This window comes from Carassius auratus, chromosome 2 (genome assembly GCF_003368295.1).
Source record: "Carassius auratus strain Wakin chromosome 2, ASM336829v1, whole genome shotgun sequence".
Taxonomy (NCBI): Eukaryota; Metazoa; Chordata; class Actinopteri; order Cypriniformes; family Cyprinidae; genus Carassius; species Carassius auratus.
The window spans coordinates 19,237,488-19,362,837 of NC_039244.1; the positions used below are offsets into that span (position 1 = coordinate 19,237,488).

At 36.7% G+C, this 125,350-nt stretch overlaps 6 protein-coding genes and 1 pseudogene across 9 annotated transcripts; 5 read left to right on the forward strand and 2 right to left on the reverse strand.

Moving 5' to 3' along the window:
* Window positions 1-2,562: 2,562 nt before the first annotated feature.
* Window positions 2,563-45,922, forward strand: LOC113119199 (insulin receptor). Its single transcript, XM_026288485.1, has 20 exons — window positions 2,563-2,886; window positions 29,752-30,073; window positions 32,857-32,996; window positions 33,364-33,508; window positions 33,601-33,815; window positions 33,902-34,028; window positions 34,358-34,608; window positions 35,389-35,556; window positions 35,688-35,886; window positions 38,950-39,233; window positions 39,331-39,470; window positions 39,987-40,146; window positions 40,975-41,077; window positions 41,172-41,239; window positions 41,452-41,681; window positions 41,818-41,928; window positions 42,054-42,213; window positions 43,060-43,189; window positions 43,274-43,408; window positions 44,507-45,922. The coding sequence occupies exons 1-20, from the start codon at window positions 2,610-2,612 to the stop codon at window positions 44,859-44,861; spliced, it is 3,720 nt and encodes a 1,239-aa protein (XP_026144270.1). The 5' UTR covers window positions 2,563-2,609; the 3' UTR covers window positions 44,862-45,922.
* Window positions 45,923-48,074: 2,152 nt separating this feature from the next.
* On the forward strand, window positions 48,075-68,505 carry LOC113119227 (rho guanine nucleotide exchange factor 18-like). Of its 3 annotated transcripts, none has more exons than XM_026288539.1 (21): window positions 48,075-48,252; window positions 50,885-51,098; window positions 57,030-57,155; window positions 58,353-58,451; window positions 58,564-58,704; window positions 58,807-59,057; window positions 59,783-59,908; window positions 60,532-60,649; window positions 60,849-61,103; window positions 61,320-61,396; window positions 61,489-61,667; window positions 64,023-64,084; window positions 64,193-64,378; window positions 64,851-64,961; window positions 65,053-65,156; window positions 65,248-65,316; window positions 65,983-66,030; window positions 66,193-66,702; window positions 66,786-67,038; window positions 67,167-67,268; window positions 67,573-68,505. In XM_026288539.1, exons 4-21 carry the CDS (start codon window positions 58,361-58,363, stop codon window positions 67,725-67,727), a joined length of 2,838 nt encoding a protein of 945 aa, XP_026144324.1. In that variant the 5' UTR covers window positions 48,075-48,252; window positions 50,885-51,098; window positions 57,030-57,155; window positions 58,353-58,360; the 3' UTR covers window positions 67,728-68,505. The 3 variants fall into 3 exon arrangements, with proteins under 3 accessions (XP_026144324.1, XP_026144332.1, XP_026144317.1); XM_026288547.1 differs by having other exon boundaries at window positions 50,888-51,098; XM_026288532.1 differs by lacking the exon at window positions 50,885-51,098.
* Window positions 68,506-69,516: 1,011 nt separating this feature from the next.
* LOC113119307 (signal peptide peptidase-like 2B) lies at window positions 69,517-77,570 on the reverse strand. Of its 2 annotated transcripts, none has more exons than XM_026288653.1 (15): window positions 77,461-77,570; window positions 75,385-75,501; window positions 75,016-75,198; window positions 74,843-74,932; window positions 74,630-74,769; window positions 74,367-74,509; window positions 74,173-74,269; window positions 73,981-74,097; window positions 73,821-73,902; window positions 73,661-73,735; window positions 73,509-73,571; window positions 73,317-73,416; window positions 72,454-72,531; window positions 72,106-72,266; window positions 69,517-70,946 (listed from the first exon to the last, which is right to left on the reverse strand). In XM_026288653.1, exons 1-15 carry the CDS (start codon window positions 77,506-77,508, stop codon window positions 70,767-70,769), a joined length of 1,674 nt encoding a protein of 557 aa, XP_026144438.1. In that variant the 5' UTR covers window positions 77,509-77,570; the 3' UTR covers window positions 69,517-70,766. The 2 variants fall into 2 exon arrangements, 1 of the variants encoding a protein (XP_026144438.1); XR_003294441.1 differs by having other exon boundaries at window positions 70,809-70,946; window positions 72,031-72,266.
* A 2,097-nt stretch (window positions 77,571-79,667) lies between these two features.
* LOC113119390 (death-associated protein kinase 3-like) lies at window positions 79,668-84,494 on the forward strand. The gene is made up of 9 exons (XM_026288843.1): window positions 79,668-79,744; window positions 80,501-80,588; window positions 81,295-81,655; window positions 82,124-82,253; window positions 82,348-82,396; window positions 82,519-82,545; window positions 82,666-82,818; window positions 83,127-83,172; window positions 83,260-84,494. The coding sequence occupies exons 2-9, from the start codon at window positions 80,527-80,529 to the stop codon at window positions 83,791-83,793; spliced, it is 1,362 nt and encodes a 453-aa protein (XP_026144628.1). The 5' UTR covers window positions 79,668-79,744; window positions 80,501-80,526; the 3' UTR covers window positions 83,794-84,494.
* A 1,824-nt stretch (window positions 84,495-86,318) lies between these two features.
* On the forward strand, window positions 86,319-94,861 carry LOC113119429 (PWWP domain-containing protein MUM1L1). Its single transcript, XM_026288930.1, has 16 exons — window positions 86,319-86,415; window positions 86,803-86,956; window positions 87,048-87,060; window positions 87,790-87,883; window positions 88,517-89,374; window positions 89,456-89,690; window positions 90,972-91,124; window positions 91,215-91,285; window positions 91,383-91,468; window positions 91,607-91,667; window positions 91,800-91,875; window positions 92,037-92,087; window positions 92,426-92,664; window positions 93,581-93,796; window positions 93,957-94,045; window positions 94,133-94,861. Exons 6-16 carry the CDS (start codon window positions 89,633-89,635, stop codon window positions 94,206-94,208), a joined length of 1,176 nt encoding a protein of 391 aa, XP_026144715.1. The 5' UTR covers window positions 86,319-86,415; window positions 86,803-86,956; window positions 87,048-87,060; window positions 87,790-87,883; window positions 88,517-89,374; window positions 89,456-89,632; the 3' UTR covers window positions 94,209-94,861.
* LOC113040981 (polyhomeotic-like protein 3) lies at window positions 94,660-100,196 on the reverse strand (annotated as a pseudogene).
* A 2,548-nt stretch (window positions 100,197-102,744) lies between these two features.
* Window positions 102,745-121,989, forward strand: LOC113119290 (protein kinase C iota type). Its single transcript, XM_026288630.1, has 18 exons — window positions 102,745-103,105; window positions 106,285-106,406; window positions 108,919-109,008; window positions 110,107-110,157; window positions 110,265-110,350; window positions 110,474-110,611; window positions 110,887-110,944; window positions 112,789-112,844; window positions 114,184-114,360; window positions 115,127-115,224; window positions 115,463-115,549; window positions 115,703-115,838; window positions 116,815-116,902; window positions 117,100-117,225; window positions 117,309-117,388; window positions 117,597-117,686; window positions 119,798-119,913; window positions 120,214-121,989. The coding sequence occupies exons 1-18, from the start codon at window positions 103,026-103,028 to the stop codon at window positions 120,299-120,301; spliced, it is 1,767 nt and encodes a 588-aa protein (XP_026144415.1). The 5' UTR covers window positions 102,745-103,025; the 3' UTR covers window positions 120,302-121,989.
* Window positions 121,990-125,350: the final 3,361 nt, after the last annotated feature.

The following is a 125,350-nucleotide window of genomic DNA, read 5'->3' on the forward strand; positions in this document are numbered from 1 at the left end:
TTCCAAACTCGTAATACCTTTGTTCATCTTCGAAATTTAAATTAATGGTGTCATATGATGAGATAAAGATTTTCCTTTCTCTTTGAGTGTTACAAGCTCTTGGTGCATGAAGAAGATCTGTAAAGTTAAGAAGACTAAAGTCTCAAATCGAAAGATATATTTTTTTTATCAAAGTCAAGACTCTGCCACGCCCCCTAAAACGGCTCATTAAACACGCCCCCACATGTCTATGTCACTATGTGGAAATATTTGTGTAATGCCGCCCAAATGTTCACGCAAAGAAAGAAGCCGTGGTTTCAGTAACTGCAGTTAGTGTTGAAGCAGCCATGTCAGGGAGATGCTGTGTGCATCTAGGCGAAAGCAAAAGCACTTTATTTGTCCTTCTGAATGTAGATGCATTTAGAAATTGTTAAGATTACTTACAAGTTACAACAAAACAGCAACACATTTTATGGATGACCGTTTGTGAACCTAGGAGAGGAGGTCATTCTGTCTTTGCTAAGACAATCTGGGGCTTGAAAGTATGTTTTGTTATTAGTTTAACTATTTGCTATTGAATGTTCAAATGGGAATGTTCTTGTCGGAAGGAGGGACTTTGTAGAACCGTTGAGTTTGATAAAGGCAGGGCATAGAGGACCTACAATAATGTACAGTATTTAAAAAAGTGGTGTTTTTTGAACATTACAGCATGTCAACATATTCTTGTTACCACACCAAATACAACAAATAATGATCTTTAAAAAAACATTTAATTGAACCCCCTTTAAGATATTTTTGATATTTCAGGATGATCATTTGGTTGAACTTTTGTTTTTGTATTAAAATAAATTAAATTAAGTATTTTTAATACTTCTCTACTAATAATCTCTTAAATTAATGCATGATGTAATTAAATTGCTCATTGTTAGATATTCAGGGTATAAATTTGGCGAGCGTCATTCAGCGAGTGAATGACAACACACAGACAGCCAGACACATCTCATCTTCACTGTACCACCGTTCCTTTCATGTGCTTCAACAATACTCTTTTCAAGTGCCTGGCACCCCAATTGTACATAGTGTATGCTAAAAATAAATGTAACTGTAGAGGTATTGCACATTGTGTGTGTGTGTGTGTGTGTGGTGAGAGTGTCTGATAGAGAGAGAGGACACATATGTTCAGTAGGGTTATAAGTGTTTCAGCTTTCTCATGCTTCAAAACATCTGGTCTGTCACATTTATGAATCCCTGTGGGTGACCGGGGGGGTTATAACTAATGTAAACAAGTAGCCAGTGCAAGGTATTTTTGACCTTCCCAGTGCCTCATACTGTGACTGCCCAGTGTTTGAAAGGTCTCACTTATGCATGGGCTGACCGCTCATCAGAGTTCATTTATGCGTGTAATTTATGAAAACCATTGTGGAATCTGTAAAATCATGAGCAGCAGGGGCTGTTTTTCATTTAAAGGAAACCAGGGCACTAACGCAAGCAATAGTCTCTTATTAGATGTTCAGCATCCTAGGTAATATTATTGTTTATTGATTTGTGATCGCTGTTTTAAATGCTCTTCGTGTGTGTGTGTGTGTGTGTGTGTTGTTTTTTAACCAACTCAGTCAATATTCATAGTGTCCTATAATTTTACCTTTACCTGGCCTTGAGGGCCAATTTGTTCTGCTGCATAAATTATAATCCACTTACACAATGACAATTACAGAACAATAATATATTAAACATAAATTATTAAAAACAAGAAGCTACAAAAGCTATCTCTTCCCATTAAATTAGGTTAATAGTTCATGGTAGAAATGGGAATTTATGTCTATATGTCTTAGTTAGGGGACTTTGTCCAGGACCCTGAAGGCAAAGTTTAAAATGCTTAATGCTGTTTTGGCATGCAATAATAAATAAATTAAATCTATCCATCCATATATCTATACATTCATCTGTCGGTCGATCTGTCTATCTATTGTCTTATACCTTAGGCTAAGCAATTTTGGTTCACTTGAGAAGCATCTATCCAGCTCATACACTAGTAAAGCAGCACTGGAATGTGAAAAGCTGGGAAGAGGTTTTCTTCTCTTCATTAAACTTGTTTTATATGGAAGGCATCACCCCAAAGGGAGAACATTTTAACAATGCAAACAGAAAACTTTGTAGTTCCAAAAACAATTTTTATGACTCTGTTAATGATCTACTTTATAGGTTACTATGGAATAAATTTTTGCATTTTGTTTGTTTAGGCTTGTTACAGAATAGAATCATTTTATATTGAAGGTCATCATCTGTAAGCAATATTTTTGCTGTAGATTTTCACTAAAACAAATTAACATTTTGCTGTCTTTTTGTTGTCGCAGTTTGCTCAAGTAAAGACATCAGAAATAATGTGACCAACCTGCGGGTTCTGGAGAACTGCACTGTGATCGAAGGCCACTTAAAGATCCTGCTCATGTTCACGACACAAACCGGAGGATTTCCGTGGTCTGAGTTTACCCCAAGCTGACTGTCGTAACGGACTACCTGCTCCTCTTCCGCGTTTATGGCCTGGAGAGCCTCAGTGACCTGTTTCCCAACCTCACAGTGCGTGCGCGGTAATAATCTTCTTCTTCAACTACGCACTCGTGTTGTTCGAGATGCTGCAGCTGAAAGAGATCGGCCTTCACAGCCTGATGAACATCACCCGTGGAGCCGTGCGTGTGGAGAAGAACCCCGACCTCTGCTACCTCTCCACCCTTGATTGGTCCATGATCCTTGACTCGGTGGAGGACAACTACATCATGGCCAATAAGAATGATCGTGAGTGCGGAGACGTCTGCCCTGGCACTGTTCAGGGCAAAACCACCTGCCCCCTCACCACCATCAACGGGGACTTCAGTGAGCGCTGCTGGAACCAGAAGCATTGCCAAAGAAGTATGTTACCTAAATCTCTTCTTTTTATTTTAGCTTTGGTCCCTTAAACCATCACACAGAATGTATGAATCCTACTAATTTTCGCCTCATCATCAGATAATCGTTTAAAATTTCTGTTTTCACTTTGCGTATTAGGTAATAACATTTATATTACCATAGAGTCTTGATGTTTTGAGAAGTGAGTGGAAAGTTGTCAGGGCTCTGTGTGTGTCTGTCAGACTGTGCTGGCAGTACATTCACTGGTTTTTTCAGCAGTAGAGACGGCCAAAAGCCACCATGCTGGAAGCAACAAGTCAAGGTGATCAATTCTGCAGTTAAGTAAGCCAATTTCTGTGTCAGAGCATGAATCATGATGATTATGATGCAACAGCACAGTGGTTGTGCAGTAATTTGGGTGTGGGTGGTGCTTTGTATTGGTGTTTGTTTTTCACCTGACAGGATCCGTTTGAGCGGCCAGTCGCACATTATGAGCTGGTCTGCAACGGATGAAGCTGTATGCAACAGTTTGTTCTATCTATTCAATTTGAAGTGCTGAAGAGCTTGAGTTTTGAACATACAGAAGAATTTGCATATTGGTGCAAAGCCCTTGAGCTAGCACAATTGCGCAACACATGGGACACATCAATGCAACTGTTCTTTGAGCTAGCTGTATGGTGTCATGTTGTGTTTTGGGGGCATGATCATGTTCTGTTTGTAATGACCTTTCTGCGGCCCCATTTTAAAAAAAGAAAAAAGACTCTCTCTCTAGCTGTGTTGCTAAGACAGATGTGTGCAATTGGTTTGCAGGCAAAAATCCCTTTGTTTTAAGTTGGTGAAGGGCCTGAGTCTCTAGTGACAAGAATAATACATATAGGTTAGGTCTGCACGATAAATCGCATGCATTCATCATGCGCATCTCATGAGTAAAGCCGATTCTGTGATTAGTAGTAAATTAGGGGTGGGTATCGATTCAGATGTTCCAGATCGATTCGATTTCGATTCACAAGCTCTCAAATCGATCGATTCGATTTCGATTCGATTTTCTAATAGAGCTGTAATCGGGCCTTAAAAGTTAAGCCCGACATATCCTGAACCTGACACGTACATTTTGATTGACCAGCTTTTTAAAAGCCCGAACCCATTTACAACCCGACATTATTCAAATGTATGCAGCACACAGCTCTTTTGCCTTTTGTCAGGAATTAGTCATTTATAACCATGGTTTTAAATAATTTATACATGACTGACGTAATAGGCCCACTTGGAAGTTTGAACAAAGAGATAAAATAAGTCCTCTGTAAACATCTAGGTCTAGGCTCATTTAGCATATAAATAGGCCAACGCACCAATAAAAACAAGTCTTTCTTAAAAAAATTAATTAAGATAAATTATAAATTAAGATGGGTATTTGGCAATAATGAAATGAATTAAGATAAAGGCTCTGCCGTATTTGCTTCGTCATAGCAGCTGACATAATAAAATAATAATGCCAACATTAGCTAATACATTAGCTACTCTGTCTACATTATGCATTTAAAGACTCAAATAATATTTAGTTATTATTGAAAAAACATTTTACTCACCAAGATTAGGTAAGGCCTAAGTGTTTTTGTGGAGGAAAATGATTGAATCCACTGTAGATGGCTTCAGCGCGCTCCTGCGCTCCGCTGATGGTGTGTAATTATTCATTCATTATTCTCATTATAAACAAGGTCAAAACTTTTCCAAACTCAGACTTTGCTTTAGTTGCTGGTGCTACCAAAACATAATCGTTAGAAGCAAGCCTCCATTTCAACTACTCAGCATACATTTTCGCATCTTTCTCGCGCTTATCGAAACACATTACATGACTGCTCATTTACTGCACAAGCCCGAGCCCGGCCCGATTGGTTCGATTGGCAATGGGCTTCTTCACACTGCCTGAACATGTGCAATTGTGCTTTTGAAGACAACTGACCACGCGCACCTGTCCGCGCGGTTGTCTGCTCAGAGCCTCGGTACACACTCTCCGATGGCGATGTTTACATCAAGCCTGCATAGCGGTCCATAGTGGACTCGCGGACGCAGAAAAGTATAAGAGGCTTAAGATGCAGTCTGTAAGACGCGAACGGGAGCATGACCTGACGCACATTGCAGAAAATGTGTTCAGCATATGGTGAGCCGCATTTGAATTTGTGACGGAACCACTGCTTTAAACTGAATAAATGAATGATAGGTTCGTTGGTAACATCACACAAGGCACATAAGAGGGTGACATCTAGTGGAGAAGATTTGTAATTAGATTAACGCTAATCTTACGTTCAATGTCTGCGGAAATAAATATGGAAAAAAATCGATTCATGGCCTTTGAGAATCGATTTTGAATCGACCACATTTTAAAAAACAATTAATCGAAAAATCGATTTTTTACCCAGCCCTATAGTAAACTCCAACCTGTGCTTAAAGATGGAGCAGCATTTACTACACAGATCCATAGTTCACTGACAAGCTATGCAAACAGCTTTCATTATTGAACACGATACATCGCTGATTATGAACGTGATATTTCTTAGCTTGTCCATGACCGTGAACTACCTCTCTGTCTTGCTGTATTACTACTAATCACAGATCCGGCTTTACTGACGAGATGCACTTGATAAACGCATGGAATTATTGTGCAACCCTAATAGAGATGGGCTCTTTTGACTTGTGCCAGTACCTTAGCAACTGCCCAAACAATATAGCAACATGCTAAAACCATTCCAGTGTCAATATGTAACTCAAGTAATGATATTAATATAAACAGCAGATATACTGCAAATGGCAACTTTTATTAAGCAAGGGATGCATTATTTATTCAAAGGGACAGTAAAGACATTTGTTATGTTGCAAAATATTTCTGTTTCAAATAAATGCTGTTCTTTTGTACTTTTGTTTTTAACATTGATAATGATTAGCACCAAATTTCCATATTAGAATGATTTCTGAATGATCATGTGACACTGAAGACTGGAGGAACAGCTGCTAAAACATTTACATTTGCCATCACAAGAATGAATCACATTTTAAAGTAGAAAAGTTTATTTTAACATTGAAGTGATATTTTACAATGTTACTGTTTTTATTGTATAATTGATCAAATAAAAGCATCCTTGGTGAGCATCAGAGACTTTGAAAAACATTTTGAAATCAGTAACTAGTCTATAATAAACTCCTCAAATTTTAAATGACAAAGCAACTTATTTTTGTAATGCTGCTTTGTCTGTTTATGTAGAGTTGAGGGACAAACTGCCTCTAGGTAACTAATGCAAGAGTAAGGATAGACTGAAGTCCTTGTTAAGTGCCTTGATAAAATCCTTGCTCGGCTGATTGTCTTGACTCATGTCTGGTGAGTTGCAGTTGTACAGTAGGGGATGGAGTTTTTGGCCAAAGGCGGAGATTAAAACATCATCATTATCTAATGATAGAACCAGTCCTGGCCTGCTGCTTGGTCTGTGGTGAATGATGAAGGACTTGAGGTTAGGGGTCCAATATTGCTTCGAGTGTGCACCAACTTATATAACTGCAGAGCACTGAAGTGCAAAGAGAATACTGTAAGATGAATCTTTTTTTTATTTTTTTTATGTTGTTGTGCAGACCTCATAGTGTTTGTTGTGTGTACTGCAGGAATTATGCTGTCCGTTTACAATGGATTATGAAGGTAGTGAACTGTAAAGTATCTTTTTGAATGTTGTTGTGTGGAATTTGCAGAAAACGCCTGATTGTGTAAAGTGAGTATATTTTGTGCTACTTTATGAGAGGTATTCTGCCATTTGGCACTTGACCTCAAGAGCTAATTCTGGCACTAAGCGTCATCTTGTTTTCGTCATTCATTTGTAGCAATGCCTTGTGTTTAGGCCCTGTTCTGTGGCTTGACATACTGTATTTCAAAACTATTAAAAACATTTTACAATATTTTTACTTATTTTCATGACCACATATTGTTGCAATAGTTGTAGTTAAAAGAAAACGCTACACTGAAGACTTAAGATTATAGAAGTGCTAAAACATCAGCATCAACAATAATGCAACAATAATATATATATATATATATATATATATATATATATATATATATATATATACATTTGAACCTAAAATACTCTTGGAGGGGGGAAACACTATGTTTCTCAGTGTCCTAGTGACAGAATACCAGATAAAAACTGGGCCACTGACATCTGTCATGGTTAATCTGATCACAGGTGGTTGGCTGAGACACATTACTGTTTAAACTTGGCATTGACATGCATCTCAGATGTGTCTCTCCTGTGGCCACTTGATCAGATTTTGTTGAGAGGAGAGCCTTTGAATTCATAGCTGCATAGATCATTTACTATATCAGTTTGTTGCTGCATAAAAAAGACCGAAAGTTGTCACAATATTAAAAGTATTAGTAATAGTAAAAACAGTTTTTAAAAGCATTAATAACAATAAACTTAAACTTTTTAATAATTTCACTTTTAAAACTCCCCCCCCCCCCACTTCAGCAGTAATCTGCAAATTTCAATTTCAGGCCTATGCTAAAAAAGTAATAGTTCTATGGTTAACAAGTAATGAATGGATTAAAACTACTGCATTAATATAATTCAGCGCTATAAAATCCCATTAAAATATAAAATATTAAATACAAAACATTATCAGACAGACTATTAGACTAATAAAGATAAACATAATAGAATGATTTATCTCTCTCTCTCTTTTATTTTTTTATTTTTGGAGAATAAAAAAAAAGCACCAGAGGGTTTAAATAAAAAAAATAATAATAATTTTGATACCTTTATTTATCATCAAGCATGCATTAACGTGGTCAAAAGTGAGGGTAAAGACATTTGTAATGTTACAAAAATTATTTTTTTAATTAATTTACGATTCATTAAAGAGCCATTAAGATGAAAATTCTAAGCTTCCTATCACTGTTTATAAGTCCTGTACATTAGGTTTAAATCCATCCAAGGTTAAAAAACATTGTCATTTTGTCAAAATATCATTTTAAAATTACCTCAATGGTGGGGGGTGGGGCAGTTCAGAGTTCCGTTTCTCCCAAGACGGTAGGCGGAGATTATTATGCAAAGTGTCCTAGTGACGTACATAGAGATGGGCAAAAGATTTGAAATCTATAGCGACTCGTTTCAGTGATTCAGAGTCGACTCCTTACTTTAGAAGCCAATAACTTTATAAATCGTGTACTTTTTGGTTTAATTACTTTGCACATTGTTTACACAGATGGACAGCTACATCATACACTGTAATACAGGTAATTTTTGATTTCCCATCTGTGTGGCTCTTTAAACAATCCTGCAATAAAGGTATTTTCAGGAATGAAAATAAGTGAATTTCCATTTCACCAAAATTATTTCCTAAGCTACATGTATCTGGAAAAGTACTATTTTTTTCTCAGTTGTTTGTTGGCAAGTGAGTCATTACCATTGGTTGCTGTTATTTGGGATAAATAAGCATGTACTCTTGTGTTTTTGTACATTTTAAAGTACATGAGGCCTCTGCACAACATACTGTATCAAATTGATGAGCTCCATAATAGAGTGTTAATCCCTGCAGGATTAAGCTGTTAGTGAGGTGAGTTTTCCCTCGCTCATTAATCCTTCTACGTAGAGGATCTTACATATACTCTCTCTCTTTCTCTCTCTCTAGCATTCTTGCTCATTTTTGCTAAGGTTCCTCTGTCCCATGTCTCTTTGCATAATGTTGAATCACATTAAGAGCTATGTCTTAAACGCACGTCTGTCCAGCTGCTGGATTTCAACAGGAATGCAAGCGTGTCCCTCGCCCTCAATCCTGATCCACATGGAGGGAGTTGAAGAGTTGCATTATTATTGCATTGCTTAATTCTGTCTGTAGGTGATCAGCGGCGAGTGGTCGACTGCAGCCATGCGCCCTTCCTTGTGTCTGATCCAGAGAAAGAGAAAAGTTACTGAGGACAGCCAGATCAGCAGGCCTCTTGCACAGCTGCCTCTAAAAGAGAAGGAGGGAATGAGATTGCCTGTGGTAACCGCGCAGTGACATGCTGCCAAAATCTCTTTTGCAAATTTCCGCGGTTTTGTTGGCAGGCGTACAAAAGTGGTTTTGTTTCATATTTGGAATAGTTTTGGAAGTGTTGGCACTGGTTTTTCCTGAGCAGCTTTGCTCAGTGAGCGTATTTTGGCTGTTGGAAGCAGTAAAACTGATTTAAATCTATTGCTGTTGAGGAGTTAATAAAGTCTGACAGTTGATCAGGCCCTTTTTTGGTGTTTTTAAATGCCTGATGCTCACTTATACCAACAACCGTGCTGAACTGAATAACTGAGCATCATCCTGAGTGATGACACAGCAATGGGCCTGAATTCGTTGTACCCGCCAGCTGCCCTGTGGGGAACTGAGGCATTAAATGGGGAAATAAAAGGGTAAACGGGAGCCATTAAAGGACGATGATTTACTTGAATGGCTGTCTAAAGGTGATTGTCTAATCGTGTACAGCACAAATAGGGAGAACATTGGAGACTTGGGAACAGTTTCTGGCTGTCCTTCACACCTGTGAAGTTCGCTGTCAGTGTAAAGTCCATGTTTTGTGTTAGATCTGGTAAGGGAGCACAGAGGCTTCTGTTCAAGCTGTCAGCCAGTGCTGAATGAGTCTGGGCACTGAATATTTCACACACATTAAAAAATGATCTTCATTATGTATCCTCAGAGGGGATTAGAAACACAGCTGGGATGGAGAAGCAGTAGTTTGTCTGGGAGAATAGAAACACTACATGGTAGCTAAATGTTTAAGTTTGTGGCTTAAGGTCTACTTCCCTGGTGACAGATTGCATTTGGCTTAGAGAATTGGCTCATATTTGATAAGCTAGAGCCTAGTACCGTATGTTTCACTTTTTTATTTATTTGAAAACTGAGCTTTGTTTAGCTACTTGTATCCGATTTGCTCAAGGCTCAGTCTGGGTCACAAAGTCTGACTACTTGTTCACCCAAGGCAATGTTAAGGAAACTACTTTGAAACTGTAGCTTCCTAAGCTAGAAGCTACACATAAATTAAAGTTGTTAAACGATGGTCTACCCTTTAAAAAGTAGTTTGTGGTGCTACAAGCTACTAGTAAAACGACTACCTCAAAATAGTACACACGATGCTATTTAAGGGAGTGTTAGTTTAGGAAACAATGTAATTTATGGTACACTATCTTTGAAAAGTTTGGAAGCAGTAAGATTTTTTTAATGTTTGTAAAAGAAGTCTCTTATGATCACAAAGGCTGCATTTATTTGATCTAAAATACAGTCAAATATGTAATATAGTGACATATTATATTATTACAGTTTTCTATTTGAACCTTTTTTATGAATTTTAAAAACTGTATCTGTTATGGCTGAAGCTTAATTTTCAGAAACCATTACTCCAGTGTTCAGTGTCGCTGATGCAGACATGCAAACACATTTTGACCTCAATTTATGCTGGTACGATTTGTCACTCTTAACTACACAAAAACCTGGTGATGTCTCACATGCAGTACTCAAATAAAGCAACAGCGGAAAAAACAAAAACAAAAAAGAAGTTTGCTCATTCCCCAAATAGCTAGCAAGGAGGATTGACAAATGCATAAGGCCTATCATTAAAAAGAGACTGCAAATCAACAGCAACACAAAATCGGTCGAGTGTTTGAAATAACTTCTTTTTGTGATCTGATGTGTCGTTTTATCACAGAATGAGGCAGAAAATGTATTCTATACTGTACAAAAAAGGTTATGTCATTTACCAAGGGATTATAACTATACTTAATTATTATGAAAACTCCAGAGATGGCTTAAAGAACCCAGATAAATTATAACTCTTGCAGTCGTGTCTTTAGTGAAGTGAAGTGATGTGTGGCCAAGTATGGTGACCCATATTAGGAATTTGTGCTCTGCATTTAACCCATCTAAGTGCACACAAATGTAGTGAACGCACACCCAGAGCAATGGGCAGCCATATTGCTGCGGCACCTGGGGAGCAGTTGGGGATTTGGTGCCTTACTCAAGGTAGAGGTCTTCTCGGGTCCTAAAGTGTGTACCCGACCCCAATCATTTCTTACCCGAATCTGACATGCATAAAGACATACATAAATTATTAATTTTTTTTAAGAAAAACCAGACCTGAGATGGACCCGATGAAATTGGACCCAAGTTCGACCAGACAGAATTTAATTTAGAACCCAACTTGACCTGTACATAAATGGCATTAACTTGGAAACAGCCCCGCAGTCAGTCAGGAAAAATCCCAGTGTCCTGCTGACTGATTTGGCTGCTTCTCCATTACTTTGATTTGTTTAACATATATTAAATGTATTATTAGGCTACTTTATATTAGTGCCTGCCTGCTGTTTATTTAACATTACCCGAGGCCGACCCATGTCCGAGGTACTCATCATAGTTTTGTACCTGAACCCGCTCTGGTTTCCAGTTGGACCTTGGGTTTTCAGATACAAGTGAACCCGTGAAGACCTCTAGCTCAAGGATCTCACCTCAGTTGTCATATTAAGAATGGAACATTTTACAGATCCAAACGCCACTCTATACTATATTTTTACAAACTGAACTGATTATGCAAAAGAACATGTCAAATATATTATGAGAAATGAAGATAAAGGAAAAAGTTTTTAATGGAGCAGTTTTATTTGTATCACTCTTTATAAGTGTTAGGCCTAGAGGAGTGGGATCCTTCCTGTAGTTTTTTTCCATGCGAGATCATTCCAGATTCACATACGTCAGTGACCTTCACGTCTCCATCCGTTTCAGAGCCTGTAAGGGTCAGCTAGAAAATAACTCGCCTATTCTTCTGTTATTTATGGGCGGAAATGAGATCTTATGTATATGCTTGTTGTTTCTCAGTGCTGCTAAGAAACGTAAGTAACTCTGGGATGAAATGTGTGTGTAAAGTGCCAACAGGGGTGTATCCTAAAGGAAGGACTGTCTATGGCAGGAGGCTTCACTGTTGAGTCCACCTTTGCTCCTCAATTGCCTGACACTCCGATATTACAGGATACACTGGCGCCAATTCAATCTCAGCATGGAACAATAGCTGTTACCAAACTTCACAGAATGTTCGTCCCAATTGTTTCTGGTCATTGTTAGGCGACTTCCTACTGGGAGTTTATGAATGGTCTCAGGGGCAGACCATCAGCATCACCAATGTTAGACAGGAACTGAACCCTTCCAGTGCGCTGGTTCACTGATGTTTTTTCCCAGAGTTCAAGGGAAGACCAAGACGTGTTAGGATCCGTACACATGAACTGTGCTTCATTTAAGAGTATTGGAAAATACATGCTTGATAAAAAACACCAAAACCTTAGCAATCACATAGAAACTTCAGAACATGTCATATTCAGTGTTGTTATTGTATATATATTATGTAATGAAATATAATTATTAGTTGAAACACACGTTTGTAAGCCCAGCCAGGGCCACTTCATTTCCTCTAAATTAGTCACGTCTGCTTTCTTCCTTTTCTCACCCTTGTTCTCTTTATTATTTTTTTTTGCTCATGCACTCAGTCTGCAGCCTTAACTTACTTTATTTAGCTTGGCCTTACTCAACAAAATGTTCTTCCTCTTGGTGAAATGTTTTAACATGGCTTCTGAACATGCATCCCAAAACTTCTTCCTCTTTAAAAAGCCCTTCTGTAATATCAGGAAATTAATGCCATGCTATATTCACCATTAATCTACTGTAATTATATTGGCTGTGCAGCATTTTGTGGCTGGACAGAATATGCATTCATCAGGTGGAGTTTTTTTACCATGATGAACAGAAAGCCAAAAACACATTTTGAAGGTTTACTCTTCCCACTAATGAGGTCACTATGATCTGGAAAAAGATTGGGATCCTTCAGCCACTTAAAAGAAACAAATTGTACATCATTGCAAATTGTAAGTCTATGATTATTTATTATAATTGGCTGATAACAACCTGTTTATTGGAACTGGTTAACTTTTTGAAGTTTCCACACACTTTTTTGGCTCTTTTGGATGCTTGAGTTCTTACTGGGCTGATTACCAAGGCTGTGTACTCAAGTGGAGCCCCTCCTTTAGGGCTGAGACTGGCCCATCGAGTGCCAAAGGTATTAACTCAGTCAAAGCCTTACTGCTCAAGCCCTTCTCCTGGAATCCCAGACATCTGAAGCATTCATTAAACCTCAGCAGACAAGCATTTCATCAGTGTTTTTAATAGTTCTTCTGTGAAAACGTCTCTGGCCAGGCTCTTTAGATGTTCTGCACATCTGCAGATTTGCTTTCATGCTGATCAAGTGTTTTAACTTAATCATGGCAATCAGATTTGGTTTGTGGAGCACAGAAGCTTAAAATACAAAACAAGATTTGTCTTATTTTATCTTAGAAGTTGGCAGTGTTTTTGTTTCATGTGGTCATACATATGAGCTGGTTCTTGGAAAATCTATAACTAAAGTATTTGCCATCTTGTTGTTAATCCTTTTCCACAATAAATGTGGTAACTCTAAATCTACTGGGTTTTATTAGTTCAAAGCCTGCAGAGAGAGAGGTATTTCTACACTGTCAATACTGTTTCCAGTTGGCTGAAATTTCATATCTTAGGTTTTGTCAGTTCATCAGGAATTAAAGGGATAGTTCAACCAAAATGAAACTTCTGTTGTTCCAAATCTGTTATCTGTCTTAAGATATTTTGAAGAATATGGTTTACCAAACCAGACTTCCATAGTATAATACTAAAAAGGAAAATACTACGGAAGTCAGTGGGACCATCAGTTGTTTGGTTACACTGATTTTTCAAAATATCTTTTGTGTTCTTTGTGCCGAAGAAAAAACTTTTGATACAACTTGATGGTGAGTGAATGATGACGATTCATTTGTGCGTTAACTAATACTTTAAATACAAATCTGTTGTAGAACATTTCTCAACTTACTAGTTCATTGAGTGATGCCAAAATAATGTTTTATTTGATTTATTTTTGTGTTATTTTTTTGAGCTCTCTGCCTCTTCATTAGCACCCTATCACATGTCTTTCAAGCGCATGTTGTCGGTCTCCACCTCCATGTCTCTATAATTCATGAAAATTTCTCAATGCATAATCAGTCAGAGTGTTTTTTTTTTATTCTGTGTTTCTACTGCTACTACCTCTGACTACTCACAAGTCCGACTTTGTGTGAGAAACAGAACAAACTGTGAGTCATTATTTACTGGAAATCTTCACTATCAGTGAGCTGTTGACCACTGTGACCAGATCATTGAGTCAGTGAGTTAGTGAGTTGACCCATTAGTCCGATGACTTCATGTATGATTCATATGCACTGTATCAGCTGATTAATTGAAATCTTAAAGGAATGATTTGTTTTTCAGATGGAAATCACTACTTCTCTGATAAATTCTTATTAATTAGCCACAGAGTCTAGGATGGATGCCAAGATTTTCAATGGATTGAAACAAAATAATTAAGTCAAGTAATGAGTTTATAATTTATTTGGTCTGTTGGACTTTGTATGATTGAATCTTATGACTTTGGAAGAATTGGAATATGCTTAAGTTGTTCAGATGTTTCCAGTAGTGACAGTATCACAGTTTCAAGTGTGTACGTATCTGTTAAGTAACTTTGTAGATCCACCCAACACACGTTAATGTGGTACAAGAAGGAGATGGTGATGTTTTTTCAGTAGCCTTAGGGGTGTTTTGTCCAGACTGATCCTCAAGCTTCAGTTTGGGGTGTGGTAGTCAAAGTTGATCTGACATTCCTCTCTGCTGTTAGAAGGAAGAGAGAGAGAGAGAGAGAGAGAGAGAGAGAGAGAGAGAGAGAGAGATAGAGATGTCTTGCATACAGTCATTAAAGGGATAGTTCACCCAAAAATGTACATTTTGTCATCACTTACCCTTTTGTCATTCCAAACCTGTATGACTTTTCTATCATCTGCAGAGTACAGAACAAGTTATTTTAAGGAACACTGGGGTTTAAAACATCATTGGACCCCATCGACACAGGGTTATTATATGTGACTAAATATAACCATTAAAAATTTATTAACCATTAAAACTAATTGTTATTTGAAATAAACATGAATAAACTGAAACAAAATTAAACAAATTTATGCATTAAACCTATTAAATTTTCAACATTTCATTTAAATTTTGTATTACAGTCTACCAAATTAACTGAATTAAACTGAATTAATGAGTAATAAAAATACACATATTGACATCCAAAAAACTAATCAAAATGACAAAAGCACCAAACTTAGCGAAAATGGAAAAATTACTTAAAAAATTAAAAAATCTAAAATAGTCTCGGTGCTACTACAATAGCTCTGTATTGACTATCATTGTATGGTCAGAAACACACTGGCACATTTTATCTTCTTTTGTGCTGCACAGAAGAAAAAGTCTTAGAGACTTATAATGATGTGTGGGTGAGGAAATGACAATTTTCATGTTTGGATGAACCATCTCTTCAATGTTATCATTTGACTTGTTTGACTTGACTTGTTTAATTTGATTTCATGTTTATTACAGTCTTAATAAATTAATATAACAATGTAGGTGGAACACATTTCCTCTGTACATGTGTTTTTTATTTGCATGATGTCCCTGCTTCATTCATCAACACATTACTGTGGTTGATGCGACACTGTGGTCCTGGAACATCATGTCTTATTTAGATATCTTGTTTGTCGTTGCAATATTCAAACTGGTGGCAATGAAAAACAAAACGTGAGCAAGTACAATCGTGTTCTTTGAGTGTTTTTTCTCCATTACAGGTGGCTTGCTGCCTAATGAAAGTGTTTACAGCGTCTCTCTACGCTCTACTGCTAGTAGTCACTTTCACCGCCTGCAGTGTGTCACATAGTGCTGTCACCTCTCTGAAAACATGATTAACCCTGAAACACAAATACTAATTAATAGCTGTCCTTGTAGCATCTCATTACTCTGTCGTCTTCTCATAGTCCACATCCAGTTGTAGAATGAGCGCATATCTCTGACGCGTTAGACTGCCTGCAGAACTCTTTTGCGTGGCCTTTTGACCACACTCATCCTCTTCAGTGCGCTCAATGAATGTGTAATCACGCATTAAAACAGCATCCTGTGAAGCTAAACTGGTTACAAGGACCCAAATGCACATGATAAGGCCAAGAGAATTGACTGACTGCCAGCTATTGAGCCAAATGTGCACTCTCTGACGCAGTTCCACTCAGTATAAGATTATTAAGTTGTTTGATCCAAGCATGAATGGCAATTTGTTTGGGACATTTATCCCTTAAAATATCCTGATGTTCTAAAAGGCTTCTTCCTCTTGCCTATTTAGGAATTATTAGGTGAATTAGGTGTTTTTCATGGTAAAGTGACCTCACTCCATATGTTGTCATTATACTTCAGCAAGTATCATCCAGTTATGATGTTTTGAAATAAAACTAACATATAAACGTTTTCATGGACTTGGGATTTTAAAAATTAACCACTAGGCTTCTTTTTGATATTTTAGTGGTTGCACAGAAAGCTTTTAATGCAGCTTTATAAGATGGCAAATTACCAGCACAGCCTAAAATGGCTTTGTCAATTAATCAGTTTGTTTAGAGTAGTGTTGTCACAGTTGTAGAATTTCTAACTTGGATACAATACCCTGAATAGGCCTGTCACGATAACAAATTTTGCTGGACGATAAATTGTAAAAGAAATGATCGCGATAAACTATAATATTGTCGTTCTAAGACCAGTTTCAACTAATATAATAATAGAGCCATAATAACGCAGGTACACCTCTTCAAAGAATCAATAAACTTTTATTTTATTTTATCGCAGATTCTGAGCAAGAAGTAACATGTTGACTTTATGTGGCTTAAAATTAACAAATTTGTATGTTATCATGTTTATATGCCAGTTAGGGATGCTCATATTGACCATTTAACCGTTAACTGAAAGTAAACATTTTGACCAATGACTTACCGTGTCTTTTGGGTGTTCGTTATTTCAAATGTGGTATACGCGCTCATAATGGAAGCGTCCATGCCACATCTAGTTACAAAACATCTCAGGTTTTCAGAATTACGCAAGCGCACCAGGTCATGTAACAAGAACCAACTCAATCAGCTTCCTTCGGGGTGAAATTCCCCATTGTTTTTTTTAAATGGGGTGCACCCAAACATTGTAGCAGATTTTACAGCAAGGGTTTTTCGGTGGTGGAAATCCATTACTGAAATGTCCTTGTTTTAACGGATATCAAAGCAGTATGGATGCTTAGTAACGACAGACGTCTTAGGGGCTCAACTGCCTGAGCGCTTTGGAAAGAAGGAAAAAATGACACTCCTAGTGTTTTCCACGCGTTTTTAGGTGTGACGTGAATGGACCAGTTAAAAGTTTTTTTTCTTCCCAAAGCTGGCCACACTAGCGAAACGTTATCTCTTTATTCCCAGGACATCTGTGCCATCAAAGACGGTGTTTTCTGCCGTGGGCTGTCCACAGGCTGTGCTCCAGACTAACCCCACATCACGATACGTTCCAATTTTTTACATAAAATTGTGTGAGAGAAAAATTATTGCGGCTGAAAAAAATTATCGCGGCTGAAAAAATTATCGAGCTCATTTTTTTTATTGAGCGATTGATTGATTTATCAACTATCATGGCAGGCCTAACCCTGAATAATAGCACTGTAATTATTTTTCCTTGTTTTTACCCAGAGTAAGGTGGTGTGAGCGTTATGCGTGCTTTAAACAATTGTAAGGTCGGTTTAAATAATACTGGAAGCTGGAGGGTGCACTTGCACGAATAGTTTAAGTATGTTTCTCTGAACTAATATAACTTACAACGGTCGAGGAAATCCCTATTATGTACAATGGCATCCAGGTGTTGCTGTCACTGAACATGAAAAAGATAGTAATGCTTTGACTGACCACAGATGAAGACAATAAACATAACTGCAACAATATAAAGTTTACCTGTGTTCTTCAAGCCATCTCAGGTATTTTCATAAGAATAATGTCTAAATATAGCTGCAAGCAGCAATCCCGGAGCCAAGCCCCAGAAGGGCTGTAGCCGAAAGCAAATTGGGAAGAAGAAAAATGGCAGAAATAGAATGTACGTCAGGACAACAGATTGGTTCAGAAGTAGAGAAGTTTGAAATTGAACAGAAGTTGAGCAAAAACATGACGAGAATGAGCAAAAACATGTATTTTGATTCAGTTTGAACACGCATGGAAAATCCAACGTCTGGAACGGAAGCAACATTAACCTCAGTGGTTTAGAACCAGTGTCTTAGCAGAGTGCGCCACATTAGTTGACACACATTTGGCAGGCCACAGAAGTGACGTTAAGGTGTGAGAATGATCTCTCAAAAGTCTGAATTAGCATTTTAGCCAGATTAGTATGCTAAGCTAAAAAATGCTAATGTAGTTTATGGTTAACCTAAAGAGTATCATTAGACTGAATAGAAACATATTAGCATGCTAAGCTAACTAACATAAATCAACTAGCACAGGCACGGGCAACTTCCAAGAGGTACTAGTCGGGAATGGAAATATCAGAAATCTGTTCAGTCATTTCTGTCCGGCTCGGTCTGAAGATCATCTGATCAAATTTGGAACAAAATTGTACAAGATTTCATGGAGGAGAAGCGAAAAAACTGTTTTTCATTTAATTCATTATGGCGGACAGACACCATGTTGGAAAATTACAAATGAAACCATCAGATTCGGCATAACCCACGGAACGAAATTAAATAAAAATAACAAAAATTGATCAATGATTTCAAAAGTTATAAGGGGTTTTGCAAGGATCTTTATATAGGTGGCGCGGTTCCCAACTTTGGCATGGACCCTCACATCATAGTGTCGATGAAGTGTACCATGTTTGGTTTCGATTGATCAAAGTTTGACCGAAATACAGTCTCTTAACCGATTTTAGGTCGACCTTGTTAAGTTCACAATTTAATAACTTTTATCAAATATTTATTTGCTGTCGATCGACACACAAAAGCTTAAAACAACAAGGTTATCAAGGGCATTCAGAGACTTGAGCATTGTTTGGCTGTGTACTTCGAATTGCTGTCTTGATAAATCTCCTCTCTAAGCTGTGGGATGCTGAGCTAGTTTCTCAGTCCTTGCTTAAAGACTTGATTGTCCTTCAAAGATGTTTTTCTAGCTTTACACAGTAACTCAGGAGCTCTGAGGGGCCATCGGGGGCTTCTTCACCTCTCTGACTTGTGCCTCTGAGTCTTCAATGTGAGAAAGCCTCAGGGTTCTACTTTGAGTTCATGGCTTGGTTTTGCCCTGTAATGAACTGTGACACCTCCCGTAGGCGTGTGCTTTCCTAAATACAGCAGTGAATTTACAACAAGCACATTACACAAGTTTTTGAGAAAGAAATTGAGTTTATTTTTTGAAGTAAATGGTCTGAAATCTTAAGTAAAGGAAGGTTCCCATTTTGTCAGTTTTCATATTTCACCAAAAAAAAAAAGTAATTTCTGTTATTATTTAATCACATTCATGATTAAAATTTTTAGGTGAACTGATAAAATCTTTATGCAACTCTGGGTAATGATTCAAGGGAAAGAAAATCAAATTAATCCGCTCTAAAGTAACTTCATAACCAAAAAATATTGGAATAAATTAAGGCCTCTGAATGCAGGTGCATATGTAGTAGACCACTAGTCTGGTTTGCATTGTTCACACACAACTTACAAAGGCTCATACAAATTTACTGTAATGACTCTGACAGGACTCGCTAGTTTATGATAAAACAACGCCTTACTCTGGAATTATGCATTATTTGGACAGGAGGTGTTCATTGGTCTCAAGTTGCTTTGGCAGAGAAGCCCTTAAGTAAAGACTTAGCCTTGTCTTCACATGTGAGGTGTAGTTAGAGCTGGGTGTTTAAGTATCTGTGTGCAGGTTACCACTCTACAAGTTCAGCTAGGAAAATAAGATATTTCTAATGATGAATCACCCAAGCACAGATCTGACAGGAATTACCCAAAGTAAAAAAAAAATAGACAAAAATAGATAGGAAGACGCTATGAGGGTCATCAATCTTAACCTGCTGAACAAAGATCTAATGTTGCATTCTTGCCTGTGTTTGAGAGTTATCCTGCGTCTGTTGTTTCTTTGGCTTGACAGTGCAGTGCTGATGTATTGGGCCAGGTCCATTAATTCTCTTGTTAACGTGATTATCTGAAATTGGCTGATGACCATGCCTGCATAGCCATTTAACAGCCAAAGTGTTTGTTCAGTTACATCAACAGTAAAATTCTTTTACAACATTTACTTTTCTGACTGTGTGTGTATATATATATATATATATATATATATATATATATATATATATATATATATATGACAAACCCCCACACATTTAAAAACCAGTCCATGTAAACATTCCATTTAAAACAAACGTAAAACTTGCCACTGACAAATAAGTCATACACATGCAATGTGCTTCCCTTTCATTATGATCATCAGTGTTTGGAATAATGCCGTTTAAAAGAACGGCGTTAGGTAACGACGTTATTTTTTCAGTAACGGGGTAATCTAACTAATTACTTTTCCCGTCGTTACAACGCCGTTAACATTACTGGACGTAAAATGCGGTCTGTTACTATGCATTGATTTATCCGAACGCACCCCTGGCTCACACAGCGAGTAAGGAGGTGGGTCAGTAATGAGATAAGCGATTATGATTGGCTAAGGCAGAGTCATGTGTTTCATGGTAGCCAATCAGAGCCAGTGTTTTTACGTCAGCGGCGCCAAACACACACACACACATACACACACACACGTACGAACGCAACAGCTTAAGAGAGGTTCGCAGCAGCAGCAGAGATGGCGAGTCAGGAGCAATCCGATGTGAAGTAGGCATTTTCAAGGTGGAGATATAAGCACTACTTCAAATTCATTGCGGTCAAAGGCAAGAACGTGCATGTAATGTGTACATGTAATGTGATACACATGCATCTACAAAGCTAGTGGCCAAAAACACTTTTCTTACAAAGATAATACTTGAAGTGCAGAATAAAACTCTTGCTGTCTGTTGACATGCAATAAATATTGAACACCTGTTTGTTCTACTCATTTAAACTGACTGAAAACTGCTAAAAAAAAAAAATAAAAATAAAAATTAGAAAGAAAAATAAAAATCCTTGACATATAGCAACTTTTTTTTCTTTTTCTTTTTCTTTTTTTTTTTACAGTAACACAAATAGTTAATTTACCTGGTAACGAGTTACTTTTATTATAAAGTAATTCAGTTACTAACTCAGTTACTTTTTGGAACAAGTAGTGATTAACTATAACTAATTACTTTTTTAAAGTAACGTTCCCAACAGTGATGATCATTGTACATTAAAGGTGCAATCAATTGTTCAATTCAATTCAATTCAAGTTTATTTGTATAGCGCTTTTTACAAAACAAATCGTTACAAAGCAACTTTACAGAAAATTATGTTTCTACAATATTTAGTAGTAGCTAGTAGTTTGTGCACATTTGACAGGATTTTAGAAAAAATAATAATAATACAAGACGTAGTCAGCTAGACGATGAACTATCAATATTATTAATTAAGTTATTATATGATTCAGTCACACATTTAGCAATAATTGTTAGTTCTGTTTGTTGATTCAGGGTTAGCATCATCTGAGGGTCAGCATCATCTCTTCTCAGGTGTTCTGGATCCAGACTGGAGCTTGGTAAATCCTAGTTACCACGGGATGTGAGAAATGTGAGAAAGCTCTACCTCCTTTAGTGGACTTTGCTATCCTAGGAACTACCAAAAGTCCAGCGTTTTGTGACCTTAGGGTGCGTGATGGGTTGTAGTGTGGTAGAAGGCTAGTTAGGTACGCAGGAGCTAAACCATTTAGGGCCTTATAGGTAAGTAATGGTAATTTGTAACTGATACGGAACTTAATAGGTAGGCAGCGCAGAGACTGTAAAATTGGGGTAATATGATCATATTTTCTTGACCACGTAAGGACTCTAGCTGCTGCATTTTGGACTACCTGTAGCTTGTTTATTGACGAAGCAGGACAACCACCTAGAAGTACATTACAATAGTCCAGTCTAGAGGTCATGAATGCATGAACTAGCTTTTCTGCATCAGAAACAGATAACATGTTTCATAGCTTGGCAATGTTTCTAAGATGGAAGAATGCAGTTTTTGTAACATTGGAAATATGATTTTCAAAAGACAAATTGCTGTCTAATATAACACCCAGATTTCTGACTGTAGAGGAAGTAACAGTACATCCGTCTAGTTGCAGATTGTAATCTACAAGATTCTGTGTAGTGTTTTTTGGTCCAATAATTAGTATCTCTGTCTTATCCGAATTTAATTGGAGAAAATTATTTGTCATCCAATCTTTTACATTTTTAACACACTCTGTTAGCTTAGATAATTGGGAAGTTTCATCTGGTCTCGTTGAGATATATAGCTGAGTATCATCAGCATAACAGTGGAAGCTAATTTCGTATTTTCTAATAATATTACCAAGGGGCAACATGTATATTGAAAATAGAAGGGGACCTAGGATGGATCCTTGTGGCACTCCATATTTTACTGATGATAAATGAGATGACTCCCCATTTAAGTAAACAAAAAGGTAGCGATCGGACAGGTAGGATCTAAACCATCTTATGGTTTCAGAAAAATGATATTGAAAGTGCAGACCATGCTCCAAAACAAACGTGTAGCCAATCACCAGTAAAGGGGAGTGTCCACTCATGATGGGGGAGTTTCCTGTATTGTATAACATGTTCATGAATTTGGGGGCAGAGCTATCAGGATTGGGGTGTGATCTTTTTGAGAAGGGGCGTGTTTGATTCAGTGATTTTCAGATATCAGCAGCATTTCTCAGAAATCGCTTGCTTCACTTTTAAGCATTCATTTAGGGGGCCGTTCACTTGTCGTGTCTTAAAATGCTTGGAAAATGCCAGCCACACAGCTTTCCCTTTCTTTCCAAAGCACTCCCATGGCACTTGCCGTTGCTAAGCAGCTATGAACTGTGCTCTCCACGACAAAGTGGAATTTTTAGCTAAGAATAAATTCATTTCCAGTTCCAAAAATCGCTCGCTTTAGCTTTGCTACTAGATTAATGAAGAAATGGGTATTCTGTTCCTACATCTGGGCTGAATTTTCACTGTTGTTGGAGAAAGGGTGAAGTTGATTGGTTGGTTTTTGTCACATGATGTATGGTGCACTTGCGGCAGTCTGAAAAGTTGAGTTGTTTTCATCTCGCAGTGGGAGTTAGATGCTGTGAAATAATGAATTTGTGCACACAAAAGATGCAGAACTGCCCCTAAATCAACGTACGCCAGGACAGACATATCAATAGGTAGTGTAGGACCAATAAGTACAAACTCAATTTTATAAACAGAATTTTCAACTAAAGTAAGGCTAGTTTTACACTAGTGCATTTTCATTTTAAAACTGCTTTTGAAAATGAAAACGTTCCTTGTATACACTGGCGTTTTCACTGCATTTCAAAAACTCTCCATCCACACTACACAACCGAGAACACATGTCACATGACCATACATGCAGGTACAACCATAAGCCCCTTTCACACTGCGATTCCGGCAAATACACGGGTAAAGTGTTCCGGCAATTGTTCCCGGGTCACTATTGTGCACTGTCACACTGCCAGTGATTACCTGGATATGTGTTTCGTACACAAACAACCCTTAAAGGTCCCGTAACGACACGTGACTTCAGGGCGTGGCGTGTAATGTACGAGTTGAAAACGTTAGGCACGTTACACTTTCACTGAAGCTGCCGAACAATCTCGGCGTCAGCATGGAAAGTGAGGAACTAACTGATCTCTGCTTAATTACAGTTTGCAAATATTTTTTTGTCACGAACGTTGATCTTCCTTCAAAACAGCTGGTAAAAGAGTTGCGCGATAACGTGCGTCACCACTAAGACACTGCATTAGATCTGGCTTTTGTTCACACAGCGCTCGTCCCGGGATTGAACCAGGCAATGTTACTAGGTCGCCGACCCGGGTTCAATCCTGGGACCAATCCCGGGACGTGTTTGCTTTCACACAGAAGGCGACCTAGCAATGTTCCGGCAAATTGCCTGGTCCGACGTGCAGTGTGAAAGTGTTTATTAGAGAGAAGAATATGTTCAGCCCCTCCCTCTGAAGCTTCGAATATTCGGTGTTGATTACTACTAAAGCTGTGAAGCTCAAAAAAGGGAGACCAGACCAGCCCTAATTGTCTTCCAATTGGTACTTCTCTGAGCTGCTGTGAGTGACAAAGAGAAAACGAATGCATGCAAACTCTGAAGTAAAATTAAATTATTATGTTTTCAGATTTCACACTCTTCAAAATAATGTTCTTGCTACACTCCCACAGCTCTTGGCTCTATCCTGCTTATCACTGTAGTGAATTAACAATGTAACATTAACGTGACTGTAATTTGAATTGTAGAACTGTAAATCAAAACATAATTGTACAAAAAAAAAACAATGGAAAAGAATTAGTATTTTCAGACGACTCGTAGCAGCAGTATTGTTTAGTCAACTAGTCTCGCACATCCCTATTCTATACCTGTTTGACTTAAAACAGAGAAGATATTTCAGTAGAATTTTTCACCTGTTTTCCTGCGTATTTTCTACTGTCTACTGCAGAGAATCTTTTTCTTTGTACTGTGAAAAGCAGCTTGCCAGGATATTGCCGTTGGATCTACCCTGCTCGTTCCAAGAAATCCTTTCACCCATCTGTTAAATTAAAAGGGCCCCCTTACTGTAGTGAAGTCTTGATATGAACCTTGAAAATTGTTTGACAAGTGCACAAAGCAGAGTTGAATTTAATATACAGTACTGTCTGTGTTATGTGCATGATGTTAATAAGAAAATATGTGCCACTGAATACACATGAAGGTTTGGCTTGTGATTGTTTTGGCCTTAGTACTGAATATTTCGCCTTCTCTGAGGAGCATCTGTATCTCATGGCCATTGACCCAGTTAAAAAGACAAATAATTTCACGAGATAGCTTGTTTGTTTTTCCTTTTGCAGTTGTTAAGGTGTCTTGTTTGTCTTGCTTTAATCTAGTCATGGATGTATACTGTTACACTGCTTGTGTATAGGACAATTAGAATTTTTTTTTCCGTAAAGGCATAAAGCAGCTCTTAAACAAGACAAACTTCTCAGGTGCTAATTTCATACTATAATGTGACTAAGTGTGAATTACTGTGTATTTGCGGTGACAGAGCAGATTTTAAAAATGTTTGTCACTTGCTGACGTGTCAGATGTCGGCTGTCATAAAAACAATAGCTGAACTCTCTAGTGCTGTCTTTCCTTCCTGTGGTACAGATGTGTGTTTATACCTGAGCTGTATGTGATCAATACCCAGTGAGGACATATCTTTTGCTAGGGTCAGATTCTGTGTCTCGGCACAAAGGTAAATAATCGCTTCCTTTCACACACCTATCATGTCTTTAACACTCTTCCCTTTCTCTGCCTCTTTCTCACACACACATGCATTGCATATTCTTAATGGAAGTTGATCGTCCCATGTGAGATGTTTGCACACAGGTGAAGATGGCATTTCGGCTTGTGCTGTACTGAATTGCACTGCCGCTAAGCATTCGAATACAGCTTGCTTTTTCTGATAAACGAGTCATATGCGGCCAGCTATCCACCCTGATGTTGAAATGTGACCCAGATCTAGCAGATAGATGCCCAGAACATGAATGGATGAAAGCTAATGAGCAATGAATGACTCTCTGTACTCGCTCAGAGAGAAGAGACATGGCACATGGAGAGGAGGAGCAAGAAATTAAAAATTTTTTGTGCTTGGCAGGGCTTTATTTTTTCATATTTTTTAGTTTTTCAGTAATATTTAGTATTATAAATTTCAATCTTTGTGCCAATTATTTTTTGCAGTTTAATAAAGGCAACATTTTCCAAAATGGAAATTTCACTAAATGAACAGAAGAAAAACAATAGGATTTGTAGTAGTAGTAGTAGTAGCCCTTTATTGTCACTAGTCACAAGTACCAGCAAAATTAGCGAAAAATAATTTGTAATTATTTTTCATTATATTTTCAGGACTACCACATTACATTAATAAGCCGTAATGTTTACAGAAATGTATCTTAAACCTTAAAAAAAAATATATTTTTGTAATTATTCAAATTAATTTTTTAATCAGAGTTTTGACACTGACACATTGATTTGATTCAAGGATCATAAAATTTGCATTATATAGTAGTGTACATGTGTATATGCAGTGTGTGTGTATGTGTGTGTTTTATATATACATATATCAAATTAGAATTAAAAAATACTTTTATGCTCTCGAGGGGTTGCATTTATTTGATCAAAGCTAAATTTTCAGCAGTCTTTACTCCAGTTTAAAATGTCACATGACGTTAGAAATAACTTTAAAAATCACTTTAGAAATCACTCTAGTATGCTGTTTGGTGCTCAAGAAACTTATTTGTGAAAACACACATATTTGCTGCATTTGAAATATAAATCATTTGTCTTTACTGTCACTTTTGATCAGTTTAATGCCTCCTTGCTGAATAAAATTATCAATTTCTTTAAAAAGATGTTCATAAATAATGTAAAGTGAATATTTGACGTATTACCTATACATACTTTTTGCTCATTTGTGAAATTCTGCCACAATGCTAGTTAAAGGTGTAATGATACTCAAACTGAAACGAAAAACTGCGATACACCACCCACGATACACATTGCGGTACTCTTGGTGCATACCGCGGTCCGCCCCTGCCCCCCACAGTCCTGGCCCACTTGAGGTTAGTCAGACGACTTGGCAAAGTAGCAGCACCCTTCACCTCAATAAGCCACACTATTTAAGGTATCAAACATGCACCACTTAGTAAGCACAACTTATCAACGACAGCACTCCGGACTGCAGGAGTTCCCAGCATGCTCCGGCTCTCTAGGTGGAATGCAGAGAGGAGCTGACATCTTTCCAGAGCAGAACAAGTTTTTCCAACTCTTGTAGCAGGGTTTTCCACTCCCCTTGTCTTTCTGCCCATGGTTGTGGACAAGTGAGCAATAAAGGGTTAATACACATGGTGGCTCTGCCTCACAGACAGTACAAGCTATTGAATGGCTACCTTCTATAGCCAGCAAACACATTGGTTAAGGTTGAGGGTGGATCTGCAGTGGGGACTGTTAAATGGACTGGACTCTCTGGATCAGGAGTCACCGTGCACACCATGTGTCTATTTGTTCATATCCATGTTCAGTGGGGGAGGGAGAGAAAATAGGGACAGAGGCGGTTGGGTTTTTCAAAGAATACATGATAATGAATTTTCACAGAAACCCATTCAAGTCAACACAGTTGTTTTTTGAACAGAATTCTTCTTAATTTAATGTGCTTTCAATTGACACAATCTTTATGAATTGCTTGTTTTTTTTTTTACTTGGCGCCTCCATTGTTGTCACATGTGCACATGCACATGCTTCCCCTCCTTTTCATGGCAGACGGTGAGGTGGCCCTCCCTGGATTGTCGTGTATAAGGGACAGAGGGTAATGTTGTTTTGCTCTTCAGTTGGCTGACCTGGTGTTTCTCGACACTGAAGTGAACAACAACAGCTTTACCCTCGCCGGACTGGTTCTATACCTTAATGTGTACTTTGTGTGAATGGCAGCTCCGTTTTACACCTTTTCAGTATTTCAAAATATGTATTATGGAGCTCAGTGGAAAAACTGAGAATTGGTTTGAAGCTCCATTTGAATCCATTTTAGCTGCTTGGAATATTGCCAGCTTTCTCACTGTTCATGACAACTTTTCCTCAGTTTTCATTCCTTTTTTTTTTTTTTTTTTTTTTTTTTTTTTTTTTTTTTTTTACAGAGCGTTTCATGATCCCTGGGTTTGTTGGAGCTTGTTATGAGTGTTTGAAAATTTCAGATAAGCCTCTGAGTTTTTCTGAAAGCTCAGTTTTGTGTGCCTGTCACCGAACACTTGTCAGAGGTTGTTAAAAGTCAGTTAAATGCTTAATTATTATGCACAAGGCAGGACTGGAGATTTCTGATCCCTCATCTTGTCTTGTCGTTGTCAAGGAAGCAGAAGTGTTTGCTGGCCTTTCTTTATGGTCTAAACAAACTCCAGGATTGTGTTCATCTAGTTGTTGTCGTAACATCAACCGCAAGAGCAAATATTCCATTAGGAGACACACGCACACTTATTCTGTGGCTTGTTCTTAGTCCTCTGTCTTAATGCGATTCATTATTGTGTCATTTTCTTGTGCTCAGCTCTAGTGGTGTGTGTTTGTGTGTGCATTAGGGTTGTGCTGATACAATCATAAATCCAGATCGGTGACGTTATACTAATTGATTTGTTATATCTCTTAATTTATTCAATTTGCAATTCATACACTTTTGTTCAGAAGTTTAAGATTAGTGAGATTTTTTTAAAATGCTTTTGATAGAAATGTCTTAAACTCACGAGTCTGCATTTATTTGATCAAAAGTACAGTAATATTGTGAATTATGTGAACTGTTTTATTTTTAAGCAAGTTGAAAATGCTACTTATTTTAAATTTAAAAAAAAATTAAAAAGAAGTTTTAAAAGGATTTAAAATTATTTTATTTGAAATGTTTCATTAAAAGTTACTACTTTATGAAAGTTTTTTAAAACCATTTGAAATCACCATGAATACGAAGAATTTCTAGTGACCCTTGTATAAGGATCCCACAGCCAGCAACGCAACTCTGCTCAATTCTCGACTACTAATGTGTGTGTGCTTGTGAGAGGGAGGTTGTGTGTGCATGTTCAGACACACGCATGATCGCGTTCATAATTATATTTGAGGGCAGCAGCGCATGCATGTTTTTTTTTAACAGGCTGTCTCAGCAGAGACAAGCTTGCAGGTCACGTTGTTAGAAAGAGGCCAATAAAAGTGATTCCAGAGAAATCTATATATCACTGTAGATTCTCTTCCATCCACTATATAAGGACCTCTATGACCCTCAAGATTTATATTTAGGGTTTTTCCTGTCTTTCTTTCCTTTTCTTATACCACACTTGGGCTCTTTCACCTCCTCCGTTTTGGTGGGGGGTGAAGAAATATATAAACACTGACTTCAGTGGGAGAGGAGGACTTACAACATGACTCTGGTCAAACAACTGGCAGCAGTGTGCTGCTCTGTATAGTGTGTGTTTATAGGTTTTTTTGTATGTGTGCGTGTGTTTGACAGAAAGATAAAGAACATCAAAGGCAGAGGAATGCAGTTACACCATTTTAGAAACCTCTTATCAGAGTTAGGCCATTTTGTCATTGTTTTAATATTTACAATTGCAACGTGGTGTTACAGCAAGATACTGTAGGACATGACTGTAGAGTTACTGAGAAAACACCTAAAGGTATATTACAAGTGTGGTATTGAAGGGAAAAAATTTAGTTTCTGCAACACTCTTAACACGGTTTCTAAAGTATACACTTATTCCAAAAATTTGCAAACATAATTAATTTTTAATGATTTTTCTATCAGCTTTTTCAAACACTTCCCCATCTTCTATTGGTTGGACAAACTGATAGTCCCACTTCAAACTCAAAGAATATGTTAAGCCAGTGTTTTTGTGTCAAGCCAATCGGGTTTAAACAACCAGAATAATGTGTTGATAATGCCACAGTATTTACACTTTTTGGAAAATAGTGTTTGACAGTTTAAAGTTTTGTCATTTAAAATATCTGTACTGTGCCTGCAAATAATCCATGGAAATATGTTTTCTGTTCTTTATACAAACTGACATCAACATTATTTTATGTGGTAATCAAAAACAGACCACATATACAGTATGTTTTTTTTTTGTTGCACTTGTATGTATGTAAGTCACTGTGGATGAGAAGTATCTGTACTTTCCCTAAAAATAATTTATTTGAATATAACCCCCCACCCCTCTCTCTCTGTCTTTCAACAGTGTGCCCATCGTCATGCAAGCACCGTGCCTGCACTAAAGACAACCAGTGCTGCCATGACCAGTGTCTGGGCGGCTGCTTGGAGCCCAGGTCGTCGAGCAAATGCGTGGCCTGCCGCAACTACATGCACAATAACATCTGCGTTGACAAGTGCCCACCTGGTTTCTACACCTTTAAGGGCTGGCGCTGCGTCAGCTTCAGCTTTTGCCAGGAACTTCACAACAAGTGTAAGCAGAGCAAAGGTGACTGCCACCAATACGTCATCCACAACAGCGCCTGCATCCCAGAGTGCCCTTCTGGGTACACCACTGTGAACTCAACTTCGTAAGTAACCCACTACTTGTACGCTCTCCACTCAATGAACATGCACAAATACTAGTGCATATTCCCCCAAGCATTTTAAAGGGTACTTCACATGCTACACATGTGCGTCAGGACCCATAAAAGCTCAATCTTTTGTGTATGAAGTGTGACCTGTTAAGAGAGAGGGTGTCTGGGTCACTGCACCACTTTATGCCTCATTAAGACTTCAGACTTGAAAATGGAATAGGTAGGCTAGCCACTTGACTTTTTCTCTTGTATTTACATTTTCATATGCTCAAACAGTACCAAGGTGTTCAAAATCCCTTAAACCAGTGGGCCAGACAAGTCTGACCAGGCTAAAACCAGCAAGACGGCTTAGGCCGGTTTAAGTCATTTTAGAAAAAAGTCATCAAGAAAAATACTGAACTGCAAAGATAGCTTGGAGCGATCAAGGCTGTGCTGACCTCATTTGACTGTCTGAGTGCACAAAGGATCATTTGGGACGGAGCGAGTGTGTCAGAAAGCGAACGTCGTATGTTAATGAGAGGAAGTGTGTGAGTTTTAAAGCAACACTGCCGCTGACCTAGTGTGAAGCTTGCCAGTACTGTTTATGCCCATTTAAAGAAGGTCTGAGCAGGAATAGGACATCTACAACAGATCTCTAACCTCTGTTTTACAGATCTTTTCAGAACATAGTTTAGTTTTGTTTGTTTGTTTGTTTATAGTGGAAATATAGGATAACCAGTGTCTCATAGCTTTATTCCCTCTCACACTATTTCTATACACCCATTCCGTATGCAGAAGGATGGTCCATTCTGTTTCTTTTAATGGGAAACGTGTTTTATCAACTTAATTTGATATGAAGAGCAGCAGACAGGAACATTTTCCTTCAGAAATTATTCTTATTTGCTGAGTTGATGCTCAAGAAACATTTCTTATAGTGCTGGTAGGTTTGACCAAAAATCTGTATCACGTTATTTTTTAGGATTCTGGCTGTTTCAGTTTATCAATTTTTTTTCCCCTGACTCCTGTCACAGTCTTTGACTTACTCTAAGCCCTACGTTTTACGTCATCCGCTGGAATGCCACTCTCTCAGCAGTTAGTGGAATCTAAAGATTAAGGTTTATGAAGTTTTAAATATTTTAAAAACTATTTTTCTTACACAATTGTAACCGTTCACTTCAGAAGGCCTTTATTAACCCCCTGAAGCCACATGGAACACTTTTTATGATGGATGGATGCACTTTATTTTGATTCATAAAATCATGATTATTTTTTACTCACAATCAGTTCACTTCAAACTATTTACTATAAACCATCTAATATAAACTATTCTACTAAGGACTGTTTTTGTCCATACTGCAACAACACAAAATGCTGAGTCATACTGTCAATCAGCAGAAAGCATAAGCACCATAAATGTTTCAGAAAATGAGTCCTTATGACTCTTTCACTGTATTCCATGTCTTCTGAAGCCATACTATAGGTTTGTTCAAGTAACAGACTTGTGTGTAACAAGTTTATCAGCATAACTATTACACAGCTTCAAATGCTGTTTGAACCACTTTTATGGTACTTTTTATCATTTTTTAGGGCTTGACATTTTGACACACCATCCCGTTTTGTTGTATCTAAAAAGCAGATCTAAAATGTACTTTTGTGTTTATTGGAATTAATAAATCTTGTGGGTGAAGAAAAATGAACGTGAGTAAATAATGACAGAACTGACCCTGTAATGCATGCTCTTCCAGATAGGACACTTCTCTTTTCAGTTACTCTTTTTCTTTCCCTCTTTCTCATAATACTCTTGCTTCCCCTGTGCCGGTATGACCCCTGAACTGGGCAGTGTGGGTGCACTGTGGGAATTCAGACAGCAGACACACAAATCAAGGAGGCTGGACAGACACATTGCAGTGGTCAGGCCTCTTTCCCTTGCTGCCGGCCTCCATTCAGATATCAGGAGTTTCGACACCCTGGTCTCATCGGCTTGTATCTGTCTAGCATCTGCATAGACAGGGAGCACTGTCTGGCCACTGACAGATAAACGACTCTTGAGTTGTATCCCTGCCGCAGGGAGACATGGCATACTGGACTCTGATATGTCTGCAATACGGATTTCACCCACGCTCCAGCTTCTCTTCAGATTAGCTGGATAAACCGCAGAACATTCTGTCCTTTTTGGCAGGTACCACAAAAGACAATCAATTCCCAAAACACAGCGATGACCCATTCAAGGAATAAACTTGTGCTTTACCTGATAGGTGGTTTGTGCACATTCATGGCACGGCTTGGCATCTAGTATCATGCTGTGACACTATTATAATTAAGACTTTTGAAATGGAAACCACTGCGCCATATCCTTTGTTTTGCTTGTGGATTCACACTTTATTACGGTTGTTGTACAAATGTGCGTAGTGTAGTTTCACAGGAAACAGTGGCATGGAAAGCATCCTGCACAGAAGACAAACAGTTTCTGGCCTGACGTATATACAATAACAATCAGTGATTAAGTTGTGCCTCTGGGTGAGGCGTCTGAGAGGACATCCCATTCATTCTTGATTGCCCCCTCGGCCTGCCCTGCAAGGTCACCCACGCTCCCTTGCGCAACAGGATCCACGTCCTTGACACAAACAATCTGTTATTGTCATAATATCGCAAATTTGCTTCAGTGTCAACAAGAATAGAAACACTCCATCATATCTGCATTTCTTCCTTTCCGTGTTCTGTTCACAGCACATGTGGATGAATGACTTTTATTTGTTGTGTGGCTTTGTATACATGTCAATCTGTGATCTGTGCCCCAGGTTGAACTGCACCCCTTGCGCTGGCCTCTGTCCCAAGGTGTGCATGGGGCTGAAGACAGTGGACTCAGTCACTTCTGCGCAGGCTCTGAGAGGATGCACTGTAATCAACGGCAGCTTGGTCATCAACATCCGCGGAGGGAGTAAGAACAAACACATTTAATACAATTTTAACCTGTGCAAGGGTAGAAGGACACACACACACCCTCATGCACACACTCATTTCATTGATATTTAATTATTAATCTGTCAATTATTCTAGAGTATGATTTATATATACACAATTATAATAATCATCATTATTATTATAATTATTACAATTTGATATGTATTAGCAAATCGTTCAGATGTAATATTTAAAAATAATTAATATAATAATTTATTATATTAATTATTTTTTAATATTATTATTTGCACTTGTGTAATTAATCACAGAAACACATACAAATTTATGTACATTCAAGAGAGTCCGATTTTAAACTTGCTGCTCTTTCCATCTCTCCCTGTTAGATAACATAGCCTCAGAGCTGGAAGCTAATTTGGGACAGCTAGAGGAGATCACTGGCTACCTGACAGTACGACACTCATACGCCCTAGTCTCTCTATCTTTCCTTCGCAAGCTCCGAATCATCCATGGAGAGACACAGGAAGTTGGGTATGTGAACTGTCACCTAATAATCCCATTTCATCAATATATTCCCTCCTCTTCCCTTGTCCTCACTTGTGTGCTGTTTTCTTTCCCATCAGGAATTATTCATTCTACGCCCTCGATAACCAGAACCTGCGTCAGCTGTGGGACTGGACTAAACACAACCTGACCATCAACCAGGGTCGCATGTTTTTCCATCATAATTCAAAACTCTGCATGTCAGAAATACGGAAGATGGAGGAGGTGACGGGCACTAAGAATCGGCAAGCAAAGAATGACATCGTTTCAAAGACCAATGGAGATCAGGCTTCATGTGAGGAGGACATAGTGTTGATTTCAGGTATGCTCATATGCTCTTTCTGAATAAATCTGAATGCATTTTTGTTGCTGTTTCATTAGGTGAGAGCCAGGTTTTGAAGTTCACACAGATTCGCACGCTTTCTGACAAGATCATAATTAAATGGGAACCATTCTGGCCACCAGATTTTCGAGACCTCTTGGGATTCATGGTCTTATACAAAGAGGCGTAAGTGACTTGACTTTTTATACCTTAATCTGTCTAGACAGTTTATTTACAGTGTTTTAAATGAGGCTGTGAAGGACAGAAGTACTGTCCAAAATCTAGAGCGTTTTGCACATTGGAAACTTGTAAGTGAAGCCTAAATTTTAGTTTTGCCAACTTAATGGTCCATACCAAGTTATACGTGCTGTACCTCCACTTTGTTTTTATTTTCAACCGTATTCAAAGCGTCATCTACCCTTACTCTTTATTGCTAAGTTTGTAGTTTGAGTTCATTGCAATAAAGTGATGTTTTCTGTGTAAGGATGTGTTGACATTTCTCCCTGCTTCTCTAGGCCATACAAGAACGTGACTGAGTTTGACGGTCAGGACGCATGTGGCTCTAACAGCTGGGTCATAGCAGATGTAGACCCTCCGCCTCGTGCCACAGATGGAAAGGAGCAGCAGGAGCCCGGGTACCTCATCCTCCCTCTGAAGCCATGGACACAGTATGCCATCATGGTCAAAACCCAGCTCTCCGCTTCTGATGAACACCAAGTCCATGGAGCAAAGAGTGAAATCATCTATGTCCGCACCAATGCTACCAGTAAGAACTTCAGAATCAGTGTCACAGGAAGATTAGGCAGTTTATTTGCTACTCCTTATACTGTCAAGCAAAATGAAACTTAAAAAATATGATTATGATTAGTGGGGAGGACAAACTTAGAAATGTAAAAAGTTGGGATTGTCAGTTTTTTGTTTGAAATCTGTATTTGTGTGCGTGATCTCTTCACCAAACCTGATAAAACTGAATGTAGTCGTTTCTGAAGTTGTTTTCTGATTCCAGTTGCAGCATTTATCATGTAGGCTTGGCATGAGAGAGCAATAAAAGAGGTCAAAGGCTTGTAAAATAGCTTGCTGATGACTTTCAGCAGTGTGAAATCACTCAGCAGTGTGCAGCATGACAGGCCGTGATTTAGGAGAAAAAAACCAATGTGGTTTGCTTTTAATGCTGCCAGGTTCATTTTGAGCTTGTTTTGTCTTTCCTTCCTGATAAACCACATAAGCCTTCACTAAGTTGAGAACATTATTTCAGCAGCTGGTTGGCAAGCGCTGAAAGTAGTGCCCCCCCCCCCCCCCTTCTTTTTTCAGGTTTGGTAAACGGTTGGGTTTACATGCTGTGATATCGATGGTGCCCCTCCATTCTTCCTTTTTAGCTGGAAACTGTTATTGTTCTTCTTGTCTCATTGTTGACCCAGTCTGAAAATGTGGTCTAGCCAGAATTGAGTTTAATATACTGTTCTACTAGTCTACTTTTTTGCCTTTGTTTTTATTTAAAATCATTCATGGTTTTTCTATATACCTATGTGTGCTTTTTGTTTTACAGAACCCTCTGTGCCCCTGGACCCCATATCCTCATCGAACTCCTCATCTCAGATCATTCTGAAGTGGAAGCCCCCTAATGATCCCAATGGAAACATCACACACTACCTGGTCTTCTGCCAGCAGCAACCAGAGGCCAGCGAGCTCTATAAGTTTGATTACTGTCAGAAAGGTTAGAAAACATACAAGAATATAATGTAGACCAAACACATTAGCATTCAAAAGTTTAGGGTTGGTAAGACTCGGAGTGTTATCTGTAATTATGCCAGAACAAAGTCAGAGTCTTGTGTTTGTGGTGTTCAGGTATGAAACTGCCCACCAGAGCCCCCACACAGGTGGACAGTGAAGAGGAACAGAAGTGGAACCAAACCGAAGAGCAGGGCCAAGGTGGTCGCTGCTGTGCTTGCCCCAAAACAGAGAAACAGCTGAAGAAAGAGGCGGAGGAGACTGAGTACCGCAAAACCTTTGAGAACTACCTCCATAATGAAGTCTTTGAGCTCAGGTAAACTTACTGCTAACTCCTTTAACTAGTGTAGACTAGAACTGCAAAAATGTATCAATCTAATCATTAATTAAAATAATTGATTTGCAAATGATCAATTAGAAACTTCACCAGTAGTAAAAAAAAAAATGGTTTTCTATAAAAATAAAAATAAAACTTTTTGCTATTTTTGCACTCAAAATATAGCATATATTATAGGGACTTATTCATAGACAATGTTTTTCATATATTACATATACTTTTTATTTAGGCAATATATGTCATGCATAATAGAAACTTTATTTTAAGGGCAATATAGATCACACATTTTATAGTTTTTTTTTCATATAGGCAATATTGCATAAATTATATAAATGTTTTCATATATTAATAATATAAATTACATTCATATACACTGTAAGATATATAGTCTATATAACATGCTGCACATAATATGTGAACCTGGACCACAAAACCAGTCTTTTCTTTTGATTTTTCCCATGTTGCTTTGAAGAGGTGAAGCTTGCGAGATGAACATCTGTTTAGTGCAGGTGACCAATTGATTAATGGACTAAATAAGTGCTGCAACATATAGAACTGCCATTTAAATGTTTGCTTTACCGTAGTCAATCAGATTGTTTGATTTTTGACTGAGGGTTCATGATTTACATCCATAAAGGCAATATATAGCATAAATATATTCTGTAGACTCATTCATCTGTAAACAGTATATTTCGTATGTTATATAAACAGATTTCATATGTAGACAATTTATAGCATACATAACATAGACTTTTTCATTTATAGGCAATATTTAGTATATATTATATAGATTTTTTGTATATATAGTCAATATATAGAATGCATTAGGTCATTGTTTTACATATAGTCATTTTCTGCATTGTTTTAAGGAGAGCATTGTGCAGGATTTATCAAATTTATAAAAACTGTTTTAAGTTAGTCCTAGTGAAAAGGGTTCAGAAACATTCAAAGACTCTTGAGATGCAGCTGTCCGATTCTTCACCTGATGTGACCCTCTAAGTGGAGATTCTCAAGTGGTTCATGGTGTACATCTATTTTCTTCTGAGTTCTAAGCTCAGGGTTGAATTTCTTAGTAGTGGTCAAGCTGGGTTGTTTTTGACTCCACCAAGACCTTGAGTATATGTTTTTGTTCTTTTCCACTGTCTTTGTGTGTCTTTGGCCTTCAGAAGTTCACAGCTGGCTTTAAAGATCCCGTTCCACTCCTACACACACATGCACGCTCCCACGTACACAAAAACTTTCTCTCATACCTTGTACAGGCTTTGGTTTAGTGTAATCTTTTTTGGGGGTGGGAAGATGTTGTCTGCTTTGTGGTAGTGATAGACAATGTTGACAGTGACTATCACGACACATTTAGAAGAAGTGCAGACTCCTACACAGACTGTGTGTCTCGATACCCTTAATATTATGGTCGTCTTGCAGCTGTTCTGCACATTTTATTCACAGTGATTTTACAGACTACAAAATGTATTCAGTTAATTTATTTAGATGTTAATACATGGTTTTACTTAAAAATGATTTTATCCTCGGAAATGCTTTGGTTCTTCGAGCACACCAAAAGCACTGAATCCTCCTGTCCCGAGCTCTTATATTTGAGGATATAACTGAAGGCTGTGGTGCTCTGGTAGTGGTTTACCACTGGAATAGTTAAAACCAACCACATGAAACGCTCCTCTGCTCCCTCTAGTGGTGATGAGTAATGAACACAGTGAACTGGAATTTTGTGGCTCGTAATTCATCTATGGAGGTGTTTCTACGCCTTAAAAGATAACCTTTAGCAAATATACACATTTAGACTTTGTCTTCTGATATAATGGGTCAAATACATCAACGTTCAGTAGTCTGGGGTCAGTAATATTTTGTAGTGTTTTTTGATAGAAGTCTCTTTTGCTCACCAAGGTGACATTAAATTGTTATCACAAAGTAATACTGTGTAAAAGTATTACAATTGAAAATAACTATTTTTTCTGTTTTCACAATTGTGTTTATTTCTGTGACGGCAAAGCTGAATTTTCAATTTTCAATTCAATACATTTTTTTTCCAAATCATTCTACTGTACTGATTTGGTGCTCAAAAACATTTCTTATTATTCTCAAAGTTTAAAATAGTTCTTAGTGCTTCTTAAATTTTTTGCAAGGAGCCATGGACTCGTTGAGAAATATATAATTCAAAATAATAGCATTTATTGGAAATAGAAAACTTTTGTAACATTATAAATGTTTCTGCTGTCATTTTGATCAGTTTACTGTGTCCTTAATGAATTTAAGTATAATAAGAAAATAATAATAACGTGTTCTTGCGCAACAGTTTTTTGTCCAGTCGAATTCCCTGTCAAATGTGAATGTTTTCACAAACAACCTGCTTCAACAGGAAATATCAACATAAGGAAAACTGCACTCTTATTATTGTTTGAATTTGTTCGAAAGTTTTGAATGAATAGTCTCTTTAAGTCTCCTAAAACTGTAATTTGCCATGCTTTTATGTAATTATACAGTAATCTGTGGTCTGTATTCAACAATGAAGTGGTAATGGAAGTCATTTTCCTTCTGAGCTGGAGTGAAGCTACGTTTGTTGCAGAGCCAAAGAAAGAACAGACTCTGCGTCATGAGGCACATGTCATGTCCCTTTTGATTTTTCCCACGTTGCTTTGAAGATGTGAAGCTTGTGACATGAACATCTGTTTAGTGCAGGTGACCATTTGAGTAATGGACTAAATAAGTGCTGCAACATATAGAACTGCCATTTAAATGTTTGCTTTACCGTAGTCGATCAGATTGTTTGATTTTTGAGTGAGGCTGCATAATATACATCCACTATTGCATGACTCTCATCAGCTGATATCACAATATATGCACACGCTTTCAACATCCACAAACATTTGGTTTTCAGACACATTGATGTATTATAAAGGTCTGATCACACCATAAAGCACTCCAGTCAATCACATGTACTAATGCAAGATACAAACCATCTTAAAATACAAGCTGTATAGGAACCGAAGTCTAGACTAAGTGCTTCTTTGCATGTTTCTGTGTCTCTAGGACATCACGACAGCGCAGATCTCTGGTGGGCATTGCCAACAGGACCTCTTCTCGTCTTTTCACTACACCTTCTTCACTGCCCAATGGCTCTGCCACTCGTAGCCCAGAGGAGGAAGCAGAGGCCAATAAGATCTCCCTGATTGTTCAGGCCAAGGAGTCAACGGTCATCTCCAATCTGCGCCATTTCACCAGCTACCAGATAGAAATCCATGCCTGCAACCATGAGACTGACCCCTCTCGCTGCAGTATGGCGGCTTATGTCAGTGCCCGCACCATGCCTGAAGGTTTGGGATTGTTATTTTTACGACACATTATTATTTTATATAGTATAGCCATTATTAATAACTTTACCTTGTAACCTTTACCTTGTGTGTCTTATAGAAAAAGCAGATGACATTGTGGGGTCGATAACCTGTGATGTGTCTGAGTACTCCGTACACATCAGGTGGATGGAGCCTAAGGCCCCTAACGGCATGATTATTCTCTATGAAGTCCATTATAAGAGACTGGGAGATACAGAGGTGAGATGTTACATGAGACAGAGATCGAAGCCTGTATTCTTTCCAGGCTCTCTGCTCCATGAACGCTGGCTGCACTTTTAATCTTATTTTTATCAATCCTGTCGAAATAAACACGCGATTGCTCCAGATCAGCAAAGCTATTTTAGTAGCATCATTGCGTCAACTGTGTATTTCTGTCACCATGGAGAAATCCAGCCAGAGACAGTGGAAATGTTCCTAATGTTGTTTTTGAAAAGCTTTGGATAAACAAGGGTTGATTATATAAAGGCTAATGATTGTTGTAAGTGAAACAAAACATGATGGTTTTGCACTTAGTGGCACATGCGCCTGTTACCGTTGATGGATTTAAAACACTCTGCTGTAACTGTTTACACTTTAATTAAGTCTGAGGAGTAATATTTAGATGTGTTAGTGTGAGGTGGACTTTAATAACATGATAAAAGCTAAGACTTTGCCACTGGCTTATGGACATCTTCAGCAGTATGGGTTGTCTAACTGCATGCCTTTATGTCTTAGGAGCTGCACCATTGCGTATCCAGGAAGAATTATATTGCAGATGGAGGCTGCAGGCTGAGAGTGGTGCATCCTGGGAACTATACAGTGCGGATCAGAGCCACCTCTCTGGCAGGCAATGGATCATGGACAGAGCCAAAACACTTCTATGTGCAAGACCTACGTAAGACGCTATTATACACACACAACTTGTCTATAATGCTTATGAATATCACATTTTCCATTATTAAATTATGCATAAGACCCACATAACAGAATCACACACTGATATAATGGTGCAAAATGTCGAATTTTAATTTGGAAGCCCTGAAATGCCATGGATTATATTTTTTATATTATTATGTTGTTGTTTATTGGTCATTTAAATTGAAATTAAATGTATGCATTTAGCAGAGACTTTGGTCACACTTTATTTTAGGGTCCAATTCTCACTATTAACTAACCATTAACTATGACTTTTGCCTCAATTAACTCCTTATTTGCAGCTTATTAATAGTTTATAAGGTAGTAGTTAAGTTTAGGGTATTGGGTAGGATTATGGATGTCATGCATTATATGTACTTTATAAGCACTAATAAACAGCCAATATGTTAATAATAGAAATGCTAATAAGCAACTACTTATTAGTGTGAATTGGACCCTATACTAAAGTGTTACCGAGACTTTTATCCAAAGCGACTTACAGTGCATTCAAGCTAATCTTTTTACCTAACGTGTTCCCTGGGAATTGAACCCACAACCTTGCGCTGCTAACACAATGCTCTACCACTTGAGGCATTTACCACCTTACCACTTGTTTTTGAATTTATTATATATTAGTTTTTTAGTTCCTTGCCATTTTAAGGCTTTCTATAACACATTGGTGAATTATTATCAGTGTATGGATACTTACTATTTTAATTTACTTTTATTAATTGCTTAATTGTATCCTGCACCTGTACCACACTTGGTTTGGATATGTACACCTTTTCTATTGTGTGTATCTGAACAGGTGTGGACCCATCCAACATGCTGAAGATTGTGATGGCTCCTGTGATCTGTGTCTTTCTACTCATCTTGATGGGAGGTGTGGGCTTTTTCATTTTAAAGAAAAAGTAAGTCTTTCTCTTGTGAATATCCTTAAGACCAATGCAGAAAACTGTTCTTAATGAAGTGTGTGGATCTAATTTTGTTTGTTCATCTGACCAGGCAAACAGAAGGTCCGACTGGCCGACTTTATACCTCTCCAAATCCAGAGTATTTCAGCCCAGATGAGGGTGAGCAACTTTCCTTTACCTTTTCATGTGCTTAATGAACTCTGACAGAACATGCTGTGGTCGATGCACATTTAATTTTGTTTTAAAAGAACCAGCTGACCACATAAACAGTGTAATTGATTTAGGACGATCATCACATTTAAAATGATCTGAAATCTGCTCCATCTCAATTATGGCACTGTGTGTCATGCACATCTGTTGTGTTTGTGCAGTGTATGAGCCAGACGAGTGGGAGGTGCCTCGTGAAAAGATTAATCTGTTGCGAGAGTTAGGCCAGGGATCATTTGGGATGGTGTATGAGGGCATCGGAAAGGACATAGTTAAAGGTGAGCCGCAGACCTGTGTCGCTGTGAAGACGGTTAACGAGTCGGCCAGCCTCAGAGAGAGAATTGAGTTCCTCAACGAAGCTTCTGTGATGAAGGCATTCAGCTGCCACCATGTGGTAAGACATGCACATGTCAGCCTTCTGGTCCTGCATGTTTTGTAGTTAGACTCATGTGTTGTTTGTTTTCTTTTAGTTTCAGCTTTATTTTAATTTTAAGCTTTTCATAGATACCTGACATGATTTTGTGGGTTAGGTGAGGCTCCTGGGAGTGGTGTCTAAAGGCCAGCCAACTTTGGTGGTGATGGAGCTAATGACACATGGAGATCTGAAGAGTTTCCTGCGTTCTCTCAGACCTGACTCCGAGGTAACAAACCATAGCAGAGGAGTCACTATCACACCTGCCACAGCTTTTAGATTAGTTATAAGGAGCTAGACTTTTAGATTAATAAAAGTACAGTTTAAATAATGGGTTTTTGTTTTACTTTATAGAATAATCCAGGTCGGCCTCCTCCAACACTGAAAGAGATGGTTCAGATGGCTGCTGAGATAGCAGATGGCATGGCTTACCTTAACGCCAAGAAATTTGTGCACCGAGATCTTGCTGCTAGGAACTGCATGGTGGCCGAAGACCTGACTGTAAAAATTGGAGGTACAGTACCAGTCATAAGGGGAAATGTACCTAAGATTTAAGTGGTCCAGTCTCTAAATTGCCTGTGCAAAGCACTGAACGATCCAAGATACTAACATAACTGGTTCAGAAATCAGTATGGGAGTAGGTATTACATTGTATGAGGAATAAACCAAACAATAAATGCTTAATAGAAAAATATATGGATATCTTATAGCACAAGATATAAAATATTAGATAATTGGAAATATTCCCTTGGTAACTAACTGAAATAAATTGGTTTGTTGAAATACCAAAATTACTAAAACTGAAATAAAAATTTACTAAAGATATATAGAAATATAAAAATAAAACATTAAATACCATAACTAATAACTTGTACTATTTTTTTAAATCAAGTCAAGTCACCTTTATTTATATAGCACAGATTGTGTCAAAGCAGCTTTCTGGTGTCAAACAGGAAAATAATGTTTCAGTGATGCAAACAAAATTAATTTCTGCTGTAAAGATAACAATAACTAATCAACACAATGCAGACACTCTGAACTGATTCGTTGTTTCCCACGATTATGATTCCTGTGTAAATACCTTGTTAAAATGTGTATTTTCATGATATGTGATGCTTCCAATGCTTCAGTTTCATGTGAAATGAAAAAACACTGGATAATTATGTCCTTTTATGATAAACGATGCTAGTCTTGGGTCTAGTTCAAAATGAGCTGCTGAATACAAGATCATAACGATAAAGGAGGTGCAAGTGTTGAAGCACGGGATGTGCTGTAATATATCTTGTAAATTGTATCGTGTCATCTATTATTGTAAGAGCTTTCTAATGATGTTATTTTGTCTTGTGTTCTCTGCTGTCAGATTTTGGCATGACGAGAGACATTTATGAGACTGATTACTACAGAAAGGGCGGGAAGGGCCTGCTTCCTGTGAGATGGATGGCCCCTGAGTCGCTGAAGGATGGAGTTTTCACAGCTCATTCAGATTGCTGGTGAGCTGACCATATGCACACAAACAACCATAAAAAGACATGCATTATGTTTAATCACTCATGAGCCGTGCTGTACTTGCCCAGGTCGTTTGGCGTGGTGTTATGGGAGATCAGTACTCTGGCTGAGCAGCCATACCAGGGGCTGTCCAATGAACAGGTCCTGAAGTTTGTGATGGAGGGAGGATATCTGGACAGACCGGACAACTGTGCAGACAGATTGTGAGTATATTACTGACATATTGCCCTTTTTTTTATTTGATTGTTTGTTTTGACTGCTGGACAGTCAGACCAGGAGTTACAATTTCTACTTACCCTACCAACTTTTTCACTGGCGCATGAAAGAATGATAACTTTTATTTTAATATATATATATATATATATATATTATTATATATATATATATATATATATATATATAGCTGTTGTTAGTAACATAATCTGTTTTTTAACTTTGTTGATTATTTTTAGTTTAACTCATTTATCACATTGATTTGATTTGAATAATCTTGTTTTGATATAAAAATATAGATAAAAAATACAAAGAGGGGGAAAAAAAATCTTTATCAACAGTATGAAGGGTAGCACTTTATTTTACAGTCCTGTTCCTCATGTACATACTATGTACTTATTATAGTAATTACAATAACTATGTAATAACTAGGTACTAACCCTGAACCTACCCCTAAACCTAACCCTACCCCATGTAGTTACCTTGTATTACCAGAACATTCTTAGATAAATACACTATAAGTACATGTTAGTACACATACTGTAAAATAAAGTGCAACCGTATGAAGTGCATTAAACCTCTTAACTGGAAGTTCAGGGGTTCATTTATGAAAAGATAATAATGAATAAAAAAATGTTTAAAAATTAAATAATGAAAATCTTTATTTAAAAAATGTAAACAAAATAAAACACTTGCCAAAAAAAACGATAAAATGGTTTAATTTGATAATTCTGTGTTGCCTCTCAATTTTTTGTGTAATAATAGCCACCTGACTAGAGGTTGGTGTTTGTGCACTTCCACAGAGCAGTAATCCTTTCTGAACATTTTTAAAAAGGAAAATAATAACTATTATTATTATGGAGAATCGATTAATTTAACCATTTTGTCAATATTAAGTAATCATGTAATCAATAAAAAATAACTGTAGGCTGATTTTGAATATTTTAGGTAATCTAATCTAATTACCAGTATTTAACATTTGGAACTGGTTTATATAACCCAGATTACATATAATCAGTTACTACCCAGCACTGGCTTTGACCCAGCATTTATCTTTTAACTCATATCTATTTTTCCTGATCTTCCAGGCATAGCCTGATGCAGATGTGCTGGCATTACAATCCCAAAATGAGGCCCACCTTCCAGGAGATCATCGAGATGCTCCGAGAGGATCTGCATCCCTCGTTTCAGGAGGTCTCCTTCTTCTACAGCGAGGAGAACAAGCCACCGGAGACAGAGGAGTTTGATATGGACCTGGAGAACATGGAGAGCATCCCGCTGGACCCTTCCTCATACTCTCAGAGGGACTGCTGTCTAGACGGTGATGAGGGCTCATCCGTGGGCCTTCGGGGCAGTTATGAGGAGCATGTGCCATATACACATATGAATGGCAGTAAGAAAAACGGACGCATCTTATCCATACCTCGATCTAATCCTTCTTAATATTATTACCCCATCAAGCTAAATTAGATTGGTTTTCATCATTTTATAGATTCACTTTCATCAAGCTCTATATCAAAAGCTAATCAGAAAGTAATCTCAGGACATTTTTCTTTACTGCCTCAGTATGATGATGATGATACAGGGTGCAGGTTTTTTTCTTGTATTTAAAGATACACATCAACTGCTTCTTTTCTGTCTTTGTGTGAGTATATATATATATATATATTTGCCAAGTTTCAAGGACTGGTCAAATGGAACAAACTGTGAAATTAACCTCAGACAACCAAAAGGCTGCTTTAACATTACATCTCCTCAGACTTTCCCCTCATCCACCATGACTCTGTCCAGGAAAAAAAAAACAGAATCTAGAAGAAATTAAGAGGAAAAAAGTGACCTTACTCTGTTTGTGGCCTATGTAATGACAAGATGGAGTTGCGTCTGAATCTGCTTTGGTGGCAAACCTGTTGAACTTGGGAACTGTAGGATGAGTGACGTTTAGCATCCTTCCAAGAACAAACTGGCTACAGGGGAAGCCTGTACAAAACACTGCTTTACTACCTGCAACTCAGTATTCCAGACTACACCGAGAACGAACAGATTTTCGGACTATATTTTTTTATTTATTTGCCTACCTGTGCTCTTTTTCTTCTTTTTTCCCCCCGGTGTTCACACATTTACAGCTGAAGGATATTTAAACTGTTTTCAGGACTTTTGACTAAAAGAGTTCCTCAGATTGACCAATAGTTGCTGCTTTGGTATATTTTAGTGGGTATAGATGATGATAAAAGTATATATACATATATTATTGATGTTTTTGTAAATAGTTGATATGTTGTCCTTCGAGAGTTATTGCCGGTTGTAGAAAAATGTTTTTACATGTTTGTCTTGAATCTTTATTTTTTCTAATCTGAAAATCATACTAATCATCCTGGAGCTCTGATCAGCCAGCTGCTCCAAGATGCACAGGAGTTTCTAGATGCCTTCGGATTCAGATGTCAAATCTTGATATAAATGGAAATAACTGCTGTAAATAAAGCAGTGAGGTGCATTCAACAAGAGTGAATGGATGTGTTTCTGTTGTGTTTCTGTTGTGTTTATCTTGTGAGATCTGAACTTCTGAGTGGTTGCTTAAGGTTGCATTATTCTCCATAGTTATGTTTCATCTCCTTCAACTCCTGTGCCTGTCAGGATGGTGGATCGGGCTCCTCAGCTCTCAAACTCTTGGGGCTGGTGCTGACCTCTCCTCTTCATCACAGACTATAACTTCGCCCCACACCATCCTAAAGTCGTCGTCGGCCCATGAGGCGCAGGAGTTTTCTCCGTGGTGGAGGGCCATATCACCAGCCACTCTCAGGTGTAGAGGAGGTGTGAGCACAAGAAAGCGATTTGACCACAGAATTGATTACACTCTATTTATACTGTTCTGTAGAATGCATATTAGACATTAGACATTATAGTGACGTCATAGTCACCGTAAAGTTCCATTTAAAATCATGTGGACCTATTGGGAGGAAAACAGTTTCTCATATACTTGACCCAAAGTAACTACAGAGATTTTGCTGCCACCTGCTGTGTAACATGGTCGACTGTAAAAGCTGCAAGTTAATATTAATGCAAAATTACAGAATCAGATTATGAATTAGCAGCTTGTCTCTCAATATAACACAAGATAGAGGAGACCATGGAGTGTAGTAACCTATGGATGTAACATGGGATTTGTTGTAACACTGTCAGGTTGACCAATCAGAAACAACCTATGGTGATGTCATCCAAATCATATACTCCCATCTCCATTTTGAGGAGAAGTGACGTGTCTGTGAACAAGACAGAAAAGTGATTTTCAGGGAAGAAGGTTTTTTTGTTTTTTGTTTTTTGCCTAGCATTCATTGTAATGTCGATAATTTTTTTTTTACTTATCTTATTTGGTAATTTCTCTAGTTTAATTTGATGCTAGACATTAATGCTAACTTCAAACCCACATGTTCAAAGAGTTAGCTACAGTATGTAATGGTTGCTAGGGGTGGGATGGTTGTAACAGTTCATAAAAAATGTTAGGAACACTGGAAAAAGGGCAAAAAAAAGAAGAAGATTGGTGTCTGGGAAGGGACAGAAGAAGAAAACAGGCCCAAGTCCAGTGACCAATTATGATTCTTCTTATGATATTTCTGCATTGTGTGCATGGAACACTTTGGAAATGGGTCAAAAGAAGTGTGAATTGTGTTTCTTGTCAGTTCTGGGCCCACGTAGCCTGCAGCCCAGGGGCAGCCATCTACATTTGTCACAACTGTGAGACTGACTGAACCCTTATGAGATATACACTATACACACTCTCACATTGACACACACAGCAATTTGTTAAAGTGTTAAGTTTAAAGTCCCATAAGAAATACACACTACACACACAGAAATGTAAGTGTAAGTGTAAGTTTAAAGTTTCAACACAAATATATTATACAGACACACACACATACATTTGTTATAGTTTTAATTTTAAAGTTCCAAAGCAAAATACACTACACACAAAAATTGTATATAATTTTAAGATGAAAGTTCTAACAAACTATGATACACACATACTGTACACACACACAGCATTTTGTTTTAGTCGGGAGTTTAAAGTTTCAGAATATTTAAATTGTTAATTTTTGTTCTTCAATAAAGTACTTGCATAATCTGGAATGTGTGGATATTGTTTCACCAAATTACCTCTTATTGTTACATCTATCCCCCACTAGTGTTACAACTCAGTAGTGGGGTAGGTTGAAACAACGGAACTCTTTGTATTTGACATTAACTCACATGATCTGTGAGTGTGTAGTACAAGGTCAAGAGAGTTTTATTTGTAGTAGACAAATGTGGCTACAATGTATCAAAGAGGTCTAGCATGAACAACCACTAAGTTACTCAACCTCAAACAAAAAGTGTTTTTATCACCCCGGTCTCCCTCTATCTAAGCTATTATATATATTCTATACTACTAGATAATATTCCACAAAATTAATTACTTCACTGATCATCACTGACTCATTACTTGAAATAAAATTAACGTTAATTGAACTATTATAATATAACGTAAGTTAGTTAGCAAGGCAACAGTTTTCATTTACTTTAGATCAGTAATGTATTTATTTATTTATTTATTTTGCTGCATGTGAACACAAACCCCGCCGCCTTCTGTTCCCGTCATGCCTCGAAGTGTGCTCGTGCTCGTGCGCTTGCGCGTGCATGAGAAGAGCTCGTTCTCTTGTAAGTTTGCCCTGCACTTGTAACCGGGCTGGCGGATGCTTAAGAAAAGAAACTGTCCTGTCAAAAAGAGGAGAGGAGAGGAGAGGAAACTGAATAAAGGGGATAAACAGGTTGAAGCTGAAATTGTGATGTTTATTAAAAAATGGTGAGTAAATAAACTTTGGAACAGTTAACATTATCTACACTTTGCGCTAGCCTCTTTGTGTTTAAAGTTTTTGTCATCGACTCGTGTTTTTTAATTGACATTGTAGTTTAGAATTTACGAAACAGGTGTTTTTGCTATTAAACAATCTTTTTAGTTTTGTTTAGAGATATACGACGTCCTTTAAATGCTATTGTATTAGTTTTTGTGTTACATCATTGCGGCTGCTTCTGAGATGAGCGTCACGTATGAGATCAGTAACAGGAAAATTTTCACTGTGATTTTACTTCAGGATAAAGAATGATGCCTCTTCAAGGTCTAAAACCACCACAAACGTAGCTTTGTGTTTTAATCAGAATATTGCATGTTTGTTGTGACGAGAGGTCAGTGAATTTGCATGTTTTCTGTTTACACTCTGCTGTGATGATGAGGAAATGCAGGATGGTTTATCTCTTCGACCATTACATTCCTCCGATTAATGACTTATTTATTCATGACACTAGTTTCAACAGTGTAAGGTCTGTTGAGGTTTTTGGTTTGTTTGGGGTCCTGTGACTTTGTGTTTGTAAGAAGACTTAACTTGTTTCCCTTTGTTTTAGTGGATTTACTTGATTTCAATCAAACAGTGACTTGTATATTTTTCAGTTTCACTTGTAAGCTTTCATACCTAGAAATTATTCCAATAATACCTTAGAAACCAGAAGGGACTAGTGTCTGTTCAATTACACTGTGTTTTAGTAATTTTATTTTTCAAAGTGTCTAGATTTTATTTAATTTTTTTTATACTAACTTTTATTTATTTATTTTTGAAATTTCATTGAATTTTCATTTGTTTTATTATTTCTTTTCATTAATTTTTTTTTATTTTAGTACCTTGTTAATATCTGAAATAAAAGTATTTTTTTTATTTATTTGATTAAAACTAACTTTTTCTTTTATTTGTAACTTTTAGTTACAATAATAATAATAAAAAAAAAATATTATATATATATATATATATATATATATATATATATATGTGTGTATGTATGTATGTGTGTGTGTGTGTGTGTGTGTGTATAAAATGAGATGAACCACCACCATCCATCATGCCTTCTTTAAAGGGGTCTGATAACATCTCTGCCTGTTTAGCGCCGCCCATCAATTTAAGCATGTTGTGTAAATAATGAGAGAGGCAAACGCAGGTCTATGCAGAAACCAAAAGATAAAGATGGCTCTAAAAACAATAAGATGCTGTGCCATGCCAGGTTATGGAAAAACAGTCTTTGCTTTGCCTTCCTTCTGATCTCACCATTAGGAAAGAGTAGAAGAACTTTATTTATAATGAAGTTCCAGACCACGTCAATAAGAACTTGATCTGTTGTCCACTTCATTTTACTGTGGATTCATTAAAAAGCAAAGTACAGTTCCACTCAGAATTTTCAGAAAGATTGAAACTAAAGAACGATGCTGTGTGGAATATATTGGATCTGACAATAATGTTGCTCCACACAAGTGTGAATAACTTTTTTTTATTATGTGGTCACTTGCTTTGTCTGTTATTACAGATTGTTTGAAATGTATACTATTTATGCATTTTTCACCTAAATCACAGCAGCATCCACCTGTGAAGGATGAAGGTTGTCAAACATACACAACTGTTAGCCAATCATACAGGGGGCGTTTACTTCCGAGTCTACAATCCATTACACCTTTTCAAACAGAGCGCTCAGATGAGGGGGTCAAAACAGTACAAAATAATAAAAAAGGCAGCTCATGACCCATTTGAAGTCAACTACAATGACTGTTACACATATTTCACTGGTCTGCACTGTTTGCATTTTAATTAGACAATGATTTTATTTAGAGATGTGTTTAACTGATGTATATTTTTTTTAAAGTGTCACCTGAATATATTTTGTAATCTTTGTCAGGTATAACCTTAAATGACTTTTAAAATGTCTTGTTATTCTTAATAACCAATGAGATAAGAAATATTACTAGAAGCTATTGGGGTAGATACTAGTGTCTCATAAAAAAAGTACTTGCACTGTAAATCAGGAATATTTACTAATAACTGTTAGCATAGTTAGTTACTAGTAGAAGAAAGAAGTGCTACTAGATGTGATGAACAAGTGCTTTTGACTATATAAAATAAAAAAAAGTTTTTTTTGTTTGTTTTTTGCTAATATGAAACTCATAGCTTTCTGCTACTCCTTTCTACATGCATGTTGTGAGAAACAGGCAGGCTTTCTGTATTTAAACTGGCCTGTTGATGTGTGAGGGGGCAGGTTGGCTTCATGGTCAGAGGTGGTTTGCAAGCCAGGTTTTTCCACACAGTAACAGAACTAGTAAATCAGTTACAGCGTATGTAAACAAAAACTCTCACATTTTGCAGCTGCTGCATCCTATGATCACACCAGTGCAAACCCAGTTAATATTAATGTAACTGATGGTTATAGTTCAGAATTGGTGGTTTTAGTTTATAGGAACAACAAAGATGGTAGAGGAGTCACATTTCATGTGTCTTATGCTCCGTGTAAAGGAAGGAGGGTGTTTGTTATTTTACCAAGACTGGGGCAGCCTGATTTTCTTGTTTGACTGATAAGCATAAACCTTAACCGCATTTCGATCTGCTATATTCATCTTCATCCAGCAGATGATTCAAGGAAGGTGCAGCCTGCAGCAGAAGTTGACATTCAGTGTGAAGGGAACAGTAATGAAACCACCTGCAGGAAAACAGCATAATCAACCCTGCTGAGGGGAGGTCTGAGTGTTATTTAAGTGTGACTCAGCCCATGCAGCGAAACTACTTGATCTCCCAGCAATTTGAGGTGGCAAATCAATGCCTCTAACCACCATTCGTCAAGGTACAGCTAAATTTGAGTACAAAATATGCATCCTAGTCACTATATCCCTCACCTTATAATGGAGCGCAAGTCATGTTTATGGGCAGGTTTGCTCTTCTGGTTTACTTCTTTCATTTAGTCTTAATGCACTTTACACATGCTAGTCTTTATGAATGAGTGTGCTGTATGAATAGCAGTGCACGCATTGTTTGAGTGCCATTAAACATTTTTAGTTTGTTCACATGGTGTATCATGCCTTTCTTGAGGATAAAGCTGTTGCTAGAGTCACTGCAACAGCTGAGTTCTTTTTAAGTCTTTTTAAGTGTATTACATATAAGTGATCTTTTTGGTTCGTTTTTGAAACAATTTTACCTGTTAATATGACAACTACAATTATAGGGTAGTTCACACAAATTTGTAAATTGCTATCATTTACTCTCCTTCGTGTCGTTTCAAACCTGTATGACTTTCCTTTTTGTGTGGGACACAAATGAAGATATTTGAAGAATGTCTCTCTTTTTTTTCATTCAGTTAAAGTCAGTTGAGTCAAATGCTTTTTGGATCTAAAACTCTTTACATTACTTTGATGTGTCAGATGGTATTGATTCTTCTTTAGTGGGTTTTTTTTTCCGGACACACCCTATTGTGTGTATATATATATAAACTCATAGCTTGTTGTGCATTTGTCAACATGTTTCTTCGGATTTCCTGTGAATTGTCTCGTCCTCTCTTGACTATTTTCAGAATGAAGCCTTTGGGCAGTTGACATGAGTCACATCACAGTTTCCTCCAGTGTGTTCATCTAAAACTACTTCAAACAGCAGTTTTCTAATTCTTTAATAACTATACTTGCCATTTTTATGACATTGTATTAAAGGATTAGTTAACTTCCAGAATAAAAATGTACTCACCCCCATGTCATCCAAGATGTTAATGATGCTTTGTAAACACTGGGTTGCTGCTTCCGGCTATGTCACTCATGACCTTTCCAACATGACTAAGTTATGTGTGATGTCGAGCTAATGGAAGATGTTGGTAAAGGTAAAGGGGTGCAGACTGGAGCCAGTGGTGGTTTTGTGTAGCAAACATCAATGACTTGAATTTTATGCGAGCAGCTATTGGTAGCCAGAGGTGTGAGGTGCATTCTTTTTGGCTCGTTGAAAATTAATCTTGCTGCTGCGTTCTGGATTAATTGTAAAGGTTTGATAGAACTGGTTGAAAGACCTGCCAATATTATATTTGTATAAATATTGATATATGTAAATTTGGCTGGTAGGTTTGTGTGCTTAGTTTTACACCTTACATAAAGGAAACGGCAAGAAACATTTAATATCTCAGATAAGGCAACTTTAATTATTTATCTACACAAATTAGCATTTTTACTTCCCTCTGAATTTGTCATCAGTGAAAATGTAAACCACAGTCCAAAAATAAATATCCATGGAAAAGGAAAAACTAAATAAAATCAAGCTTTGTTTTCTGCAAAGTGTTTTTTGCTCTTTGACCTTGTCTGACAAGAGCGTAGGAATCTGACAAACCAAAACCAGTTTGCCCTTTCAGAGAACAAGATTAGTTTCAGTATCCTGATTTTCAAGCAGTGAACTGGACTAGTACAGTAGCACCACCGCTTTATTCATTTTTTGTCTGTCTACTATGATGCAATTGGCGCATTGCATTTGGCGGAGACTTTTTTTTTAATCTAAAATGGCTTATATTTTATTCAAGATATATATTTTATTAAATTATATAATTTTATCATATAATGTTCATGCGTTCCCTTGATCAGTTCTCCACTGCAGCATGTAAATGTGCTGGAGACAAATCAAAGCAGATCATGTCATAATGTCAAATTTCAAAATTCATGTCAAACACACTTCTGTCACCTTCACATGCACAGTTAGAGTCACGTAAGACTTTTATTAGGCTATCATGGATATAAAGGCAAAATGTGTGGAACTAGCCTTGAGCTTACTTGGGTCTAATGTTGTAAATATGGATCTATTTAAATGACTTATAGCACTAATTTGTTTAGTGAAAATTGTCTTAGATTTTTTTTTTAAATCAGTTTTAATGACATTTGTGTCCTCACTCACTCCAAGCTTAAACTAATTTATGTGATTAATTGTAAAGTATAGAGGTCAACATATAGTGGATTTTGTCGATACCGATAGCTAGGTTGGACCACACTGGCCCATATCGATTAATTAACCAATAATTTTAAAATTGGATACTGAACAAAAAAATACAGTACTGAACCATACTAGTATTAATAATAATAATAATAATAGTAGTAGTAATAATAATATTAATAGTAAATGTTGAAATTACCACACTTAAAGCTGCGGTAGGGAACTTTTGATGCTCTAGCGGTTAATAAACAGAACTGCTTGCGTCTTGCGGAAGAACATTGTAGCCGGAACTACTTCTCTCTGTTTATGTCTATGAAGAATCACAAAGGTACTGGGTTACTCCGCCGCGGTATCCCCGAAGCAATCTAAAATAGTCCGAATATAAACACTTATTATAGGTGCACCCTAGTGATTCAGGACAAGCCAAAAACACGGTTTGGAAAATGGATTAATGGTGTACTCGCTTATTATATACATTTTTCTACATTTTGAACACAAACAAAGTTACGGACCGCAGCTCCGATTGGTTGTTTCTTACCGGGAGCGGTCTGTAACTGCAAATGGCAATAGGACCAATGGGAGGAGCCAGAGGAGCTTGATTTTTTTTCACAGATTATCTGTCTCATATTCTACTGTCAGGACATAATGACAGGTTTAACAAATATGTAAAGTTACCTACTGCAGCTTTAATAGGGCCCTATGAAATCAATTTAATTTTTTCCAAATTTAGTTTTTTCCATTTCCATTTTTCTGTATTCTTTTTTTCTTTAAAAATTTTTATAGTTTAACTTTATTAATCAAAAAGCAAGTCTAATTAATTAAAACCATGAAACTTGTAAATTTTCACATCAATTTAATACAAGTTTATTAATTAAGTTTAGGGCCTTATGAAATGTTTTATTTTTCAAACCATATTTTTAATTTTTACCAGATTCTGTTTTAGCGTGTTAGCACTCCATTTAATATTTTTTTTCTTAAAGAAGCCTTAATATTTTTTCCCACTCAAATTCTGTGCTGTGTATTTAAATTTTCCTGGTTATCAAATAACGAATTAATTCTATTTAACTTTTAATTACTGAAAAATAAAATTTTTATTTTTTGCTAACAAATGGGATTTACTTTTAAAATTTAAACATTGTGTCTGCGCCATTCATTCAGTCACGCAGATCATTTAGGATTTATATTTAAATCTACTTTTGCGGCTTAATAGGTACAGATATTAGTACATATCGCAATTTGATTTTAAGTGTAATGACTTTTGATTAATTCATTCCAAATTTGACAAATTCCGTGACATTCTGCATTAAATTGTGAATTCCACTTTTATGACTGTATTCGATGATTCCGTCTGCGTTTGAAGTACAGTGTTTAAAAAAAATGCCGCAAATAGAAAGCGTGATCTATATTATAGCTCTATAAATGAAGCATACAGACTTTATTAGAGCCACAGAAAGTCAGCTGCATTTAAATCCGGGTCTGAAGTAGTGATGGGTTGTTCATGAACGATTCGTTCATTTTGAATGTATCTTTAATGTGACTCGGAACAAACGAGTCGTCTCGGGGAATGATTCGTTCAGTCGTGTATGTGCAACATCCTATGAGTTCTGTACTCTTTTACCTCCTTTGAGTCTTTTTTTAGTCATTCGTTTATCACATGACAGCCCCATTGCTTAACAAATGTAGTTTGAGCCGGAAAGAGAATTGATTAATTCATCTGTCGAGTCTTCGGGTTTTTTTCCAGTCATTCGTTCATCACATGACAACCCCATAAACTTTACCTATGCAGTCTGTGCCGGAAAGAGACTTAAAGGGGGGGGTGAAAAGCTATTTCATGCATACTGAGTTTTTTACACCGTTAAAGAGTTGGATTCCCATGCTAAACATGGACAAAGTTTCAAAAATTAAGTTGTACGTTTGAAGGAGTATTTCTGTTCCAAAAATACTCCTTCCGGTTTGTCACAAGTTTCGGAAAGTTTTTTTCGAGTATGGCTCTGTGTGACGTTAGATGGAGCGGAATTTCCTTATATGGGTCCTGAGGGCACGTCTGCCGGAAGAGCGCGCACTCCCATAAAGCAGAGCAATGAGAGGCTGAGCACAGACAATCACTGATCAGAGCGAGAGCGTTGCGAAAAGTCACAAAAGAAGTGTGTTTTTGGTTGCCAGGGCAAGACAACCCTACACAGATTACCAAATAAAAAACAGCATTAAGGGACCAGTGAATGGAGTTTATTTTTACAGAGCATCAACGGAGTTGTGCAAGTGTTTGTGTTTGTTCCCTGCATTTCTAAAATGCTTGTTTTACAAACAAAGCCCAGTTTGATGACGGATTTGCGTATCGTTTATTTCTTAAGGATGATGCAATCCCAACGAAAAAGGGTCACGATTGTGTGTTGGAACCACAGGCGGTGAGTAAAACTGCTTAAAATATCTCTGCCACCTAGGGGTGTGCCGGTTTCAGAATTGGTGATGACGGTTATGACGTGAGTCAAATGTGACGGTTCATAACATAACCGTCGGGGGGGTCCAAGTCAATTGGTTGTTCTTGGAGATAGCGGGTTAACTCCGTGTCAGCCTTCACAGCTGTCACAGCTTTCAAACGCTCTCGACGCAAAAGCCTACTCGCGCTCGTGATTCTTTAGCTCCGCCCACACGTCACGCCTCTAGGCGCTCGTGTTTTTCCAGGAAAAATCGGTACAGACTATCTCTCTCTTATGAATATAATAAAACTAAATACTTTTTGGAGTTATGAAGGATGCAGTACTACTCTATAGGTACTCAAGATTAACAGGATATTGAGTGAAAACAAGCATTTCACCCCCCCTTTAATAATAATAACCAACTAACTCTTTATTACCTTTGTCACCACATTCAGTGTTCTGGAAAAGACCATCATGACAGAAATTCACACATTTATATACTGTAAGAAATAAAAAGGTAAAATTTGAGACCAAAAACGCATCACGTAACTGTAAGACTAAATCTTAATTATAATAATGATGATAATAATAAAAACTATGCACCCGTTTGTAAGGAAATAAATGTCTCTATCCAATGCTGTCACATCACGTGACAAAAGAACGACTCAAAAGATGAACTAATCAACTCTCTTTCCGGCTCAGACAGCATAGGTTTATGCCTTGTGCAAATACCCACACTTGTGGTCTTGGCCACTTGAGAGCACGTGCAAGACTGTCCCAGCTCTTAAAAACGCCAAAGCGCAGTGCCCTTAGCCCACACTAAATTCACACTATCTTGAATACCACTCTAGAGCTGTATTTAAAGCTTAGTGTATCCCATCATGCATCATGTTGTGGAAATTAATCATGAGATTTTTGCCAAGATCTCACAAGAGGTCATGGAAACTTTTCCAATGCAAGTTGAATATTAATATAATTATTAGATATTACATATAATTTGGTAGAAAAACAGTGTTTTTACTAGGGGTGCACGATGTTATCAGCCGATGATTAATGCGCATCTAATCAGCGGTAAATTCCATCAGGTGCATGATTTTACAGTAACAGCAGCTGTTAAAGTGAAAGTGATAAAAGAAAATAAAAAAGTTACTACACGGAGCCGTTGTTAACTGACAAGCTGCGCAAATCCATGTTCATTATCAGCTATTTTTTTATTGTTTCACTGTATGTCCCCACATGTAGCAGAATGACAAAAAAGCTCAACTTGACTTGGTACGACTTTTACTATTAAATGTAATTCCTAATAGTATTAAATAATAATCATCTTTTAAGGAATTTGCCTTTGATCTGAATGTTTAAGTAGCAGATCCAAAGACCCAAAGCTGACTTTCTTTTCCTTTACTCAGACAGAGATTATTCATCCTATCTTTGGCAGTATCTGCTCCACGACATGCCAGGCATGACCCTCTTACAGCACAGATAAATCTACATCCTCCAGCCTTCACCTCCTCTGGTTATCACTCCAGCCACAGGTCAGTGCTCTGGCATTCTGGGCAGGAACTCTATTAACAGTATATCTTTAAAAATCTTTAAAATGATTTTTCTCATGAAAAAGCAACATTTGATCAACTGATGTTTACACTGTTCATAAGTTTAGGGTGATTAAGTTATTTTGTTTTTGTGAAAAGAAAATGTTTTTATTCAGTAAAGAGAACATTAAATTGATCAAAAGTTATGGTAAATACATTTATAATATTACAAAAGATTTTAGTTTTTAATAAGTGCTGTTCTTTTCAACTTTCTATTCATCAAAGAATCATGAAAACAAATGCATCACTGTTTCCACAAAAATATTAAGCAACCACAACTGTTTTCAGTAGGAATGTAATGATTCACTCAACTCACAAGTTGAATCGATTCACGATTTAGATTTTTTTTTTTACAAAATGAGATTGAAGACATTATACAGTAAATGAAAAGGTGTCGTGTTGTTAGGCTATTTTTGCGTGTTTCTTTGTGAAATTAAAATATAACGAAGCTAAATTTAGATTTTAAAACAAACCCCAAATCACACAAGATCCAACTAAGGCTTTGTATGTGAACCAACTAAGGCTTTGTCTGTGCTCTTTCCATTTGAATTATAATCATGATCCAGACAAAGATGCAGCATGCATGCAGCATGAATCGTTTTTAATCTAAATTAGAATGTATAATTTTGAAATTTGAAGCAAAAACAGAATGGTCTGACTTTAGTTTTGTGAAACTATACTGCATAAATCATATCTGACCGAAACAGCTGAATGAGATGCAGATTCACTCTCTGACAGCAGGTGGCGCTTATGAACAGTAATGATAGTATTTCCTGGGTTACCACTGTAAACAAAGTAGAGCTGCTATGAACACTACTTTAATATGCATTATTCAGCGGTAAGATGAAAAGAAAATAACAGGTAAACTTTTCTAAGATAGTCAGTTCCCCTCAGAGATACAATACAAATATTATTGCAATTTGTTTGGCATCTCAAACTATTTGAATCGTCACATATTTGAATTGATTTTCAAATGGCTCATGGTTAAACGTTTACAATTGTTTAATCGTTTTTTTTTTATTTACAATAAAAAAAATTGCCACCAAATCAGCATATTCGATGATTTAATAACATATTTGTTATTTTCTGGTTTATTTAAACCCATTTTAATAGTCTTCTGGCTATTATTTTGTTTTTCAGTAAATAAGATGGAAGAAACAGATTATGGGAAAAACAAGCCCTTGGCAGAAGATTCAAATTCCCCATTGACAAACCCTGCTGACACCATCAGTATTGACGGTTGGATATTTAACTTGTTTAATAATTGTTGTTATGTGATTTAAACATGTCATGATCACAGATATGTTTGTTGATGTTAAGGCAAATGTATATTAACTTCTCTTCTACACAGATGGACTTTATAATGCACTACGTGAAGATCTGGAAACAGATGCTCGGGACTTTGAGGCTCCCACCTGGAGTGTAGCTGTTGACCAGCAATATTTAAAAAACTTTTCCAAAGAGGACATTAAAAGACAGGATGTAATACATGGTAGGTTTTTTTATTACGTGATTTTAGTCTCATTGTCATAGAAAAGTTAATAATTTGCAGTGTACATGATATTTTAAAAGTCTGCTATTGTTATCATGACAGAGCTGATTCAGACAGAAATAAACCACGTGCGGACGATAAAGCTGGTTTTGGGCATATACGTGCGGGAACTGCGTGAGACCCTGCAAATGGATGAGACCCAGCTGGAAAGACTGTTTCCACAGGTGGATAGCCTGCTGCAGGTGCACCAGCTTTTCCTCAACCGCCTTAAACAGCGAAGAATCGATTCCTTGGAGCCAGGCAGTACCCAGAATTACTGCATCCACAGAATTGGAGACATTCTTATGACACAGGTATCTTTATTATGTATCTGCTGTAGGATTCCCAAATTTCTTAAAGTCTTGGGGATCAATAGCTAGTTATACAACAAAGACCAATTACTGACCTGGCTTAGACTTTGATTCTCTAGCTGCATGCTTTGGATGACCAAACTGTCAGTTATAGCCATTTTCCTTCATACGATCTTTGGGTCCACATTCCCCAGAGCTGAGCTAAGGAGCAGGTGCTTCCTGAAATGAATGGAATTATTGTTTCAAAATTAAATTTGGTTGCCAAAAAAGCCCCAAAAAGTATTTGGATACTCAAAGCTGAACTTAATGTATTTATGTCATTGCATTATATAACTAAGTATCAAAGTATTCAAGCATTTTACTAAAATAGTTTTGTGGAACGTGTAGTAAATATGATAAACCAAATTGCTAGGACAACTGTGTAACACCTAAGACTGAAGTAATGGCAGCTGAAAATTCATCAGTACATTTAATTAAAAAAAAAATATTAAAATAGAAAACCGTTATAATGTTTCACAGTATAATTATGTTTTTAATTAGCACATCCAGAGCATAACAGACTTCTTTCAAAAACTCCTGATTAACTGAAGCAGTGTTAATAACTGATTTTAAAAGTTTTGGTGTAAATATCCTGAATATTTCTTTATTAACCTTTGGTGTTGTAGAAATGTTTTGCTTTTAACGATTGTACAACTTTCTGATCTTCATGTTTAATCGTGTGTGTGTAGTTTTCAGGTGAAATAAGAGACCGAATGCAATACTGCTATGGAGTGTTCTGCAGTCACCACACCGATGCAGTCAACTTCTACAAAGACTTAATGCAAAACAACAAGAAGTTCCAAAGTTTTATACGAGTAAGTCCTGACCTTTTGTTGTCAAGTTTTAAAAGGACTTCTTGAAGTAGTTTTATAATTTTCTTTGTTTATATATAAATAATAGGGCTGGGTATCGATTCAGATGTTCCAGATAGATTCGATTTCGATTCACAAGCTCTCAAATCGATCTCGATTCAATTTTCGATTATGATTCTCTATTTGATTTTCTATACTCAATTCTCGATTCAACTCAATGAATATAGATATAATACAAATACTATATTTAGTTAAAAAAATTAAGAGCCACAAACCTGTATATTAAACTCTTATATTTTAGGTACACTTGGGTACATTAAAACAGAATCAATTTTCAAATGCATACAATTATGTTAAATAAATACAATAGAATTTTAATGCAAAATGAAAAATGTATGCTGAAAAAAGTCAGAACAGTCACATTCCTTGATCAAACAGGATTAAGTTATTTAACTTTTAAGATAAGATAATGTTACAAAACAAAACAAAAAATAGATTCTTGGCCTTTGAGAATTGATTTTGAATCTACCACATTTAAAAAAAATTGATTTTGTTACCCAGCCCTAAAAAATAATATTCAATTAATAATTTCATTTATTGATAACAACACTATTTTCTGTCCTCAGAAAGTATGTCAGCTGTCTATCGTACGGAGATTAGGAATCCCAGAGATTATTCTCCTTATAACACAGCGTATCACAAAGTATCCGGTTTTGTTTGAACATGTCATTAAATACACTAAAGGTACAAAAGTAGATTTATTTCTCTTTCAAGAAAACAGTTCTGTTTTGAGTATTAAAAGTTTATATGAATGTATATCGTTTATGTAAATATAACTCCAAATATAGAATAGTTTTTTAGAACTTTGAAAAGTAAATTTACACTTACGGTCATAAGTTTGAGGTCAGTAAGCTTCTTTTCTTATGTTATTCAACATCTCAAGTTGACTCAGAGGAGCATAGGAACCTTGTACGAGGTCTGGAACTGCTGAAAAGCACCATCTCACAAGTAAATACCTACGTTGATGAGTTTGAGAAAGCAGCACGGCTGAGGGACTTGAGCAGTAAGCTGGAACCCAAGTCCCAGGTCAAGACGACCCACGGAAGAGTGTTCCGCAGAGAGGACATGCTGCAGGGTGACAGGAAGCTGCTTCATGAAGGCGTTCTCAACTGGAGGCTAACTTCTAACAAAAGCAAAGGTGATCAATGTACCAATAACAGATCCATTATGACTGGATTTTAACTAAAACACTATAGTTTAATTTGCATTTTCATTTCTTGATTTTTTTCCCATCAACTTGGGTTCTGATGTTGTGGGCCATTTTGCCTTGTTTTTTTCTGTAATTATTTGTAATTTTGCTTTGCTCATCTAAAAGCTAACTGACATATCTTTATGTTCTCTCATATGCCTTTAGATGTCCTTGTCTTGCTGTTGTCAGATGTTTTGCTGCTGTTACTGGAGAAAGATCAACGACTTACCTTTGCCTCTCTGGTGAGCAGAATGTAATAATTTGGCATGTCGTTTATGTCTAGCTTACTATTGTCATTATCATTAGATGTCAGCTGTCTAATGTGCTCCTGTAGGATGGTAAACCTGCGGTGATCTCATTGCTGAAGCTCATTGTGCGTGATGTGGCTCATGACGAGAAGGCCTTGTTTCTGATCTCGGCCTCCTCAGACACTCCAGAGATGTATGAGTTTCACACCTCCTCCGGAGAGGAGCGCAAAACCTGGAAAGACCAAATCTGGAAGGCCGTGGAACGGTGTGTTTTATATGCAGTCATTTTTTTTTTATTACACTAATGTTCAAACGTTTGGGGATTGTACGATTCTTTTTTTCTTTTTTTTCAAGATAAAATATTTCAAGATTTTTCTTTATTTGATCAATACTCTAATCTGAAATATTATTAAAATAACATTTATTACATGAAACATTTCTTAGTGTTTTAATGTCTTAATAATTAGGGCTGCACGATGTGTCGTTTAAGCATCGATATCACGATAGATCCACGATAGTCACATCACAGGATGTGCGATGTATGCTGTCATAGTTGATCCGTTATTCATTAACTGTATGGGCCAGAGAGCGCGCGCGCGCGAGAGAGAGAGAGTGCGAGCGCGCAGCCGGCGACACACTAGATGCGTGGCGCAAGCGTCTCAGCTGCGTGGCGTGTCTGTTTTTAATTCGGCTCCCATGTTAACAGGTTAGAGCTTGTAGACTGCCTGCGTGAGACGCGTGGCTCGGGCCGCGCGGAAAACGCGTGCATGCTAGAAATAGAACCGACACCTATTTTTCACGTGACACGCAAGCGTGCTGGAAGCGTTTTCAGGCAAAATACAATAGGAAAATATGTTTATATGTCATTTTGTACACAGATTCATATTAATTCATGACACTTAGACGTTTGAAAGTCTATAAGTTGACATATATTCAGATATAAATGTAATTTACAAAATAAATTAATAATTATTGATTTTCAAATATTGCACCTGTCACCGGCATGAGAGAAAAGAGCACGCTAAATGTCTTCAAACAACACAAACGCTGCCTTAGGCTCTCTCCCTCACGCATATTAATCAATTGACACGATGGTGTCGATGTTTAAATCATTTAAAATGAGAATGTAAGTGTGCTCACCCCCTTTTTGTTTGTAAGAAAAAAAATAGTTTTCATATCGCAATATATATCGCAGAAAAATAAAATATCGCAATGTAATTTTTTCCAAATATCGTGCAGCCCTACTTAATATCATTGTAGAAATGTTTGTGGAAACTGATTTTTTTTTTTCAGGTTTCTTGGAATAGAAAGCTCAACAGCATTTATTTAAAATAGAAATTGTATAATAATAAAAATTATACATTTTATTTATAATGCGCTTTTCTCACACCCAAAGCTACAACAGATTAAAAAGTGTCAGACTATTACAATCACAAACTCGTACATTGAAGAAAGAGACAGATGTTGCAATTTGCAATGAAAGTCAGCCTTTGTATGGCTTACTTATATTTGTCCTTGGACGTAAAACTATATATAAACATTTATCTAAACAAAACATATATCCACAGGTGTTGGTCATATAATTAGAATATCATCAAAAAGTTGATTTATTTCACGAATTCCATTCAAAAAGTGAAACTTGTATATTATATTAATTGATTACACACAGACTGATATAATTCAGTTGTTTATTTCTATTATTTTTGATGATTATAAGTGACAACTAAGGAAAGTCCGAAATTCAGTATCTCAGAAAATTTGAATATTGTGAAAATACACATTGTGAACATGATGTGGTAGAAAAAAGTGTACAGGCAATAGGGATAACCGCACCCTGGAGAGGATTGTGAAACAAAACCCCATTCAAAAATGTGGTGGGGATTCACAAAGAGTGGACTGCAGCTGTAGTCAGTGCTTCAAGAACCACTACAAACAGACTGCTGACCAACTTTATGAAGATGCAGATTTCATTTTCCAACAGGACTCGGCACCTGCACACAGTGCCAAATCTACCAGTACCTGGTTTAAGGACCATGGTATCCCTGTTCTTAATTGGCCAGCAAACTCGCCTGACCCTTACCCCATAGAAAATGTTTTGAAGAGGAAGATGCTATGTGCCAGACCCAACAATGCAGAAGAGCTGAAAGCCACTATCAGAGCAACCTGGGCTCTCATAACACCTAAGCAGTACCACAGACTGATTGACTCCATGCTACGCCCCGTTGCTGCATTAATTCAGGCAAAAGGAGCCCCAACTAAGTATTGACTGCTGTACATGATCATACTTTTCAGTTGGCCAAGATTTCTAAAAATCCTTTATTTGTATTGGTCTTAAGTAATCAAATTTTCTGAGATACTGAATTTGGGTTTTCCTTAGTTGTCAGTTGTTATCATCAAAATTAAAAGAAATAAACTTTTGAAATGTATCAGTCTGTGTGTAATGAATAAATATAATATACAAGTTCCACTTTTTGAATGGAATTAGTCAATTGAATGGAATTAGTGAAATAAATCAACTTTTTGATAATATTCTAATTATATGACCAGCATTTGTATATGAGTATTATATTAAGATTTATCTGGGATTATTTCTAACGTCAGTATTCTGGTTTTGTTTCAGCTGTCCTGAAGAGGAGAAAGAGGAGCCAGGAGAACTTCCTGAGAGGATCCAAGACTTTCAAAGTAACATGCACATTTCTGTATCACAATCTATGATTTTAGTCTTTGTTTCTCTGCTGTAAAATGAGCTGCCATCTCATTTAATGTTGTCTCTTTTTTTCTGAATGGTAGGGAATCTTTGTGTGCGGGATGCCTTGATCGAGCTGCTCCTTAAAGAGAAGCAGAGTTTATTCTCCAGCATTGCAGCCTTTGTGACAGGTGTTACTGACATCTCACCAAGTGTGCGCCATCTGCTGCATGGGAGTGCAGCAGAGCCCCTTCAGGGGGAACAACTTCTCAATGGAGCCATAAAAGATGGTGAGACTTCCACTGCACAGCAGAAAAGGAAATTTGTGTTTATATTCAGTATTGATATTTTATGGTGTAAAAGTACAGCTATGTAGAATAGAGAGAACTTGGGTTACCTTTATTTTATTTTTATGCTATATTATTTTAAGCAGTTATATTATTGCTTTTATGAAATGATTACCACACAATACAAAAATGAAATGTTACCTTCTTAAAGCAAATTCATTAAATGCCATCCTTCCACTATAGTAATAAATAGTTCCTGACCGTGACAATAAATGGCAAGCGAATGTTCCCTGGTGTGACATCTCATCTCATGGAGCTCAAATAAGAACAGAATAGGAATTGATAAGATTTTTTAAAACACCTTTTATAATATTTTTTCACACATGCATCTGTTTATCTGTATATTATATTAATGTGATGTATTTGAATACTAAAGTTTTGTTGATTTGTAATCTATTTTTCAATCTTTCTTCAGTGGAGATTTTACAGAACTTGCTGTTAACATGTGAGCAGGGCCAAACTCCTTCCTCTGGAGAGGGGATGGATCTGGTCCCATTATACAGTGATGCCTGTATGCTGCCAGGAAGTAAGAGAAGCTTTCAAAAAGATCTACTCCATTTCATGACACCAGTATAATAGTTATATTCATTCCCATTAACTATTGGACTTATTTGCAGATGGTATTGATAGTTTAATAGAAAGAAGGAGAGACAGCAGTCAGTGGGACAACTCAGACCCTCAGCACAGAGAGCTTTATTCTAATGAATACCTGGAGCTGTCGGTGAGCTCACACTAAAGTATCACACCTGTTATTTTTTGCAGTGGTACTGGAGTGTAAACCAGATTGTATGTTCTTGCTTTTGACTCTTTAGGCAGATGAGGAGGAGATAACTATACAGAGCTGGAGTGCATATCATTCAGGCTTCTTTCTTAAAACAGAGGTGAGATTTCATTTTTGATTATTCTGTTTGTTCGAAATGAAGAAGATGCTTTTACCCAAAACTTCTGATGACTGACATTGTGATAACTCTAAAGCTGCCTATTCAGTATGCCTGAAAGTTGACAGATAGTGTTAAAATATTTGAATATTATTTAAAGAAAATGTATGCGACTAGAATGTATGCGACCACCTGTCCAAATGAAATGTATTGAAATCAAAACTGAGTGCAAGGTGAGAATTACTAATGTTTTATCCAGTATTTTATTTTCTTAACATTATTTTCAAAATCATTAATTTTACCACAGTGAACAGCTGCTTCATAACCAAATTTATGTGTGACTGTTACTAAGAGGCAAAATGCAACAATCATATGACAGCTTAATGTTGAACAAGTTTGTGCCCTAAAAATCCCAAATCTATATGTACAGTTCTGGATTAAACGCAAGCATGATTTCAGTGGTGTTTTTTCTTTGTTTGTTGTGCAGATATATTTTTAGGGAAATTATGGAGTGACAAGAACACCTTTTGTTTCTGAAATTGTTTTTACCTTTATTATGAACAAAAGTATGCACAAACTAACATAAGTGATTGCAATGTGTAATATTCTAATATTCTATTCAAACTAATTTTATCTTTAATTGGAAATCATCTGTTTTTATCTCCACAGCTTTATGACACTGTAACTAAATTGTCTCAGAAGATTTACAGCCTTCAGGTGATACAAACCTTTAAATGTGCATTTCATATAGTGCTTCACTCTCATAATTATCAAATGATTAATTATGTTGCCTTTTGATTTATCATTTAAAATAAATGATTCATCTGTGTAGATTCAGATTCTTAGATTTCTTCTTCTTCTGTCCCCTTCCCTTCTCAGTCCCTTGTCCAGCAGCTGGGGAGCCACATAGTGGTACAACGTGCCACTATTGAGGAGCTGATGTCCCGACCCCGGAGCAATACTCTCTTGGAAAAGGAAAAGCATCGGAACCTGGAAAAGCAGCGTGAGGAGCTGGCCAACTTCCAGCGGCTCCAGAATCAGCACCGACAGGAGCAGGTCCAGTGGGAGCAGGAAAGAGAGCAGCAGAGGGCGCAGGCAGAACTCAGGGAGAAGGAGTTGAGGGAGAGAGAGCTGGAATGCAGCGAACTGGAAAACAAGCTGACAGAGGACAAACAGGAACTGGCCAGGTGGAAATCAGAATACCAGGAGGATCTGGAGCGGCTCCGAGACTCCACACGCTCTGTAGAGAAGGACCGAGAGAAGCTGGAGAAAGAAAGAAAGAAGCTGGAGAAGGACAGAGAAAAGCTGGAGCAGCTGGAGAAGAAGTTTAAGAAAAGGGAGAATGTACTGAACACTGCAACCTTTCCCATGGAGAATCAACGGATACAGGTATAATGGATGACAAAATAATAACAAATCACAATTAAAGTACTTAATATGTGCATATGCATAAACTTTGCATTCCTTTCTAGCTACCTCCACCTTACCCTTTATTGAATTTGGGTACTCCCAACGAGAGGCCTCCTCTGGTACCACCACGCAGGGAGAGCATCACCATCATTCCAGTTAAACCAGAAGTGCCCATACACCTCATTAGCACCACCAACCAATTCCCCAAAGCCAGCTCTGTCCAGCAGAAGATCCCCACCAAGCTGGCTGACAAAACTATAGGCAAGGAGAAGCACAGCAAGCAAAGGATCTCCCACCATCGCACCAAGAGCGCAGGTATGACCTGCTTTACTAACTCCATTGCATTGTGTGAGCTGATGTTTTGTTTTGCGGGTAGTAGTAAATATGTAGCAGTAAGATTTAGTTGATTTTAATTTAACTTGAATATCTTTTCACACTTCAAGCTGGCATAGAGGTGTCCCAGGTACTTCCCATAAAAGGTCTAGGAAAGGAAGGAGGCAGTTTAAGAGCCATGAGGTCTAAAAGTCCCCTCCGGCTCCATCCAGGTGAAACTTCTTGATTCTGTATCTCACCTTAAGTTCAGCTTCTTTCTCTCTTGGGATTGGTCTGTTCCTGGTTAAAAAGTTCAGTTTTCTTTGTTAAAGGAATAGAACACCTAGAAATGAATTTAGTCATTTACTCACCCTCATTTTAATCCAAACCTTATGATTTTTTTGGGGGTGGTGAATTATCATTTCTTATTCTACCTTTTATTCTCTTTCACTATCTTAAAAGTTTTAGTCATTTAAATTATTCACCATTCATATGTGTTTGTGCATTAGTAAATCCATTTCTGTGGTGTTTCTGTAGATATGTTTGTCCATCCAGAGCAATTATCCAGCTCCATACCCTCTCATTCAGGAAACAGCATCAGGAAACACAACCACAATCATAACACACACACCACCCAGCCAGGACACCGTAAAACCAAAGACAACGCAGTGGAAGACATAATTTACTTTTAATAACCCTGTGCAAACTGCCAGACTACAACATTGTTGCAGAGAGATTATTTCTTTAACATGACCTGCATTTTTCAAAGAAATTAAGTAATTTTAGGCCTCTTTAAATCTGTGTCCTAAAGGTTTTGTGATCTTGACAGTCACAGTATATCAGAACAAAATCCTGTTCAGGTCTGTCTCAATGATTTGTTGTTCCTGTAAATAGCTGTTTTTAGTTATTTATTGTGATTTTAATTCATAGATGTTTGGTCCCACAAGTGTTGGAATGGAAACTTTTAGCATCTTCCTGGAGTCGTGTAATCAAGAGCTTCTCTCAAAAAAAAGTGTAGATCTATTTATTGTGTGGTATAGAGTTTTAGTTTAAAGTGTAAATTTACTTTTTGGAGTTTTTCCTCCACTTTCTGTACAAATCAAGGGATCTTTTACATAGTTTTGGAGAATTGGAAAATTGTTATATTTAAGCAAATATTTAGTAGTGTTTTAGAAAAAAAAAAGCCTTGTTTTCCTTTTATGAGTTGGGGATAAATGCTCATCGCTACTAAATTTCTTTTAGTTTCTAAATTCATGTTATACTGCATGGCACAATTCTGTTGGATCATTACTTTTATTTTACACATTGTTTTATTCTGAGAAAATACAGACCTTCTTAACTAGAAATGTATATTTTAAATGGTGCAGAACAGCTTTTTTTCTCTCATAGAGGACTGTTGCACTTTGAAGTTCTTGCCATTTGCTGTTTTACATGAACAAACATAAAACCTGTGTACTCAGTTTTACTTCACACTGTTTGTCATTATTCACACACACACACACAAACACACACAGAGACAAAAACTGTGGACTACTTCGCCCAAAAGCTATAATTTACTCATTAACCTCACTCGGTCCATAAGATGGCCAGGCCTTTTTCACAGTGAAGCCAAATTCCACCGGTGCTTTAAATTCACGTGTCCTTTAAATTGATCACAAGTTAAAAGTCTGATTGTAAAGTAGTGGAATAACCTGTCCTGGAATAACAACTTCTTTTTGGCATGTTCCTCACAAATAAACGAAATGTATTGTTTGAGCGAAATGAGCTACATTTCTGCTGTTCTCCGGTCATTGTGGAAGGGTTCAAATCCACAATATTATTACGTGAATTACAACCCAAATATTTTAGTAGTTTTGTGGATAATGAAAAACTTGAAATTTTACAATGCATTTTATTTTTTTGTAATGCAACCATATGATAAATACTCAAGTGTTTTGGACATTTTTTATAATATTTCGTCGAACAAGGTGTACGTAGGTTACGAATATATATATATATATATATATATATATATATATATATATATATATATATATATAATACGCAAAATAAAAGCATCTTCAATGAGTCTCCATTCGTTCTTCATAAATTAATGTAACACAAATATATTTTGACCGGTGCTGTAACCAATAAAGAACTGCTCTGTCACGCAAACAGTAAACGGCGTATTTATGTGCACATATCTGCACACTTACTGTGAATGCGATGAAGTAAATAATGCTTTATTTACACTTCGTGTTTTTATTTCATGAAAAATAAGCATGATTACCATTCTTGAATGAAAAACTAACTACTGCGTTGTTTTAGGATAATTTTTGCTGTTTTTATTTTATTTTATTTTTATTTACCTTGGTCAAAGTTCAACATTATAGCCTGGAGTTGGGAGTCAAGTGAACCAGATGACAGTTAAGTAAAGGTTATTTGTAGGTCCCAACCACAATGACTCAGAATTTGAAAACAAATAACCCACAATTATACTGCTACATTTTACTGCTTACCTTTTAATGTGTGAAGAACAACTCAACTATTTTACCATAAATTTTTTTTTGCCAGTGAGTATTTCTCAAGTGATAACACATTAAACACCACATGACATAATGCGTTATTCCTTTAATATGTGCTCCTTAATTTCTCAAAACCACACTTTTACAGCACGTTGATCTCTAATGGAAAGCTTCATCATACATGAGACTGAAGATCTACGACACACGACCTCCAGACATCAGGAGTATTAATAAACATGATCACAGTGCCCCAATAAAAGCAAAACACACTGTAGCCAAGGCAAAAAGATTTCAATGAAACAACAGTGCCACATAAACTTCTTAAATAAACTGGATGTAACTTAAAACAAATCATACTGATAAAATAATATCAGTACCTTTCACTGAAAAACAACTTTAAAAAGTACGATGAATAGAAAAATCCTACTATAAAACAGAAGGACTGTCACTCAATAAGTTGGGCAGGAAATTCTTCTTAAAAACGGCATGTCTTTTAAAAATCTTTGCACTTTTTAGTTTGAAATCTCAAACATCGCTTCCATCAAGTTAACAGCACATTCTAAATACAATGCTTTCAATAAGCCATGAGCATATGAATATTATCTATTTCAATGCAACTAAAGCTGAAATCACATTCCAGACCAACAAGGACGTTTGTGTTAAATTATGTGGCCTTGTGTAACAGTGCTGCTCTGATTAACAATCTAATCAACCCACAGCATTTGTATCTAAAACTAATAAACCTTTATTCTCAAAGCCTTTGGCTCATTCAGTCCTTATTAGCACCATATTTTAAAGGATGCAATACTTCAGCACTGTTATGACAAGGATAGAACCTGTCAGCAATGCATTATCAACGGGAAGCCAAATAGAAATGTTTTTAGTGAGCTGTCTTAAATTTTCTTGACATTTGTTTTAAAATGTCTAGCTGCACTTTGTTTTTATGTACTAAGAGAATTTTAATTTACAAAAAAAAAAAAAGAGGGAGACCAAAAATAACACTCAGAGCTGAGATCCTTGTGAAGAAGATAAAAACGGTCGATTCAGTGCCTTCCTAATGCCACCAAACGTGAGCTTGAAGCATGCTGGATGAAGCACAGCTGATGTTGTGTTTCCTCCTTTCTCGATTCAAATGGCCTGTACAATTTCAATGGCTTAAAACAAGTGCACTGAGATGTTCATTTCTTCTCAAGTCTATAACGTATATGGTCAGATATATAACTGACTTCAAAAAAGAATGTTTTTATGTGGTAGATCCATAGAAACTTCCTCTTGTGCTGGTGGAGGAGGGTCCTCACACTGATTGGTTGTTTCAGAGTCCGGCGGCTCAGGATTGGCCTGCTGCTCATCAGTGGACGGTCCTGGGGTTTGAGTACAGTTGATTTGTTCCATGACAATGGGAGGCAGCTGAGGATGAAATGAGACGCATATGATGAAATAGAAGCACAATTTGCAATTAAAATAAAAAAAAAATAATGCTTAATCTTTTACATAAATATACACTACCATTCACAATTTCAGGGTCAGTAATTGTTTTTTAAACACCTTTATTAATTTGAATAAAAAAACATATTTTTTTCAGCAAGGACACATCAAAAAAAGTGATCAAGGCATTGAGATAAAAGCTTATCTACTTTCTATTCATCAAAGGATCCTGAAGAAAAAGTGACCTGAAAAACATTGGGCAGAACATTGGGTTTTTCATCACAGAAATAAATGACATTGTCAAAATATATTCAAATAGAAAACAATTATTTTAAACATTAATGGAGACTTGATGACTTCTTCCAAATGAATAAAAAAAGCCCCTTTCGAATGGCAGTGTATATAATAAAATAGACTGTAATACCAATGCGATTGCAATTTCAAGCAGAAGAAAAATGTTAGAATCACTTCAGGAGCGAGAATGAGAAAATGGCTTCTGATCTGTAACTTAGTGAAGAAGTGTAAAATCAGAGGAGATGACACGGCTCGGAGTCTTCTCGTACAGGAAATCACCACAGATTAACTCAAGACCAACAAATCTCCAGGCCCATTATTAGATGAAAAGCTTGAACACTGTTTGCTAAAGAGCTGAGGAAATGAAACAAGCCTCACACACAGATCTCTTACCAAACCTACAGGAGAGATCTGCTGTTTAGCAAACGTTGGTTTTAACTTGTGTATAGCAGCAACAGCAATTCCTCATACTGAGGTTTAAAGAAATACAACTGGATAAAATAAGTCAAACTGGCATTTGTCCAAAGCCTTCATAATCTCTGACAAATCTCCTTTTAATACAGGAGTTTCCATTCAGGGCCATAGGGATCTACGCTGTATACATTACGAAACATTTTAAACAAACGTGTGCAATCAAAGTATGTAGATTTTGTGATTAGGACCGTTTTAGTCCTAAGGTTGACACCGAACCCCTCTTTTAAAGAAAACACCCACAGTAAAAATGAGAGCAAATTAAGAGTGGAGCAAAAACACGTGGGTGAATTTACTCAACTGTAAGTCTAGTAACTGTACATAACCCTAGAACTTTTCCGACTGAAGAAGGCACTCATATCAAACTGGTATTCACCACAAATCCACTTCCTGTCCAGAACAAAGGCAGTTCTTTACGCCACAGTGCCACCGCAAGGCTGGTGAGGAGCGTGCAAGGCACAAGGTATAAGAGGGCAGGCTGACCCATCTGCATCACTGCCAGAGCCACAAATGTGATGAGAAGACCAATGCCATAGCCTACACAAACAGATCAGATTCAGTGTCTTTACATCAGACGCACAATATACTGTACATGCGTTAAAAATACCACGATAAACTAAATAAAAACTTGAAAATAAAAATACTGCTAAAAAGTTGATATCAGCCAGTGTATTACCACATACAACATTTAAATTTTGAATTTAAAAGGTAGTCAGTGTCTTACCAATAGTGCAGGCCAGAAAATATATTCGAGACGTCTGCATGAGAATGTCAAATCTGTGACAATATGCTACCAGCAGACCTGAAGAAACACAAGGACATTATTAAAAAGTGCAAGATGACTAAAGGCAAAAAAAAACAGAAGGATGGTGAAGTCTGAATTCTAAATCAGATGAAATCATTGTTTATTTGAAGTATTTTTGTCTATATCATGAATAACATCTGTTTTTCAGGTTTGATTATCAGAGTCAGACAACTAAATTTGCCTAAAATGTTCATTTTATATCAAAGAAAAAAATAAAATTTCGGCAACCAAAAATATTCTGCAATAAAATTATAGTAAAGGCCAAAACCACTGACCAAACGGGGTTTCGGTCAATCATGCTAATCTTGAGTACCTATTGCATCCTTCAGATCTCTGAAGAGTCTTTAGTTTTATCAGATTTAAAAAAGACAGATGTAGCTTTACGTTTCTCTATAAAAACAGTCGAGCTTCTGGAGGCGTGCTGTGGGCGGAGCTAAAAAGTCACAAGCACGCAAAGCTTTTGCACAACAATCGTCTCCAAGCTGTGACATCGACAAAAATAAAACAGGAGCAGAATCATTACGGACTTCAATTTGATTTAATTTCATTCGGCTTAAACGTAAAGAGACGGCTTATTGTGAAGATCTTTACTGCGACTGGTTTAAATTATCACCGAACACAACACCTTAAACAGCATGCCAAGTTCAATTGCCAAACTTTATTTTCGTCTAAATGAACACTTATTTTGCTTTTTGGTAAAAATAAAAATGAAATAAAAAGATATTTTTGTGCATCACTGCTTTCTTTCCTTAAACCCTGGAAATCTGTTCATCATGCATTACCTGGTACCAAGATATCCCCAAAGCCCAGGAGAGAGAAGGGCCGGTCACACAGGACCAGAGGAGATGAATTCAACCTGGGCACTTTCAGCACCATGGGAAGCTAATGAAGACAGGCCCAATTGACACCAAAAATATTACAAATACGTATTTAAATGTATGCAAATAAAAAAAAAAAAGAAATCACCTTCCTACCTTCTCATGAGTAGAGGAATCCGATGGACCAGCTGCCACCTCTACCATGATACTTTCCCCACTCTGCACATAACACCACACAAAAATATGCAAAATAATATACAATTCTATTGTATCATTCCATCAGTTTTTGTTTAAAAAAAATCTCATACCTTAGTTAAGAGCGGTGTTATGAAAACAAAAAACACGTCATACACGAACAGCACGACCAGCAGAAGAGTGCAGGCCTACAACGAGAGGAAATGTATCATCTCCACATCCTAAAGATGTTATGCTGGCAACTTGGCAGCATCCAGCGACATTTAACCTCACCTTGAAAGTGGGAAGCCTGATTGTTTTCAGCATGTAGAGACAGAACACGATGCCTAATGCATCCTGAAGTATCCATGCCCACCTGGGAACACGATATTTGATCAGACACTGTAATACTGCTGAAAGTGTCCTAAGTGTGTGTTTTTTTTACTATTCTTACTGGTCTTCATTGCGGAAAACTCCCCAAGTGACACTGACTCCTATACAGAAGGCTGAAAGGATCAGCATGCGCACCTGTGGCCGCTTGTGGCAGTATGGCAGGTTATTCTCAGGTATCCTGTCAACACAAAGCATTTCCTTTAATACAAAGCCAATAAGAATCTTATCTAGTATTTTCACGCACATCTCTAACCTGCATTTCCCAAACGGTATCCTTCGGACAAAAGGCCAAAGACAGCTGTACAGACCAACGGCGGATGCCAGACAGAACGTGGCGATAGTCATATACACTGTGAGAGACAGAGCGAGGAATACATTAAATCATCGAGATCGAACGAAATGCTGACAGTTTATTAAAAGACAATAACAACCGAATCATCTATTTACCCAATTGATCATAGAAGAAATACAAGAGCACCAGCATAGAGCAACACATGACCACAAACACACAAATCATAATGGGCGTGACGTCGACGGTCTCCTCGTCTTGTTTCTCAGCACTGTCGTCTCTCTTGTGCTTCATGTAACGTCTAAAGGCACACAGATGGGAGTTTAGTTAAATCAGTTCTGCAGGCTGTCAGCTTTATCACTCATTTATCTTGCAACCTGTGCCTCAAGGGTTCACACTGTTACAAGGGCACAGTTCTTACTTTTTAATGTCCCTGCTGCCAGCCCAGTATCCTCCGACAGCCACTGTGCCCACCGCCATCAGGAAGATGAGCACCATGTTATAGTCCACCACTGGTTCATTGGGTGCGTACATGGCCACCTGCCGTTTCTCCTCAAACGTCTAGAAACACATTTTTGTTGTTGTAGCCTTTGTAATTACAAAATGATATGCGTTTAAGTGATTCTGAACTTACTTTACTGATGTCCAGCATGTCTTTATAGCTTAGCAAGGCCACTGGGATGCCGATCTCCTCATACTGGGACTTGTTGCCTGAGGGTGGAGTCTGTAAATCATTTCAAACAAGTTCATTTATGTGTGACTCATGATGGATGTTTATATGACATTAATGGTGTTATGATGTGTTACCAGTCTATCTTTGCTGACAATCAGAAGTCCCTTGGCACCATTCATCTGGGCCAATCTGACTTTCTCATAGAAAGTGCAATTTCCTCTCATCACCATTGGGATGCTGTTCGGGAAGCCCCCCTCGGGTACATCAGAGGGGGAGCACAGCACAGAGGTGGTGAGATCGTAGGTCTGCAGCCGAGCCTGAGGAAAACAATACAGGGTGAATGAGTGGCAGCACTGTAGTAAAACATTGCATCCAAATTGTAACTGCACTTTCAGATACAACAGGGGTTTTGTTGGAAATGCTGCAATTGATTTGAAAGCCATCAATAAGAGATATGGGTCTTTCTATTTGTGTGTGTGTATAAAATGTAAATCGCTACTAACTGCTTTACTGAGGTCCTGAGGTAGTCGAGCCCACTGAGAGTTGAAGAATATGCAGTAATCTTTGCCTTTACTTTTCCCCCCATCGCTGAAATGTGCCATGCCATATTCACCTAAAACCTGTGAATCAGAACAGATACTGCATAGGTTAACATGTTTGTGCATAACAATGCTGTGCAAAGAGGGGAACCTTGGCAAAAGGAGAGAAGCATGTATACATCTGTTCTAAATAGGTAATGTGAACTTGCATAAAGGTTTTTAGAGTTTCATTATTTATATGATGTTATAAGCATGAATAATAACATGAATGCATATATGCGTGTGTGAAGTGACATTCAGCCAAGTAGGGTGACCCATACTCAGAATTCGTGCTCTGCATTTAACCAATCCAAAGTGCACACACACAGAGCAGTGAACACACACACTGTAAACACACCCGAGCGCAGGGCAACCATTTATGCTGCGGCGTCCGCAGAGCAGTAGGGGGTTTGATGCCTTGCTCAAGGGTCGTGGTATTGCTGGCCCGAGATTCGAACCCACAACCCTCTGGTTAGGAGTCAAACTCTCTAACCACTAAGCCACGACTTCCCCACAAAATGTGTATGCGAGTGTGTGTGTGTGTTTGTGTGTCGTTACATGTTCGTATAACATCGAAGTAAATATATCTGATAATAACAAAATAAAAGAACAATGAAATGGCCATGAAAGTACAGTAAAAAGCCATACAATCACTTACAGATCATTAAAATTGGCCTTTCCAGCAACTGTGAACAATTATTACATAAAGACAGAGTTTGCTGTCACTCACACAAACACAACACATAATCAGGTTAATATATGACACTAAAATAAATCTATAAACATGAACCAAATTAAATCAAATGCAACGTAATACTCATTGTAACATTATTCAAATCTAAACAAAATTCTATAATTTCAAAATTCTTCTAAAATGTCACTAGCAATATATCTCATCATTTGAACAAAAGCTACACTGGATTGCAAGTCAGAAGTTTATACAAACACTTAGTGGTGATGGATAGTGACTAAAGGTGAAAGTGTTGTATTATTTGTTATGCTTAGCTTAAAGCTAATTGTTACTATAATTTATGTTACCCTTATATGATTATATTTCCTTAAAATATTTTATACAAAGAAATCACATAAGCTCATAAAATATATAATTATAGTAATATAATTTATATTGGGATCAGAGGGATGTGGGTGGCCATGTAATGCCAGAGTAAAGTAATGCCATAACAAACATACACATCTGTGTTCAGATCACCTTTTGTCCTGACAAAATCAAATCAGTGTAATGACAATATTCCCATCCCCTGAATAATAAGCTTTTCCATATTCCAAGTTTTCCTGATGCACTGGTGACTTCATGTGCTTGAGCGAGTTGTGAAAAGTATGAAAATAAAGGAATTGTTGGATTTCAAATCAGTAAGGGTTGAGGCATCAAAAATAATTAAGTAACGAGCTGTTTTATGGATGGTAACTGTAATGTTATAAACTAAATCTTATTAGTAATTACTTAAACTACTAGTTACTGTAAAAAGTAATATTTTTACTGTAACAAGTTACTGCCCAGCACTGGTTAAATATTTATAAATACTGCCTTACTATCACAATAACCTCTTCAGGAAATGCATAATTCCTACAAAATATAAGGTACTGTATATAGTAAGGTAACAGTTTTCAAACGAAATGGTTTTAACTTATGTTTACAATATTTTACCGGTAAAATTACTGACATTTTCGGTCTACAGTATCATTGCTTGCAAAATAAATAATCAAATTAAAATAAATCCAGCGAAAATGACAGTTTGTCGCTCGTTTGATCAGTGTCGTCTATGTTTCTCAATAACAGTGTCATGTTAACAGGAGTGAGAGAGGACTCGGCCACGCGGCCCCGAGACATGCACGAGCACATCCTACTGACGTCCGCCGCAAGCTAAGCGTAGATAGCATGTAGCTACTAATCATCGGGAAAAATAAAACAAACTGGGTATAGACCTGTTGAAGAACACACCAAAAACCTTACGGATTCTTTTGTGTTTTCTTACGTCTTACCTGTTCAATCAAAAGAGCTGCCCAAAGGAGACTTGACAAAAATCGCATGATGCCTGATTGTCGTCGTCTCCCTCATCTGCATTGCCTTTCTCCGACTCAACTATCAGCTGTTTAAGCGTATCCCGCCCACATTTTGCAGTACGTTGCCGATTGGCTACCTTCGTCCGCTTCCGATCGTCCACTCTTGGCCTATTGGCTTTCGCTCTAATCAATCAAGTTTTAGTCACGCCTCCCCTTCTTAAAGTCCCCATTTGTGTAATTTCTTTAGTGACATCATATTTTACGACCAGTTTTTCAAAACCATTAGGCCTAATGCATTTAAGTCCTTTGTTGTTTTTCCCTTTGATGATTGATTTTTTTTCTAACTACTTCACAGCTTCTTGTCATTTGTTTTTGATCTATGCTTTTGTTGTTTCCTTTTATTTTAATTATATATATGCTTACATTATCATATTTTATATATTATAATATTTCAATGTTTTTCCTAATGTTATTTTGAAGAGAACATATAAATACATACATTTCCATTTTTATAAAAGAATTAAGGAATTGTAATGACTCTACAAGTGATTGGATTTTTCAAGTGATTAATTTTTCTTCTCCATTAACAGACATTATCTGTACATGTGCATATTCTCACATGACAGAAGATGGCTTTACTGGCCACATATTATTGTCTTTCTCTCTTCCACTTCTCAAAGGTTGCCAAGTGTCAAAAGTCATCAGTTTGTGTTAAGAGTTAAATAGTAGAATGGATAGAATTAAATATAGATATGACAAAATGTCCAAATGCATTTTCCCAAATTTCTTCTGCTAAAAAAACCTAAAAGATGTTTTGAAGAATGTTGGTACGAATAAAGGAATACAGTAGGATCTATTGATTTCCATAGTAAAGTCATTGCCAAAGGTTTTGGCAGTGACATAAATTTTGATTTTTGCAAAGTTTGCTGCTTAAAGCTGTTGAGGTTGTTTATTCACATTGTTTCTAGATCATTGTATGAAGTGATCATTTGCATTTTAAATAATTGTTAAAAGCTTCATTGGCCAAAAAAAAAAAAAATACATAAAAATCACTATTTTTTATCCTGACAAAAAATGACCATAACATTAACTGACTAATCATACCAGCAGCACATATAAATGTGTGATTGAGTACTAGTCAGATAATCAATATCATACTAATTAGATTGTAAAAGCAGACTGATTGCTATAAAAGGAGGGAGGAAGTACTTCCAATCATTGTGCTCTTGTTTGCAATGGTTACCTCCAAAGAAACACATGCAGCCATTATCGCTTTGCATTAGAATGGCCTCACATGCAAGGAAATATTGAATATTGCACCTGAAAGAACCATTTACCGGATCATCAAGAACTTCAAGGAGAGATGTTGGACTGCAGTGAAGAAGTCTTCAGGATGTCCCAGAGTGTCCAGCAAGCATCAGGACCATCTCTTCTTGAGCAGTCAGCTACAGAATCGTGTCTCCAGCAGTGCAGAGCTTGTTCAGGAATGGCAGCAGGTTGGTGTGAGAGCATCTGCATGCACAGTGAGGCCAAGACTTTTTTGACAACAGCCTGGTGTCAAGAAGGGCAGCAAAGAAGCCACTACTCTCCAAGAAAAACATCAAGGACAGACTGAAAAAAACACTGATTTTGCAGAACATTTTCCATGAAGTCAAAAAGATTTTGTGTTTTTTAAAAAAACTGAAATGTTGCAGCTATTGTTTCTTGACACAGTATGATAAACATCTAAAATGTGAGCTGAAAATGCTTTATATGATTGTCTTGAATAATTGACACAATTACAGACTCACATTTCACATACATAGTCTATACTGTACACACAACAGCAAACACAATTATGTGAAGCACACATATCTGAAGTTCACTTACATGCTCATTAATGAGGATTTGACACTGGCAGTGAGATTAAAATCAGTCCCTGCCACTGTGTGCTCTGGAGGTCTATCTTGTGAAACACTGATCCATAACAAAAATGATGTCTTTCTTTATTTTTGTTTGTTCCTTTATTATTATATTTTTCAGGCAAACTCATTCTTTCACTCATTTACACCTTTTTATGTGTTATAAGTATGTTGTGGTAACGCTGAGAAAGGAAGCCCATACAAGTAGTTTTTTAACATAGACCAGCTAACACCTGACAGAAACTTAACAGGTACACTTAAGCTGACGTCATCCTGCGGCGGAGTCAATGATGTCACTGACAAAGCCACGCCTCTCAAGAGCGCAACAACCGGAAAATACTGAGGAATGCGGCGACGTTAAGGTATGTAACATACTCTCAGCGTTTTCTTATTCTAGATGGCATTGTTTTATATGACATTATTAATAACATGTAAGAGAAATTCTTATATATGTATTCCGTAACGTGTTTTGTGTGTCAACGTACGAGGCTTGCCGGTTATCGTTGGTCGTTGCTTTTACAAGTTAGCCAGATGGCTAAGTACCTGGAAATAGTGCTTTGGTAACTTTTAGATATTTTGTGCATTATCGTAATATACGTATTATATTTATCTTATTGGCCACATTTCAACTTATTTTTGGCTGTGAAAATTTACCTCTGAGCTAATATAAATGCTTTAGTTATCTTTACATATTACGGTTCAAACATGACTTCCAGCATAGCTTTTGAGATGTAATTTTGTGTTTGTGTGTGTGTGTAAGTTTATATTGCAGTGCAGTGTTAAAATATTAGCTTGATTAACTTTATCTATGATAAACAAATAAAAAAGAAGGTTACAGAAAAAATCTGGCAACATGGTTTATGACTGTAGGTAATGACGTAAGTAGGAATAGAATGTCCACATTCTGCACATGGAACTTTTCAGTCCAATGTCAGTTTAAAATCCAACTTTGCGTGAAGTCAAGGGTAAATACCAAAACATGTGCACACTAAAGAACAGTCAGGAACCATTTATAGTGATTGACAACAAAATGTCGAAGTCTTTAGTGGACTGAAGACAAAGTCAAAACCGTGAAACTAAACTAGGCACTATTTCTGGTCATTTTTATTTTCTAACAGATTGATTCATTTGAAGTCAGCAAATCATGGCTGGCTTCAGACAGGAGGATGTGGAGCTGTACTATGAAATGGGAGAGGAGTTAGGAAGGTAAGAGATGTCATTTCCCTACTTAAAACTCTGTAAAAACCAGTTTAAACTGTTCACAAAGATTAAGATAACACAAAGATTAAGATTTGAATTATCCAAAGATCTTAATGTTTGATAAATTAGTATAATTATATGTAATTACAAAAGAACTTTAAGAAAAGGTACGTGAAAACATCATGTTTGGTCTAGAGTTGCCAAGGTGACGTAGTGTTTGTGCTTATCAGTGCGTTAAAACAACAGACATTATGAGAGCCCTGCAAGGCCCCAGCACAGTGACTTAATAATCTGCAAACACTGAATCAATCCTGGCCTTTTTTCTATATATGGACGTGGATGTTTCTGTGCTGTGCTGCTGCAGGATGACATCACTGCTTTACAATGCATATGCTCGCTCTCTGAGCCTTGAGAACAACTGTAGCGCAAATGAGACTTCACATGGGCCAGAGAGGAGCCATCAGGGGAATACTTGAACCACTTTTTATAGTTTCCTTGATTGCATTATGTGGAATTTGTACCATTTTATCAAAATAAGTTATTTTCCAACTCTTATATATAGTTACTGGAGTTTTGGTTTTGTGGAATGTATGTACCTCTGAGTGTTAACATGTATAGTTCACACATTACCCATTCTATATCCTTATCTTCTATATGCAATGACATGATTTCTTCTTTTTCATTTCGGTTTTCTCTGTACCATGTTTGCCAGTGGGCAGTTTGCCATTGTGCGTAAATGTAAAGAAAAGAGCACCAGAACAGAATATGCGGCCAAGTTTATCAAGAAGAGACGCCTGTCATCCAGCCGACGAGGTGTGAGCCGAGAGGAGATTGAGCGGGAAGTGAACATCCTTCGAGAGATCCAACACAGCAACATCATCACCCTCCATGACATCTTTGAGAACAAGACCGACGTAATCCTGATTCTGGAGCTGGTGTCTGGAGGGGAGCTCTTTGACTTCCTGGCTGAGAAGGAGTCACTGACTGAGGAGGAGGCCACGCAGTTCCTCAAGCAGATCCTGGATGGAGTACACTACCTCCACTCGAAACGCATAGCACACTTTGACTTGAAGGTGAGCACTAGGATGATTTGTTGTAAAAGAATAGTTCACCCAAAAATTACAATTTGCTGAAACCTTACTCAATCACAGGCCGTCCAACATGTAGATGAATTCGTTACTTCATCACAACAGATTTGGTGAAATGTAGCATTATGTCACCAATGGATCCTCTGCAGTGAATGCATGCTGTCAGAATGAGAGTTAAGACAGCTCATAAAAAACAAAACAATAATCCACAAGTAGTCCATAGTCCATCGGTTAACATCCTGGGAAGTGAAAAACTGCATGATTGTAATAAATCCATCAATAAGGCATTTTTAACGTCAGACCGGCTAATATACATAATCCATAATAATGCTTCCATCAGTGAAAAAGCTTCATTCACTGCACATGATCCATTGGTGAGCAAATGATGTAATGCTTAATTTCTCCAAAGCGGTTCAGATAAAGAAACAAACTCATCTACATCTTTGTTTTCAGCCTGAGAACATAATGCTGCTGGATAAAAATGTGCCGAACCCCAGAATCAAGCTGATAGATTTTGGAATTGCTCATCAGATTAAGGATGGAAAAGAATTTAAAAACATCTTTGGAACTCCTGAGTTTGTTGGTGAGAATTTGAGATTATTATAACCCTTTTTTATCCTTATGATAACTTTATCAGGAGTCCTTAATCTTTGCCGTATCTTTTTTTTTTTTTGTAGCACCGGAAATTGTGAATTATGAGCCTCTTGGTCTGGAGGCAGATATGTGGTTAGTCATAGCCATGAATGATTTATTTTTTTATATTAGTTAGGTTATTAATAATTGATATTCAGTATACCAGTTGTTAATTTTGCTCAGAGTTTATTTTCTTGTGATTTTCTTTCCTGCAGGAGCATTGGAGTTATCACATATATACTGTAAGTTGTAATGTCACTTAAATGACATTGTTTGCCTGCAGCTGATTACATGCTTTCCACACCCAAATGATGCTGTTTTATTTGCTTTAATAATATTAATGTATTATTTATTGTCTGTAGCTTGAGTGGCGCTTCTCCGTTTCTTGGTGAGACCAAACAAGAAACACTTACCAACATTTCAGCAGTCAATTATGACTTCGATGAAGAGTACTTCAGTAACACAAGTGAGCTCGCCAAGGACTTTATTCGCCGACTGCTGGTCAAGGATCCTAAGTTAGTCAAATCCAGTGCTGTTACTAAAGCTATCAAAATTATGTAATGAAGTAAATATATAAAAAATGTAAATATTAGATTAAAAATGTAAATGAAAAAAAATCATTTTAAGTTGTGGTAATAAAATTACTAAAACTGAAAAAATTAAGCTAAATGGACATATAACAACTAAATCAAAATATTAGTAAATAGTATAATAGTACATAAATAATACTAAAATAACTCTAAGTGGCCTCATTTGCTTATTAATAAGAAAAGTTAATTCCTGTTTGTTAATCTTTAATTTAATATTTGCTTTTAACATTCAGGAAGAGAATGACAATCGAAGACAGTCTCCAGCATCCCTGGATCAAGGTTCGAATGTTTCTCTTTTCCTCCCTCTTGAGTTTAGTAACCATTTGTGCTGTGCTTGACTAATTCTCATCCCACCCCCCCATACAGGTGATTAAGAGGCGTAATGTTCGTCCTGAGGAGTGTGAGCGTAAGACAGAGCGCAGGCGTCTGAAGACCACCCGTCTAAAGGAGTACACCATCAAATCCCACTCCAGCATGCCTCCCAACAACACCTACATCAACTTTGAGCGCTTCTCCCAGGTCATGGAGGAGATCTCAGCAGCTGAGGAAGGCCTACGAGAGCTGGAGAAGAACCAGCGCTCCTGTGCTGAGGACGTGGCTGCTCTGCTCTCCATCTATGAGGAGAAAGAAAGCTGGTACAAGGAGGAGAGCGAAAGCATCGCAGCAGATCTGAATCAGATCAAACAGGAGCTGCAGAGAGCACAAGCCCTGCGCAGACAGAGCCAAGAAGAGACCCGTGCTGCCATGCTGTCAGCCAATGCCCTCAAACGCAAGTTTGGCCGCTTGGAGAACCGCTACGAAGTGCTCGCTGAGCAGATGAGCTCAGAGGTTCGCTGGGTGGAAGAGCTGGTGCGCTCGATTTCAGCTGAAAATGACACTCGCAGCACCAGCGTGGCTTAAGCTGCTCTGTTTGCTTTCTGAACACAATGACTATCTGATATATTCGCTTGGGATATGCAGAGCAGATATAGAGTATTACATTTGCAATAAGCTTCATGTAAGCCTGTAGAGTTCATGTTACTCGTAGAACAAGGGTGTGCATGACATGTGTTTCGCTTGTGCATTGCAGTATCCTTATGTGATGCCGGTCTGTTACAGCTGAAGCAAGCGTTTAGTATTTTGAATTGTCACCTCAAAAAATATACATGCTGGATCAGTAGATAAAAATGTGTTTATTTAAAGTTCTATAGCAGCACTCGGAGCAAAGCATATTATTGATGTACATTGTGAGTAATGCACTACACAGTCCTCTATGAGGAATTTAATAAATCCCAAGATGCCAGTTGCATTTGTTGCTCTGCATGTCCACTTTTCCTATGCAAATCAAATTCTTATTTTATGATATGAGACAAAGAGTTAAGATAGTCCCAAATGCTGTTTTGAATGGTCTGTACATATATCTAATACTGCTTCTGTATCTATGAATATGACTATTTAAAGGGATAGTTCTCCTATAAATGAACATTTTGTCATTTACTTACCTTCATACCATTCCAAATCCACGTGACTTATTTTCCCTGTGAAGAGCAAAAAATGTTTTATTTGTGTTTAAGCAGTAATAGTATGTTCAAAACAGTTTATGTTCCACAGGAAAAAAAAAATTAATGTTTTGAGGTTTGGAACGACATGAGGGTGACTAAAATGTAGAAGAATTTCCATTTTTGGGTGAACTATTTCTTTAAAGCTTTTCTTTTATTCAAAACACACTTCAAACATTCCTTTTTTTTTTTTTTTGTATGACATTCCATATGCAAGTGAGCATTGGTATCTGGAAATGGCAATATTTATATTTGTTGGCTTACAGTACTCTAGTTGTTTTATTTACTACAAGTTTATGTATATATATATATATATATATATATATATATATATATATATATATATATATAATATACACACATCAGAAAAGTCCAGTCAAATAAAATAATTGAATAAGAATAGAGTTACAGTGTCTTTATTTTTGTTTGTGGGCTGAGGAACGCACTAGGAGGTGAAATGTAGTGTTTTATAACTCTGAGCATTTGACAATCTTTTATCTTAATTTTCAACATGTCCAGAGATGTTGAAAGTCCCAGAGTTCTAATTAAACAAAAGATTTTTCCATCTCCATTGTAACATAATCGTGTTTTGCTGTTCAGATAAACATTTGGATTTTTGGGGTCTCGTAAATGCAACTGTTTACTTTGAAATTTCAAACCACAGGACATCAATGAATAGTCTGAGAACTGTTAGCTTCCCATGAGATGTGTTGACATAAATCAACAGTGCATGACTCACTTTAGCTCTGGCAACATGAACTTTCCAGTTTTTAGTTTCTTTGGTCAATTTGAAATGAATTTATTCCAAGTTCATTTGAAGGGGATAATTCCGCCAAAAATGGTATACTTTTTTCACCATCATGTTGTTTTAAACATGTATGGCTTGCTTTATATTCTAAACAATATTTCAACTGTTTTTGTCCATATAATGAAACATACACTTTTAATGTATGGACAAAATATGCATAGAGATATTTTTGTGCACTTGTAAAATAATTATAAAAATAAAAAAAAAAGATTATTGGAGTATGTTTTATAAGAAAATATCTTGTACTTTTTTTTTGAGGAAATTCTGAGAGAATGTTAATTTTTGGGTAAACTATTCCCTTTAATACATTTTAGTCTGTCTTAATCACATCATACTCGTCTCATATTGCATTATGGATCATTACATTGATTTAACAACCATACTGCCATGAGGACATGAAAGAAAACCCCAATGTTTTTTAAAACAGTATTATTTTGCAGAGCTCTGATAAGGTCCTTAGAATAACATTGTAGGCATGCTGACGTAGAATCCACTTATATCCAGAGAAACAGCCCAGCCTCAGTGACTAAAACACAGCTGGTTCAACACGGATCCACTTAAACTTCCCTCCCTATCAGACCAGACAGAAGAAGGTCTCTTTCTCAGGATGGCCAGGTCCAATTCAGCCCAGAACACCTGTAACTGGATTATGGCTCTCCTGGCTCTGTGGTCCGTGGTCTCTCTGATTGTCATCGTGGTTTGGGCCACTTGGCCCCCCTTGGCTGGTGTTACACAATGCAAAGAAGCACAACAGGCCTTAATTGAGAAGATGGAGGGAGCCAAAGTGATGAAGGAAAAAAAGCAAGCGGACTTAAAATCTGCACTGAAGCTGAGCTTGGAGAACCAGACCCAACTGCAAGAAGAGCTGGGAAACCTTCTGGAGGGTCAGAGGAAAACAGATGCATCTCTAACAGAGAGTCTGCGACTGCAAGCGAGTATCAGAAAGTTATGATTGTGCCTTGAATCGTGTACTGAGTTTAACCACAGTATTGTAAAAAACTGATATAGAGACTATATAATTGAATTGGTTTTAATTATGATAATATAACTGATTTTATTGGATATTACCCCTATTTTAGATGATCCTAAAGAAAAATTTAACAGCTTTGGAAAATCAAAGATTCAAGCATCAGAGCGATCATGCAAGACTTGTTTCTGAGCTGGCTCACCAGGAAGGTAAGAAAGCCTAAAATCGAATTTTTGTTCATAAATGATAAAGTTTGTGTACCCCAAATTCGTCATCTGCATGTTTTTCTATTAGAGCATAGTGGTCTCTTTTTAAGGAGCATAAAATGTACTGTAGATTGCCATACAGATTCTGATAGAAATTAATATATATATATATATATATATATATCATTTTAATTAGCTTCAACTTCACTTAGGTAAAGAAAATTTGGTAAATTTTTCTTTTTTTGTTTCCTAATTGTTAACAAATTTATCATTGACATTTTATTTATTTTTATTATTGCATGAGCTTAAATAGCTTACAGTTTACTTCAGAATATGACCGATAATAAATGTATGAAAACGTGTTCATTAGCCCTATTTTGTTGTGCGCAGCTCTTCTTGAGACTCTGTGGGTGAATCTGACCAGTGGATCGCATCACTTGGATTCATGCGCAGCTTCACAGGAAGCGGCGAGGAGCCTGCAGGTGGCAGCAGAGAGTCAGCGGAAAGCCTGTGAAACCAAAACAACTTACCTCGACAAGCAAGTGTGAGTGATTATAAATCAACCGTACAGTATATCATACAAGACTTTGATTTAACACTGCACTGTTTCATTCGTTTCTTTATCCATTTTACAGAGAAAACTGCAAGGTGAATGTGTGAAGAACAGAAGACTTCCATAACAACATCACAAAATGGCCTCTACATTAAACTTGAATTATTGCCGACAGAAAATGTTATACTATACTACAGTTATAATATGAAAAGAGGACGAACGTATGTTGCCGATTATCAAAGGAAGTGGTATAAAGTATACTGACATAATCTCCTTCATAATGAGACATTCTGACATATAACTTACAGCAATGTGAAATGATAATAATAATAAAGAATCATTTAAAAAAAACAATAACTATTAAATAATAATAACAATACTAATTATGTGTGAATAAAGTTGGGATGACATGAAAATATTTTACTTTGATTAAAAAAAGTACATTAGTAGGCTACATGGAAAGTGCTATAAAATATAGTGATGTGACATTCTGGGATATTTCCATGGTAAATCAAATAAATTATATATTATTGCTGTTGTTATGTGTGAATAAAGTTGGGTGGACATTAACATATTTGATTTTGATATTTTTATTTTTATTATTATTCGTAATTCCTTTTCTTAAGACATAATTTTTTTCCCTTTAAAGATGAGACACATACTGTTATAGTTTGTTTTGAAAATGATACGTTTATAATAATTATTTACTGGATATTTAAGGCTATTTCCATTAAATATAAAATTGCCACGTTGACACACAAAAAAAAAAAAAAAAGAAAAAGAAAGAAAGACGAGCTGTGTGCTTTTTTTCGTGGTTTTTGCAGGGAATAGCAGAACTCGAGCGACTTCCTGATTGAAACAGAAACGTTGATCAACTGATGACGAGCGAGCGCTTCGTAAACAGCTGAAAATAACAAGGTGACCAGATACTAATCATTAATATGAGCACACATTTTATGTTATAATTTATTTCATTTTACACTTTTGTAAACAACAGCAGCAACTAAACATGCTTCTGCAGATCGACGGTACTGTAACACATGCTGACGGACCGTGTTTACGTTGGTTTTCCATGGAGCTGCTAATGCTAGCACACAGCGCTCCTAGTCAACGCCTCTGGTGTCTTTTATATGACGTTACTTACTTTATATTGCATTCTGAATGTATGCATCATTGTATCCGTCATCTTACGGATCTTATACGGTTGACTATTTGCGGATATTTCAAGCTAATGCTCTAGGATTATGTATTTACAGGAACTAACAGCTGCTATAAAAGCTATATTTCTGTATATTATCATTAAGTTTACTATAGTGTGTGATGCAGTTACTGGATCGGTTTTTATATTTTATTTGATACATCTACAATACACACACACATATGCATTTGACTTCATGGGATTTGTATCTTTATGGTAAAAGCTCTTAGTTTATCAGCTAATGTATATAGCCAGGCTGTTTGTTGCTATAAGACTTTTTAAACCTGTAAAACTTATGGCAAGTTGCATTTGGTTCAAGCGAGTAATAGACCTCACTGTGAATATATTTGCAGCCCAGCATAATGAGACCAAACTTGGTTGTGCCGACACGTTGAGACATCTATGGTTGCAGGAATGAGCTCATCAGATAACTTCTCTTGTCATCGTCGAAGGAATCCTCCCAGGACCTGTCGCCCCATTTCGCAAGTTCTTCCAGAACTTAACAAACCTGTTTCAGGTGACAAATCTTCCATCTTGGGTAGTAAAGAAACCACAGTGTCGCAAGATCTGAATCCTGCAGAATCACGTGGACAGAGAACAACCAAAAAGGAGAAAACTCAAGCAAACCAAAATGTTCTTCCTGACTTATCAGCTTGTTTACAGAATTCAACACATCAACTAACGGGTACAAATGGACTGGTGTCTTCAAAGTCACATGAACTTGAGCCGATGGTGCCTCAAAAAATTACCACCTCCAAATGTCCATCAGAAACATCAAAAAGACCTCAGAAGGGGAGAAAAAAGAAATTACTTCAACTTAGTGAGAAAGAAGTAGCTGCTAGCAAAGCTTGTTCAGATGGACTGGACAATTCTGAACATAATTCTTGCCCAGAACAACACTTAAGCTCTCAAAAAACAAGAGGGACACGTTATCGGCACTCTAAAAAAACTCAAAACAATCAGACCCCTTCTGATAATTCTACAGGGCTCCACACATATACTACATTATCTTCTCTTCATCACAAGGAGATCTCCGCCTGCCACACTAACAGTGATTGTAGTTCCATACCACACACCCCCAAACGGGGCAGACCCCGGTCCAGGCCTCTCTTAAGCTCTACACCGACCTCAGACCTCCAACCCCTCTCTCCAAAAAGAGCTAAGAGTACTTCTACACAACATCACAGTGTCAAAAGTTCAGTCCAGTAAAGGTTTGTGTGATAGTCATTATTGCATTATCGATTGCTAACTCTTGTATGAAATTCCTGGCTTAAGTATTTTTCTTGTGTTAGACGCCTCCTACACCATCTAGACGGGTAAGATGTCAGAAGCCCACGGCAGCGGGGAGTCCAAGAGGTCGCAAGAAAAAGAATGTGAAGGTACAACCAATTGCCTCTCCACCACTGAAACGCGGCAGGAAGTGTGCAGCATCTCCTCTAGAATCTCCTCAGGAAGAGCCATCCATTGAGATGCCGCCTTCAAATAAAGCTGACTTTGAAACCCAAACGCTAGAGCCACAGAAATCAGGTATGTGGTATTTTTTTGTCTTCATAAAAATAACAAATAATCTAGTCTAACTTGTGCCTGGTATTTATACGTAATACATTATCACTTTTAAAAAATTACATAAATGTGTCAAAGAGTAAACGGACCTTTCAAGCATCAAAATAATGTTTAATACAGCTTAAAAAAATTTCCTGCATGTTAGAATGTCTTGTTTAATTATTTTAAAATAAAACTTTTTTTAATTTTTTCATTTTAAATTATGTTTGATTTAAGACACTTCATTGTCATTGTAGTGTATGCAAGTAAAAATTAGTTTTGCACAAATAAAAAATATAAAAAGTAAAATGCATATTATAGGTTAATTTATTAATGCATAAAATGGTAATAATAATTAAAGTACATGTGAGTTTATTTATTTATTAACAGTGATACATTAAAGTTAAATTAAATGATGTTCATATTAAATATGAATCTTTACAATTATGGTTGTGACGGTACTGATTTTCCCACCGGGTTATTCGAGGTGTAGTCTCTTGCATCACTTCATGAGCCGCTCAAGAGGAAGTTTCCTCACACTAAACTTTATGTGAGTTTGCTGTTTTTATCACATATGTTTGATCAAAATTAACACATACAAATTGTGTAACTATAACACATTAGTGTATAATTAATTTTTTGACAAACTTTGTGTTGGGAGTAACAAAATGTCTTGTCCTTTTCTAGACAGAGGTGTGTTAAGAAACATCAAAACACACATGTCACTGTCAACACCGACAATCACAGCAAGCCTAAAAGAAAGATACTTAAATTTTTTTAGATTGAGTAGTATTTAAAAAATCGAAGACATGCACATGGTATTTGCAGGATTCCATGCTTTATGGTATTTTAACAATCAGTTATTTGAAACTAATATTAAAGTAAACATTTTACTTGCATTTAATAAGCTTTCTATGTATATAAGATCACTTTTATGAATTGAATTTGATGCCGACCCCAAAATGGGTGACCCAAATATTGAATAGTAATTTAATTAAATATTTATTCCAAATATCCAATAATTAATAATGATTATTCAGTTGAATTATATTTAAATTATGAAATATTCAATGAAACAAAAGTAATAAATAATATTGTGCATTTTTACAGCTTCAATTGTCATTAAAAAGGAGTTGTTCTTGTGCCTTTATCATAAATTTGCATATCTGACCTATGCATAGATAAGTATGTGAGTTAGTGTTAATAAATGTAGATGGAGCCTCAAATATATGATGATGTAATGTACCTAAATGATGTACCCATCAGATCAAAACAAGTCTTCGGACCTCTCCATCGAGCTGAGCCTGCAGGAGGAACCTGATCCTCTTAACAACTCTCTCTACATGGAGGAAGAAGAGGAAGAGGACCTAGACGACGATGATGAGGAGCTGCCCAGCTTTTTGCAACAGGACAATAAAAGTGAATGAACAATAAAGGAAGAAAAAAAGTGTGTATATGTATCCAATGTGTATATATTTTGGCTAGTGCTTTGATGTCTTTGCTTTCCAGGGCCTATGTCGATCTCAGAGGGACTTTGCGTGTGGTGCAAACTGAGGAAGTATCCCTACTGGCCTGCAGTGGTAAGTTAAGCTCCCTGTGCTAACTAAAGATGTTGTGCGTTTAATAACTCTTGATTTTAGAATTTAGTTGATGATAAGATGCTCATTTGTGCCACAGGTTAAAAGTGTGAATCGCAAGAACAAAAAAGCCAGTGTTGTATTTATTGATTGTTACCTAAATGACCAAAAGCGAATTAGAAGAGGGTAAGAACTCATCAGTGTCTTAATATCACTTGTTTTAAGTGTGTGTGTGTATTTATATATTTACATATGTGTGTGCATATAGTACACCACATAGTAAATTTAATAGGTTTTAACATCTTCACTTTTTTTTTTTCATAGGTTTTCTGTATCCCTGCGAACTCTAAAACCCTTTGATTGTGAAGAGTATGACAAACTGGTGGTAAAATCTCTTTGACTTTCTTAGGATTTAGCTTTTTCTGATTACCATTTACATATTCCTGTGATTAGTAAACATTTTCTGTACTGAATATACTTCAAGACATTAAAAAAAAGGTGTATTTATTTTATATAGGACATTGCAAAAGAGGAGTATGGAAATGCTATTACCTGGTCTCTGGAACTGATATCGGACTATAGGATCCGCATTGGTATTTATCTCTGTTCAATTGTTTGTTTTTAGAACTTGAAAGTACATTTTAATAAAGTAAAAATAATGATTAGCAGAGCCACCTTTTAAACAGCAGTCTATTTACAAAAAAATGTCTGAAAAGCTGAAATTCAGATATTGAATTCAGATGTTTTCTGGCAGGATGTGGATCCTTCTCTGGCTCCTTCATCGAATACTGTGCTGCTGACATCAGTAGGTTTCCTTTCATTATAGATTTGCGTACTCATCTAACATGATTTTAATAGCATGTTTGGAGTGATAATTAATTTGTTGTTAATATGTAAGTTTTAAGACTATTGTCATTGTATGCTAGAAGTAAAAAAAAATAATTGTACAAAACAATGTAAAATGTATAGTGCATATTACAGGTGGTTAATTTATTAATAAATAAAATAGTAATAAAGATTAATTTAAGTACTTGTGAGTTTATTCATTGATCAACAGTAATAAATGAATGTTAAAAGAAACAAATGATGCTCATACACCAGTGCTGGTTTAACACAAGTGTTGTTTTGAAACAATGGTCCCAGGTTGTCCAGTGCGGAGGAAGTACTCCGAGGGGAAATCTGTGCTCACATTCCCCAGTCAGGAGATTCTGGGTTTGGAGTGTGACAACTCTGATAATAACACAGAGGATATCGTCGTGGAAGAGCAAGATGAGCTCCTCTCCAAGAAAGTGCTGCCCGACCGATCCAAGGCTGCACGCAACCGTGCTAACAAGCAGTTGGTTGACTTCATCATCAGACGAAAAGTCGAAAACCGCTTATTGGTATGATTTTTACTGATATATTCATAAATGAATTTATAATTCCTGTATTTTTTTAATTTGTGAAATATTCAGTTCCATTGTGACTGACAAAATGTATGCACTCTGGGTGACATCTTATCGTTTGCAATATATTCTCCCCATGATAAGAATGATAAAACCTAATTGTTGACATATTTGTGAGACCATATGGAGTTACCTGATGGAAGGTGGATGTGAGGAACTGAGGAATTTATTGCTAAATTCTACAATCCGGAACGGGTTTGGTCAGGGCTGTACAGTGCGGCAAAAAAACAGCGATACAGTTTTGCATATACATGTGCCTGTTTACAAACCTGTTGTGACCCTAGGACACAAAACCAGTGTTAAGTCGCTGGTGTATATTTGTAGCAATAGCCAAAAATACATTGTATGGGTCAAAATTACAGATTTTTCTTTTACAAAAATCATTAGAATATTAAGTAAATATCATGTTCCATGAAGATATTTAGTAAATTTCATACTGTAAGTATATTAAAATGTAATTTTTTATTAGTAATATGCATTTCTAAGAACTTAACTTGGACAACTTTAATTAAAGGGGATTTTCCCAATATTTAGATTTTTTTTGCACCCTCAGATTGCAGATTTTCAAATGGCTGTATCTCGGCCAAATATTGTCCTAACAAACCATACATCAATGGAAATCTTATGTATTTACCCTTATGACTGGTTTTGTGGTCCAGGAACACATATTGTAGATGTTCATAATTCTCCCCTCTCTAAAGAAACAGAAGGAGGGGGGGGGGTTGTCTCTCAGTGGATGCATATGAATTATTGTCACTGATATTGTTATCGCAGTATATACCAGAAAATATTGTGATATAGTTAAGTCCATATCACCTATCCCTAACAATGAACCCTTGTCTGTTGCTCACAGGCAGTCATCAATGGTCATGAGTCTTCTAAATGGATGCAGGCCCTCCAGAAGCCTTCTCGCCCTGTGGTCGACGTCTACCTGGAAGATGAGGAGCAGGTTGATAAGGTGTACCGCTACCTGAACAAAGTCTGTGATAGCGCCCCTCAAATAAACACCTGCCTAGAAAACATCCAAGCTGACCGGATCCGCCTTATTCTTGATGTGCTCCTGCCTGAGGTAAATGCCTTTATTACCACTGCCATTTGGGGTTGGTAAGGTTTTTTAATGTTTTTGAAAGAAGTCTCTTATGCTCACCAAGTCTAATAACGTCTAATACTTCAAACCACATTCTAGAATCATGCATTGCCCTGCTTCAATGACAGTTTTGCTTTCTTAGGCCATTATCTATGCCATTGCTGGAGTCCACAAGCTTTCCCTGGAGAAGGCAGAGGAGAAGTATCGCAGAGGGCCGTGCTTTAGTAACAGGTAGACTTCTTGTGAACTCACTTGCCCTGAAAAACTGAATCTTGCATCTGTGTAACTTGCAGCTATTTTTATTTCATTGTGTTTTAGAGAAAGACAGGAATTTGACATGATGATTGAACAGCAGATGAAGCTCAAGGAGATCACCCGGCATCATCGGCAGTGACGGACCCTTTATTTTAAACATGCATGCAACATGCATTAAACATGCAAAGTTTTATGAATAGGAATACTTTCTTCAATATTTTCTTTCTAATCACAGTATATAAGAAAATTTGTCAAATGATGGTTAAATTGAATGATTTTTCATGGCAAAAAAGATTTTCCTTTGTAAGTAAATTAACCTGATATTAAATGTTTATTATCAAATCTCAGACTTTATGAGCTGAAAGGTGTATCTCTGACATCTTGATGCTTGAAGTCAGCTAAATCTGGTGCTTTTAATATGTGCATTGTATAAGTAAATGCCTTGTGCTAATACATAAATACAACATTGTAATAATATAATGTGGTATTCCTCAGACTGAGTAACACGTGGTTGCTACTTGTTTTGAAAATGCTTGTGTGCTTGACACTGTTAAGCTGCATTTACAATCAACATAACTAATGTCTCCAAAATGTGCTGCCTTTTTAGCCACCTGACAGTTCACTATAACTTTTCCTTGCATCGAGGTTTTTTCAACACCAATGTATGAAACGATGCCAAAGTTGTTGTATTTAACTGCAACTGAATTCTGGACTAATGCACATAAAAAAAGAAAAAAGATTTCAGGACTTTGCAATTGATGTTTATCAATAAATCTTTATTTTTTCAACACATTATATACTCTGTATTTTTGTAAACATTTACATAATTTTTTACATACTTTGTACATTATGCGCCAGCTTCCAGAAATTGTGGCTGCTCACCTGCAATCTGTCTTTCCAGTTGGTCTGTTGCTTATAAATTTAATATACAAGATCAGAATTTAGTTTTAGATACTATAAAACTTTTCCCTGAATGGAATGAAATCCAAAATGGTCTACCATGAAATTTTGAGGTATATGAAGAAGGTGCCCATGTGTCTACATTATTTGTAGAATGGCCACACACTGATATCATGGCACTTTAGAGGAATATTTTGTGATAGAATATGACCCACATAGGCTACTGAGAGTGGAAAGACGAGCCTATCTAATTTTCTTTGAGAGCACTGATCTGCGCACAGATTTTGAGCGCAGGGCCGAGTCTAATGTTCATAGTGCTCATGAGATGGTCCTCCGTAAGCAGCAACAAGACCTGTCCGTCAATCTCCTGTGAGCAGAACTCTGCAGCAATATCATGGCACCTGTAGAGCAAGTGGAGGAGCACATGATTCTGAAGATCATACAGAAACCTATGACATTGTTATCAGTTTGGCAGAAATGATCTATTTATCTATCTGTATTGGCTGTATTTAATACAATAATAAAAAAAAATAATCATTTGTGAAATAGTATTGCAATTTAGTCATTTTTCTATTTTAATAAATTTCAGAATGTAATTTATTCCCTTGATGAAAAGCAGTATTTTCCTGTAGATATTACTTGTTTTCAGTGTCGCATGATCCTTCAGAAATCATTCCAAACTTTTTAACAATTTAATGCATTCTTCATGATGAATACTAGTATTAATTTCTAATGAAAAAAGAACTCATATCTAACTAGTATTAATTAGTATAATAAATCCTACTGACTCCAGTATCAACTATATATACTAACTATTAAACTGACTAGGCTATAGTAAACAGTCAAAGCTTTTATAGCCAAAAAGCTTTCACACTTCATTTTACACTCAAACGTTTTAGTGATCCACTCAACAGAAGGTGAAGTGAGCTTCTGAAAACTGCAGCTACCTGGTAAAGAGCTGATGAAGGAGCACACTTGCTCCACGCTCCACTGTGAGGGACTAGAGTCAAGCTCCTGCTGCTGCTCTTCACTCTACTCTGTTCTCCTTCTGTGTCTTGATCCTTCTCCTTTTTGGCCTGCAAACGCAGGCTTGTTGTCATTGGGCCTGGTGGATCCTCCTCCTCTTCTCTCTCTATCCAAATTGAATTAGAGCCATGGGTTGTCATTGGTATGATGGGAGTCTTCAGCTGCTGAGGAAATAATGTATTACAGAAGGTCATTCCCACTTATGAATTATGCTATTGCATTGGATTGTATAGTTTGGTTAAATGGTTATTTCTGAGGAAGTGTTCCTTGGACCTGCTTTTTATGCGACTAGGTGGTATCCCCCGCTTGCTAATGTGCCTGTGGGGCCAACGGACAACTTTTTCTGAGCTGAACAGGTTTAGGCGCTTTTTACAGCTTACATTGAATCTGTGAGGTGTGAAAGATGAACAAGGGTGTGTATGTTGTAGTGTACAATTTTATGAACACAAATTTGTTGAATTCAGTAAAAACAAAGTATGTTTACATCAGATTGGACTGGCAAAAAGGCAGATATCTTAAATGTGTTTTGATCATTATACGCTTAAATTCTTACAGACATGAGTACATGTACACTACTGTTCAAAAGTTTTTTATTTTTAACAAATTCATATTTTTATTCAGCAAGTATGCATTTACTTGGTCAACAGTGAAAGTAAATATTTTTTAATTTGTTACAAAACTTATTTCAAATAAATGCTGTTCTTTTGAACTTTCTATTTAGCAAAGTATCCTTAAAAGAAATACATCATGGTTTCACAAAAATATTAAGCAGCACAATTGTTTTTTTTCACTGAGAAATGTAATTTCCATTTTCCATTCATGTATTTGGCACAAATGGTACACCAAAGTTCAATACTATGGTTGAGCATTTTAGAACAGTCCTTGAACCTTGAAGTATGTGCAATAATAATTCCAAAAGTATGAATAATATTTCCATTGACACTACAAGCTACAAAAAGATAGAGACACAAAAGTGTTATTAATGTTACCCATAGGGCACTTTACCTTCTGACACATTGAAGCATTTGGACCTGAGGAAGGTACAAGCAAAGCCTCTCTTCCCACATAACTCACATTCAAGTACATCAGGCAGGTTTTCAACTGTTAAGAAATGTTCATATTGACATTAATGTGTAAATAGGAAATGTGCTAATGAGCCCACCATCCTCAGCAGGTGTGTGATCAGTGTTGGAATCGGTGGAGTTCTGTGGTTGGTCTGCATCCATCAGGCAGTCATCCTGTGCTGATTCTCCGTTCTCTCTATCTTCTGCCATTGTGGCCTGCAGGTTCATCTCCACCTGATGAAAAACACCAGCATAATCTGAAGGCGCTGAAACACAAGATCTCTGTGGCTGGACCAGCCTGGGCATTGCCATGGTGAGGGGAGTGGGGCTGGACGGAGGTGAATACTGGGAGACCGGTTCTAACACTGGGCCCAGATGAAGTGGTGGAGGGTCAGGGAGCACTACAGGGGGAGCTGTGGGTGTAGACACACCTGCTGACTCACTGGTGGGCTGACTTGCAGAGGAGGGCACAGAGAGAAACTCAGTGTGCTTTGATTGGACGGTGGCTGTAGTGGGAGTGTTTGGGGTCTGCAGGGCAAGGGGAGGAGGAGTGCTGTCCTGTGGCATGACATGCAACGCAATGGGCTGGACCTGTCTTTGAGCAGTGGAGCTCTGCTGGATGATGAGCTTGTCTGGGGCAACTCTCTGGCCGGAAGAGCAATGCAGCTGGTCTCTGACCAATGTCTGAAACCGAACTGGTGTGAAGGTTGCTGCAGTAGACACAGTCATTAGGAGCAAACAGAAAGTCATCAGTTTTAATAGCGCTGAGATTGTTTGAAAAGAAAAACAGATGAGTTATAATGTCAAGATATGTTAAAAACAGATGCGCACAAGAAAACTTGTCTGGAGTTTTACGTTATCAAACCATACACAATCATTGACAGCAATTGGATTACACGTGGGGCTGAAATATTGGCTATCATTTCATTTCCTTCATTTATTCTCTTTTCATGGTAATGCAACACGAAATACCACAACAACAATCAAACAAACACACAAAAATACATTCCATGACAAGAAGAACAGGATTAAGATGAAGAAAAAAAATCTTATAAACTCCTACCCCATACTTATATTAAGAAAGTTACAAATTAGGTGGCCTTACTGACATGACATAAAACGATGCAATAATAACTCCAGCAACAAAAACAATGACGAAACCATCATTGTTATTATAGTTTTAACAGTTTTCACATGAATCTTTGTACAAATGAAGTATCTTCTGTTTATACTTATATTTAAATTGAAGAATATTTGAACAACATTTTAAATAATTTTCTAGAAAATTCCATCTTTTCACACCAGAAACTGAAACACACATTTGTTTGAGGGTATTTCCAGCAAAAGGTTGTTTAAAATCATTATTTCTTCTACTTGTCTCAATACGTACAGTAAAAAGGGTTTGCAATCCATGCGGTAACAGTCAGTGTTTTGCTTTATGAACAACTAATAAAGTTTGTAAATAAACCAAATCCTTCAATTTGAGTAGTCCTGACCTCAGAAAAAGTCCTGTAGTATGTTCTCTTGGACTAACTCCATTAATTATTCTTATAACCCTTTTTTGCAAAATAAATAAGGGCATTAAATAAGTAAAATAAGAGTACCATACCTCCAAACAATACATCAAATATGGCAAAATAAAGGAACAATATAGGATTCTCATTGCCTTATAATTTAACATAAACTTTACTTTGCTCAAAACGGCAATGTTTTTACAAATTTTATTTCTTACATAAGCTATGTGTGAAATATCTATGAAAGTCTGACATCCATCGCAAGATTAATCATGATTAATCACATCCAAAATCAAAATTTTTAAAAGTTTGTGTTTACATTATATATGTATATGTGTACTGTGTAGATTTATTATGCATATTTACATACACCAACATAAATGTACAAGAAAAACAAACAAAAAAATTGTATATATATATATATATGTGTGTGTGTGTGTGTGTGTGTGTGTGTGTGTGTGTGTGTGTAATTTTTATTATACATATAAATATTTTATATATAAATATAACTTATTTTTCTTAAATATACACATGCATGTGTGTGTATTTATATATCCACCTTATTCTTCAATGTTCAAAGTAAGCCTATGAGCGATATAATAAATACATTATATTTGTACTGGAAGCTTGTGTCACCAAGACAAATTTCTTAAACTTGGCAATAAAGCTCCTTCTGATTCTGATTCATTAGCCGCTTTAGGGAAATAACGAGAATAAGAAGAATGTGCAGTAAACTTTAAAACTCTGCACTACAAACCAGTGTGTTCATAATTAAGGTAATAACTTAAAATAATATGGTAAGACACACCAATTTGCAATATAAAGCAGCAAAACAAGCTGTTTTTTTCACCCAAAAATAGCTGGATGTGGACCGGAAGCCAGACCAATAAAATTTACAAATGGTCGTGTCCGCACTTATGGGAAAATAAAGTGGATACATAATAAAAATTCACAGTACACAAACATATATTATGTAAACACAAACTTTTATTTTGGACAAAATTTGACATCCCTAATTATATTACATTGTGCATATTTTCATATGTATTCTAATACCTGCTCTGTAGCCGTGAGGTTCTGTTGATGCTGCTGTTATAATGCAGCCGTCTGCAGTAGGATATGCTGTTGTTGGGCAGCATACATCGTGTAGTAAGCACTGAGCTGTCATGCTCTGTGGTATGTGTAGCGTGTGCTGGGTTACCTAGCAAAACACCACATCATAGGCTTCACACGCCAGTGGAAGTGATCAACTTTTTACCAGTGTTTTTACTCAAAACCACAACAAAGACATGGCATCTGAATATTAGGTCAGCTTCAAAGCAATGTTCAAAATTTGGCTACATGAAAAGGCTGCTGCTATTCTTTCTCAGTGTTAAATAAATCAAGATACAATAACTTTGTGTAATATCATTTGTCTAATATGTTACTGGTTGGAGTTACCGGTGGGGAATTACCTTTTGTTGAAGTGATGTTTCCCAGAGGAATGCCGTTGGGCTGAGTGCCTGTGGGAGTGTTGGATCTGGGTGTACAGCTCACTGGCGTGGCACTGGCGGCGGCTGCAGTGCTTGACACACAGCCATCATCCTTCATCTCTTCCTGACTCTGTTTATCTGTGTCACCCATCAGAGGGGTTGGTTAGCCACTATAAATTTGGACAAATATTTTAAAAATAAAGAAAGATTTAAAGTATGTCAATATACCCTTTATTCTGTAATCCACTTCTGTTCAACTGCATGGTTTGCTGGTTGATTTAGGTCACTGAGTTTGATTTAAATAGAATTTGATTTGGAAGTTGACGTAATCAGATTTTTTAAAAAACATATTAATTGCCATATTTGTGAAGAATAAATGAAACAATTTATCCAATGTTACCTTTTTAGTCTATTACTTAAGGTTAATGTTTACACATATATACTGTACATTGCATAAATTAGTTCAGCCAGTTACAGTTACCAAAAAGAAACAGACTTTAGCATTTAAAATGTTTGACTAAATGCTCTAAAATTTACATTAAAATACTGTAGGGAAAAAATGCACTTAAGGTTATCTGTTCTAGACAGTAAATAATCGGTCATACAGATAAAAAAAAACAAAAAAAAACAATAGCATGTAGCCAGTGCTGTATGAATTAAGTATGACAAGACAAGTAAGAATTAATGAATTAATATCACATTTATTACACATTACAAGATACCTTGAAAAATTCCTAAAATATCATTAAAAAGTACTAATTAAAATCAATTGTTTAATTAAAATGCACAGTTTAACTTACAAATAGATTTAATATTTAAACGTCATACACTCTTTTTTCATTATTGCCATTTTTTATTTAATATGATACGTTTACAATATCAGTTTAATTGATAAAACGGTTAAAACTGCAGTTTTACATCTGCATTTAATAAAATTTAAAAGCAAAGAATTATAGAATGTTTATTTTATTTACAATCTGAAGTTTCAAATCCGATAAAATTAATAAATAAATAAATAATAATATATATATATATATATATATATATATATATATATATATATATATACACACACACACATATATACATATATATATATGTATACACACACACATATATATATCGAAACAGTGAATTGGTTAATGCATATCTGTTTTGCCACAAAAGTAATCTGATCTTCCCAAATTATTTTTTTTTTTGATGATTCTGAAATATCTATGTATTAAGTATGTAATAAGGATAATGTTTCCTATAGCTTAAAATTGCTTATTTTTTTATAACAGCACACTTAAAAAAAGAAAAAAAAGAAGAAATTTAAGAGGAAGAAAGCAACAGTTTGTGATTTCCATCCCCAAGTAATTCTGATTGATTTAATGAATGATTGACTGTGCTATGCATAGGCCTATGTTTAGTGGTGGATTTTAAATGTTTTAATAATGAACTTAATCACATGAAGTTTAATTAGGAGTGCATCATTTAAATTTGCACATCAGTTTCTATCCGCATAAAAAGAACATGCAAAGGCTTTTAAAACCTCTAAGCTTATACATTTTGATAATATTGCCAAAATGACATGGTTCAATGAGTAGACTATTTACAGTGCACGGACTCTTGTAAGAGGGAATCTACCAGTGGTATCGTGACACTGTGATGACTGTAGTTCTGCCACGAGGAGGCGTATTACACCGTCACCGTGGATTATAAAGCTGTCATATAACGATTCTTGTATCACGCAAGATAATGCATTACCGAACTAATGACACTTATGAGTTGAGTTGGTTATTAGTGAATCAAAAACATACCGAACAAATTACTATAGGAGCAGATTCTTTTTATTCATTCAGTCGGAACAGTCACTAAATCAATTTGACTTAATAATGCACAAGTTATGACTTCATGTCTGACTTAGTTACTACGTAATGCTGAACAGTACAGATTGTACATATTCAGCATCTCAAAAGTAATTTAAAAGTACTCTCAATAATTTTATTTTTCTGATTTGTTATCCGTCCTATTAAAATCTTTGAATTAAATTATTTCAAATATTTCTTCTTCAGAACTAGTGGAAACCGTAAGGATGCAAAATGTGAAATTCTTATATTGGTAAAATTTGTTTTTCATTATATCCTATGAATATCAATAGAGCTAAGCGGACCCTTTTCAAAGAGAAGTTACTAAGAAGTTATTTTATGTCTCATTGGATCTCTTTATTAAATGGGAAAATGATTTTGTTGATTGTTGTGTGTGTGTGTGTGTGTGTGTGTGTGTATAAATAGAGAGAGAGAGAGAGAGAGAGAGAGAGAGACTCTTTGAAAGATTGTGAACTGAGATTTTTTTTAATGTCTTTCATTTTTTTCAACCCTTTTTCCTTTTTTTATTGCTTCTTGATAAAATATTGTAGGTTTTTGTTCTGTGAATTAAAAATAGGATGCGAACTACTTCCATGGCTGCTCTTCCCCACCTCTTCTGATTCTGTACAGTATGTAATCGGAATGCCACCGGACGCTTCCATCCAACCGGATTCATTTAAACATGATAAACATACGCCGTATATTAATCATATAGAAGACGTTTAATATTTTCACTTTCTCCAAACTGACTAGACAAATATTTTTTTTCTGATACGAACAGTAACTAATAATGTGTAATGTTTTTTTTTTTTTGAAATCCTCCTAATTCCCCCCTTCTGCATTCCGGTGTTTGGATCATTCCGTCTCGAGGCTTGAGCGAGAGAATAGAAGGGAGTGTTTCCCGTCAGCCACTGAAGTTTTACTAGTCCTAATAATTTCTGTCAGAGCTTGAATAGTAATATTTCAGACAGGCCCATTATACTACCGGGGTCAACACTGTTTTGGACCAAAGTATAAGTCCAGTTTTCTAATTCCGGTTGTTGTTGTTTTCTCTCCCGTTGGACGACATCGGGATAGCATCATTAGCCAAGTTAGCTCGCTAGCCGGAGTAACGTTACGGAGACTTCATAATGCCCACGCTGCGGGACAGTACCATGTCCCACCCCGGAGAAAACGCGCACCAGGTCCGGGTAAAAGCTTATTACAGAGGGTGAGTAGCCAGTGAGCCAGCACTGTCTTTTATAGATGTTTCGATACACTTTCAATCTTATCTTGACCTCTTAATTGTGTGGTTTCGGGATATACACAGATGTATGATTAGCTAGCTTGTAGGCAATGTTAGCAAAGCCCAAAACAAAACTGATGAAGTAGTCAAGTGAAACCAACTCCAGTAAAACAGACGTTTTTTTTTCATTTATTCCTCTTCAGTTGGTTTTCTTTTCGTATCATAATAGTTCACTTAAACATAGTTATGTTTGTGTACTGTGTGTGAGTTAAGATAATTAAGGCTTATGATGTGATGATGTTTTCAGGGCTGCGCCTGTCATGGAGCTAGCTGTCTGCCTGTTTATTATAACATCTGCGTTCTCTGTGTCACATTTAGGTGGTTCTAAATAACAGTGTAGTGTAATTAAGGGGAATCTAAAGTAACGTGCCTGTAATGAAATTCATTAAATTATTTATACAAACACCACACAATATGTAGATCATTATATTATTTGTACTCATTTATTTCTAAACGAGTACATTAGTGAATTGTTATCAGAATGGGACATACCAACCTGTAAATTTGTTTCCTGTTCCTCTTACTGTTTACGGAACAATTCTTGGGTTGCTGTAAAATACTTTTATGTCCCTAAAGGATCACATTTATGGATAACTGATTTTCAATCAGATTTCCGTCCATGATGACGGGTGTGCTTGTTATGCACTTGAAAAACTTGTATGACAAGTATCTTCTGCCAGACCTGTTGGAGACAGATCTGTTCACACTCCCCATGAGCACTATTGTATGTGTGCAGCTGTCTTGATGATTCAATCAGTTTCAGTCAGTTGCTCATAATGGTGATAATAATAATAGTAATAGGGGTCATCATAATTATTATTATTAATACTGCTGCTACAATCACAGTATCACTATAGGGAAGTGACAGGTCCATCGCCATTAGTGTCTCTGAACTGGCCACAGTAATCTTAAACATCTTCAAAGAAACCTATCATCCCGCAGTACCATCCTTTGTTTTTGAAATCTGTTTCAGTGAAGCTGATTTTGATTTGGCTTTAAAGAAGAGCTCTGTGGAGAGCATGAATTGATGGTTCCTGCCTTATAAAAATAGTAGCACAGAATTCCTGGGTGTGGACACTTGTAAAACCCAACATTTGTCCCTGTATGTGTGTTCCCTTTGGTTTCTTTCGTTTTTCAGTGGGTCATTTTAGCCAATCTTTGAACCAGTTTCAGTGCCCTTATTCTGTATAAACTTCTATTGTGGCTGTGACGGAGGCAGTTAGAGGTTCTTCCTTTGGTGTGTGGAGGCCTTAATGGCAGGTTTCTGTCTGAATGCAGTAGAGTCTTGAATAGACTCCCTGCAACTTTTATCTTCTGTTTGAAACCCCCTGAAGCCTGACAAAGATGAAATTCACAGCCTTTCTCTTCCTCCTCCTCTTTCTCTGTACTCTGTTCTCTCTTGTACTTATTCACTTATTGCTCTCTTTCTGTCACTCATCTTTTTTTTTTTTTTTTTTTTTGCTCACTCTAATGTGTTGTAGGTCTGTAATAAGAATGCATTTAAGGTGATTTGATTCTGATTTTTTTATTGGATGTTAAATACAGTAGAGATGTTACTTTATGGCTTTATGTCTCTATCTGATGTCATGGTCATCTGCCTTAAAACTAAAACTGAACTTTGTTTACCCATCCTCATGTCATTCCAAACTTGTATGACTGTCTTTCTTCTGTAATAGGGTGGTGTTTATACTGGTTAAACTGTTATTATAATAAAAAAAAAAAATCAAGATTATTAAAAACTGTTGTCCTCAGCAGCAACATTTCTTATCAAAATTTAGGATTAAAAAAAAACAACAGAATGCCAACTCTTACACAGGTTTTGTTTACCTCATCTAGTATCTATTATTATTATTATTCTGTTCTCTCTTGTACTTATTCACTTATTGCTCTCTTCTGTCACTCATCTTTTTTTTTTTTTTTTCTTTTTTTTTTTTTTTTTTTGCTCACTCTAATGTGTTGTAGGTCTGTAATAAGAATGCATTTAAGGTGATTTGATTCTGATTTTTTTATTGGATGTTAAATACAGTAGAGATGTTACTTTATGGCTTTATTATGTCTCTATCTGATGTCATGGTCATCTGCCTTAAAACTAAAACTGAACTTTGTTTACCCATCCTCATGTCATTCCAAACTTGAATGACTGTCTTTCTTCTGTAATAGGGTGGTGTTATACTGGTTAAACTGTTATTATTATAAAAAAAAAAAAAAATAAAGATTATTAAAATCTGTTGTCCTCAGCAGCAACATTTCTTATCAAAACAACAGAATGCCAACTCTTACACAGGTTTGTTTTACCTCATCTAGTATCTATTATTTTATTTATCTTATACATTAACACACTCTCTACATTGTGTTTTTGAGGTTCATGTAAGTCCTATTTGATAGCATGATGAGAGTATGTTCATTATGCTCTACGGAGGAATGTGTCTTCACCACCTCCTTTCAGTGATGCTGAGCTCTTGTCTGTTCATGCTAAGATAAAGGGTACAGTGTCAATTATATGGCAGAATAATTTTATACAGTTTGCAAGAGGCTACAATAAGATGACGTTTATCCAACTGTAAATATTAACTAAAGCACAGTTCACTAGCGCAGAGCTTATAGAATGTCTGAGATATGCATGACAGAAAGCACAGAGCTGCCCTTTAACATTCAAACAGCAGCTTTTTCATCTGATCCAGGATCAGATAACACCAGTGTTTTTCTTTTTCATGAGGTGGTGTGTGCACTCCCACCAGTCTCAGTGGCCACATGAAGGCATGTGTGGGTCAGCGCATTGGCTCGTAGACAGGAAGGACTCCCCTGCTGTCAGTAATTAACCAAAACAGTGTGAACACAATAGTCAACAGAGGGAAGAAAGCTGCTAGCGTGCCTCCTACTTTGGGAATGCACTAGTAATACAACTTCCCACAAACAAACCGTATGATACTCCCTGTTGTACTGTATTTTTCTTTTGGTTTTAAAAAGACACATAGTGTTTTGAGTAATTTATTTAGAGTTACACAAATATACATAATGTCTCCCCACATTTATGATCAGCTTAAATAAAATAAAGAATATTATTGGAATAAATAGTTAATGAAAGTCTAATTTTTCTGTTTTAGGGACATCATGATCACACATTTTGATCCCTCCATCTCCTATGAGGGGCTGTGCAATGAGGTGCGGGACATGTGCTCCATGGACAATGACCAGCTCTTCACCATGAAATGGATTGATGAAGAAGGTTTGTCATTTCATTTGTGTTTCTTTAACCTCTTTGGCCTTATTTACAGCTGGTATTAACATCTGTCCCTGGTGATCCAATTGCAAGCAGTCAACTGAGAAAATTTCCATTTACACCTGGTATTCACATGCATCTTCTGTGACCTCTTGAGAGTACACAAGAATTAAAATGTCACATGATGCTTCTTGCAAGACTGTTATGCACATGCTGCACGCACGGACCAGTGCTTTCTGCGTCATGTTTTTATTTGCGGAGCGAATGATTTTGTTCATATTTTGCTTATAATTTTAAATGACAGATGCTATTTTTATCTCTCTCTCTCTTACATTAGTGGAAATTTAAATGTGAGATTCTGGAAACTAAATCTACATTTAGCGGGAGTGGTTGGGGACAGCAGGTGAACAAAGAGTCAATATACACCCGGAATGGGTGGGTGCGGAATATATCCTTGTACAGGCAATGGCCTTGATGTTCCCTTTATATGTTGCACTTTGAAAAACCCAAATCAGAAAAAAAGCCTCTTTTAAGTTGCACTTTAAAAAAGGTTAAAAGGTTGTTATTATTAGAGCCCGACCAATATATGGTTTGCCGATATTTTCTTTCTGCAGTCCAGCAGATGGCAGTGCAGTGGTAGCTTGAGTCTGTTGAATGGTGATTTAACCCTATGTTGTCACCTAGTTGGAGAGACTCAATGCGAAGTAGGCCTAAATAAACAACAATGTCCCCATCTTTTATTCTCACAATGAGCTTATCATATTCGTTTTCTACATTAGTAGGGCCCTATGATTTCCACGATGCAGAAAACATGGACGGAATCGCGGTATCTAGTCATAACTGAAAAGCTGTGCTTCCTGCATAAACCTGCCTCTGTTGGTTTTAGCAGTAGCTTGCTTGCCTTACACAGTTACCTTGTTTAATTTCTTAATTCAAGTTATAAATATTTTGCTCTATTTTTGTTTTTCTAAGTTATTTATAATGAGTGAAGTTTACTGTTAAGTGCACTCATGTCAGCCTCATTTTGAATAATAAAGTTTATTGTTAAATTGTTAAATACCTTGCCTCCAGTCTATTTGATCACCACATTTGTGTATATATGATATTCTGTTTATGTAGTCTATATACTGTATTGTAAATACAGTACCAGTCAAAAGTTTGGACACAAATGGGAAGTGTGTCCAAACTTTTGACTATAATGTACTATAATATAGCCTACACAATATCGGCCGATATGTCGATATTGTTTTTTTTTTTTAACTCCCTAATATCGGTATTGGCCCCCAAAAAAACCATATCAGTCAGGCCCTAGTTATTGTAAATGTCTATTTATTGTAAATGTAGCCTAATTAATAGTTAAATAATATTATTCACACTTTTAATAAAATTTGGACAAGTGCATTTATATCCACGGACTGTTACCTGAAAAACAATGTCTAAAGAAATAGGAATCGAAGTTTATCCAGAACTCACCAGAACTAAGCAATGTTGGGGCATGTTGAGCTTGGCTTGTTCTTTCTGCAGCTTTCTAAGGTTGTTAAACAGGTTGTTAAAACGTGTGAGTTGTTGTTTCTTTACCACAGTAAGAAAACATCCCATACCGTCACAGCTCAATTTACATTATAAATGCAGTATGTTCACTTTCATTTCTGACTACCTCCATTTGGGGTTTTAATGTGATCACAAAAAATGTTTTGGACTCTGAACCTATATTTAGTGCTGTCCACCTGAGACAGATGCTAATACCAGGTTTAAATGTGGCCTCATTCTGTTCCTCTAACTGTCACCGTATCAACAAGCTTCCCTCTGCCATTCTGCTAAAATGTCTGCTTCATTTGCACTAGCATTTTATATATTACAAATAAACCCACTTTTAGTAGATTGCATTAGAGTCTCAAAATTACCCTGGACTCCTCTAGCAAAAATAAAATGGATGGATTTTACATGAGGAATAAAGTGAATCTCTGTGCAGCGCACAGCAGGGAGCAGGCTTAACTCTGGAAAGATTGACTGTGTGCGATGATTAACTGCTATATTAGTCATGTGAGATGGGAAACGGAGAGGAACGTTCATTTAAATACTAAAATCTTCACCATTCCACGCTGATCCCAGAGTCACACTGCTCATTAGCATCTAGCTGATCTGAGAGGGTCGTCATGGAGAGGATTTAATCACGTCTGTCTGCACAAGCCTTGGCATCGATGCCTGCCGTCACTCATCGCCTCTGCTGTGATGTCTGATTCAGAGCCGAGTGTCTACACAATCAGAGACTGTTGGTGCCACAGGCTGCTCTTTAGATAACAACAGGATTGACGTCAACTTCGGACAACACCACAGACCCTGTTACTAGTTCATGCTGAAAAACGAATAGATTTTAACTTTATGCTCTCGCAATATTCGTATGATCACACTCCTACTTTATTTCTCTCACTTTCTCTTTGCAGTGTCAGATATGTCGCTTATGCTGATGTCTTTGGTAGCATTTTCTCACAAGGGTTCACTGTGCTTGTCATTGCAGGGGATCCATGCACCGTTTCTTCTCAGCTGGAGTTGGAGGAGGCCTTACGTCTATATGAAATCAACAAAGACTCAGAGCTTATTATTCACGGTATGCTGGGATTTGGCTTTTGATGTGGGGTGGGCTACATATGCTTTTGGACTCTGTGTAGGTCTATAGATTCTTGAAAAAATTATGACAGACTTAATTAAGCAGATGTGGCGTAAAAAAGTGACAATTTGGGATTTCTGTTTTCATTTTTTTTTTTGTTTAATAAAATTTTATAAGGAAGAAATATGTATTATCAATGGAATTCCTAAAACTTAATGATATAAAAATTCATTATAATTCATTATAATTGTACAGTTGTATTAAATAAAAATACTTTTTATTTAATACAAATGTATTATCAAAAACAATCATAACGAAATGTATATTTAAAAAAATAATTCCTAATTGAGTGGAGTCCAGAGTGCTGCACAACAAAGATTTCATGTTTAAATTAAAACATGGATGAAAAATTGTGATATTCCTTGGGGAAATTTTTTTTGAAATATGAATACATTCTGCTGTACAATAATAATATATATTTCTATGATTGATTTCTTTAAGTTTTACCTAACTTTTATTTTGATGGGGTTCTGTGTTTATCTGAAAATAGTTTTTATAGTGAAATGCCTAAGACATGAACTCTCAGAGCAGCAGAGGACCTTTCCCAGTCATGTCCCCCACTCTCTCTCTCTCCCACTTCACTTCATGTCCTTTCACTGTCCTTTCAAAATAAAAGGAAAAATGCCTAAAATAAATCTTTTAACGAGACCGAGCTTCACATTTTGATGTTCTGGCTTGGGTACATGCATTTATTTATTTATAACACACCCTACAGCATTATACAGGTCCTTAGATCATTAGTGGACAGGAGAGATGGGATTAAGGCCATGATTGACAGAGATGCATTGTTCTGCCTGCGGTGTGAGTTAATTAGTCATGCTGAGGAGGAGACGTCTGGCCACAAGGGCTTTCAGAAAAAGACCCCAACCTTCTGTCCGTCAATATCCACTCTCCACACCAGCTGACCTTGCAGGCCTGGACAGACTCTGCTTCTTGACCCCAAAGTCCTTATCCGCTGTCAGATGAGGAGAGGTCACAGAGAGGTCGTTCTTGAAATGTTTGTCAGTGCTTTATTTCACAGTCTCTCTCTCTCCACAGTGTTTCCATGTGTCCCTGAGAAGCCTGGCATGCCTTGTCCTGGAGAAGACAGTATGTGTTTTTGTATTGGTCATTTAGATCATAATGTTTTTTTTTTTGCATTGGGTTATAATAATAGTACTTAGTAGATTTAATTAATGCCTTAATGTTGTACTCAGAGTCCATATACCGTCGTGGAGCTCGACGCTGGAGAAAACTCTACTATGCCAACGGACATGGATTTCAGGCCAAACGTTTTAACAGGGTACAGACATGCTCTTTTTTTTATTTCGGAAACTCTGCTATGTAACTTAATTTGTCTGAATTATAAGCACATGCCTTCAATAAAGTTTAATGTTCATGTTCCTGTTTTTTCTGTTGTGTTCAGCGTGCTCATTGTGCCATCTGCACAGATCGTATCTGGGGCCTGGGAAGGCAGGGATACAAGTGCATAAACTGTAAACTGCTGGTCCATAAGAAATGCCATAAATTGGTCACAGTGGAGTGTGGTAGACAGGTAATACAGGTGAGACATTAGTCCACATGGAATCTGCATGCTTCTTTCACGTTTTCTGTAAAATCAGTTTAAATATAAAGTAGATTAGCCATTAGACTTGTTGGTAGCTGAAAGTATTACCAAATATGCCAGCTACATAATAAATGAGTTTGCAAGGGATGGGAAACTTTGGATGTTTAGTTTTTAGAGTGTCTGCAGACCTACATGCTAGACATGCAATTTTTGCTAATAACACTATGAATTTTAATATGTCTTTATATTTGACCTTCTTAATATTTTTGTAGGACCCGATGATTGGAAGAATAGATCCAGGGTCCACTCCATCAGAGCATGCTGATCAAGGTACTAGGGTTAGGCGATATGGTCAAAAATCCATATCTCTGTATTTTTTGGCCGATTTGCTATATACTGTATATGTCTCTGTATTTTCGTTTTTTGTATTTGGATTGAAAAAGCTGTATTTCACTTAACGCCCAATTTTATCCAACAAAACAATTCATTTTAAAGGCTACGAAAACAAATAACATGAATGTAACCATGTAAGACTTTATATTATGTGCAAAATATTGTAACAATGCAATCTAAAAAGAAAAATAAGGTTTTAAATCAGAAATTAAATTCATTAAACTAAAAATGAAAATAAATAAGAACAAAAGCAGAGTTGTGTTAGGCTATTTTGATTACCCGATTACAGTCACTTTACAGTCGGTGCTATAATAAAAGTAGACTTACTTGTAGGTTTAAAATTCTACATGTCACATTTGTTGTCCAACTACAAATATTTCAGTGTAATGGATATTTTAGTCAGAATTATTGCGTTCTTATTTAATTAAGCTCTGTCAGTTTGGCGCACGTTCACTGAAGTCTGTGAAGTTTAGCGGACAATCTCAAAGCAGAAGGCTCATGCACTTCTGACAGAAACTTGAAAATATTTCCATGGCTTTCTAACATTTACAGATTGAGAATATACCTGTAAAATGTAAATTATGCGTTCAGGAAGACCGCATATCTCAAACACAATAAACCGTGCGAGTAGCCTAGTGTCTCTGTCATCGATACACGCAGCCTTTCTGTCAGAGCATATGACGGGCTTAAACTAATATGCGAATAAAAGACTATAAACTATGTCTTACCAGTTTTTAAAGGCCTTAATATGTTAAAGGCCTCACATGCTGTAGAACAAATTGGATTATGCACTTTCTCCACAGCAGCTCAGTCTGTTTCCTCTGTATTTTCCTCTGTATTTTCAGATGTGCTCATATCAAACTGTATACTGATATTAATGGTATTGTCTCATATTGAATCACTTATAGCGAAAATATTGATATATCATACAAACACAATATCCCGCCCAGTCCTACAAGGTACTATAGACTCTCATCTATATCAAACAATATAAATTTTCCTTACTACTTTGTGCTTGAATAGCACACTAATACTATCAATTTTCTGGAGTAAATACACTTTTGAGATTTTCAGTTAAACTTGCAGTTAGTTTTTTTAAAAAATATGATTTTAAGGCTTTCCATCTGAGATTAAATGATTCTGCCTGGGGTCACAAAATAATCAGAATTTCAGGGTTTTCTTTGTTTTTTTTGTCAGAACATAAATATTATTAAATATTATATTAATATAAATATGAACCTGAATTGAAAAAATTCCCTGATTTCCATAATAATCTCAAACAAGAGGTCCTGAATAACTACATAAACACTGCCCACAGATTCATTTGCAGACATCCAAAGTCAAGCAGATAAACTTGCCATGTGTTTTGTTAGCAAAGTCAAAAGAGGTGTTAATTGTATACATTAAGTCACTAAATTGATTGACTAAGATCTATAGTGACTCATTGATGTCACTGATTATCATCTTGAGGGTTTTTAAATGACTGGATGGGCTAATGTTTCCCTTTAGTAATTAGGCGTGTGTCTGCACTGAAACAGATTGATGCATAGAGCATCTTACAGACGTCAGTCTTCTCACTAGATTGAGCTTGTTGGAATTAATGATGCAAAAAAGACTTGTGGCTTTAGTTACAGTGCTGGTCAGATACATTTCCTTCCCCTTGTTTTTTCTAAGTGCTTTATTAATCAAAGTGCCTGGTTTGGTTTAAGGCTTGTGAATTAGATTTTTGTAAGTACATTAATGAGTTATGACTTTCCCTGTTTCTCTTTGTTGTTTTCTAGTTCTAGACAAAAAGAACTCAATGGAAAGTATCAATCATGAGGGAGAGGAGCATGAGGTAAGACATGCTTTGGCCTTGTTTACTCCTGGTTTTAACATCCATGTCAGTTGATCCGTTCGCAAGTGGTAAATGCTGCTTCTCACGAACTCCATCTCTACAAGCTCTGTGAGCTTAAGTCGCTTATAATGTGGATTTGAAAAGGTGTCTTCGGTCACTTGCATGTTTAATGATATCCCAGATGCTCCAGGGCAGCATTTACACTACAAATGCAATGTAGCAATTTCCACTTGTTGATCCAGTTGATTAAAATTAATGTTAGTACCAGCTGTAAATGGGACCATTATGAACATTTTGTTTGGTTAGATGAGCTTTCAGCAGTTCATTCTCCAATAGATGATCAGGCTGAAGTTGTCACTCAGAGAAAGAGATGGGGGTGTGCACAAGGTTCATTCGGGCTGTATTGATTTCCTTTAGTGGAGCTTATAAAGTAACCTTGTATCAGAGTTATTAGCATCTGATTAAGGGCACGTGTTCCTGTAGCTCTGTTGCAGTAATGTGAAATCCTGCAGTTTAAAGGAAAAATAGAGGGAAAGGTCAGGAAAGAGCACCAAGAGATGCCACCAGAGAGAAGAGACAGACTTATTATTTATATAGATATAAGGGCTGTCAAGCATTTAACCTTTTTAATCTAATTGATTACATGATGTACTGATTAATTAATTTAATCAATTGCAAATTAACTCATCAGTTTTGGCTGAAATTACCCCTTAAGGTCATTTAAGTTTTTATTTAAACTTTTTATTGTGATAAATAAGTAAAGCATAGCACAGACATTACCAAAAAAGTAGCTTAATAAAGAAATTAAATATGAAAGTAAAACTGCCAGTAGGTGGCGGCAAGTCATTCATTCAGTCAATTCGTTCAAAGCGCCGATTCAAGAAAGAAGCAAACTTTCAAGAACTTTTCAGATTCAAGAAAGCAGCTGTGTGTTGCTTGAAGACATATAACCATTCTGCTTTGGCTTTGTTTGAAACATTCTTTCAGTGAAATTGAGCAATAACAGACACTACGTAGTCTAAAATGTAACACCATATTAACTTCTTATTCTTGTTAACTATTGTATAAAACCAGTATTACATTTACAGTCGTGCAGATATTCAGGGCAAAAAATGGCACTCTTGCTCATATGATCTTGCTAAATTATGTCATATTTAAAAAAATTAAAATACAAAAAAAGCTAAACCCATACAGGGGTATTGTTTGCCCTCTTTTCTGGAATTTTAGGGGCATATAACTGCACTATTTGGCTACATCACACAATGAGTAAATAAATGTAAATAAATAAAAATTAATAAAAGATGTTGGTGGTTTAATATTCTCTTTGTCCATCCCTCAGGCTGTGGGCAGTCGGGACTCCGGGAAGACTGTGTCCAGTTTGGGGCTTATAGACTTCGACCTGCTCCGAGTGATCGGCAGGGGCAGCTACGCCAAAGTACTGCTGGTGCGTCTCAAAAAGACAGACCGCATCTACGCCATGAAGGTGGTGAAGAAGGAGCTGGTTAATGATGATGAGGTGACATTTCACATTTCATACAATGGGAAAGTTCAAAGTTGCCACTGATATGCCATTATATGAATTATGTCAGACTGCATTTATAACAGTTTCAAACTGTACCAAGTTCAAATGAACCACATCCCAGACTACCTTTAGGAAGCTGCTGTCATGCCAACCAAACAAACTCTGTGCTCCAGGTTGAAAGCGTTTTTGACGCTACATAACTTGAAATTGTTTGACACTAAATTACTGAACAGCTCAATAATTTGAGCTATTTGAGTCTGGCAGAATAAAACAAGCATAGAGCCCCCACTGGGTCTAATCTTTCCAGGATGTGTTAAAGTACACGTACAGATGAATGGATGCTGATGAAGTGGGCATTTAATGTTGATTAGATGCACTTAAGCCTTGTGTGATGAATTGACAGCAGCAGCTGATTGTCAATAATGGCAGCTGCGCTCTACTGGTCTTGCAGTGCTTCTTTAAGCGTGTCTCATGGTCTGAGATATTTTTACCTGGCTGTCAATGAAAGGTCCTAGTTTTTCCACTCTATGTCTATCCATTGTGAGTCTCCTCACATCCAGGAGCAGCTCCTTGGGAAGACCTGGTGCCCCCGTCTTTTAAACCTTTATCAGATTTCAGCCTTGTGAGGCGTTTCTACTCAATACAGTCCTGAATGTCCTTCCAAATGTTTCCCCTGCTGACTGAAAGAATGCTCTGCTTTTGAATGGAAGATTGATTTTTGTGTGCATGTTTGTTTTATCTGCTCTTTCTTGTTTTTCAGGATATTGACTGGGTTCAAACAGAAAAGCATGTGTTTGAGCAGGCTTCCAACCATCCCTTCCTGGTGGGACTTCACTCATGCTTCCAGACAGAGAGCAGGTCTGTCCGTACTCATACTTTTTATGCAAACATACAAGTATAAGACTTAGTGACAACAAATAACTGGCTTGAACATTTTTTTTTAAATAGATAAGAGTGACAGTTCCATGAACTTCCTCCCCAAAATGCTCGTATATAGGTCCTCAGGCCATTCTTATTTTTGAGTACTTCAGTTTAGTGTGAACTGTTTTATTTGTCTGGTGAAGACTGATGATTATTTAATGCTTTTCTTTCACAGACTATTCTTTGTAATCGAATATGTGAATGGAGGTGATCTAATGTTCCACATGCAACGACAGAGAAAACTTCCGGAAGAGCATGCCAGGTATGAGGATGTGAGCTGTCTATCAGTAACATGGTTCATTGTTAATGAACAGCCTGAGCAGGGTTGGAATTGACTTCAGTCTGAATGACACACCACAGGAACAGAAACACAAATGATATCATTAACTGTTTCTCTTGTTCTTTCTGCTGGCAGGTTTTACTCAGCAGAGATCAGTCTCGCCTTGAACTACCTCCATGAGCGTGGAATCATTTACAGGGACCTGAAGCTGGACAATGTTTTGCTGGAGTCAGAGGGACACATCAAACTCACTGATTACGGCATGTGTAAGGTTAGTCTGAATATGTTCGTTGTCTCAGTTGATTAACTCCACCCCTGCTATTGATGGAGTTTTTTGTCATTATGAGACAACTCTTCCCCGCCATTGACAGAATTGTCTGTCTTTCCGTGTTTTCACTGGTGTATTGTAGGAGGCGCTATTACGCATCTTCTGAATAGATATTAAACATCTGGCTTAAAACACGGTGAAGAAGCAGAACTGCATGTTCAGATATTAAGACAACAAAATATTCTGGATGCCATTAAACTTTTGTGAAAATGATCAGAAATGCTGGTGGGGACTGGCAACTTAAAAAAAACGATAAATAAAAAAAAGACAGGGGGAAAGAGTTAAACTCCATTTTGATTAACAACCTGCTGACCAGAATATCAGAGATCTGAGGGTAAGTTCTTTAGACTTGAAGTAAATAAGCACCAAGCAACATCCTTGAAGCCTCATGTGGGTTTCAACTACCTTCAACACTCTATGGAAAATTTTTAAAATGATTTTAAAACTTTGGCGAATTCAAAGAGATATCAAGTTTGCCTCTTGTCATATTCATCTCAGATTCACTGTGTACTGTATGTAAAAATGTCACCTGCTCTTTAAAATAATTCCCTGTTCACACAAACCATATTACTGTGTGCACTGCTGGTTACAGTTTTTAATTTAGTTTAATATGTGTTTTTATCTGTTCCTGTATTTGTTTAAAATACTATAATAGGATTACTTAATCATGAAGTGTGTCTGTTTTTTTTTTAATGCATTTTTTTTTCTCCAGAATTTTTTTAGTAATAATATGTAAAATAAAACAAGAAATGATGCATGTGCTATTTACTACTTTTAATAGTAAATATTGTGATATATCTAAATTCCATGTATTTGGTCTCTAAGGTATAGCCATTGGCCATCAAACAAAAAAAAAGATCACTTGTCATATTTTGTGCCTGAATTTTTTTTTTGGTTTCAATATTCCTCTCTTATACAGGAGGGACTGAGACCAGGAGACACAACCAGCACTTTCTGTGGAACCCCCAATTACATTGCACCTGAGATTCTGAGAGGAGAAGACTACGGTAAGCACAATTCACACACACTCAAGCCTTTTCACAAAGACTTTCAGTTGGAAATTATGTGCACTAGCACACAGAGGGCTTAATCCATTTATTGTTATTAGTGTCTACTTCATGACTTTCTGCCAGTTGAGTTTGTCAGTGTTAAGCTTCCCATTTCAGAGCCTCAGGATTTATGTGTGTGCATGTTTTCTTTACAGGTTTTAGTGTGGACTGGTGGGCACTGGGCGTCCTGATGTTTGAGATGATGGCTGGGAGGTCACCCTTTGACATAGTCGGCAGCTCTGATAACCCTGACCAAAACACTGAAGATTATTTATTCCAAGGTACATGACAAGCATGCATGTTTCAAAAAACGTTTTGTATGTCTCAGTATATCCCATTCATTTTTTCTGCCCCTCATTTGCAGTAATTTTGGAGAAGCAGATCAGAATTCCCAGATCGTTATCGGTTAAAGCTGCTAGCGTGCTGAAGGGATTCCTCAACAAGGTGAAGCAGACCAGACAGATCAATGCTAATGTCCTTATGTCACATAAACCTGTTATAGTGCTGTCATAATCATTGTTTCTTCCTCACCTTTGTTTTGCTCCTTTCTTTCACTCTAATATCTCGACTCTCTTTGTTTATCTGTTTTTGTCTTTGCTCTCGTTTCTTCTCAATTATTTATTTATTTATTTATTTTCCCCTTTTTTTGTAGGAACCAAAGGAACGCCTCGGATGTCACCCTCAGACAGGCTTTGCAGACATCATGGCCCATCCTTTTTTCCGAAATGTAGACTGGGATCTTGTGAGTCACCGCTATCTCTGTTTCCTTTAGCTTACTTATTGGATGTTTTGACTCGAGCACACAACGGAAGCATTAGTCATTCGCTGTAGCCTGACGCTAGTGAAACTAAACAAAGGACTTACTGGATCCTGAAGAACTATTTAGTGTTGTTTATGACCTTGAGTAACCATTCATTTGATTACTCATTCTTGTAATTTGATGTCAGCAATATTACCACTTAAAGTATCATTTCTGGAAAATCAGCTTTAAAAGTATTGTTCACCTAAAATCTAGTCAAAATTTACCCCTGTATTTTTTCCACACCTGTGTTTCCTGCATGATTTTGTGGGTCTTTACATTACCATCGTCATCATCATCATCATCAATAAGTAAAATATTACTGATTTACATTATTTACTTTTATGTATTACACAGCTGCACTATGTATAATTTCTTTACATAGACACAAAACCATAAGGGTTTGAAATGACGTGTCACTAAATGACAAAATTATAATTTTTTGCTAAACCATCCTTTAAATGTTTCTATTTTTCCTGATTTACGTAATTATTAAATGGTAATCCACTTTTTTTCACATTCATTTTATGATTTCTTTTTAAAAAATGTAAATAATCTAGCAGACGAGAAGTGAGCCTTTTTGTGGTTCATCGTTGTAGTTGTATCATGACATGAACACGTGTAAGAATCTTGATTTAATGAAGGTGATAAGGTGACAAATCATTGATTTTTCTGGTCTGAGGTTGACAGTGAACTGTATCATGTTTGAGGTAGGTTTAAATAATGTCAAACCAGCAGACAAGTCTCAGATGAACACAGTGACCTCTTGTCCCTGTTTGGTCTGGGTGAACACACACACTCACACAAAGTGGCGGTCAGGCAGTTTGAAGCGCTCTGATTACACTTTCTGCTCAGACGGGCTGCAGTGCCCGAGTCGACCTGTAGGGAGAGCAGATCCTGACCTTGCAGCCCTGTTAAGTTTACCGCATAGAGACGACCAAATTAATAGCAGTACTGAACAAACACCGGAGAGGATCGGTTTGCCTAAATATAATATTAAATCCTTGCTGAGATTGCTCTTCAGTGTTTTTTTTTGTTGTTGTTGAAGAAACAAGAAAAAATTGCCAACTTTTTTAATGGATGTATATTCTTACAAAAGTGTTCCATTTTGAATAATTGCTGAACTTCTTGTTCATCAGAGTATCCTGAAAAAAGTATCACAGGTTCCAAAAAATTTCTGTCATTAATTACTCACCCTTATGCCATTCCAAACCTGTATCTTCGGAACACAAATTAAGATATTTTATCTTAAGAAGAGAGCTTTCTGACCCTGCATAGACAGAAGCAGAACTACCACATTCAAGGCCCAGAAAGATAGTAAAGACATTATTAAAATAGTCCGTGGGACCGTTTTTTTTTTTTTTTTGTACAAAGAAAACAAAAATAACAACTTCATATTTTTATTCATTCAACAATAGCACCATTTTGGAGTATTCTCCAAAAAGTATTCTCGTCGCATCATAACGTTACAGTTAAAAAAAAAAAGTAAAAGTGAAGTGACATTCAGCCAAGTATGGTGACCCATACTCAGAATTCATGCTCTGCATTTAACCCATCCAAAGTGCGCACACACACACAGAGCAGTGAACACACACACTGTGAGCACACACCCGGAGCAGTGGGCAGTCATTTATGCTGCGGCGTCCGTGGAACAGTTGGGGGTTCGATGCCTTGCTCAAGGGCACCTAAGTCGTTGTATTAAAGGTGGAGAGAGCACTGTACATGCACTCACCCCCACCTACAATTCCTGCCAGTCAAAATATCTTAAATTGTGTCCCGAAGACGAACAAAGCTTTTACGGGTTTAGAACGACAGGGAAGTGATTAATGACAAAATTGTCATTTTGGGGTGGAGTATCCTTTTAATGCTTTTTAAATAATATAAAAAGGTTACTGTTTGTTTGTTCCTTTCTTTCGTTCTTAAAGAAATATATATATATATTGCTATGTGCAATTACTGGTTAATATTTTTTAAGATGAGCACTGCATGCTGAGGTGTGAGACTTTGACACATTTTCATAGTCATTATTTGACTCCTGTTAACTTGTTTCTCAGATGGAGCAGAAGCAAGTGGTTCCACCTTTCAAGCCCAACATCTCTGGCGAGTTTGGGCTGGATAACTTTGATGCCCAGTTCACCAATGAGCCCATTCAGCTCACGCCTGACGATGAGTGAGTGTCTGTTCATGTGTATCTGTCTGTGTCACGCCTCAAGCTTTCTGAATCAGACCTCAGGCATCATTAATCTGCTTCAGATCCCTACCACAGGAATTCAGGTTTTGTCAGGAAGTATCATTACATTTACGATCCCTGATGACACATTATATTTCTGTGAACAGGATTCCGTAGTTTCCATATATCCCTGTTTTCCAGGAAGATGTTTTACAGCCTGGACTCTATTTGAAAGCCGTAGTGAGTTAAATGTGATGTAGCGGTTAAGACTGATTGATTGTGTCTTTGTCTCCCTCCCAGTGATGCTGTAAAGAAGATCGACCAGTCTGAGTTTGAAGGCTTTGAGTACATCAACCCTCTGCTGATGTCAGCGGAGGAGTGTGTGTGAACGGCCTGTGTGTTTCTGTTACCTGCATATCATCTCTGCCTTTTCTTGCATGGTCGCAAACAATCAGAAAGGAAACAGCAACCTGATTTCATTTTGTTGGGACCAGATGGGACATTAACTTTGCCAAACTTCTTTCACTTTCTGCCATTTGTAACCACTAGACCTTAAGTCTATTTTTCCTTGTTTATTTTTGTGACATGTAAATCAGCACTGATGAAATTTATCAGTGCCTTTGTGCGTTGACCAGTGTAGTTGGACTGCCAGTTTTGGGTAACTGAACACTCTGGAATCTAAAGGAAATAATGACTGTGATGGTACGCAGGACCTCCTATGGGGATGATGTCTGATACACATTTTATTTGTATATATTAAAGAGAATCCATTGAGCATATATAGTAAGCCATTTTTAAACTCTATATACCACATGGGATATTTTTGAAGACTTTTTTTTCCGATTTTCTGTTCTGCCTCTCAGAAAAAAAAAGTGTAGTGTAAGGAAGAAGAACTTTATACTTTGTTTTACTGTTATTTTTTATTATTATTTAAGATTACGGTCATCTATATAGAATGTGCACAATATATTGAATAAGAGTTTTCCTTAAGTTGTTTTAATATGATTGGGCATGTGGCCTCGTCGTAGATTGAAGTAGGTATCAAACTTGTAAGAATGGAACAGGGAACACTAATGAAAACTGTTGTAAATACTGACAAACTGTGAAAGGAGAAGTTTTCTGTATAGAGGGGGAATGGGGGAGAAAAGTACAACAGCTTTCTTCAACACAGGACCAAAATAAGACACTAAAATGAGTATGTTCCTGTCAGTGCTCTCCGTATTGATGAGGTAAAAGTATGTTTTTACTCTTCAGCTGCTGCATGTATGAAGTATTTCTCACTTTTTCTTCTTTTTTTCTTGCTTTTCGTGTTACTTGTGATACATTGCCTTTCTGGTTATGATATTTAGTTTATATACTTCTTAACATTGAGCGTCAATGGATGTGAGTTCATTGTTTCTCGTTACAGTCACAGAAAAGATCAGATGCATGATGTAGTAAAGGGTCCTGGGTTGTGTTTACCCTTCACAATCCCATCAATGGCGCCGAGCTCTTTGGGTGGAGCGCTTTGAAAACAGATCATGTCTGGATGCATTTTTGTTTGTTTATGTGTTTTTTGAAAGGACCTTTGACAATAATGACCAAATGATGAAATTAAACACAAGCGACTCATACACAGAATAACCCTTTCTCATTCCTCATCACGCATGTATCAACTCGCTGATATTTTCACAGATGTTCACACTGGTTTTGGGCTGTGAGGAACTCGTTAGCAACCTGGCGTTATAAATGATCGAATCACTTAAAGCCCTCAATGCATTCCCAGAAAAAAAAAAAACAATGTGCTAATATGCTTTAAAGAAGCATCAGAGGGCTAAAGTGGACATGTTTTTTTTTTATTCTGTATATTAATATGCACATGGAAAAACACTATCAACTGACTAGAATAAACTCTACCACTTTTTTAAACTAAATCTCTCAATTTGTTTTGTTGTAACACAATTCACATCTAACCACTTGTAATGAGTTCTCTGTGCAAAAATGATTGCATGAACTAATAATTGTTCTTAAAAACATTTGTGTACTTTATTATTTGATGAAACATCTGTTCAATAAAACAAACAGAGACTTTTTTTTAACCTCCGCAGTATCAAGAATGATTAAGAAAGTGAACATTTGTCATCTTGAGCTAGTTTATTATGTATACAGTATATCTTGTTTCATATTTAACATCAGTACTGATCTCATAAGAGACATAATATGCATTGGTAGACTAAACAAATGAAGCTCAAAAAATTCCAACATCAGTCAGACCATTTCACTGCTGTAATTTCCTTTGGGCTTGAACCGTCTGCATTAAATAATAATCTTTCTAATATGTAAACATGATATTAAAAATGTAATACAGTAATGTGAACTAGTGGCCACCATGCATACATAATCTGATTTCAGAGTGTAAGAAATTTAAATCCACTTCCTGTGATTTAAATAAGCATCTGTATAACATGCCTGTGTGGAGCTGCACCTTGTTGGCCAGATGGTTGAGGACCTCATCTCACGCATCTGGCTTTGACAGTACCGGTGGAACAACTCACCTTGTATGACTTTGGCCATTACTGTAAATCCGTGAGGAACGATGAGTGTGAATGTTTTTCTGTGCCAGACTGTGCTCTGTGACATTGTCTCTGTGTCCTCTTTCTCACCGGAGCAGGTCACACGATTCCCTGTGGAAGAAAGAGCAGGGTTGCCCTCTATAAAGAAGAGATGTGTGACCTTGCTTGATCAGCGGTAGAGAGCACATAGAGGCTCTGTGTTTTTTTAATAATGTCATTTGTAGCTTTTATTGGCATGATTTTCTTTATATTCCATATTTTATTATTCAATTTTTGTTAGAAGCACCAACTCTTGTTGGTTTTCTTTGTACACTGAAAAAAATGTCCATTCTTAAAAATTGCTAGTAAATTTAATTAGTTTTCATTTTGGTTTTGTTTAGCGTGTCATTTTTATTTGTTTTTTTTTATGTTTATAGATTTTTTCATTTTCAGTTCAGTTCTAGTTGTTTTAGAAAAACTAAATGTATTTTAGTTCAGTTAAAATGTTTTATATTTCAAGTGAGTTTTTTTGTGCCTTTAGATTTAGTTAACTATAATAACCCTTCAAGTAACATATTGAATTAAATGTGAAATTTAAGTAAAAATACTGAAATAGTACTTTCTTCTAAAACTTACTCTACAAGTAGTATTAATTGTTTTATTTATAACTTTGAAAAATCATTTTTACAGTGTATTTACACAAAAAACATTGCTATTCTGAATAATTCTTTAGGGAAGTATTATAGCCAGGTTATTTTCTGTTTAAACAACAACACAAAACTCCTTTTCAGAGCAGGTAGCACAAGTCTACCTTGTAACAGTCGTGCTGGCGATAAGCGTTTGTTTGTCTTGCTGTCTGATGATGCATTTCTATATAGATTTTCTTGAAGCTATACGTCCTCAGGGGGTGCTTAGGGCTTAGTCCCATAGTCTGTAATAAAGACAGCTGCCTGACTAACTGTGTGGCCCATCAGAACTTAATCCATTTTCCTGGCATTCTTTATCCTTCATTCTTCTGCACGCAAACAGCATTATGTCAAGCTTTAAATGAACTATCAGCTATTGAAGAGTAATAACCAATATATAGTTTAAATTACTCACAATACAGGGATGATGTTATTACCCTCTGGAAAAAAAATCAATGACTGTTTGGAGTTCAGGCACAGCACTCTGTGTGTGTGGGCCCACCTGCTTTCATAATATAACTGCTGACCTTGCTATCTGCACCAAATGGTGAAAACGCCACTGAAACAGTCCCTGATCAAACCTCACACATGGCCGGTGACACTGATCTCAAATGTGTTTTATCCATTTAACTTTTATACTTTTTTTAATACTTTTATACCATTTATACTATTTAACAAGCAAATTATGTTAGTCATGTTCAAATCACAGCAAGAATAAAAGTGGGTTTTTGAAAAGTAATGTCAATGTGGCTTTCAAAGATTTTAGAACATTAAAACATATATTTATATTTAGTAAAACATTTAAAAAGAAATATGTATGTGTACAGTTGACAAGTAACATCTAAATATATGCATTATAAATGTATATGTATTATATTTATTTAATACAAAATGTATGTAGTATTTCTATTTTGTGAAACAATTCAAAAAGTATGTATAAATCTTTATTAAATAAAATTACATATCCATGAGCTTATCGCTGTGTCACAAATAATTTCTTAAATTCCATGTTAATTACCCAAATTAATATAATGATATTAAAAAGCATATTATTCCTGGTTCAGATCAGACTTTTGGTTTTTTGTATATAAATGTTTTTATTTATGTTTGAAATGTTAGATATTCCAAGGAGGGTGTCAATGTAACCGCTTGTTCTTTTGTGTGATTATTCAGTCTAAACAAAAACACAACACCTCTAAGCACATCAAAACTATTCAAATCTGCTTGAACATGACCTGGGTCAGTGTGGTGGAGAAGCCTTTGAAAGTGTTGATACAGTTGGTGTTTGTGAATGGGCTGTTGAATTCAGACCCTCATAGCTCTGCTTCTCCCATTTAACATTTAAATGACACTTAACAAATGGCTCACACAGAGATGGATACCGACCCAAAGGTGATCCTGGCACCCCATCATGGGTTCACTGAAAAAACAGAAGCCCATTAGATGGTGTAAGCCCCATGGACCAAGCAAACTGCTGGATTGGCTCCAGGCCATTACTCAGCAACAGAGAACGTTCTAGTGCTATTACATAATGTCCTTGGCAAAAACTTCCACAACATTTGTACTAGCATAACAGTTACTCAAGCTCATGTCCATAAACATGTCTGGCTGGTTTATAATTAGGTCAATTCAGACATAATATCCGATAATGTTCTTTTTAAGCTGCTACTTCTATAGCGCTAGATAAAAATAATAATAATATAAATAATAATAATAATATATATAAATAATAATAATAAAAATGACAAAAACACAACAAAATTACATAAATACAATTAAAACTGAAAATATAAAAAGCTAATAATAAATATTAAAACATATTATAATGTATATTATTACAGAAATAACTGCCCCAAACAAGTTTTTATGTTAAGTCATCGGTCAAGCATCATACAAAAAAAGTGTGATTTTTTAAGATTAAAGGAATTACATTCAAAGGGAACATTTCAGATGATTAATTATTTGTGAAACATTTACAGACATCTGATTAAGCAGCCCTTCACTATTCATCATAAATCATGCTATATCACAGCATAGGCTACTGGGAAAATGACTGCAATGACATTTTCTTTCCCATTCACTCCTTTCTGTCACCACAAAATGATTCAAATTCAGCATATGATTCCCCCATGATAGGCCAACAGAATGTCCCTGAATCCTATGAACACACACACACAAATTATTTCGAAAGAAAAGTTCCATTAATTCGTCACATACAAA

Excerpts from the sequence above, each read along its gene's own strand:
- LOC113119199 (XM_026288485.1), top strand. The coding sequence starts at position 2,610 with ATGCTGCAGCTGAAAGAGATCGGCCTTCACAGCCTGATGAACATCACC. Across the intron at positions 41,078-41,171 it reads TTTTTCATTTTAAAGAAAAA|GCAAACAGAAGGTCCGACTG; the intron begins GTAAGTCTTTCT and ends TCATCTGACCAG. Across the intron at positions 41,240-41,451 it reads GTATTTCAGCCCAGATGAGG|TGTATGAGCCAGACGAGTGG; the intron begins GTGAGCAACTTT and ends GTGTTTGTGCAG.
- LOC113119227 (XM_026288539.1), top strand. The coding sequence starts at position 58,361 with ATGGAAGAAACAGATTATGGGAAAAACAAGCCCTTGGCAGAAGATTCA. Across the intron at positions 58,452-58,563 it reads TGACACCATCAGTATTGACG|ATGGACTTTATAATGCACTA; the intron begins GTTGGATATTTA and ends TCTTCTACACAG. Across the intron at positions 64,962-65,052 it reads TGCCTGTATGCTGCCAGGAA|ATGGTATTGATAGTTTAATA; the intron begins GTAAGAGAAGCT and ends ACTTATTTGCAG.
- LOC113119307 (XM_026288653.1), bottom strand. The coding sequence starts at position 77,508 with ATGCGATTTTTGTCAAGTCTCCTTTGGGCAGCTCTTTTGATTGAACAG. Across the intron at positions 75,502-77,460 it reads CAGCTCTTTTGATTGAACAG|GTTTTAGGTGAATATGGCAT; the intron begins GTAAGACGTAAG and ends TCTGATTCACAG. Across the intron at positions 72,532-73,316 it reads TGGGGATATCTTGGTACCAG|GTCTGCTGGTAGCATATTGT; the intron begins GTAATGCATGAT and ends GTGTTTCTTCAG.
- LOC113119390 (XM_026288843.1), top strand. The coding sequence starts at position 80,527 with ATGGCTGGCTTCAGACAGGAGGATGTGGAGCTGTACTATGAAATGGGA. Across the intron at positions 80,589-81,294 it reads ATGGGAGAGGAGTTAGGAAG|TGGGCAGTTTGCCATTGTGC; the intron begins GTAAGAGATGTC and ends CATGTTTGCCAG. Across the intron at positions 82,819-83,126 it reads CTGCTGGTCAAGGATCCTAA|GAAGAGAATGACAATCGAAG; the intron begins GTTAGTCAAATC and ends TTTAACATTCAG.
- LOC113119429 (XM_026288930.1), top strand. The coding sequence starts at position 89,633 with ATGCCGCCTTCAAATAAAGCTGACTTTGAAACCCAAACGCTAGAGCCA. Across the intron at positions 92,088-92,425 it reads ATACTGTGCTGCTGACATCA|GTTGTCCAGTGCGGAGGAAG; the intron begins GTAGGTTTCCTT and ends CAATGGTCCCAG. Across the intron at positions 93,797-93,956 it reads TTGATGTGCTCCTGCCTGAG|GCCATTATCTATGCCATTGC; the intron begins GTAAATGCCTTT and ends TTGCTTTCTTAG.
- LOC113119290 (XM_026288630.1), top strand. The coding sequence starts at position 103,026 with ATGCCCACGCTGCGGGACAGTACCATGTCCCACCCCGGAGAAAACGCG. Across the intron at positions 117,687-119,797 it reads GAAATGTAGACTGGGATCTT|ATGGAGCAGAAGCAAGTGGT; the intron begins GTGAGTCACCGC and ends CTTGTTTCTCAG. Across the intron at positions 119,914-120,213 it reads CAGCTCACGCCTGACGATGA|TGATGCTGTAAAGAAGATCG; the intron begins GTGAGTGTCTGT and ends TCTCCCTCCCAG.